Source organism: Cyclopterus lumpus, chromosome 5 (genome assembly GCF_009769545.1).
Source record: "Cyclopterus lumpus isolate fCycLum1 chromosome 5, fCycLum1.pri, whole genome shotgun sequence".
In the NCBI taxonomy this organism is placed as follows: Eukaryota; Metazoa; Chordata; class Actinopteri; order Perciformes; family Cyclopteridae; genus Cyclopterus; species Cyclopterus lumpus.
This window is the reverse complement of record NC_046970.1, coordinates 7,513,441-7,649,973: the sequence shown is the minus strand read 5'-3', so window position 1 is coordinate 7,649,973 and position 136,533 is coordinate 7,513,441. Positions and strand designations below refer to the sequence as shown.

The following is a 136,533-nucleotide window of genomic DNA, read 5'->3' as shown; positions in this document are numbered from 1 at the left end:
TTATATGCATGAAGCCTTTTTTATTTTTACAGTCGATTTGAATTCCAAATGAAGTGGAGGATATGAAAGGGAGGGGTCACCGAGGTCCGTGCTTTTAAAAAGAGGAAAGGCTTTAATGTGTTTCTTATTGATCTCATGGGCTTTCAGTGGGGAAGAAAAAGGTCAAAAAAACAACACATGATCAAACACATCATGTGATCAACAGATGACTTGATAGCCCGCTGCAGTTCATTGCCTGATTGATGAGAAAGTGGAGAATAAGTTTAGAAAAGTGTTGGTTCCTCGTACGGGCTGTTCAAATACTTTTACTTTGGTTTATGTCCTTTTGTTATGATTGATTCTTCTTCCAACATTTACATTAATGCGACTTTTATGGATGTCCACCATTAATCCAGTGTCTATCATGCTTTGGATATTTAAATGCAGCGTATTCCTTACAGCTGAATATGCATATCTAACAGAAATACGTGGTAATGCCACGTGATGGGTTATAAAATAAATGTCAGCACTTTGGACACAACACCAGTGGAAAGTCAATTAGGGCCATATTTTTGTGGTGAACACACAAATGAAACGCATCTGTGTGAATATGCTCAGGGCTAGTGACGGGGTAGCAACAGTGGTGGATGGGAAAATTAAACAAACACAGCATTTTCACCCAGACCAGTGTTTAAGACCTGAGTTACGTGTGAATATGGAAGTTTATTTTGAAAAGACTGTATGCCATACATCATATAAATAAATCTATAATATTTTTGTCACTCCTATTTACTTTCTTTCGTGGATCTTATGAAATAAATGCTGCAACCCGATAGGACAGAGGTCCGACCAAATATGTCAGGGTTGGTAGGCCAGAGGATTATTCATTTTGAATATTGGTGTCTATATTTCTACAGACCAATTTGAGAAACATATTGACGTTTTCTTTTTTTATCCAATCAACTTGAGGTTTATTGGACTTTTCTATTCGAACTTGTGAATCCTAATTAATATTGATATATATATATATATATATTATATATATAAATACTTTAAAGTTAACTATGAATAAATAAAAAAACAATTATCTTTATAAATACAAATTCAGATTTAGTTAACTTAAAATTGAACAGTCCTGTTTAATTTGCAATTTACTTGTCTGTTGAACTGTTTTTTGCTTCATACTTTCATCACTCAGAATGATCTTCAAGATTTAAAGACTGTTTAATAATGCAAACACACCTTGAAGAGGATGAAAATACGTGAGAAAGATTTAAACTATTGGCCCTCGAAAAATATGAGTCAATTAATGTAGAGTGTGAAAGAAAAATTACTTCAATATAATGGCAAAAAAAATTAAATCGAAGCCGCTGCTGGATCACAGTGTTCCTGCAGGATTCAATACTGCAGTTCTCACCATAATAACTATTTGGACGGAGGTCATTTCCTGTTATTCCCCTTAAATCACACAGATCTAAAAACACGTTTATTGATGTACTGTATCGGCTGCGCTCTGTGTGTGTGTGTGTGTGTGTGTGTGTGTGTGCGCGAGATACACCACTCCACTTGGCGTGCCCCCTCTCCCGGCTCTCTTCTCACGCAGCAGCAGGGGGGGGCCGTCACACACTGTGAACACAAACCATCGGCAAGTTCTGCTGGTTAAACTGGGGCACTCCACACCCAACCGCGCAAACATGCACACACACACACACGCACACACACACACACACACACACACACACACACACGCAGAGACATGCTGATACACGTTCAAAACTTCATAGACCCACAAACCTTGACGTGTTAAAATGCTGACATGGGCAAACTCCTCCACCGTCCACCTGTCCTGTGTGTTTGTGAGATTTTTTACACTAGTGGGATTTTATCTTTAGTGCCTTTTTATAGTAACCTTTTATTGGATTCCAGCTCTTCTCTGCCTTCATCTTATCCTGTTTGTGAACATCTGCTTCTGTTGTAGACATGGCACGTTCTTTAAAAAAAAAAGTAAAAAAGAAAGAAGCATACACCTAAACCAATAATCTTCCAAGACTTATTTAAGACTAAAAAGGCCATGACAATAATACAAATATGTAATAATAATTAGTTCATCATTGTTTAATTTAAAAACCATACAAAAAAACTTAATGCTGAGATTTTAATACCACATACTTTATATAATTATATATTTCACTATTCAAAACAATCCATCAACACTGGTTTGGTTTCCCAAATAATAAAAGTAATTATGGTAATTATGTTATTTTGGCTGATCCCATAAGAATCATTCCAAAAGAAATAACCAATTTAATTTAATCAATTTAAGATGTATTGGACTTTTATTGAACCTTTTTTCTAACAAAAAACTAACAAATGAAATTTGAGAAATATTAATTTTTATTTAATTTGTTTCCTTTTGTTTGTTAAATTATTTAGTCTTCTTTGTTTTGTTCTCGGATTAGAGAGAGGGTAGATCCTCAGTCCACACCATATTAATGGGCGACGGTAATGCACCCGAAATTAAAAGCAAAAGAAGAAGTGGTGTTAGATGATTCAAGATGTATGTCAATTTGGTCATTCATCGAAAAAAAAAGAGTAATGATTGTATTCATTACTTAATTTAAATTTATTGTGAAAGTGAAAAAAGCATATAATGATGCTAAATTTAACCAAAATACCACACTTAGGCACCAAGACCTTGAGGAACACCAGAGACAATCCATGCTGGGACTTTGTATAGAAAACGTTTGACATTTGGAGATTTCTGCAATAATTGCAATTTCTGCAATTGGATGGAGAGCACTTATGTTCTGGAAACTGCTCAGAAACCCACTTATTGTCGATATATCTAGTACAGCCTTACATCCTCTGAACGCTCTTGGTCGCTGTGATTACCCTCGAGGTCACAACAGGTCATTTAAACAGTGACATCAAGTTTTAAATAATGGTATCTCTTTGTAAAATGACTAGTATGGAGACTAACATCATCACACAGAAATATAATTGGGCTTATTGGATCCACATGAGTCTCAGTTTTCTAGTCAGACACAATTTATGTTAATGCAACACTGTTTAGGGACCCCAGTGAGCAGAAATATTCATAACACCATTTTTAGAATAGGCGAAAATAACACATTTATACCGCATGCAAAAAAACAGCTTTGTTTTTACAAAAAATTGCATGGGGTTAGCATAAAGTAGCATGTCTGTCAAGGGGAGACATGTGGGTAAACAGAGAACCCATTTATATTCACAAATGTTAAGGTGAGAGGTCATGGGACAATGCTGGTTTGTTCCTCGCCTAAATTAAGCCTAACTTTGGAGTGTTATTTAGCCTCCTACCCAACAAGCTAGTTTAACTAGCATGACACGTTGGTAGCCATGGATGGCGCAGTTTCATTTGGTTCCAATATGTTCACCCTAGTTTGAAACCGAGCACACGACAGCCTCTTAAAGGCAGTAATGACGGCCAGCAGCGGGAACTCAAAGCCGCGTTGAAAAAGAGAAGCAAGACGTTATTTCTCCAGCAGTCTGCCAAAAAAACACATTTAGCTACTGCTGAGATATTTGTGATGGACCACTTGATCAGAGCTGATCACATCCACTCAGGTTTCAGACCTATTGACATCAGGAGCAATATGACAGGACCTGACCCCAGTCCTGAATCATGTCTCAGTGTCTAATTGTACCGACCTGGGGGAATCTCAATCTCAAGACAAACATATTGGGACCATAGACTGTATATAAAAAGTGGATGTAGTCATCATGAAGTCACCCATTGGTTTGTGGACTGATGTTTTGAATGAGTTCAGCAATTTCACCATCTTGGATTACAGCCGTCGCCATGTTGTTTCTTTGCAACCAATGAATGGAAGTTACCATAGTGTTTTCTTTTAATTTAGAATGAGAACAAGTTCACCTTCAAGTCTGTCCAAACGTTTCTGTGATTCTGTCAATTTTGTGAAACTGGTGGCTTTTCTCATTTTCTCACACACACAAAAATAAGGAATTTGGTTGTTCTTCCACAAATCAGCTTGTTTTCTACTCCAGTGCTAAATATGAAAGGCGCCGCCCATTTCAATCCTGACCTAGAAATCCATGTAATCTTATCTTCGTATTCATTAGCTGTGCACCGAGACCTTGTATTTTGCATTTTCATTCATTTCTTCTACTCTGAACTCTTCCTCTATCCTCTCCTCACCCTTCCTGCCTTCCCTCATCCACTGGAAAGAGTTAGTTTAGTCGGGGCTACATGCCTTTGGCACTGCTTGAAAATCAGGTTTCCCATTAAGCCTTGGAAAGTTGAATCTGGGGGCAGGATGGTGTGTGTGGACTTTATTTTGGAGGTTCTTGGCAGAGAGAACCAGTTTAGCGCCAGTAGCCTTTGAGCGGCTGTTTAACATATATTGCTCCCAGTGAAGTGCTCATGCCTAGTATAATAAAATGTGTAACATAAGAAACATATTTGGTGTTTTTAGTGTCTTCACGTGACCGCATTTGGCATAAAAGTGCATCGGGGGGACCGTGAAACAGATGAGTAGACTCCACACACCTACATACATCCTGCATTATCTTTGGCTGTCATAATGTAATAAACATCAATCAAAAAGGCAAATGCAGCTCTTCATGGTCACAAAGAAGGAGCTGGTATTTAGATTTAACGTGTCACCCTCCAGCCGTTCAGACCCATAAAACGCTGTTATCACTTCCTCTACGCCTTTTTAAATCTCTGCCCTGTTAACATGGCAGTCGAGCGCCACCGGTCTCTTCAGTCTATCTCCCAGCTTTTCATTGCAATATAACGTCCCCGGGTTTTTATACCGATCGATTTTCTGTTGCAGCTTAATCTTGTTGCCAAGGTTGTGCCAAGCTCTCCGTGTTCCCGGAGGTGTTTAGCGCTCCTTTCTGCAATCCCCAAAGCAATCTCCGATAACCTTTGGCCTGATATGCAAAAGAAAAGGTGTGACTCTCTGGACATTAATATACCTCCCACATCACTACAGCGTTGACGTTTGCCTGAAATTTCTTTTCTTGCTGTTCATTCATCAAAACAACTTTGAAAGTCACCTCTTGTCTTTTTTTGGGGGGGGATCTTCCTCTCTTATTTTCTTCCCTGGCTTTGGGCATCTGAACTTCTCATCACACTAAGCGGGCTGTCAAGTTGGATTAGACCGTGAAGTTTAACTGGTGGGTATTTCTTTATTTATTTTTTTTACAGGAAGGGCACTCTCGGCTTATGTCTGACAAATAAACCTTGCTGAGTTGCGAGTTCAAAGTTTATCCATTTATTTTTCCGCGGGCTGTTTCGACCTTTCAATTATCTTTCCCGGGTGTGAAGTTGAAGATGTTTTGCCGCGGCGTGAAGACGCACACGTGGCATCATCAATAGCTAAGCAGCGGGGGAGAGGGGGGAGCGGGGTTACTGGGAGGTCGGTTTCCTGCCTCTGCTTCTTGATGAGCGGACTTAACCGTGAAAGAGAGAAGGAGCAGGAAACAGGGACCACAGTAGTTCAACAACATTAAGCGGCTCAGGTGTACTTTCAGAGACCAAAGGGCTGTTTGAATGAAGGCTGGGTGGTTTGAAGGTCTGTACCTCTAAATGTATCAACATTGTGCCGGCAAGCTCGCTGTGCCGCTGTAATTTATCGATCGACAATGGTCACTCATATCCTTTTAGGACAATAATTAGTAAACTGTTCGTCACAACTTTTATTATTTATTTATGAACAAATATCTGATGAAATAATCTAATCTTTTTGATTAACAGTAATGATTTTACAATGTCCATAATTAAATTAACATGAAGGCCGTGATATGTGTAATAAAATACACATTTAACTACAGCAAGTTTCGTTTTTTAAGCTTTTGGGGTATTATCGAGGCGTATAGTAATTATAATGATGGTCCAAACTATAAATATATAAAATTGTATAGTTTTAAGTCCAAATCCTTTCAATGCTTTTTTTAATCCAATGTCTCCTTGTATCTTTAATTTACTGTAGAAGTTCAGAATGCTAATACCGGCAGATACACACTCCAACATGTAAAAACTTTTTAAATTTGTTTTACATGGAATCCCTGATCACTTGTACGGACAGCATGTATGAAGTTACATAACAAGAGTAGGGTAAAATAAGTCAAAGTTGACTTTTGGTTTCTCATGGGACACTAACATTGTGGTGTCCTAGGTAAAAGTCCTGTGTTTGATGGACCCGTCCACTGACCCGGACCTTCTCCCAACAAGTACTTTGTTACTCTTTGTATTACAAAACATAATTTTACAAAATACAATTTTGAGCTGATGATGGTGTGACATAGAAAGTTAGGGATCAACACCGTTTTTTAATAATTTATCATGACTAGAACACATTTCAGGGAAATCTATCCAGTGTTTAATTAACATATTTAACTTAAAACAGCAAAAGGTACCACGAATAACTGTAAAACTATCACGGGAATCCAACGGTTGTCCAGACATCTCGGTGAAGATCAAAGTGGTGGACATACAGCCCAACATTGCCATTCCCAGAAGCCCAGGCAAGAATCCATATCCCAACAGAGTCTTAGTGAAGACCACAGTTGGCCACAACATGTAAGTCATTTGACCAGAAATCAATCTGATTGTCCGCAGCCAGATCGCTACCTCCGTCAAACTGAACAGCCAGTCTGGATGTGAGGTCCTGGGACAGGGATGTCGTATGTGTACAGATTGTAAAGCCCTCTGAGGCAAATTTGTAATTTGTGATATTGGGCTATACAAAATAAACTGAATTGAATTTAATTGGATCCATTCAAAAAAGTATATCGGAATGAGCAATTTGGAAATAAAAGGGCTTATTACCAACATTGTCTGCCCATCTTAAATTGTTGCAAACCTTTTAGGCCAGAAGAGGCTTGTGTTAGTGGAAGTAAAGAGGAGAGCTTGAATCAGCGTAAGATAATGGTGTAGAATTTTGGAGCTATGTAACAGACCCAGAGCTCAAAAAGAAAGAAAACAAACCAGCACGAAGATTTTGCAAGCACTTTCTTGCCACTTTTCGGTGCGTACATCCAACCCGATCTCATGGGGAGGACATTCTGCGAATGTATATAACAAAAATAAATTGTAGGATTTTCACTTGTCAAGTTGTGAGGCTCCCACAGTTATGTTTCGGCGATAAAACCGCTGAGGTTGAAAACATCGCGGTTGGGCTCAAGATAAGTGCGGAAACTAAAACGTGAATGTAAATGTCCGACGAGATGCATTTTCGCGTGATATGCATGGACTGTATATAAGAAGGTAAGTAGACCATAAACTCATGTTACAATGTTTACTGTGGTTATAAATCAAATAAACTTCTATACAATCAGACTTTTTTTTACAAGGAGGAGTCTGCTGGTCAGTATAGAGAATTCACGTTTTAAAACACTTGCCGCCTGGTGATATGTTGTGTGAGCTTGCGACAAAGCGGGGAAACCAGTTGCAGCCCGAGGTTATGTTTCTACCTACCCTGGCACACAGCTCCCCCCTTCCCTTCAGTTCTTGCCCTCCCACTTCCTGTCATTTCCCCTGAACTTTTCCTTTCTCTTGTTTTCTGCGACTCGGCTCCTATCTCCTCACCTCCAACCGCGTTCGTCAGCACAGCCCCTTTGGCTGTGTCGCAAGCGAAAAGACTCTATCATCATCATTATCACCGCCTTCATTTCCAGAGCCTTATCTTCCTAAATAAAGTGTGTGGTTTTTGTCTCTTTGTGCTGACATCCCCAGGCTGCGCTTGAACGCGGCTTACTTCTATCTCGCTCCACTTTGCGTTGAAATGAACTGGATGTTTTTTTTGCGCGGGGGGGGGAGGGGATCAGCGCTAGCGTAGCTTGCATCAGCTCGGTGCAAGCTAATAGGGGTATCAGCAGTTGCCTGCAACGGGGGAAACATCAAAGCGAGCAATTCCCTCTGAACACAGAATCTGAGTGCACACAGCGGGCAAAAAAATAAAAAAACACACACATACTCAGGCATGCACATACATACACACATACACTCGTGCACAGACGGGTGCATACAGCGGGCATGAGGGAAGGAGTAGCGTCTTGTTTTCACACAGTATTTCCATATATGTTAATAGCATTCTTGTTATTCTGCAGAAACAGCCGGTGGTGTAATGAAGTGATGAGCTGTCCTGGCCGCAGGGAAGAGGACAGACAGGGTTAGAAAACACCACAGTGTGTAAAGTTTTTTCTTTTTTTTTTTTTTTTCAGACGATTTTTGCTCCAGAAGTGTAAACACACACACACACACATACACACACGATTGATTTTCCGCCATTGTCCGCTATGGCGTTGATATGAGTGACGTGTTTGATGTGGAGCACGTTGAGGTGGATCATTGATGTTTCTGCTAACACCACATGATTACCCCGATGGAGGGAAGACAAAAAAAGAAGAAGCTTTATGGGAACTGGGTCACGAAATGTTGAGACATTCAAACAATCATTCTCCAAAGCCAGATGAATGGGGTTTTGATTTGGAACACGCGCAGCCTTCAACCGGCTAAACTGATGCGCCATCATGTGCGAAATCGGAGCAATCGCGGCTCCTTTATCTGCAACTCCGTCGCGGCGAACACAACGCATCGAGGCTCGATCAAAGCGCTGTAATCATATTTGGTGAAGGAGCCCTTTTTATTGTTTTTTTTCTTCTGTTGTCGTATAATTTGATTTGCTCGGCGAGTGGCCACGGACTGCTGCTCGTTATCATCTGAATAATTCATAATGAATTGTGTTTCTCATTTCTGCTTGGTTATTATCAACTCCAATGCGGAACGTATGTATTGAACAGATAAAGGCTAATGATCTTTTAAACACTTCTGCTCGTGGTGACCCAGTCTTATCTTTATTTGAACATAAAGAGTTCAACTCAGGGTTGTCCAAACATAGCCAAACCATTTAAGGCCACTTTGATACATTTTCTTTGATACTGTAGCAGAGATTTTATATAACTGCAAATACTTCCTGCACAAGAGACCAAGATTGGATGACCTAAGGAGCGTCGCAGTGGCATTAAAATGTGGTTATGAAACAACGTGTCATCCCATTCCGGCTGCGCTGACTGTCTGATATAGAATTCCTTCCAATAAATCCTGATAAATTACCTGTTCTGGTTGAAATATCACCGTATTAATAATACTGTTTATAAAAATAGCTTGCCATGTAGACAAAGTTGCACTATCCACATGTGCGGGACCATTGCAGCAGCGTTCAGGCGATAGCCTCAGAAAGCCAACAACATACGACTACTGTTTCAAAATCAAGCATTACATTTATTAATCAGAGCACTCACATAAGAACATAGCGCTAAATATGTTTTGACAATATGAAGGATTGTCATAATCAGCAAGGGGAGCAGCAACAGCTAAGCGACATGTATCTTGATTGTTTTTACGATTGTATAGCTCTGTCTACATATAAATGAAGATTAAACCGATGAAGACTTGACCAATCAGATTCGACTGTAATACTGAATACTGAGGAGTTTAATGGTAAATGGACTGTACATGTGTAGCCCTTTTCTAGTATTCGGACCACTTAAAGCGCTTTAACACTACATGTCATCATTCACCCATTCATACCCAGGTGCCACCTGCCCATCATGACTATCTAACTATTCTTGACTAGGGTCCAGTCCCGAAGAGCCATTCAGTCTCTTAAATTATTAATTTGATTTGGCCATCATGATGTATTGGACCAAGTTGGAGCAAGTCTTCTCCAGTCTACGTGATTCGTTGCTGACAGACTAAAACGTGGCGCTGAAGGATTCTAATGTTTCGTCTGGCGAGCCAGTCTCTGCTTATGGTTCTCACCACCTTTTTAAAATGTTTGCTACTTTAGGCTGTAATCGACTGTGTGTGAGTGGAGACATGATTTATAAAATTGCAATGCGCTGCTTTTATTTTCTTATTTGATCATTAACTGCAGCCAATCTCACCTGAAGTCCACCTCATTCTGATGAAAATCTGTCTCTGAACAGCTTCCGGGCCCTTCCTGCACTCATCTCTCCATCCACCGTCTCATCCAAATATAGTCTTGTGCCATTGATTTCCCGTGCTGCATTGTAAATTACTGTAATCATAGCCCACGGTTTTGTTCGCCACCTGCGTTTTCTCTGCATTCACTCAGTTATTCATGTGCTCCTTTCTGGCTGCCAAGACTAAATGATCTGCGAGTGTTGGTGAGAATTGTCTTTATCTGTGTCTTGTTTATGGAGATTTTCCATATTGCTAAAGTGTGTTACCAAATTTAAGGAATACGTCACCCACAAAATGATCCTTTCTATATCAGTGACTCCCCCCCTGGGGACCTTGGGATTCTTAAAGAGAACTTTGAGAGGAGAATTCAAATACAGAGAAAAATGAATTGAAGTGAATGGTGGCGGCGTTTAACAATATTAAAAGTAAATATAATAGTAAAAAAGAATGGAGCACGTCCACATTGGTGACAACAAGATTCTATTTTAGACTTTTTGCAGGTCATACTTCTGCATGCACTGGGGCCAAGTGTGGAAAGCCTGGGATTAGAATTTACATCATGATGTAACGAGGTAGATCAATTAAATACACATGTTGTATAATATCATGAATAACTTCTTGGGCCTCATTACTGAAGAAGAATATCCTAACTGCTTGTGCTATCTCAACTTAAGTTTTAAAGAAAGGAAAAATCCTATCTTCTTTACAGAAGATAGGATTACAGAAGCAACTCCTATCCAATCTCAGACTTCCTATCGTATCTTAATTTAAGAAATCATAACTATAACTGTCAATTTGATTCTTCAATCGGCACTCATCCTGTCATGCATGTACCTATGTTTACAATGTACCGGTAGGCTACTTCGGACGGACAAGCCATAATAAGTTCCCCATAGCAAAAAAAAGCTAAATTGGTTTGTGTTCGACCACTGGCAGAGCCGGACGTAGCGCTTCCATAAATTAGGACGATTCAGTAATATCTAAATTCCTATCCTAAGATAATGTAAGACCTTAATGCTGTTATGAAACAGGTTTCTGTAACAGCCAACAATCCTGAATGACATCCTAAACTGAGATAAGATAGGAGCTCAGACTGAGGAAGTTTGTGTAATGAGGCTCCAGGTGAATACAGTAACTGCTGCTCCGTCTAAGCTGATTTGGACGTCTGTTCAAGATGTCACCCAGAAGTCCAGCTGAATTGAGAGGAGCCCTTCTGAACAAGCTGGCAGAATATTCCATCCGACCTGGGAACGGCTCAGGATTCCCCAGGAAGAGCTGGAGGCTCTGGCTGGGGAGACGTCTTGACTACACTGATGAGGCTGCTGCCACCGCCAGCTGGAGAAAAGACGCACGGCTGAATAAGTGGAAGGGCGGTGGGATAGGTTGTTTACGCAGCTGTTAGCTCTGCTGTGGTCCACCTACTTCTGAGGGAAATGATCTGTGTGTGTTCACCAGCTAGTAGCTAACTTGGTCCATCAGGTACTCAGCAGGTGGCACACAGTGGGTTAATCAGAGCTACTTTGGCTGAAAGCCACGAGACTGAACCTTAACAGTGAAGTTGAGTGCTGTAACAACCAAAGCTATGTGGCTGAACGACCCTAGCAGTTAGGCCTGGAGCGATACTTGGTTATCTCTGCGAAGGCAGCATGATGCTAATAAAATCTATTAAATCTCCCCATCATTTGATACATTCTTTTACATTTAATTTTCAAATTAGTGCAGCTTTAATTTCTGCATCAATGTAGCTTCTAATAAGCAAGCGTTTCCCTAAATCACCGAACTGAGGACTCTTGCTGAAACACATCTTCTCCTTTTTACTGCTTCATGACATGAGTGCAACCTCAAACAACTCAACAGGCTTCCTCGCTCGCTTTTTTAAATGTGTACTTATTTAGAAATGGGGCTAGTATCTCTGGGACTGTCAAGAGTTTACGCCCGTGTTAGTGATTCTGTTTCTTCTGTTTTACTGATTATCTAAATTGACTGGTGTGCATCAAAGCCAAATTTACGGCTGATACGCTTAAAGCAAAGCATATACAGTGCATCAACAAAATGATAAGAGATGGATGGACTTTTATAATCTCTCAGGGAAAGAAACAAGAAATAAACTAGAAGGTATCATGGATGTCAAAGTGAAGGCATTTTCAAATCTGTGATAGTTATCCACTTTAGCAGTAGGAGTCAAACGCATCTGACAATGAGTGATGACATTACTTAATGATTCACTATAGGAGCTGACTCTGCAATAGGACTTGTGTTTGCGACAGAAACTGCCAGACACCCATGTGGTGTTTATCCAGTGAGAGAAATACTGTCCGGCAGCAGAGTCGGATTAAAATCCTTATGCCAACATAATGACTTAATGCGACTCGTTCTGAACAAACACATGAATAATTGGACTTTAAATCTGTTACCATGCGGCGAACATTTACACAGCGATTATTATTCATTCTTCGGCATACATGCGTTGTTTGGTAAACACTTGCGCTGACACTTGGAGCTGTGGAAAGCCGGCCTTCGGTGCGCGGAACAGCCGGTGTGAAGAGCCAGCAGATTCTTTTATCTTCTGTGTTGACCGGAACCGCTGGCACCTCCAACACAGCAACACAGTCGAGTCTCACGTTTACGTAGCTTCGGAAAATACATATATTTATATTTATTTTGTCAGTATGTGTATACCTCATGAATTATGTATGACCTATTTACAGAGCAACACCATTAAGTCATGAATATATTTATAGTATAATAATGTTTGCGTGAAATTGTGCATCAAAAACATATTGTTATATTCACTGTCTGCTGCGACAGTCTCTCAACTTCTCTTATTAGGTGGAATTAAAATAATTATTTAAAACAGATCCAATACTATTATTACTATTATTATTACTTTATTATTATTATCATTGTTATTATTGCTATTATTATCATCATACTATCATTGTTATTATTATACTTACTATTATTATCATACTATCATTGTTATTATTATTCTTACTATTATTGTCATACTATCATTGTTATTATTACTATTACTATAATTATCATACTATCATTGTTGTTAGTATTCTTATAATTTGTACTATGTAGTTATTATTCTAATATGTATGTCTATTTTTGGACATACTGTGTGTACAATGCGGCTGCAATATATACAGTATATATATATATATGAATATAAATAATTGCTGTTGAGTCCACACAACTCGAGGATATTTAGGTTTCAACCGAAGGATTAAAACTCTTTTGTGGGTTCATACACATACACTTTTTAATTTGGAGAGACAGATTTCCTGAGACAGTGACAGAACTTCGCAGGCTAGTATTCACATTCTTCCCCTTCCCCTGACCTTATTTTAAAAGAAAGAAAAGGCATTTTATTGATACACGGTTTGCATATATGTGCGTGTGTGAGAGCTTTTGCACTGACGGCTCCATAATGAGCACACAGCTTTGCCCTCACAGCGTGAATGTGTCTGCGTTCTAAAGACTGTCAAATGTTGAACCGCAAAATCGACTTATTTAGACTCACAGAGACTACTTGATGTCCGTTTAAGATTTGGCTGCACTTAAATAATATATTTTCTTTCAAAAGCAACATGGATGTATCGCTATGTAGAACGATGTTTCCTCTCATTGTACCTACAAAAACCCGATGAGAAACCTGGTAATGCTATAAGAAACACTTTCTCCTCGAGGGTTCTGGTTTTTCTCATCAGACTTCTTGTTTACATGACTGAAGAAATCTGCAGAAAGCAGACAGTCTCCCAAATGCATGGAAACGCACTGACAAATTGACCGAGGCCCCCGGACAGAAGGCCTCTATCTCTCTAAAGTGTACAGCTTCCATGTTACTGCTTTTTGTTGTTGTTGAAAGTGCAAGTTGGCTTTAGGCTTATTTAAAAGTTTGATACTGCACAAAAATGCAAAAATACTCACCTGCAAATATTATACATCAAGGGCTTTTATTTTGAAAGGTGAGGACAGAAAGCGTGGATCTGTTCTGCGTTGGTTTTGTCAAGGTCGTGGTTCGGACTGCGGAGCCTCCTCGTTGGCGCAACACAACCTGTTCTGTTGGCTGGTTGATGCCTTTAATTGCACCGTTTTTTGCCACCTAATATTCGTGTTCTGTGTGAAAGTCAAAAAAATAAATATATTGACGTACCCGAAAAAAAAGGCCTCATTTTAATCACATTACACAGTGATGAATTTTTACTCCTTTTCCTAATTCTATCAGACAAAGTGTTTTTAGTGGAGCTGAGAGATGTTGTGTGTTTTACCCAGGGAAAAGTCCCCAAACTGCATAACATAACTAAAACCACCAACAGTTTGTGTGAGCTGTCAAGGCTCAGCTCTCACCGATTGTTTACCAGATGAAATATGCTCGTGGAATTACAACCCTGTGAGCTCCGCACATGCACTGTTTCCAAGGTTGTTCACAAAGACTTCATTATGGCCGTGCATAGATTTACACAGATCTGAAAGCTTGTTAATGAATTTGTATTGTTGCTACTTTCACGACTGAAGCGAACTCGACAATGAATGGCGGAGCGTTTTAAATCCATTTGCATTGTCTGGCCGCTCCCTCGTGATGCGGACCTGCTGCTGGACGATAAGAAAACGGCGAAGCCGGTCTTGTCGTGATCGGCTTTGTGTCTCTGTCCACGGGACATCCGGGGAAGGGAGGGGTGTGTGTTGGGGGGCGGATGCGCTGACACACCACCGCTCTCAGAGAAGTCAATCGGGGGACAGCGAAGATGGTCGTTAGTGATGGGCGGGTCTCACCGTCGCCGCGGGGACGGGGCCGCCAGCTGATAATTGGGCGTGGGACTCGGTGGCAACAAAGCAACGCGGCCTTCGTAATGAGATTAATGATGTTGTGTTAGGTCTTGTTTCACCAAGGAGAGGATTATCTCCTAACAGCCCTCCTAAGGTGAAGGAAAGGACAATTACTCACACCCACATTCATCAGGCCCATTCCCTATTCAGGCTGAGCTCCAAATAATGTTTCAGAGCTGGGTCAGGGCTCATTCCCCCAGAAAAAAAAGAAGCAATTTACTCAAAACCTCAGCAATGAGCATTAAGGAAGTCAAAGTAAATTGTTTTCAACCTGAGCGTTGCAAAGTTCACATTAACTCCTGATCAAACACCTCAGGGTGAATATAAATATGCTTCTTGTATGTGACCGACCCGGTTAATGACGGTTCAGCGTTTGTCAGAGATGAGCCCCCTGAGCACCCGGAAAATATTCATCACAAGTGCTCTTTGGACCATGCGAGGTGATTGCTTAAATGGCGCGACGATCTATCTGTCAGACACAGGACTGCATGCTTGTGTTTGTCAAGATGGATCCGTGAGAATAATCCCACGCAAAGGGCGATGCAGTTTATTTGAGGCACTCAGCGAAACTTACTATAAAACGGACGTTATTTATTCACAGCCGACTTCAGGGCAAAGTTGCAGTTTTAAGGCCCTGACACACTTTGGGCGGAAAAATTCAAGAATCCAAGATTGCGACACGAAACCCCTAAACAAGAGTGTTCATAACGGCAGTCCACAAACTAATGGGTGGCGTCCCGACGACTATGTTTACTTCTTATATACAGTCTTTGGTCAGAACATACCGTAGACTTTCTGTAACAGCTTGCTGTAATCAGCTGCCTGCAGTAATAATTATAACATGCATTGCAGAACAGAAAAACAATGAGTGAAATGAAACAGTAAATGTCTCCGTGCTGCGGTGGGGAACTTCAGAGCTGGATGATAATTCTCAGTGGGTCTCTCAGGGTGAGCGACATCTTTCACATTACAATAATTTAAACCATTGTTGCTGTCAAAATATGACTTAGTGCAGCTTTTTACCAACATAAAACTAATATAATTTTTGTTTCCCGTCAACAACCACAGCTCTCATGAGGTGCAAATATTAAGAACTAAAAGCAAGCAGAGCTGAAATCAGCTCTCTATTGTTTCAGAAATAGTCGTGAAATCACAGTTGCAGTCACACACAGACAAACGTTCCTTTATTGTGTATTTATGGACAGTTTGCACATTTATGGTTTATCATTAGCAACAAGGATGATTCATCAACTGCAAGAAAACCTCTCAGAGTTGCATTTTTTGGAAAGAAACAAATGAGCATGAATAAATAATGACATGTGAATAAATCCGGTAGTTGATTTCTTCTCCCAGTGACTGAACTTGCTGTATACATTATAAATCAATTCATCTAGCAAAAACATATCCTAACTTTATAAAATATGGGATTTCGGTTCAAGTCCAGTGTCTCCAAAAGCATCCGAAAGAAAAAAGTAAATCTTTTGAAACCAGTCGTGAAATGCCACTATAATACATCATCAAGAAACATCATGATGTTCTTCTCTAATAAAAACTGACATCAATCATCTAGAGGAAAACCTACGGAGGTGCACAAGAAAAAGACATTCTCTTGATGGTAGGGAGAGGGGAGGGGGGGTATAAATCAGGGCTGATTATGTACTCTAGAGAGCGTTTAGATACAAACATTCTACTTGCATGTTCTTCCTAACCTTTTCATCAACACTGAGGCATAACAGTGTGATCACATTTATTCAGAAGTAACACTTTATTTTACAGTCTGTGTAGCTTATGTGTACTATATCCACCGCATTCATACAAAGAAAAATGTGTACTCTGGGGTAAAGAATTATTGCACTCAATAGTATTAGTGCTGATGTTGACACATTTATGTCCCATTTAATTAATTTTAAATGCCAAGAGAACAAGAGGGCTTCCAGGTGTAGCAAACCCTCCCAGCAAAATATTACTCTGGATAAGTTCAAACAACAACAATGCGTGTCTAATTTTGGTTGAAAGCTAAGAAGATGTACAGTATACTAATGTTGGGTTAATATTTAAGGAATTATTTATGATTAATATTTTTTAAGGGACATTTGAAAAATATCTAAAAATGTTGCACACACTTTTGTAAGTTTGGCAACCATGAGCCACTTTAGAATACATTTTGATACAAATTCATGAATTACTGTCGAATTTTACTGACCAAGCCAACAATGGGTTTCTTAGTGGCTGAGTTAGCAGGTTTAGCACTGAAACCAAATTACGCTGACGGATATTTTGCCGAGCCTTCTTTTATTGATAACTCTTTCACAATTACAAATCTTTTATATTCCATCAGCGCCTAAGTAACATAAAAAACGTGCTAAGCTAATTAGCTTTTCTCCCTGTTGTACACCTAGCTTACACACTAGATAATGAAGTAGAAGCTTGAGTTAGCATCTAGTTGCCAGTTAGTATTAATACCACGGATGTATAAAGAGATACAGGAAGAGATACTGTAATTATAACTTCCGTGTCTGTCACTTTTTTCCCATAGAATTACATTGGCAATGGAGGTCTGTAAATGTCAACGTTCCAGTCCAAACACTGTAATAGCCCTTATTTAAATCATTAGGTCCTAAAATTTGTAAACTGCACTGATCAAATCCACTGTTTTTTCCCTTGACATAATGAACTACGCCCGACTGCTCATAGGACATATCCGGTTCATCGGCTTCATGCATGTATGAGGCTGTAACAATGAATATATTGGCTGTAGTTTGTCACTTATTATCTTATAATACATCCATGGGTTGTAAGCCATACAGCCTGTTCTGTGTATGTATTAACATCTCTCTTCCAAACAACCGGCTGTTGGCTAGTAGCTAATGGCACTGGGAGCACAACATGGACATCATTAAACGTAGTATTGCCGAAACACGGGGCAAAGGCACAGGGCACAACCTCATATCATACATCCATGGGCACAAGTTTTGGTTTGGTTTATTGTTCCCATCCTGATTCTGATATGTTGTCATTCATGTGAGCGAGGTAGGGTCGAAAGTAGTGAGCTTGGCATTATGGGCTCCATGGATGCGGAAGATCCAGGTCATTTAATACCCGGATTTCATTTAATAATATAGATTTCATATAAACTTATTTTGTTTAATTGCAACTTTCGTAGGGATGAACGGGGTCCCGACTCCAACGCTGTAGCCTGTCTCTTTATACGTCCACGTTTAATACCAGCTACATGGCAGAAAACAATTCAAAATGGAATTGATGTTAACATTGACTATCATACATTTCAAGTACATTTTCAATATACGGGATCTTCCAAATTCATTTAAAAAAATGCTTTTAAGCTTCAAGAAGATGTATTTCTGATGTGTATCTGAATGTGAGCAAAAAAAGCATGTAGACTGACACGCCTTGAGAAGTATATAATGTAATATATTATAGATTCATTTGAAATAGACTTTATAACATTTGAAATAGATATATATTTTTCAAATATTTGAACTAGATCAACAATAGGATTGAAAGATTTTGACAAACTAATCTTAACTGAGGGTCCACCCACTAGCTGCTTCTGACTTCAGCTACATCTCACGATCTTTACCAGCACACGGAAATATGTTCAGTTTTTGTGAAAACATGGTGGCCAGTAGTCGTATATGCTAAGTGGTAGTAAGTGAACCCTTGGTTAAAGGTTCTAAATTCGGAATTCAGAGCATATCTTTCACCTCCAAGCGGCTCTTATGCTGCGTTGCCACCAAACATATTCGCAACGTTTTACTCGCGTCAGTTTACTCGCAAGACGAGTTGTGTTCATTGGCAACCATTCGCGAAAAGGGGCCGTGGCTTATCTCCGTGGCTTGTCTCCCTAAAAACAGTTAGAATTTCCGCCATCCACCACGGAAGAAATAACCAATAGTTCTGCTTTATACTTGTTTTGGACATCCCATAAACGTTGGAACATCTAACGCCCTCGTGTTTGGGTTCATAACATCACCTGTAGGCTCACACAGCTCGATGACTTTCACCGACTACGTCTCGATAATTTACGCTTCCAGCGCTACTAGAGCAGCAGCAGCCAGGGGGGCGCAGCATCTCAACGCTGATTGGCTTTCGCAACTTTGCGAGTTACGAAAGTTTCACCAAAGTTTAAATATTTCAACTCTGGCGGAAATTTCACAACCATTCGCGTCTGTGCTTTGACTATGCAAGGGATCTACTCGCGCGAAAAATTCGCAACGCGTTTGGTGTGAACGCTCCATTTGCATGGTCACGGCTGAGCGGGCGGCTAGCAGCTAACAAATCCAACAGCGGCTACAGTGCTGACAGAGCTAATGGTGTTTGCGTGATGGGGAAACAAAGGGTGGACGCTACGCTTCCGTGGCGACACCAGTGGAGCGCAGTGCAGCGTGGCGGCCATTGGATAGTCAGTGCGGCACAACAGAAAATCACATGCACTTCAAAGGCACGTGATGTAAACAAAGAAAGGAAAAGTTTGGATTGCAACGCTCGCACACAGAAGGAGAGCGACTTCATCCTCTGCTCTGGTTAACATTTCTCTACTATATGTTGTTTGCTGTTATATTAATGCTCTGAATCCCACATAGAGCACCTGTAAAGATCAATTTCTGAAACTATTATTCCCAAGGTCGAGAAAAAACTTTAAAAATGCACTTTAAAAAAATGACAAATATTTGCTATCAATTAAAATCTGATTTAAAATGTATTTTTTATTTTGATTCAATTTGAAATAAGAGGTATCAAAAACAAATCCCCAAATATACTGAAAATGCATCAGAAGAAGCATTTATCATGAAATTTAAGTTATTTGCATTTAATTTAAATATATTTTCTCTTCTGTCACAGTGAAGAAAGTTGGGAAATAAATCTCAAGAGCGAGCAACTTACTACACTATGTTATATATCTCTTTCTCTTCTTGGGTTTTATATTTTAGTAGTCATTATTATTATATTTACGTACTATTTTCAATTTGTACATCGTGGAGTTTTGTGACACAACTGCAAGGCCTCCACAACACAGAGGGATTGTAGAATAAAGTGCACTGTAACTGAATCACACACATCATCCGAGTACAGCGAGTTGTGCGCCACGCAGCTTCATACCGGCCAGAGGTGCTCTGGGGCTCCTCCTGGGGGTCATTCATCAAGGTTAGACGGCGGAGAAATGTGCCTCTTGTTGGTATTAATAGCCTGGGGTGAAATAGGTCTTCTCCGCTGATGGAGATGATCTGGCAACTTGGGTGAGCGCTATCTCACTTCTTCCTTACTTTTCCGCTCCTTGAGCCTCATTCTGGGCCTCAAGGCCCCTCAAGCTTGAACTGCAGGAGAGGTGGCGAGTGTGTCATTAGGATATTTGAACCCCCCCCCCACCCTCTACATCACTTCATGTACTATCATCTGGTTCAGTAAATCATATTTCTCTGATAAATTAAGGACTGATAAATTATCTTCTCTCCGCTGGCGATACAATTTAAAATAATTTGTGGTAATTAAGGCAGTCTTTCCATTTATAAGCGAGACGTTTAAACTCAGAAAATGGTTTTGGATAGGAAAAAAAAAAAAATGAAATAAAAAAATGAAAGGTTGGACTTGTCCCAAAGAAGTCATGTGTTTTACTCGCTCAACAGTTAAAACCTTTCACATTTTGTTCTTCACTCTCTTCGGGAGAAAAAGTCTTATAAAGTTCCCGCACATCTTCCTCTCCCGTTCATCAGATCATCTTGAATTCCACGGAGTACCTCTAGGCCTTGTAGAAGCCTGGGTTTTTAGATTTTTAGCAGAGAGAAACCTTGCCGTTGGGAGTTATACGTGCACGGACGGCACACTCTTGTTGAGGACCTGCGCCCTCATCAGCTGGACGTTGGTCATGATCTTCTTCTGGTGGCCCATCAGTGTCACGCCGAGCCGCTGGATGTCCCTGCACGACACACACACACACAAACACCCACATAGAGAAACACACAAATCTGAGTTGTAGTGATCCGTGACGGCCAAGTAAATTCAACAGAGAACAAGAAGAAAAAAAAAGAATTATATGATATTATAATAATGTTGCTATATAACTGCTGGAGAAATATCAACTTAAAGGAGCAGTGTGATGGATTTACTGGAAACTAGTGGTGAGTTTGCAGATTGCAACCAACTGCAACCATCACCCCATTTCAAATTGTACCGAGGATTTACAGTAAAATATTTTGAATCCTCTAGGCCACCAGAAAGTGGCTGATGTCTCTGCTCCTTTGATTGCACTCGCCATGCCAGGCGATGTAAATCCTCAGGTGCCTTAGAGCACTGTGTGAGCGTCGTTGGCCCTCGCCTTGTCTGAATACTGTGAAACAGGAACTGTTTAGCTTCACTGACAGTACTTTGACACAGATACAAAAAATGGTAAAGTAGTGAGCACAGAGGGACATTTCACACTCCATCCTTTATTTTTTACCAGTTTTTCACTTGTTTGTGGCCAGCACAAATCATCATCTAGTTTGATAGATTTATTTCACTTGCAAATTAAAGGAGGGATGAGGATAGTTGTGAAGGACAGACCTGAAGGCTGATTGAAATAGAAACAAGCTAAGATTATCTTGCTTGTGACTGGAGCTCAATGGAAGTCGCGGAAGTTGTTCCTAATCAACCTCCGTTACTGTCAGCACTCACCCTTGGTTCATGCTTATGACGTGTCCCAGAGTTTGGTAACCGCCTGCCGCAAAGTGGTCCTTGTAGCGGCTCATCTTTATGGTGTCCAGCCAGTCGTTTACTGAGTTACAGCTGCTGAAGTCGGGGATAGCTCTCTCCATCAGCGGAGGACTGTTTAAACTGCGGAACACAGAGAGGGAGAGAGAGACGGATGGACGTAGATGGACACAGAGAGAGAGAGAGAGAGAGAGAGAGAGAGAGGAAGATTAATGGGAAGACAAAAAGATTAGTTAGAGGGAGTGGGAAAATGAGAAAAAGAAGCAAAAAGTGAACAAGAGGCAGAGCGACCGCAAAGGGAAAAGGAGAAGGGGGGGGGGGGGGCTTTTGAAATGCTCTCGTAGCTGAGGCAGAAAATCAATAGCAGTTAAAATGATAGAGAAGAGGTGGTGGCTGTGGTTGCAGGATGGCTGCTTCGGGTAGATTTATTCAGAGAGGAATCCTGAACATTGCTCCGGCGCTTCCTTTTCCTCAAGCCGACACAGACGCACAGCGCCGCGCACCACTGGCTCCATGTGGATCCGGGGGCCTGAACTGAGCAATTTACGCATGTCCGTCTTTGGCCCTGGGTGTCCTCTCAAACGTGCTCTCAGATTTGCCGCTGGTCGATGTCAATATCCCAGCCAGGCTTTTACTCAGAGCGCACTGAGTAACACTGAGTCTATCAGGAACGAGCTTATTGGGAAAAACCTGCCCGGAGAACTTTGAGGGAAACTTTTGGACTGCAAATTTATCCCAGCGCGCTCATGTTTGAACACAGCGGGATGAGATTGGATTTACCCCGGCTCCCGCACCAGGACGGCTACTTAGCAGCCTAACAGCCCGTCACCAGACATCGTCCGGCGGATCATCTTTTCAGGCCCACGCAGTTGGCGTCCCGCTTTGACTTTTGCGGCTTAATCCGCTAATCACGCAAACCAATATTTGATTAAATGTGGGGAGAAACCGTCTGGCCAAATTGAATCAAAAGACTCCTCGGCATGTGACATGATGGTAAAAACGTGGATCTATTGAGCGGCCCGCCCACCTGCAGAGCATGTCCATGGACTTCAGGTTTTCCGGGTTGCGGATTAGCTTGTCGAGAACGGTGACTATCTGGCAGAAGCGCGGCCTCTCGCTGCGATCCTTCTGCCAGCAGTCCAGCATGAGCGTGTGCATGGGACCGGGGCAGCCCATGGGAGCGGGCAACCTGTAGCCCTCCTCCACGGATTTGATCACCTGCAGAAAAAGAAAAAGAATATGCATGAGACTACAGTGGCTGGTGCGGCAATACGGTGAGCGGGCTAGTTAAACAAACAGCGCTCACGTCTCTGTTGGTGAGGTTCCAGTACGGTCGCTCTCCGTAGGACATCACCTCCCACATGACCACGCCGTAGCTCCACACGTCACTGGATGAGGAGAACTTCCTGTAGGTGATGGCCTCGGGGGCTGTCCAGCGGATTGGAATTTTACCGCCCTGCTGGGAGAATAAAGACGATTGACTGGGGTGTTTCAGGCCTTCTTTAGTTCTAGGATCCACCTCATGATGGCAGAATAAAGGAGTTAGTTTGGCTATGTTTGATATTCTTTCTATATCTTACCAAAGCCATCAAAGAATGTATCCTACTAAAAAGTAGTCTTTGGATCAAAGGACTGATATATATATATTTTTTTTCATTCAAATTGTGTATTCCTCGATGCCGTATAGCTCCATTATTGTCCAAAAGCTATAAACAAAAACACATAAATTAACAACATTGTTGCACTGGTTTCTGCAACAAATGTGTATTCATCCACATATGAAAATAGTACCCGACAATTGTAATTGTTTTGAGGGAAGTTGCTAAAAACTAGAGATCCCAGCTGTCTTTGAAAATGACTGAGCCTTTAAAAAAAAAAAAAAAATGCACTTCTAATGTTTACAAGGGGATTTGGAGCTTGCGTTGTTGATTTTGGTCACTGGGATTTGTTGACAGTATGTACAATATAGATCAATGCTGGCCTTAACCTTTAAATCCAGGTGGGGACGGTGAACAAGAAATACAATTCTTCAGCCTCAACATTTACCAGGGAGGGTACAACCCTCATCTGTTCAAATACAGCTGTGGGGATAGTCAAAAACACATTAAAGAAAATTGGATATGTATGTATACAATATTCTCTGTTGAATCAAGTAAATGCAGTGGATCCTAACTTGAAAGTGGATCAAATGACTATGTGTAATATGAAAGGGGTCACTCGTAGTGACTATACTTCACATTTTAGTGTCTTTTAGCTCATTATTTTGGTTGATCATCGATACCAAATATTTTTAGATTTTTAACCCTTAAAATGTTTTTATTATACCACTGTTGTTGTTTTTTAAACCAACATACATTTGATTATTTTCTGTATACTTAATGTTGGAGGGATTTTTTTTACACAGTCAAGTTATTAGCATGATATTTCTATGATTAGCAACAACATGGATTTTAATGTTTTGCATCAAACACTGCTAGTGTTCCAAAATACAGCAGCGATGCTTCAAATAGTGGAAACTCAAAAAGTATGCATTTGTCACAGGGCAAACATGAGAAAATGGCTAAATATGGTAGAAAATAGTAACATTATGAAGGCAGAGCTCTAGATTGAAAGCCTGAAATAATAGAATGCTCAATGTTGTGCTGTAATGGACGTGGGTTTCAATGGGGACATTTTTGTCCTGAGTGTACACGGTTTATTATAGACCTATTATAGGAGCTCTGGCTTAATTTTCAAAATTAGAAAAGAAAACCCTTTTCAAAATGTATGCCACATGCTAAGATTATTGTTAAAGTGGTACTACCACAGTCTTAACATGACCCTACACAAGTAAAGGTACAGAAGTAGACTGTAGTTAAAAAAATTAAGATTAGGAAGTACTAGCTGAAATCAATACTTACCGATACCACTGAGTAAATGTACATGAATGTAAAAAGTTAAGAGACACCCGTGGTGAAATGACTAAACAGGGCACATTTGTTGCGGGGCCGAGACGAGAATAGAACTTGCAAATGTTAGCGAGTATGTGAACTACTTACACTATACTCTTGATATAAAAGTGACACTTAATTAGGTTAACGGATGGACGCGTTGCTTCTGAAACAAACAAAGCGCTCCCAAGTGGGTTATTTTAAACATCTCAAAACGCAGCCCGTTACACAAAGACACACACCTAACGTCCTGCTAAACCGTTCCTGCAACATGACTGGAGTCCTGGAGCCTTCACTCGGGATCACAGCATCTTCAAAGTGACTTTGCTGCCAGATTCCATACAATAGGCAGCCTTTCATTCACTTCCGGACAGTAACGAGAAACGTATTTATCATCAGCCATAATCAGCTATTAATTTCCAGATGACACTATAGCATCTGTAATATCATCATTAACAACCCTTTCCCCCCACAGCAGCATGTCTCTGAGTGATGCCGCATGTAATCACCTCGCGTCCTGTAATCTGATTGCCGTGCTTCAACAGACTGTAACAGACAAATGTGTCAAATGCTGATTTCCATCTGCTGCGAGCTGATAGCGTCAGACACTGGAAAGAGCTTGGCTTTATTTTATTTTACAGTTAAGACTTAATACACTTGTGCTCACCGGGCTGGAGGGTTGTTATTGGACTGCTCTCTGCTGGAGCACTTACAGAGATGAGTTTACTTTTCTCTCAGTTTCATGGGACTTTGATTGTGTTTGTGTTGCTTTTGTCTCCAACTTTAACTCTCGTCTTGATGCTTCTTTCTTGGTCAGATTTGAGTGGAACAGCCCTCTTGAATAAAAGTTATTTAAGAATGATAAATAAGATACAGTTAAAACTGCTAAAGTGCAGTTTTAAAGTTGGAACTCAATTTTTACATAAAAGGCAGCACTGAGCACTACTCAGTTGATTGATGTCTTCTGTGGCTCTAAAGGAACTTTGGGAAATTAAGAACATGAACATAAACACTTAGAAAATGTATCAAAAGAACTTTGATTTCTTTTTGTCACTTTTTTCTCAGGGCTTCAGCACTGATGACATTATAGTGACGTAATTATCTCGGCTTGTGTTTGAAGTATCAAAGCTGGTGCTGTTACTCGTCACTTCCTGCATGTGATTCACAATTAATGCATGTTAATGTGAAGGCAGCTTTTCTTGTGAAACTGAACTGTGCTGAAAACTTTTTAATACAGTTTATGTACCCTTTGTCATCAAATTTAATCACAGAATTATGTTGTGGCTAACATACGGAGGACTGACATGACATGTTATTCAAAAAGGATGAAATCATCAGGGTTATTGTTTTTTTTTTTTACTTTGGATGACTCCAGGGACAGAGAAGTACCAACTATGATTAGTGAACTGAACTAAATGTATAAAATGGAGTGTCCCTTTCAATTGGGGAACAGACTGCACAATACCAGATGGGAATTTGCAGAAATACCCTAAGTTTAGATATCTTAATCAGGCGGCTAGCCCCGGTTCTAAAAAGCGAGGATAATGTGGAGGTGCCTTAAACTTGCATTCTCTCTTATCGCCAGCAGTGGGTGAATGCTCTGGTTACAAAAATAAGTCTGGTTGTATAGAAGTCTATAAGAAAAGGACTCTACTTCTCACTTGATTTATTCCCTCAGTGAACATTGAAAAACATTAGTTTATGGTCTCACTAGTTTCAAGTCTTCTTAGCATGATGTTCATTTAGTAAATGATGGTTTATTTAGATTCAATAGAACATAAAGCAGGCTATGCTTTCGGGCAGGGCTAACTTGTGATTGGACAGGTCGCTACCTCTACCAGAGCCGGATACAGCATCTCAATGTCACTTCTCTGGTCTACAAATATGGTCTCTTTTACAAAGTGGTTGAAAGAAAAAAGGCCGAAATCCAAGATGGTGACAGCCACCATGGTTAAGGCTTTAAAACTGCATTCCACAAACTAATGGCTGATGTCAGGACGACTACGTCCCCTTCTTATTACGTCTTAATTTGTATCTGGAGAGAAAAAAGTCAGATGGGTGTTCTATTGGTTGCTAGAGGTTGTATTAAGAGAAACGTAGGATCCAGGTTTTTTTGAGATTTCACCCGTCTGGATATATCAGCCTCTGCTGCTTTATATTTTTAAAACTATTTTCAATGTCTCTTGGGAGACCAATGAAAGTGCATTACTAAATCGCCGAAGCACCCGTTAAAAATCTGTAATAGTCTTCCTTGCTGCCTGGAACTCACTTATTATGCACGTTTGCATGAGGCTGTAACTGTTTATATGACCTAAGTAGTTTATGCATGTTTTAAACTGTGGTTGTGTTTTTATACCCAATACACGTGATCGCCGCTTCCTTTAAAGAGCTGTGGGAGTGTGTGTTTGCGCTGCATCAATGCTTGCCTCAATGTGAAAACTCACACTGGTGGTATATGCAGCGTCGGGGTCGTCCTCCAGCACCCGGGACAGGCCGAAGTCAGACACCTTACACACCAGGTTGCTATTGACCAAGATGTTGCGGGCAGCCAGGTCCCTGTGGATGTATCCCAGGTCAGACAGGTAGGTCATACCGGCCGCGATACCGCGCAGCAAACCGACCAGCTGGATGATGGTGAACTGGCCATCGTGCCTCTGCGGGTAGATGGAAGGGAAAAAGAGAACGATTGGGAGGGAGGAGGTAGGGAGAGAGAGACAGTTTTAATGGCAGATTACACACACAAAAAAAATGGTAGAGCAGCAGAACAGATGAGGATCGTGATAATAGCAGAGATTTTAATCAAGATAGAGAGGAGAGTACAGATAAAAGAAGAAAACATGACAGGGATTTGCTTTTTAAGTAATAATCCACGGTATCTTCATATAAGCAAATACTGGAGCTGTTTGACATTGTCGATGTGACACAATGTTAAATCAACTCGTATCTAGTTGATGAGAAAACTTTCACATTTGCTGCTCTAAACCACTGATGCCTGGCAACAATGATTCTCTGATAAATAGCAAGTGATGTGATGTTGCTCTCCTGTGAAAACCATGTATCGGCGAGTACATTTACCCCAGTGTGTTGAGAAAAAAAATTCACCGACACTTATAAAACCTTCTGGAATTCCATTTGAAACGAATCCGCTAAGATTGAATTAGAGCTTTGTAAAGCTAGCTAAGAAGTCGTGATACATTATTTTCACTGGACGATGAGCAGTTATAACTTTCATAGCTGAACAGTGAAGGAAAAGATCGCCACTTACTCAATAACAGAAGAAGCACTACACTAGAGACAAAATGAAAAGCAAAAAGGAACCTTTACTGCTTAAATACCAACCCTGAGGAAGGAATCCAGAGAGCTGTTCTCCATGTACTCTGTGATGATCATCGCCGGTTTGCCTGAGGGAACAAACAGGAACCTTCAAGACTCCTTCCTACGCTGAACCAACCCGGTCTCATTCCCCGGTCCTCAGACTCAATAGGCTCAAACGCATAACTTTCTTCTAGGAGGCCACTGTTTGTGTCCCATATGAGACCAAATATCAATATTGACTTACATAGGCTGGATGCCCCCCCCCCCTCGTACAGTTGTCATGAACAGGGAAATTAGCTATACAGACCAAAACCGTTTTTAACCAGGCTGTAAACATGTTTATTTCTGCTGTAAAGTTGGCCATTTTAACATAGGGTATTGACTCGCTTTAGGGGCCAGCCTCAAGTGGCCCTTTGAAGAACTGCAGTTTTTGGTCACTTCCTCGTCAGCTTCTTTTCTCAGCATTGGGATATGCCGCTTGATTTTAACCCAAACCACGATGTACTTGGCGCGTTGGACTACCCAGTGCGTTAAAAAAGTGATGTGAAGGAGTTGCGACCAGTTGGGAATGAGACTGTCTGCAGGATATTTAATACTTTTAAATACATATTTACATGCATGTTCAACACTGATTATGGCGCATGTGACGTCATGAAGACTGATGTCCTATTTCAACAGATAAAATATATGAATGAATGCTTTTGTGATATCAGAGAAAAAGCTATTACTTTTACACAGTTAGCCATAAAGGCACTCAGGAACCCCTTTCCCTCAAAAGTCTTCAGCCTAAGTCCAGTGCAGAATAACTACGGGTTTACTTCCTGGACAGCCAAGTCAAAAGAAGAGTTCTAACTGAGGGAGCAAAACAAATCTACGTGACATTACACAGAAGTAGCTTACAAATGTATTTTCAATGTTAATTATCATGCTCATTAACAGTCATAACGAAAAAAAAACGACTATACTAACACTAATATATAGTTTTAGCTGTTGCATACTCTGGGTCACCACTCCCTCCAGGCGAATGACGTTGGGGTGGTCGAACTGGGCCATGATGGATGCCTCCGCCAGGAAGTCCCTCTTCTGCTTCTCCGTGTATCCCGCCTTCAGGGTCTTCAGGGCCACTGGGATGTCTCGCTTCCCCGGGAGTCTCATGCGTCCATAGCACACCTCCCCAAACTCCCCTAAACACAAACACAAGAAAGGATTCCAATTCAGCACTAATCCAATCATATATTCTGAAACACATGCACTGTACACCCCCCAACACATATAATATATAAGAAATAATTGTAAATGTGTCTTAAGTAAATTTGCTGCGTTAGATAAGAGAAATCCACATCCATATGTTCAAAAGTAGGAGGAAGCTAATCCTCCATCAGCCTCTTTCTCATTAATTCTTATCTCAGAAGAACTTTTAAAGTGTGATTGCTTATTTGTCTTCCTCAAGTCTACACTTCTCTTCATGTCTGCAGGAGTTACATCCAGCAGCACAGTGTATTGTGGAGCCGACAGAGTTAGTATTCCCTGCCCGTCTGAGGTGCTCTGATTGACAGCCCCACGCAACGCTCTGAATCCGCTCTGCCATCCTCCTCTCTGCTGCACACCGCAGCCTTTACACTGGCCAATGATTTTAAGTTAGCCCTGGCCAATGATTCTCACTCTGTGTGAGTGTGAGTTGTGTGTGTGTGTGCACACACAGGTTTTTACCTGAGCCAATGATTTTCTCTATTTTGATCCTAGAAGCTTCAATTTCTCTGGCAAACTCGTGGACTGCCTGACAGGGGTCCTCGTAGGTGTGCGGGTCGATGTAGAACCTTGCGTCTGGGAATGACACTAAAATAAACAACATTAGCATTCGGTCACATATCGGAGAACGAGAGCGGCGACTGAGCCCCTCATTGCTGGTGCAAGGGAAGACTTGATGAAAGAGAAGAGCTGGCTCACAGAAAGAAGCAGAAGAGAGAGAGAGAGAGAGAGACAGAGAGAGAGAGAGATAAATAGCAGGTGATGCTGTGATGAAAATGTTTTTCTCGAAGGATGAACTTTATTACATGCAGTCTAATCAATACGTGCGCTTAGTTGTTATAATTGAGAAGTGGGGCCACACATACCATGACCGTTCTGGTAGTGCATCTTCTCCTCATCAGAGTCCTGAAAGGCTTTGCTGTAGCCACAGTGTCTATACAAAACACACACACACACACACACACACGCACACACACACACACACACACACACACACACACACACACACACACACACACACACACATACAGTGGGATGAATACAGGACAATAATGAAACATTTGTACGATCAAACTCGGGTCATAATGAATAAATCAATAGTTATTCATAATTAATTATTAACTTCAACAGAGCTATTCATCACTTATTGAAACTTATTAATGCATAAGAAGCAACCGGTCAACCTGTTCTCCCTTAATTAGGGTTTCCACCGGCAACAAGGTGGAACCGAGCCTTCTAATCATTATCATCATGGGGGTTCCCTTTTCACATTAACAGACCTGTTTCTGTGCGTACGCTGCCATGTTTACAAGTTAAAATGATTAACATCAAATATTCATGCTACGAAGGAACAGCGGACAGATCTCAGGAGGGCGTTGAGGAGAATAAACGCCTCGTTCACACATATGGTTGGTGTTGAGGAAGCTGCAAGAAATCCAGTTTTTAACTTTGTGTTGAAAAAGAGTAAGCTACACTACAAGCCACGGAAAAATTGCTACATTTATATAGGTTTATCCTATTTACGTTTTTCTGAAAAAAATGTCAATTTTATCTATGTCGGGGGGGGGGGGGTAGACGAAATAACATCTCTGTGCTTCAAATTCCAAGCACTGTTTATAGAACCAAACACAGGCAGGACTTCTTCGGTCTGTAAAAAGCATAATTAATAATAATTAGCCATGTGCTTCTGCAGGGATAGTGTGTATTCTTGGAGCTCTGGGCCGTAATAAATTGTCCCCCCTGGTTTCTGCCATAGATAGTTTATGTTTTTTTTCCTCATCTCCCTCTTTTTTAGCGTATTCATAAAAACAAATTGCATTTTAAACATTAAACTACACCATCAGTGAAGCTTTCCTATTTGGAGCCTCCATCTTAGTTGCACTGAAAACATTGGACTTTGCAGTCATGATTTTGCCTGGATAACACATTTAAATCCTCTGACATATTCCTTCCCCTCTCAAACAGAATGAAAATTAAAAACGTAATATCCATTGAAGTACGAATTAATTAAGGGCATTGGAATTCATTATTCAATGCAGCGTTCCAGAGATGGAAGTTGAAAACATAAAAAAAAGGGAGGATGGGTGGGGTTGATGGGATAAGTGGGAGCGTTTGGCTTGCAAGCTACTGGACATGAATCAACATAATTAAATACACTACGAGGTGGAAATTAAGATTGAGGAAATTAGCTAAACAAGGTAGTGAGAGGACAGGGAGGGTTGAGAGAAGCTAAAACAAATTAACATTTCAACATGACAAGGGAGACTAAAGGTGTTTTAACGTCTAAAACCCATGCACAGGCTTAATGCAGATTACAACCTCACTTTAATTTTACTTTGCAGCCAGTAACACATGTGGAGAGAGCAGGGAGAAACACAGTGAACAGAGGGGGCTTTTTGATCACAAGCAAACATTTTACACAAAGAGAGATACGGTAGAGTAGTGTAAGAAAGTGTTCCACACACAGCAGCGATGGGTAGTGTGGTAAAGTGTAGCCTTGCCGTTTCCTGCAGATGATGATGGCCAGAAAAGTGACCAGGCCGGACACCAGGGCCATGCAGATCCAGATGATGGTCATGGTGTTGTAGCGCAGAGGAGCTGGAAACACACACGCAGACAGCTTAGTTAGCTTAGTGGGCAGTTTGCACTGACACACACAGCGTCAAACTCAGGTAGAGTGTTCATGGTCAAATAAGATAAACAAGAATCTGCAGCTCCATTGAAGAGCTCAGCCTTTTCTAATTACCTCTTGTTTGCATTTCTTAAACTTTGTACGTGGCACCACAGGGAGGGAATATTCAGCGAATGTTGTTCATCTATTTTGACAGATTTAATGTTGTCCCAGACTTGCAAGTGATTAAGCCTCTACTAATAAAAGTTATAAACACGGGATTCAGAACATCAATATGTCAGCAAAAAAATCTGCCAAGTAAAGATATAGTGGAGTAATTTTCAATGCTTCAGCGTGGCGCCCACCTTCCGGTTCCCCCTGTTGCCTCGTTGTTAGCACTGTTCGCTCAGCACTGTTGCCGTTGTTAGCACTGTTAGCTTCTAGCACGCCGGATCAGCCAATAGACATGCTCTGAACTCCGTATTGAGCACATCAGTCCACTATGAATTCCTACATCGACAGGTGAGATGTACTGTGTGTGACAAAAACAGTACAATGCAGTGCTTATTGTTCAATGTCATACGCCACATCTGGGAACGTGATAACTGCACATAAAGTAGGAGGTAAAAATCTCTCAAATGACATAAAATCTAATTATGCTATATAGTTTTTATCATAAGTGTGTGATTTTGGTATATAATTCACTATTTACTGTAATTTATCCGATAGTTTTCAAGACAAACCAAACATTTGCTGCGTGACTATGAATCCCACTGCTGTTCTTGTAAAAGGCCCGCCCTGTGCTGTATTCAAGCTCAAGGACTGGCCAGGTAAATGGACCTGTACTTGTAGAGCGCTTTTCTAGTCTTCCGACCACTCAAAGCGCTTTAACACTACATGACATCATTCACCCATTCACACCCATTCATACACTAGTGCGAGGAGCTACGGTTCCACCTGCACATCAGCAGTAACTAACATTCACACACATGTCGATGTGTCTTGCCCAAGAACACATCGACATGGTCTAGAGGAGCCGGAGATCAAACCGCAGATTTTCTGATTGAAGGATGACCCTGCTCATCACAGTGTAGTGTGGCACCCTGTTCACCTCACTACTGGTACCCTGATTTGTTTGGGGTCCTATGCCCTGACCGATGGGCTATCCTGACCCTAACTACTCAGGGTTAATGCCTTACCCTAATCAATCGTCTCTGCCTCAACCAGCTATGCAGGTGGGTCTTGCCAACAAGAAAAGTGGGATTTGTAGATTACACAGTGTGTCTAGATGAGAAGGCAGAGGATCGCCAAAACAGCTCGGATACATTCTCGAGGAGTGGTCCGTCAAACTTTTACACTTATCTTACAAGCAGATACATTTTACGGGACAAGTGAAAGATTTAGCCTGCTATTGGCGAGAGAGCAAAGGTAAGAGGATTATGGGAAATCAGTAGGTTTCATCCTCTGGGGACCCTGAACAGCTGTACAAAATTCCACAGCAATATATATTTCATTCTGGATCATAGACTTTGCCATCCCTAGAGCCTTGAGATAAACATGGCTAAAGGATCAACATAGGTAAGACTTAACTACACGTAACGGAGACAAAAAACAACATAAACTTTAGGACTTATTGATGACTCAGCATGTGTGGTAGCGGGGATGCGTGTACAGTCCTCTTGTTTTCAGAGTCAGTATCAAGAGGAGCAGAGTCTGGGTCCAGTGAGCAGCAGAATGAAGGGGGACTATTAGTCAGTGAAACAGCACTGGGACTCCAACCAGGCAGGAGGTTTAGCTTTGCAGACCTAGAGTCTGCTCCGCAGGTTCTCTACCAAATCCCCTATTAGGAAAGAGATATGTTCACATAAAAGTTTTTTCAATGAGTCCTAACTTTCAGTGTTGTACTGGCCTCAGGTGGACAGACTCATGAAGACTTCTCAACCCCCTTCCCCATCAGCACTGTGTACAGCTGCTTGTAGCCGGGACAGGCTGCAGTATTGCTGACAGGGGTGACCCTCTAACAAAGCTCAGATCAATAGAACAGAGAGATGGACTGGGGCGACTATCAGCCTCGCTGACCCTTTAGCCCAGGACAAACTGTTTTCTTACCAGACCGTTTCAACTGTATTAGACGACATACAAGTTTTAAGCAACAATTCTGTAATGCAATGTATTTTCTGCTTCTTATAGACCCTCGTACACACACACACACACACACCTGCTTTTCCAGTCTGGATCTCCACATTCTGGCTGAAGCGTCCGCAGCCTGCCGACGTTCTGGCTCGGACCTGGAAGATGTACTTGGTGCCCGGCTTCAGCCCTGATACCCGGGCGCTGGTATTTATAGACTTTAGAGTGGAGTAACTGTGCGCTTCATTGTCCTGTAACAGAGACGGCCACGTTTAAAGGTCAGGTTTGGGGAAATTAGATTGTAGGTCATGAGCTAAAAACAACAACCCATAAGCTCTAGCTCTTCACATGAACACGTTACAGATCGGTTATAATGAAACATGAAATGTGCTAGATTGAACCCTCCACAGCCCAAAGCATGACCTCAATGCATCTGAGTTCATTGCTGGTTACACTTCAACATGAAATAACATATTATTTGGAGGGAATCCCAAGATAGATTGTGGCAGGGGAAGAATACAAGGTGTTTTCAGTTTTACTACAAATATATTTGTATTATTTCTCATTATTCTGCAATATTTATTGGAGTAGTGGTACTGCTACATTAACAAGGGCATCAATAAACTGAACACAACCTCTCTGATTGTTAAAATAAACAACGCATCAATTTAATTTATTTACAGGGATTTAACCATGAATAAAAAATAGTTTTTGCCTTTGGCTGCATATTTGGGTGTTGTCGATTTGTGTCGAAATGTTTCCTTCCTCCAATCAGTCCACTAGTGTCATATCTAAAGTCGTTCACTTTTGCCTGCTTGATGCTGAATATACTAAAACCAAACTCTTCTTCACGTCCCACATAGTCAACGAGCGATTGCTGGTTCATGAAAAACACTGCAAGCAGCGCTCCCGGGGTCCAAGCTGCCGGCACGCTCGTTTGGAACAAAGACTCGCCCGGAACGAGCACTGCACTAGCTTTAAACCAAACTCCAAAACAGAGTTCTCTTCTGTGAATGAACAACAACGTGATTGTCGATGCTTCACCGTGTGCAAAGGAAGCGTGTCTGAGTCGTGGTTGGGGATTAGCAGAATCGGTGGCCCATTGTACTTTAATGTGGCCTTGATCAACCACCACACAAAACAATGCCATCATTCCAAATGCTTTAATTGAATTTATTAAAACAATGCAGTATCAGGAGTTTTTATTTGAAAACGCACAAGTATATTGCTGGAGATGGTCAGGTCAAGCTGAATCTGCCGCTCATCAACAGCTTCACTAATACTCCGCCCCACTGTTTGAGGTCTTTTAACTAGATTTCCGAAGCTGTTTGCCGTTTGCGTAAATGAATGCAACCTAGTCTGCCACTCACATGTAATTGGCAGGTAATTACCTCAGGTATCTTTTGGAAAAATGACAGGTACTTTGAGGATTATATATATCCTTTCAGATAATTCATTTGTGATGCCTCATATGTTCAAATGTGAATTCTCAAGATTATACCACATATCTGTCGTGCAAAGTTTTATGTACATATTCATGAGAGCGTGTTTCTTGTTTTCGAGGAATACATTTAGTCCTGTGAAGACTGGATCAACAACGAAGTTTATCATTACCATCGTCATCGCCATTGCCGTCTTCGCCTTGCCTGCCGCAGCATCTTTTTGTGAACTTAATTTGCAGATCCTATGAGTGTGGAAGGTGATACGAGTTCAGCAATAATAAGGAGGTGCAAGGTGCATCCAAACAGTAGAATAAGTGAATCATTCATGTGTCCTCGGTAAAAGGATGAGAGCCTAATTAAGAAGAAGTGCCGGGTGCAGATATGAGAGCAATGTTTTTGTCTTTATTATCATCCTCTATAGTGTACTACTGCTGCTGCAGCGGCCAGCACCCTCACTGTGACTCATTGTTGTTTCGGTGCAGCCCTATAGAAACCTTAAGAAAGCACATTGCTGACTTGTCCACTTGAAATCCCCCCCCGTGGGCGTCTTCCCCCCCCCGAGCAAGGCCAGATTAAGACGCCAGCGCAAGAGACGAGCTAATCCTCCATCACTCCTGCTATGAGACTGTCTGTATCCAGGGTACTCCCACTGCAATTAGCTGATTCTTATCATCACACGCTCACCCCCAAATACAGACACACACACACACTGCACGTGCACGTTAGCGCTCGCGGCAATTAGCCTCGTCGCGAGGCTTATGTGCCCGCCCGCCGGCCTCTTGCTGTCACCGTCACTTTTGCTGAGGTGGAATCCACGGCGTCTCATCCTCCTCTCTCAACCCTCATTTCCTTTCAATTAGCTGAGCTGCCAGCGGTACCTTTTTTTGGGGGGGGGGGGGATTAAGTTATCCGGAGTCTATCTAACCACTCCTCCACATTCACAAATATCGTGGCTCAGTTTAGTCGCAGCCCTTTGAAGACAATGAGCTTATGTTCTCCAGGTATCGCAGAGTCGGTGTCACTCCCCCCCCCCCCCCGCCCCGCCCCTCAATAGCTGCCTGACTATATTGAAAAATGAGTAACCCTAAAAAACTGTGCAGTTCTGGTTACGGTACCTTCTCGTAGTATTTGATGTCGTACTCCAGGATGACTCCGTTGGGCTGGTCGGGTTCGTGCCACAGCAGCATCACACTGTTCTGGCTGGTGTTCTCCTGCCGGATCGCCATCACTTCAGAGGGGGCTGCGCAAGAAACAGGAGAGATTACTGCTTTGTCAATTCAAGATGGGGTTTATCAGTGACCATGTGTATAATGAGGCAATGACATTACCCTGCAGTTAAGTCATGTTTATATCATGTCATTGGCATGTGGTTTCAGCCCTAGCAAGTCCTTGGAGCTAAATGATCAGCCCACGTCCGACTAGTCATGAACATGAAATATACTACAGCAGTGTGAAAACACTGGTTGCAAGAGGAACGGAAACGATTTGACTAACATTTTTCAACTTTCAAAAGTTGAACAAACGTCAATGCAGTGTGTCAACCAATCAAGGACAGTTTTTTTTGTAGTGATTACTGCAACATGAATCAAAATGCAGAAAAAGTTTATGTTACTTTTGTGTTGCGCAGAAGTGTCAAGAGTTGGACATTAGTACTGTTTGCTGACAGTGGCAACTACTCCTGCTAGTTCTTACAGAAACAAAGCGTGTGTGCCCAAACCGCTTTTTTCATTATCAGCATAAAAATGTCGTAGAGGCAGCACATTTCTTCCGAAGATTGTTACTTTGGCACAAGAAGAGAAGAGAAATGTGTGATGAAGGGCCACAGCTGGATTCAAACTAAAGAATGATGTGACTGCAACTGAGCAACCAACATGCTCTATTTGAGAAGTTTATCTTTTATTTATTTCAAAGATGGTTTTTGAGCCATTTCTGTTTCTTTTGGGGATAATTTAGTGAGTGGTTGAAGGTCAGATTTGAAACAGGTTCATGGTGAGACCTTGAGCCATTCTGGATTCCCAGCACAGTGAAAACATCTTTCACCACAGAACCAGGGCTGCCAACTGTTTCACATTGATCAAGAGACTCATGTTGAAAATAACAAATTTGACACACGCTCAAATGTGCATCAATGATCATCAGATGACTGATTTCTCATATTACTGTGAGGTCGCTTTGCTCTTAACAAAGAAAGTTAACAGTAATGGAGCCCTACTCATTAATTTATTGTATTTTCATTGCTTATCAACAACTCAATATTAGGTATTATACCAAATGAAAACAGATTAAGACACTGGTTTGAACTTGACCCAGAAAAGTGTGAAGGTTGCATTTTTTTATTTTCCTCAGTGGACCAACTTGACCTCAGGAGCTTAATATCCAGCAGTTTTTTTTACTTCTCGAACAAAACCATTCGGGATGTTTCTCATCTTGTTGCTGTCTGGATCTGTGGACTTTAAAAGTAGCTTCTCCTTCTTCATGTGGCAGCTGGAGAAAAATTTGAAAGCTATATGAACACCGTTCTGCAACATAAAGACATGATGGATGACAGTGCTGTCACAAAATCCGAAAATGAGTCCCTGACAACATGAGACTTAATGTATATTAACAGAACCATGGACTGGGAAACAAACGGCCCTGGGGCCATGGATACGCTGACTTCACAAGTATAAGGATTCAGTGAGAAGAAAAAAAAACTCCCAAACCCTGGGACAGCAACCTTCGACACAACAGAAGCAGCCCTGAAACATCCACTCATCTTGGCCAAGCTTCAGCTCTACATGACCGTGAAGAAGTAGCCAGCAGACTGGCAAGTGATGCCTTTCCTCAGCAAAGACTTGGCTGAGTTGATCACAGTAATGATTTATGTGGGTGGCGTCGCAAAGCTCTCGTCACTACTGATTAGACCTCATTCATGTGTAGACTGTGTTAATGAGGAACATGTGAAGTCTTCAACCTTTACTCGGGCATTACAATAACGATAACACACTTTATGATATATTTTGCATTTAAGAATGTTTTGACAGCATCTGCTTCGACTCTATCAAGAGAGAGGTCTTCCAAGACATCACTACACCACAGCTAACCAAACTGGATGTAGATGACAAGGAGAAGTATCTCCAACCCTAGGACGTCGACATCGAGTCAAAGATAATCTTTTCAAAATGATGTCCAGAATGTAAGCAGCACAGCAAGAGTCTAGAGCAGCAAAAATCAAATATCGTCGAAAAGGTGCGGGAGAAGAGCCCCCTCAAATATCCAACGGTGAGGCAGATGGCGTGTCCGTAACCCTTTTGTCATGTTCAGACACCCAGACAGATGCAAGAGGTCGATTAAATGTCTTGTTCAGATGTTTTTTGTGGGACAAACATCTGGCAGGAGGTGTTTCTGCTGGTAGGAATAACTGGAATAAGGCTTTACAAAAGTAGTCCATTGAGCGTAGTGCTTTAAACACAAGCAGTGTGTTTGTGTCCAGCAGTTAGTAACGAGCCACCACAGACATGAACATTTCACATTATTAATTGTAGTGCTTTTTCTACAAGTCAACCTTTTTCTAATCCAAATCATATTTGTGAGGGTGGATCTCTCTCTCGTTGAATTGGAATAGGTTTTGAAAGTGCACACCATTACATCCTCTATACGTTGTTGATCTGAAGTAATGACTTATCAATATATTTTTCTTCACTTTTTCTTTTTCAAGGTTACACACAAGGTTTTTAATTGTCATTGTGTGACAGTTATTTATAGGTGATGTCATTCTCCAACAATTTGAGGCCTTCACGTCCCGTGGGAGCAGAGTTCCTCTCCTTCCTGTCGATACAAAAACGGCTGGACATCTTCTTGTGTGGTTTCCTCAGAAATCCCTATGTGGAGCTTTGGGCTTTGTGCCGTTTTGTCCCATGGACAGGCCTTTGTGGAGAGAGGCTTTTCTGTGAACAAGAATGTGGAGACTTGCCACATGCAGGAGGACATACAGGCTTGTGTGTGATGTTTGTCATTCTACACCGGGGGGAGGTCACCAAAGTTCCTCCTCACAAAAGAGCTCCTGACTTCTGTGCCATCAGCCTGGTCCAGCCACCATGTCCACCTCAAGAGAGGAAGAAGCTGGAGTCTGATGCACAATGCCAGAAGAGAAAGGCTACAGGGGGATTTCCTGGAGGACCCATGAAAGAAAAGGGAAAGAAACATCCAAGAGGTTTCTGAAGGTCTGGCCAAACATGTTTGCAGAAGAAGCCGAGGGCAAGGCTGGTGGTCGGATGGCCCATGCTCATAACAAAGTCCAGCACTCTGAGGGGCTGCAGCGAGGAAAAGTTAGCCCAGCTCAAGAACATTGAGGAGGAGATTGCGGCCAAGGGAGAAAAACTCATCATGTGCTTGTTGAATGTGAATACATTCATTTACTTTGCAAGTAATTCTGGGTGTCCGACTTTCGTTCATATCCTGCACACTTTTCCGGTATGGGTGTAAAATAAGTTTTACATCGCGTTCATAATGGTCTCGAAAAGGTCTTACTGTAAAACAACTTTTTGAAACCTGCAGAAACCCTGGATCAGATAGAACGGTTGGATGGAAGTTATTAGAGGAGAGATGTTTTAAATGATTCACAATGCATTTGTGTAGCTTTTGGAACTGCCGTCAATGTTTCCAACGTTCTTTCTGAACGTTGACGTGCAGAAAGAACTGTGAAGTATAATAACTCAAAAAGCTACTGAATGTATACACTCGCTGTTTTTTCTTTTTAATGATTGTAACAGTGAATAAATACCTACAAACCTTTCAGGAACAGTGTTGTTCCTTTATGTCATTGTCTTCTGTCTGATGTTTCACTTTTACACTTTTACACTTACACTTTCGGCTTTAGTTTCTATCTCTGTCTATTTTTTGGGAGGGGGAGGTGCTAAACAATCTGGTGGAGAACAAACTGCATGATGCACAGCACTTATTTTAAAGCATTTCTTTTCAAAATATTAATCAAAGTAGCTTGGTTGGTTTGGTGGAAGAAAATGTTCCCCATCTCAGAACATTATATGACTTTAGAAGAAACTATGCCCAGCTGCTCCAACAGCTGTAATCCTATTATCTTGAAAATTCAATTGTTACAATATCAGACCCTGTCTTTGGATTCCTTTTTCATTTAACAATTTGTTTGGTGTGCCTTTGGACTTCACAATACTTTCGAGTTATTGGAAATGTTTGGCTCAAACAAGTACATACAATCAATACAACCCTAAGCACAATGGCTCCTTAATGCACGGGCTGGCAAGGAAAATATCGTTTTTGAAAGGCTAAACGCCAACAAATATGGATTGAAGCAAAATGTTTTGTTAGATAAAAACATTGTGAATATGTATGTGCAACTGTGCAGAAATAGCTGGTTTTAGAGGCCCTTCCTTCCCTTCACAATATGACACGGTTACATTAATTCAGCGCCGTCCGTCAGTGGACCGCAACAAATAGTAAACAGAGTGCCCTCCTGATCAGTAAACACAATATGAAACTCATCAATATAGGACAAAATGTCAGCAATAAGTCAAGACCAAGCTATGTGATCACAATATGCAACAACAACATTAATTCAGCACCCCCTGTCAATGGACAGCGACATATTTACTGATCGGGAGGGCATGCCGTTTACTATTTGTCGCTGTCCACTGACGGAGGGTGCTGAATTAATGTAGCCGTGGCATATTGTGAAGGGAGGGAAGGGCCTCCAAGACGTCCGTAGCCCCAGGGTCTGAAGTAATATTCTGGCTCTATTGTTGCATATTATTTAGCTGGATGTTGTTGTTTTGTCTCTGAAATGCCTGCAATAAACATAGTTTGTCAGTGGTGTAGCATGAACATGAACTACTGCGTGCACGCTTGGCAACTTAGATGTAAGGTACTTGAGCAGGTGGGCGGTTCTTGTGTCTGCTATGGAATAAAATCCTGCCAAGGGCCACTGAATACACTAACGTATGTACGCACTTGACCACTTGGGGGAAACATGCCGTGAACACAACATTTAATCACTTTTGAATTTTTTTTTTTTTACCACCCAGCAGTTATGGAGCACTATGATTAATCATTTGGAGTATTGTTTCTGGCCACCTATGAATGTATAATATCACTCTCTTTTAGCTCTGTGGTCTTTTGGTCTCCACCAGCTACTGAGGAAAATATATGTCTCTTTAGCTACTAAATGCTCCACATGATCACCAGCTGGTCTCTAAATATGTCTGTCTTCTGTTTGGTGCTGAAAACTGCAGCGGCTGTATTTCCTGGAACAGTGGAAACAATAAAATAACCAAGGGCAGTGGCTACACATTTAATTAAGTGTTGTTAAGTTTCATAAAGGCCAGTGTGTGCCATGAGCTCAAGCCTCCAAGATGAGAAACTGTCACTGTTCTGAACCCTACCTGCCTGGTTCGTTGTGATGTTGACCAAGGCGTAAGGCGACGGCTCGTTGCTCAGGTGCGTCACTGCGTTCATGGCCAGGAGACGAAAGGAGTAGTTGGTGTGAGCCACCAGGTTGAGCACCGTCACCCAGGGCTCCGTCAACTCGGTCTGGTGGGGAACAAATCGAACCGCTGCGGTGCCCAAGCGCTCCACCAGCCCTCCGATCCCGGCACTCATCCCTCCGCCTGCCTTCCCGCCACCGGCGGCACCCGAGGAGGACGCACAGTCCTCGCAGGGCTTCCCTTCCCCTAAGCATTTCTGACACAACACACTGTACTTCAGGTCGCTGCGACCTCCAGTATCTAGAGGGCGATCCCACTCTAAATTCACAGACGTCCCATTGACAGAGGAAATGACGTTGACTGGAGCAGATGGAGGGCCTGGAGAAAAGAAAGACGGAGGTTTGAGTTCATTCAAAGGCTTGATCAAAAATAAATAAATTGGATTTTTGAGGCATAGATGCATTTCGGCACATCCTTCAGTAGTTGCTGTGTGTCGGTGTGTGTGTGCGTAGGTCTTTGCCTGTGGGATTAGGTGATCTTGTGCACTGTGTGTTTGTGCTTACGGGAGCATGAAGCCGCTGGTGGGTCATCTGCTGCTCTGTAGTAGTTGGAGTCGCAGGGGCAGGAGAGGGCGGCTCTGGTCTCCGAGTGGCTGTGTTGAGGACATTTACCGCACAGGCCGTTGCCCGCCACCGGCTTATAGAATCCCACCTCACAGGCTGCAGAGAGAGAGAGAGAGAGAACAAATAGAGTAAATAGAGAGCTCTGCAATGTAGGGCTCTGCACTCACATAATCACCCAGAGTGTGACCAGAAAGGCGTCAATCCCAGCACTGTAGGAAGCTGTGCATAGCAACTTTTTCAAAACTGTGTCATCTCTTCCAAAGCAATCATTTTAAGGACATACCCCCCCCGTACCCCCCCATCCCCCCTCAATCTATGTATAATTACAGGCCATGTAACCGTAGAGACCGCGGAGCAGGGGAGATGAAAGTCGTATTTCTTTCTGCTCAGATTTGGGCTGAAAAGGCTTTGCACTGTTGATACTCCCGGTGAGACCCCCTTCAAAATCCAGACCGTGTTTCAACCTTATTCAGCTCCTCTGATACGTATTCACTTTTAACTCTGCACTGATTAATAATGGAGGGCCGCTCTGATAAATATATTCTCTTTCCAGGCGGTTAATAGGCTTCTGCCATGGTAAATGGGGCAGGGGTAAACCTTGCACACGCTCAGAAAGCAGCAGCAGCAGACGCCTCGAGCGCTCACGTTCGCTCTTCCTCGCGGGGTAATTTATGCTTCCCCAGAATGCTGAGTGTTAGTTTGCAGTGTCTTCCTAACCTTTCTCTTGTTAAAGTTCACAGAGGGACATTTTAGGTGCTTAGACTTCAAAAGGTGCTGAAAGAACCATGAAATTGGATAACCAACATGAGTGAAATTATAACAAAGCGACTCGTTAAAAATGTATTCTGGGCTTCTGACAGTGGCATTTTTGGATCCGTTTTAATAGGAACAAAACATTTCTCGATGCTTGTACCCAAAAAGTACACATGCAAAAGTTCACCATGGCTGAGCAGAGAAAACACACACACACACACACACACTGGATGTGCTATACAACCATGTGATTAGATTTCTGATGATATCATGCGTAATGGTGTTTAATTATATAGGCTGAGTTTTTTACAGCCATTTCATTATCAGCTAATTGTTCAGCGTATTTTCTGCTTTATAACCTTGGTTACTAAAGCTACTACTACAACTACTACGGCAATTTGGACATCCGTTAGGCGTATTTCACCGATGTTAAGATCTCTGTCATCTAAAGCTGTATTAGAAAATGATTTAATATCAGACAATCACATTGATTTATTGTGTCTTACTGAAACCTGGCTGAGCAATGAAGAATATGTCAGCCTAAATGAATCAACTCCTCCAAGTCATATTAATACTCACATTCCTCGAGGCACCGGCCGAGGAGGTGGAGTAGCAGCCATCTTTGACTCAAGCCTATTAATGAATCCTAAACCTAAACTAAACTACAACTCATTTGAAAGCCTTGTTCTTAGTCTTTCACATCCAACCTGGAAAACATTACAGCCAATCCTATTTGTTATACTGTACCGGCCACCAGGTCCATATTCAGAATTTATATCTGAATTTTCAGAGTGTTTATCAAGTTTAGTCCTTAAAACTGATAAGGTTATTATTGTAGGAGATTTTAATTTTCATGTGGATATTAATAATGATTGCCTTAGTACTGCATTTATCTCATTGTTGGACTCGATTGGCTTCTGTCAGAGAGTACAGAAACCCACTCACTGCTTTGGCCACACCCTCAACCTTGTTCTTGCATATGGCATTGACATTGAGCATTTGGAGGTCTTCCCACAGAGCCCTCTTCTGTCAGACCATTACCTCATAAGTTTTGACTTTATACTCCCGGAGTGTACACCGTTAGTCAAAAGTTTCTACACCAGATGTCTAACTGACAGTGCTGTAGCTACATTTAAAGAAGCGATTCCTTCTGCATTTGATTCAATACCACGTCTCAATGTGACGGAGGACTCCCGTGCTAACTTTAGTCCGTCCCAGATTGATCATATTGTCGATAGTGCTACAGGCTCACTGAGAATGACACTAGACTCGATAGCCCCACTGAAGAAAAAGACAGTGAGGCAAAGGAGGTTTGCTCCCTGGTATAACCCTCAGACCCGCGACCTAAAGCAAACTTCACGAAAGCTCGAAAGTATATGGCGTTCCACCAATCTGGAAGAATCACGCTTAGTTTGGCGAGACAGCCTTAAAACATATAAAAAGGCTCTCCGTAATGCCAGAGCAGCCTATTACTCATCAGTAATAGAGAAAAATAAGAACAACCCCAGGGTTCTCTTTAGCACTGTAGCCAGGCTGACAGAAAGTCACAGCTCTGTGGAGCCGTGTATTCCTATAGACCTCAGTAGTAATGACTTCATGAACTTCTTCAATGAAAATATTTTAACTATTAGAGGCAAGATTGATGATCGCTTGCCCTCAACTACTGCCGATCTGTCATCAAGAGGAGTGGCCTTGGAAACGGCTGTATGCCCTGGTGTATATTTGGATAGCTTTTCTCCCATTAACCTAGACCAATTGTCCTCAACGGTTTCTACTTCTAAAGCGTCTGCCCGTCTCTTAGACCCCATCCCAACGAGGCTGCTTAAAGACGTGTTGCCTTTAATTGGCACCTCTCTGTTGGATATTGTTAATATGTCTTTGCTAACAGGCCATGTACCACCATTCCTTCAAAGTAGCTGTAATTAAAACCTCTCCTGAAAAAGCCCACTCTTAATCCAGAGGTGTTGGCTAACTACAGACCGATCTCTAACCTTCCCTTCCTCTCTAAGATCCTTGAGAAAGTAGTCACAAATCAGTTGTGCGATTTTCTACATCAGAATAGTTTATTTGAGGAGTTTCAGTCAGGATTTAGAAAACACCACAGCACAGAGACAGCACTGGTGAAAATTACAAATGACCTCCTAATTGCATCAGATAAAGGACTTATCTCCGTACTGGTATTATTAGACCTTAGTGCTGCGTTCGACACCATTGATAATGACATCCTATTACAGAGACTGGATCAGTCGATTGGCATTTCAGGTACCGCACTAAGTTGGTTTAAATCCTATTTATCAGATCGATCTCAATTTGTATTTGTAAACGATGAAGCCTCAATGACCACCAACGTTAATCACGGAGTTCCACAAGGTTCTGTGCTTGGACCAATTTTATTTACCTTATATATGCTTCCTTTGGGCAATATTATCAGGAAACACTGCATAAACTTTCATTGCTATGCAGACGATACTCAATTATATCTATCGATCAAACCAGAGGAGACCAACCAGCTTGCTAAAATTCAAGAATGTCTTAAAGACATAAAAACATGGATGACCTGCAACTTCCTGATGTTAAACTCAGACAAAACTGAAGTTATTGTACTGGGCCCTGAACACCTCAGAGATCAATTATCTGGTGATGTGGTTTCTGTAGATGGCATTGCCCTGGCATCCAACACCACTGTAAAGAATCTCGGCGTTATCTTTGACCGAGACTTGTCCTTTAACTCCCACGTTAAGCAAATCTCAAGGACTGCATTCATCTATGTAACATTTCAAAAATCAGGCACATCTTGTCTCAAAAAGATGCAGAAAAGCTGGTTCCCGCGTTTGTTACTTCCAGACTAGATTACTGCAACTCCTTATTATCAGGCTGCTCTAACAAATCTCTTAAATCCCTCCAGTTGATCCAGAATGCTGCAGCTTGTGTACTAACAAAAACTAAGAAAAGAGATCACATTACTCCTGTATTAGCTGCTCTGCACTGGCTCCCTGTAAAATCAAGAATCACATTTAAAATTCTTCTCCTCACCTACAAAGCCTTGATTGGTGATGCACCATCATATGTTAAGGAGCTTGTAGTACCATATTGCCCCACTAGAGAGCTGCGCTCACTAAATGCGGGGCTACTTGTGGTTCCTAGAGTCCTAAAAAGTAGAATGGGAGCCAGAGCCTTCAGTTATCAAGCTCCTCTTTTATGGAACCAGCTTCCACTTTCAGTCCGGGAGGCAGACACAGTCACCTCATTCAAGAATAGACTTAAGACTTTCCTGTTTGATAGTGCTTATAGTTAGGGCTGAATCAGGTTTGCCCTGGTTGAGCCCCTTGATATGCTGCTATAGGCTTATAGGCTGCTGGGGGATGTTTTAGGATACAATGAGCATCTATCTCCTCTTCTCTCTCTCCTTATGGATGAATTTACATCTCTCCATTGCACCTTATTAACTCTGCTTCCTCCCCGGAGTCTTTGTGACTTCACGTCTCATAGGGTCCATTGGACCTGGAGGTGTCTGATGCCTGGTGAGCCGGCCTCCCGCGTTGGCCCTGCTGATGCGCCCCGCCCCCTCTCCTCTCTACCTCCTTCTGTTTCATGGATTGGAGTTCCATTCATACATTGTCATATTCATGTAATGTGTTTATGTAACTTTGTAATGCTGTTCATTCTGTACACGTGACATCTATTGCATCTGTCCATCCGGGGAGAGGGATCCTCCACTGTTGCTCTCCTGAAGGTTTCTTCCCTTTTTTCCCTGTCAAAGGTTATTTTTGGGGAGTTTTTCCTGATCCGATGTGAGGTCCTGGGGACAGGCGATGTCGTATGTGTACAGATTGTAAAGCCCTCTGAGGCAAATTTGTAATTTGTGATATTGGGCTATACAAAATAAACTGAATTGAATTGAATTGAATTGTTAGGGCCCCCAGGCGTACGCTGTTTTGATTTACTTTTCAACCTTTTCTAAATGGTATCGGCAATGGCAGAAGAACTATTAAAAAATGTGTCTGAAGTAAAACTAGTAATAGTAAAACTATCAATACAGGACTTTCTCTCTAGAAAGAGAGGTATTGTCAGCACAATGTACTTTAATTTACTCAATGTCTGTTCAGCATGGAGCTTTCAATTGAAATATGATGCTGGATAGTTGAATAGATAATGCATTCTATCTTAATTGTTATATTTTGTGAATCTGCAACATAACCAGTGACATTTCTTTGTCAGGTAAACATAGTACTACATTTCTTTTCCTCTGAAATTGAAGTCACAGTACTTAGTAGGTGAGTTGTATATTTGTTAAGTGGTGGTCTTTTGTAAATTACGTTGGGGTACAATGAGTTAGAATTGTAACACAATTTCATAATTTGTATATCCTAATAGTTGGGGGCCCCAAGGCCCAGGTTAAGTTTGCCCCTGGTGTGTTCTCATACAAAAAGTTATCTGCAAGCAGAAACACCGAGACTTCTGCCCTTTCTGAGCATGCCTGTTTTGAACGGGCACGGTACTCTTTATGCATAATTAAGATTTGACAGACATATATATTGAAATGGAAAAGAAAAGGGAGAAGAAAAAAACTATGTGGATGAATAAAACCGACAATTGTTTGCCTCCAAAATTAAAATAAACCAAGCAAACAAGAATTTCAGCTTTCAGTAGGCCTCTATAATATACAAAAAAGAGATTTTTCTAGCCAAAGGCTTGCCAAATTCATAATAGGGACCCTGAAATGTAATATTTTTTGCATAAAGACAAATGAGCGCTGGACCGCCTTCACTATTCTTACATGGACAGGGTCAACATGGAAAAGCTGAATGTCTCAGCACGATTCTAATTATTTTAGACAGAAAACACATCCCAAGCGGCACCTTTTATGTGCTTCATGCCTCTCCCGACTTGCTGTGGTCAAACAGCCCGAAGCAGCTTTTGTTTGTGACATGACACATAGGAGTCAAAACAAGATGACAAATATAAAATTGCATCGATGGGCTGCGACCTTGTGTGAAGATTCTGTTCCTTATTTGATCAGCTACTGCGTTCAACTGCTCTCCAAACGCCATTGTATGCATAACAATATTCAATATATATTGACACGACCCTACCATGTTCAATGTAAATAATTATTTTATCTATTTAGAAATGTGCTTGTTTCTTAAGAAAGCTCTTTATTTCATATGGGTAGATCCTTAAAAGGCTGTTTACACATCCATCTGTGGATGTTGGAAGATAGCACCGAAACAGCATTAGAGTTAAGGATTTGACATCAAAAACATTTAAGTTTGACTTTTCATCTGTGATCATGCCACCACTAATGCAACCCAGAAGGTGCGTTCATTATTTTGAATATTTCAATGAGTGAACAAAGACCATCCGTATCCTTATTATATGGTCAGAACAACTGACGTAGTATAAAGAGCGAGGAAGTCTGTTAGAAAGAGAGGATGGAGAACGCTTTTTCTGTATCCCGTGTGAAACAAGATTGACTTACTTTTCTTTTGTATTTCACGTAAGACACATACTTATTTTAAGCCAAAACACCATTTTTTATTGAGCCTAACCAAGTACTTGTGTAAACTTAACCAAGCAAACCTAAAAGTTAAACCTACATGAATGTTTACTGGGAATACAGAAGTTTCTTTTGAAAAGACACAAAAAGACATTACTTATTTACAAGTTTACCGTTTAATTCTGTGCTGAGATCAAAATAAAAAAGAAACTAGATTTTATTCACAAACATCAGGTTGGCATGCTTACAAATCAAAAGGGACCTGCGGCATTTGCACTTTACACAAAAATCCATTCTAAAAAAAAGTTGATTCAGAGGCCTGACAGTGCTAGTTGTTTATCCTGGGACGTCAACAGCAAGTAGGCCTGCTGAATGTAAGTACCGTAAAATGCGGGTTATAAGCCGATACTTTTTTCTTTTTTTTTCCTCAACTTGACCGGGGCGGCTAATATAAGGGTGCGGTTAATTTTGGGTAGCCATGGTCTTAATAGAAAGCTTCCTCCATGCAATACAATGCATTGTTGACAACGTTAGCTCTCGTGTCGGCACAATGAACAGTGTTCCGACCTACATTTTCATGTGTTGCATTAGAGACGCCAAGTGGCGTAGAATGCAATTGCATTTTTGTTCTAGAATTTATCCCTCCTCTCTTACCGTAGTTCATTCCTTTTGTTTTTGATTCTACTGAGAGGATATGCTGCAGCTACGTTTCCCCTTTACTGCTTGGTAGCCTTTGAAGTTCTAAGTCTGAAAGTATTTATGTATGTAGCATGTAAATATCTACTACGGTATATTATCTGTGTATTTACTGTTATAGTATAATTGTTGTGGTGTAGCAATAGATGCTTATCGCGATTAGCATTTCATCATTGACAGCCATGTTAAAATTAGCTTAGACGCTAGTCAGGGGATTCATGTTAATAGTTACGAGTAATTTCTGACATGATGGCTTTATGCTAAAGTTTTATATCCATGTATATGTATGTGGACAGTTTGTAAGGTGTTATGTTTCCACAGTTTTACGAAATCAAGATTCACACTAAAAACCCTACACTCTACTTCGGATTCCTGGGTCTTTCTTTCATGGATCTGCTGTTAGCTATCTGCTAAGCTAACTTATACAAGCAAGAGCAGAATAAACAGAAAGAAAAGAAATGCATACTTTTTTCTGACTTAACATTAACCCCATTTCTAGCCTTGTATCCACACACATATGTTATCTTTAATGTACAGTATTTATAGAAGCTTGTTTACAGGTGAAGTCAGATACTAACAAACTTTTTAATTAGCTGAATCACATGTATTTGTGTAACCGTGGTTTCTTATTTAGACGTATTGTCAGTATCTCCGACATGGAATTATTATGAAGATAATAAAAAAGTTATAAGAAAGTTAATTTCCCTTCCCCACTTGGCTGTTCATCATTACTGTCTTCACAACTTCATCGGGACGTAGACGCGTTATCCGAAAGGTCGCGGAAGAAATGGAAAACCTTGCAAAACAAATATGACCCCAAATCACAGAGAAGCAGATTGGCACCATAGACTGCATATAAGAAGTGGGCGTACGTCATCATGACGTCAATCTCTGGTTGGTGGACTGCCGTTTTGAAGCCTCGAGCCCAGCAATTGAACCGTCGACATCTTGGATTACGGCCGTCGTCATGGCGTTTTGTTTGCAACCGATAAACGGAGTTTATCATATTTAGAATGTGGAGGAGTAACGTAGAGACACCACATATGTCTCTGGTAGCTGCTAGTCAAACTGCTGTCAATCACAGTAAGCCTGCCCTAAAGTATACTCTGCTTTATAGTCTATTTGAATCTAAATGGACCATCATTTACTCAATGAACATCATGCTGTATCGAAGAAGACTTGAAACTAGAGATTGAGACCATAAACTCATGTTTACGACTGTAGCTCAGTGGTGAGCAGGATCGGCGGTTCGGCTCTGCTAGCCCACGTCGATGTGTCCTTGGGCAAGACACTTAACTCCAAATTTGCTCCCGTAGCTGTGCCTATGGTGTGTGAATGTGTGTGTGTGTGTGAATGTTAGTTACTGCTGATGTGCAGGTGGAACCGTAGCCCCTCCCATCAGTGTGTGAATGGGTGAATGATGTCATGTAGTGTTAAAGCGCTTTGAGTGCTCGGAAGACTAGAAAAGTACAGGTCCATTTACAATGTTTATTGATGGATGAATCAAGAGAGAATAGTCAATAGTTGCCCCCTGATGGTCAGTAGAGAGAATGCAAGCTTTAAGACACTTCCGCATTGACTTCACGTGGCAGAACCGGAGGTTGCTGCGTGATTGGCACAGGACTAATATCATCAAATCTGTGGTTGTGCAGCTGTGGCTCAGTTGACATGGCGGCTCGCCCATTTCCCTGTTTAAACCCACTGCTCCTAAACGCTTAGGATGGGTCAAATTTATGTCTGAGACAATCCAAGTAACTTTGACCTCCTTTTTAAGCATATGTGTTTGACGAAATAATGCAAGTAATTTGCAGTATTTGACAAATCTGTGAAGAGGCAGGCCGGTAGCAGGCAGCAAAACTCCAAACACATGATGAAGATGAGCAAAAAAAGGACCTAGACTGGTATTTGTATAGGGAGAGATTAATTTGGGGGGAGTGAGAACAGGTGATCAGGAGGTTGGGTCGTCTGCAGGGTTAATGAGGGTGAAACTAATCAGTATTTGGGCAAGCAATCAAAAGTGGCGACAAAAACACACAAAGGCAGAAAATGAAGTGATATAAAACAAGAGGAGAGGTGAGTAACAAAATAACACCGGAAACATGAACCAATGACAGGAAAACGAAAGAAGAACAGCAGTTTCTTTTTCTATTCAAAATCATACTAACCAGATGTTTTCAGATTCTAGTAAACCCTGTTTTCTAATCCGGCGACGTCTGAACACAGTTTGAATGAAATCTACTTTTAAATTCGACAGTGTTTGTACAAAATCAAATAGGTTTTTTCTTTTGGCTGCAATAAATGATTACAAATGAGCGTAATGGAAAAACCTCAGTGGTAGAGAGTGGGGGAGTTATCTCCCTATTTTTCATTTCCACTTGTAGATTGTTTAACCCCAAAGTAACTCCCAATGAGAACATTATTAATTAAAAACTGCTATGGTAAAAAAAAGATTTGATGCCGATTATTTTCACATGTCTGGAGGGCATCTTAAAATGGCCCTCTTTTCTTCTTCTTTTCTTTATAATGCCAAATTATTATTTAGTATTTTCTGTGGCTATCTACAGTTCCACATGCTAAAGCTTTTGGTATCTACTACTGCCAACCAAAATGTGAAATACGTGTAAATGTTTGAATCTTTGAGCGACATTAAGTACCAGGATATTGAGTCTTTAATTGATTTGCATGACATTTCCACTGGCGCTCTCCTACCAGAAACAATTTTATGTTCGCAATATTTACCCCGGACTGTTTTCTCTCCCTCCCTCTTTATCCCCTTAATCCCTCCATCCCTTGATGCTCTTTTTCTTTCCTTTTGTGAAGCCCTGGAGTTGAGAAGCCGGTCACGATAAACATCGGAGCGGCTCGTTCATCAAGGGGAGAGGCAGGCGAAGCGCATATGAAGCCTCTGACAGATTCACCGGGAGTTCTACATATACATATACACACACACACACACACACGTACACTCACACATATGCAAAGGATTATGATAATGCATGCGCCGCGTGTCTGAAGCAGTAACCGCATGCACGCAACATGAATTTATCAGCACGCAGGTGAATATTCAAAGGCAAGGGGGGAAGGCGGTCTGTGTCGAGACCAGCTGTGATAACCTTTCACTTCACTTCTGATGCTAGTTCGGTGCTCTGGATGGAGGTAAATATTAAGATGAAGCATCTTCATCATCATCGGTAGAAGATGAGTAAAGAGGCCGACCCCTGCGAGAAACAAAGTGATCAATGGGAACAGGGCGGCTAATGGCTCCTGGGCAATTAAAACAAGTTAACCTAACAAGTTAAACTGTCGACGAAGGTCTCTCGTCATGTTATATATTTTATAATATGTCCTCAAAAGCAATGTCCGCAGCATTGAATGTCAATACACCGCATCATTGTTGGAGACCTTTGGAAAAATGAAAGGACAGATGAGCAGGCTCTACTTTCATATACAAGAGGGAAGCTGTCTTGCTTTACGGCACAAAACAGGAAGTGAGCGCTTTCCTTCCAGCACAAACTAAGCCGAAGCTTTGAAAGTGTCTATCAACAGCTCGGATTACCACATTGGCTCCCTTAGGCCTTACCCACAGGTAAGTCTATGAGAAAATGATTCCCTCAGTAAACATTGCAAACACGAGTTTATGGTCTCAAGCTCTAGTTTCAAGTCTTCTTCAATACAGCATGATGTTCATTTAGTAAATTAAGTTTTAAGTTTTGGCTTCGGCAGGGATATGGCTTTTTAAGTCTGGAAAATATGTGGTGTGTTCTCAGCAATTGGGTCCTATCAATTAATGTTACAGTTAATTAAACCACTTTTTTTGAGAGCTTGAGTTGCTGTGACGGTAAGGTCCTTGGACACTTGGAGAGAGACAAAACTTTTCTCCTAATATTATTTATCATACTTTAGTGTAGACGTTTGATTTTACTGTACAATAATGTTAATGACACTGGTGAGCAGAGGACTTTTCAGACAAGTGATATAGAAAAAGAGAAAGTCGCACCGGGTTGAGGAAAAGTGTTTGCAGAATCAGTAAGTTGGTAAACGAGCGTGTTATTCAGTGTGTGTTCACGTGTGGCCGTTTGCATGTTGCCCCGGCGTGTCAGCACCTGTCAATGTAGTGCGCTCGCTACAGGAGAATTTGAATTACAATGAATCTTAATAGCGGCGTGCTGCGTTGTGTGCTGACCTTGATTTATTCCCTGTATAAGTGGTGGGTAAATAAATCCATTCGAGAAGATAAAAAAAGGGGGGTGGGGGGGGGTCACATCATCGTCCCATGCATGAGGAGACTGAGGGAGCAGCGGGGGGAGGGGGGGCGGGTCTTAGGTGCAACCTGGGTTTGGCTGGTGAAAGCAGTGTTGGCTCTGAGCTCACTCTGCGTCAAGAACATCTAGAAATCCACAATGAAAAGAAAAACAATTAATACTTCATGAAAATAAATAAATGAAATAAAATAAAAATCTTTAATTGTGGTTGTTGAAAAGTTCCCATTCTTCATGGATTCAAGGCAACATGCGGTGAGTAACTAATGTACAATTGACCATTTTTTGGGGGGGGGGGGGGGGGTTCTCTTGCTTTTCACTTTATTTCTTTGTCTAATTTGTGTTTATTTCAACATGTTAACCATACTAAAACACTGAAGGTTATGAAAGGGTTGTGGTCACAGTCAATAAAACAACGTTGGTGCAATGAGGTGCAGATGAGTCCAGGGTGGACGCAAATCCTGAGGATAGTGGCTCTGTAATGATTATGCAGAACAGTTCATGTAATATTTTTCATTTCAATTTTGCCTGTCAGTGTGGAACTGAAAAAAAGAATAGGTGGGACCAGTGGCAAAGTACGAGATAATAGAAATATGTCTTGAGACAGGACTCAAGATTAGACTTGAGAACCACAAACACAACAGAGACACTATCTGGAGTTCTTTGTCTGTCCATGGTGGCTATTTCTGCAGTATGTAACCCATTCTTCCTGGAAAAAAACGACTAAACTGGGATATTAGGACAGCAAGTGACAGAAATGTTTCTTTAAACGTCTCCGTCAACGAGAGCAGATTTAAAAGTTCTCTTTGTGCTTTGGGAACATATCAAGTCCTTATGTCCCAGACCTCGCAAAGAATAGAGCGCGCTCCGAAAGCCGGCAGCAAAGTGAGCCGGCGGCTCCTTTTCTGGTTCCCTGGGGAGCGCCATATAGCCACTAACGAGCCGCCTAAACTGTCTGAGTGATGGATGAACGTGTCGGCAAGATCAACTGTGGAAGTGGGACACTCGCCATCCACATCGTCTCTCCCGTTACATCGCAAAGTCCAGATACTCACAGCTGGTTTGCCTGCTCTGCCTCAGCCCACTCTACACTCTCGCCAAACGTGTGGCCTTTGAATTGTGGTGATCAATGACCTTGGGGGTAGAATGGATGGGACTGGTTAAGGATGCTTTAAGGAGGATAGGCTAGATGATTGCAGTGACTTTCTATGTTATCCTCTGAGCCCAACACAAACAAGCTCAAGCCTGTATGCCATTTTTTTTAATGTTCTTTGTATATAAATAAACGTAAAACATATAAGCAGAGAAAATGACATATTTATTAGACGGTAAAGTGGGAACAAGACCAACCACTGAAATAAAAGCCACAGTAGGCTGCCTAACAGCAAAGACCAAACTGAAATTGAAAGAAAATCTACTGGAGAAAACTGGCAAATTTTAAACTGTTCGAGTGAAACAGCATTTGTTTGTTTCTCACAGGCAACTGGGTTTCCCCTGGCAATATGATCACAGCACATTTTAAAACCATCTATCATATAATTAGCTGACCTTATTGAGAGAATCTGTGTGATCAGAGAGAGATAGTTGCCTTCTCAGTATTTCTATACGTAAAGTCCAACTGCTTATAGTCAAATATAATTGTTAAAGTTAAACCTAATTTTCAATTAAAGGGCACCGAGGTGTAAAGTAAAATGAATGTTGCTTACATTTACAAGTCAATGGCAAACAGCATTTATGATCAAGTGTGTTAAAGAATAAGCACTGCAGCATTTAAAAAAAAAAAAAAAGGTTTGCAGGGACGTTTTTAAATGTTTATTGTGCTAATGTTACAGCTTACTAGCTAATAAGCGAATAGGCACATGTAATGCTTTAAGATGTACAATGAAAGAGAAAAAAACAAAGTCCAACAAATGTTCATCCATCTTGCTTATTTATGCTTTGAGAATTAATTAGTTCACATCTGTATGCTGTTGTAGAAAACACATGCAATTACAGCTGGAATGTAACAGTTGTGGAATATACTTTTCTATATACACAGTACATGTGAATGAGTTTTCATTGATGTGTAACTCATAATGAATTCATGGTACAGATACGTCCAACTGATTCGTCTCTAGCTGTCAGAGTGTTCTGTCTGAAGAACGCTGAAATAATAAATAAAGTACGGCGTCAATATCTCCAGTCCATATGCGTTCCTTGCCTCTCCTTTCTTCCATGTTGGCCTCCCTGCTGGGTTCAAATCAATTCCATCAATGAAGCCGTCACAAAGGAAACATTACTGCAGTGTTTTCCCTGTGAAAAACGCCTGGTAATTACAAATCAAACGAGACAAATACATTCCGGGTAATGAGCGTTAAACGGATGTTAATTATCCGATTGAACGGCTGTCACCATTAAACTGTGTCTGATGGAGGGAGCGGATGGGGTGTGGGTTGTGGGATGGGGGGGGGAGTGCGGGGTCGAGGGGAAGGGTAGCTAAAAAAAACGGCGGGCACTCTGAAAGGCGCATTAACGGCGGATTGAGGAGATCAGACGGTGTGAAGCGCGTGTGTCGGAAATGGAAGCGAGAGGGGAAAGGCATGTGGAGAGGCAGCGGGGGTGGGGGAGGCGAAACTTTTCCTTTTTTTTTCTCCGACATTAGCGATTGCTGCGGTGCAACGGAGGGGAAATTAATCAACTGGTTTTTTTTTCCAGATTTTTTGATTATATATATATATATTTGAAAAGGACAAAGTGTGCGGGGGGAGAGAGAGTTGCTCAAGAGGCAGGAGTCCCGCTGCGCTAATATGGTCACAGCCGGGTCTCCAGTCACAACATATCTGTCTCAGAAGGATGGGAAAAAAACAAGAAAAGAAACGGCACTTAACATTCACAACAAGGTGCAAGTCATCTCGGATTTATCAAGCAGCTCACATAACGAGGTGGGAGTCCACATTCGGATTAGGGAAGTACAGACAGAACAACTTTGAAACTCAGATCCAGACGAGAAGAAAAAAAAGAAGCTCAATCTGAGCTGTTCAACAACAGCCTCAATGGTCTGATTAACCTGTGATATCCGTAATTGTGAAAGGTTTTTTGCTGCTCCGGGTCTTTTGTTTGTTTGCTGCTGTCAAAACGAGGAATGACTTCTCCGACACTGTGAAGAGGATAATATCTATCGTGGTGACTTGACTCAATCTTTTCATTTCTAACCCCCATACCAGTTCAGAGACAAACGTTATGTCCTGGAATAAGACATCATCGCTGCGATGTGAATAATGCAGTAATAAACTGGGCCTTGTTTCTCTTTCAAATTGCCATTGACAGATTGTAGGAAAAAAAGTTCAGAAGAGGATTTCATAGTTTAATAAATAAAAGAACTGTGTTACGATGCTCAAAAGTTGTGCTTCAACCTTCATGAAATCCTATCAAACTATGAATTCCCTCAAAAGCTAAAAATATCTCTATCACAAGCGATAGAATGTCATGAAAGCTGTCAAAGAGTTTGTTCAAGTGTCCTTCTAACGTTGGATAAATGGATTATCAACTTTTCAAAGTGGACATATAATATGTAAGAATGCATGAACTGCAATGATGAGGGAATATTACAGCAGCACCAAACCCTTATTATTTCACTTGATGTTATTCTTTAAGGGCAAGTGCGAAGCATTTAGTGGGGTCTATTAATGACATATTTTATTATTATAAGTGTATAATTACTAGTGTCTGATCGCCTGAAAGTAAGAATCCTTGTGTTTTCATAATAAGAACAAGCTTTTTAGCAAGTATTTTTAATGGAACGTGATATATGTTGTTTGTCATAGAGCTCCATTGTTGTCCAAAAACCTGTTAAAAACAAGTTGTTTCATTCATTACGATGAACACACACAGTCCCACATATATCATTCTGCTGCCATTCTGCTGCCAAACGAATACGGCACTAATTAACTGTTATTAAAGTGATGTTTGTAAAAAAGTGGAAATGAATGGGCCACAGAAAGTGTTGAGAGATGAAGCGGTGGTTTGGACTCTGCTTGATGGTCTATTTGACTCTAAATGGACCATCATTTACTATGTATTGAAGAAGACTTGAAACTAGATATTGAGAACATACACTCTTATGTGTACTGAGGTAATAAATCACATAAGTTCACATAGACTATACAATCAGACTTATTTTTGTAACTAGAGGAGCCGTCCCTGGTGGCCAGTAGAGAGAATTCAAGTTTTAGAACATCGATTTCACTCGGTGATAGCCCAGCAGAGTGTAGCATTTCCAAGATGAAGCGTTTCACTTATTACAACTGACAACTTACCACACTGCATTAGAGCATACTCTGGTCAAATTACATCCAATTAACTTTCAGTATTTCTATAGTCTCAGTTTGATTTATCCAAGGAATTGATTGACGTTGATGGAGGAGGGAAATTCAGTCTCCCTGCTGACGATGTCGCCACTTGTTCCGTTCCCCCCCCTATTTTTAAATGCCAACATCATTGCAATTCATCACACACACACACACACACACACATATATACATTCAAGCATCCACATCCATACAAACTGCTTTCCCTTCAGTGGAGGACTGGAGGAAGGAGAAGTATATGACAGCGCCCGGTGCGCACATCACTTTAACGCGACACGAAGTCGGGGCAGGAAATCATTTGAAGAAGTCCCGCAGTCCCCTCAGACGGAGGCTGCCAGCTTCTCAGTGATCCGCTATCATGTTGCCTGTCTCTTTACTGTCAGTGCTAATAGCTCCTAGACACCGGACTGGGACACGGGTGGCTACTGCTGGGCCAAGGATGGCATACATTCAATCAATAGTTTGCCCAGCAGCTCTCTCGGGCCGACGCCCGTGCGCACGTTTTTTTTTTTACTCCTGAATTAAGCATTCGTATGAAGCTGAACATAAGAGGATTTGTTTTCCGTGCAAGTGTGTCTTTGTGCGGCTGGTAACGTGGGCGTGCAGGCGCGTGCACGTACGTGTGTGTCAGCAAAGTTGCTTTGTGTAACGACGTGTAGCCCTTTGCACCTGCTGTGGAGATAGGGCCTCGGCCAACCACAACAAAGATTGGGGGGAAGTTTGAGTGACACAACAGTGCTGTGTCTGGCTGAGATATGATTCATTCTGTTATCGCTCGCTCTCCCTTGCGCTCACACATATATACACACACACACACACACAGACACACACACACCATCCCTTCCCGGTCTCCTCTCCGACGCACCTCTCTTTGCTTCCCTTCCTCCTTTCCTCCCCTCTCATTTATTCTCACCACCTTTCCGCCTTTCGTCTCCTCTCCCCTCCCCTCCCCTCCCCTCCCCTCTCCTCTCCTCTGCACACTGACCAATCAAAACCCCTCGGCCGTCCACCGATGAGTCCGGACACACAGAACGACTAATTAGTCTTGGCACAGCAACAACAAAATCCCACCGCACTGACGCTTGCACACACTCTTAACAAACAGATGTACACCGCTTACACATTTAGCGACGCTCGCGCATTTGGACACACACACACACACACACACACACATTTGTGCATTGACACACACGTTTCCCGACGCACAGCTTGAGGCCGCGGCAGCTGCAGCGGCTGTCGCGTCGTGCTTTTGGAAAGTTTTTTTGCTCGCCCCACATCCGATGATGAGGTCGACCTCGCTCCGTGGATGATAACTGCTCTGTGTGTGTTTGCGTCCGCACAGTGTTAACTGCAGCAAAGTGAAATATCCTAATTAGGCTTATTGAGACGTTTCCATTACCCACTAGTTGGGCCCTGCAGCTCACTGCGCTATGTCCGTGTGATGTGTTAAAAAAAAAGAAGTGCATTCCAGCTCATTAAATGATGTTTTTGTTGTTCTGGTCTTGGCCATCGTTTGTGTCGCTTATACATTGTTTTGGACAAAAGTGATTGCTGAGATCTGGGAACACGGCAGCATCAGTTGAACGCAGCCAGACACGGCAAACTCCCTTTGGAGAAATGTCTTGATTGGAGACCTGTTACTAAGTCAGCAGTTGACCTTGCTTTTCACCATTCTTCTATTTCTTTTTTTAGCTAGCTATTAGTAGGGAGATTTTTTTTTTTTTATGTTCTGCCAACAAAACTCTGATTGGTCAAAAGTCTCTCCAACCAGCTGGAAGTAGCCGGCCCGGAGCACAAACCCAGACCTGAACAAACACTTGAGACCAGGATCTCATTTCCAGGGCGTCAAACGCCAACGTTTTTGTCGCCTTCTGCGGATACTGACGGGTCAAACAAACACAGGACTTTCACCCAGGAGACTGTTGTGGAGAAAAAAAAGGTCAAAGTTGTCTCAATTTAAGTTACGCGAGTATGTCTCGTATGCTACGCATCTGAAGCTCCTTAACAAACGTAGTTATTTGAACCTAAACCATAAACCATGTAGGTTTGCTGCCTAAACCTAAGTCATGTGGAGGTGTGGTCCCTTTAAAAAGCGATCATTAAAACAAAATGGAACTAATAATTCTTACGTAATACATGCTAATCGTATTGATGGTTGTTGTTGGTTTGTAAGCCATGTACTAAATTTGACTTGTTTGCTTTTATATTATTTTCCAAAGATATTTCGTCTGATCTTTTGAATATATATATATATATATATATATTCAAAATGTCTGCCCATCAGACTGCTTGTGCTTTATTTCCAAGCCAGATTGCTCTCCAGCGAGGTACAGGTATTCCCAGATGTCCAGAGTTATAAACAATAAAGAATGGTGGCCAAAAACAAAACTACAGAAAAAACATTTCCCTTTAGAGAAATAAAATCACCACCTTCCTGAGAGTTCAAATGACGTAGATACAAATACCCAGTGAAATGGTGGAGGATTCAAATTTGAATGCAAGTTTGTGTCCCTCAGTGCAAAGTCACTGTGTGTGTGTGTGTGTGTGTATGTTTGAATGTGTGTGTGTGTGTGTGTAAATGTGTGTGTGTGTGTGTGCGATCACGCAAGGCAGCTTCCCGCCCCGAGGCTGTGAGTGTGGGTGTGTTTCTGGAGCCTCGGTGTCATTTGCCTCCAAACAGTAACAATGTTGTTGATCAGCAGTAGTTTACAAACCGCCAGGAGGACGGAACTAATTTGATCACATTCCCCCGTCTCCCACTCCCGGGAGACCGCCTCAATTTGAGCTCCTTATATACGTTCTCGATAGCAGGCCGCCACAAGTTGATTCTGACAGCAATTATGAATATCGTGTTCCTCTCAAGTGGTTCTGAGCTGGGGAATAATGAAGTTCTCACCATCATCTGTTTCCCCAAATCACTTAACTGCGTCTTCATTAGGAACTTTGCAGCCTTGAGGAAGTCATAGTGGGTGTCGGATAAAAGACAGCATCAGCACATGCCGGAGAATGACATTTATTAGCTTAATTTCCACACTGAACTCCGTAACTGAGATTACTTGTATTATTAATACAGCTGTCTGAACTGAGTGTTTCATGTCGGTTTACATTGTGTTGACTGATAGTGGATGTGCCTTTGACTCTTTAACGGTTTAACTACTTTCAGTGTTTACATGCAAACTGACAATTCTGCTTCCAGGGTTTTACTCTCAGCTTGATGACATCAAACTTCTTTTCACGCTTACATCGACAGTTCACCTGCTTTCAGCTGCTCCTGTGCACCTGTTAGTTGAACTACTTTAAAGTGTTGACATACACACTGACAATTCAACTGCATACTGGGTTTTTAACTTGAAAGTAGGCTACGATTTCAACAGCTTTCAGCTCTTACTCCCCTGTCACCTCAAGTCCTTTGAATGCTAACACTTAAACTGACACTTCAAATGCCTTCAGTGCTCCAAACTCAATCGACACGTCAAACTGCTTCCATTATGTTAGTTATCACTACAATTCCAATGTTTCAAACGGTCACGTTGGCAAAGTAAAACAGGCAGTTTCTAAAAATGGGCGTACAACTAGTTCAGGCAAAAATAAAAACATCTTTTGGTTAGGTTGAGGTGGTTCAAATAAGTATGTTTGTGATGTTACTTAAATTATGTGCGTAAGTTTAGTCTGTTACGTAGGTTACATTTTGTCCACAGCTGTTTTGATATATACAGACCATTTTTAGCTGTTTCCAAGTGTTCAAAAGTTATTTATTTCTATAAAAGCCATTACAAGACCTCAGTTTTCCACAGCTGACTGTCAGCTGTTTTCACCTGTTTAGACCTTAGGGACCCCGGGCCAATGAGGATACTTCTCTGTCTCTGAAAGTTTCAATGACCTGTGTGTGTGTGTGTGTGTGTGTGTGTGTGTGTACATCATCATATGCTTGAAGTAGGAAAATACCAAAAATGAGGAGCAGTAACAGCAGTGAGGAGTTGCTGACAGGCCAGTGAAAGGACAAAGCCCTCAGCTCCTCTGTGTGTGTGTGATGAAATATAAATATATAATAGAAGAATATTAAAACCTCCTTGTCGCCTGCTGCAGTCTTCCTCTGATATTTCTCCAAGGTGCCACGTTGACAGATAACGATCACATTATGTGTCGGGAGTGTCGCATCTTCTTTCATAACCTCTGTCTCTGTTGTTTTTATTCCTTTGGCTTCTCTCCTTTACTCGTGCTGCTTTTCTTTCCCTTCCTTTCCTTCTCCATCCCGTTCCTGCACTGTTTCAGCCTCCCTCTGACTGAGAGGCCTCTGAGTAACTCGGCAAACCCTCAGCGGCTGGAGGAGCCAATCATTTTGTCTGCTTAAGAGGGAGAGGTGACGAATTACAAGACCTACACAAAAGGATGCATGCCCAAACACTTCGCAAAAGCCTGAATTCTTTTTTTTTTTACGAAAGCACAGAAATGTCTCATAAATACCATTTGATTTCAGCCTTGTATCACACTTGCAGAAACAAACAATTACACATTGTTAGGGTTAGGTGACCAGACTACTAATATCATGCTTTATGTTCCAATAATGACGAAACAACATCTGCTTAATACTGCTTCTTAATTTGCTTCTCCAGGAAAACCTTTTCAAATATATTTTTGGATGGGATTGTTTGAGATGTATCTGTGTTTTATATTGTTTTTGAAACGACGTGTCTCAAGTTGCTGCCTTTCTGGCCAGGTGGTTATTGTCAATGAGAACTGATTCTAAATTGATGTATCTGGTTGAATAAAGGTTCAAAAAAACTAGTGTGAATTAAAAACAACCGCTCTTTGGGTACTTTCTTGCGTGACGTTGCATAACAAAGTAAAACAACTCTACGTAACAAGTGTAAAGTCATTGTTTACTTTGGGTTTCACACAGGGTCTCCTGGGTGAAAGTCTTGTTTTTTGTTTGAGCCCTCCCAACCACCACTTAACGCTCGTTATACTCCTTGTTGTACTTCGGAACTTTCGATAACGTTCGCTCGATATACTATTGTGAATATTGATCTGACCGAGTACCAAAACGTCCTCATTCAACTTATCCCATTGTTTACAGAAATGAATAATTAAAAAATATATAATAATTCTGGTGTCTTTTAGCTTACGTGAATGTTTCCAAGGAAACTACAATTTGAAAATAAATTGTAAATTTCTTGTGAAACGTGTACATTAATATTATATTATAGTAGCTCACGGCATTGCACATCAATTAGATAATTTTGTGATTTGTATGTGTCTTTGCCATTTCATGATATACTGTATAAACATAATGGAAAAATATTCTGACTAATGTTGTGACCATTTCAGCTATATTGTCCAGACCTAACTCAATACTTACTATCCAAAAGTGCCAGCACCCTGGATTTAGAAATTAGTATGGTGTGTAAAATAATCCTTTCAGATTCAAATGTTATCAAAGACTGAAATAACCTTTCTATTGTGCTATTGGCTCTTACCAATACCAATTTTCCAAATGTCATTGTTTGCACCAGTCATGATTTTATCTTTACAAAAAGGATCAAACAAATCCGAAGGCCCCAATAATCTATGATGATAAATATGTGGAACTGCCAAACAATAGCACTATGAGATAGGGAAGAAAAAAAAAGAAATCCTGCACGGTAAATTGAATTAAACTAGTTTAATCAAAATCAGCCTTTAAAATGGTCTTTTATAAGCTCCACATTGTAATGCACGGACAATGGTTGAATAAGTTTTACCTGATACCTTTTTGGTTTTCTAGAGTCCGGAAAACTGGACAATTTTCAGAACAAATAAGGACCATTGTGGTTAGCAATTATTTGTGCTGAAACAAGCAAAAACATTGTTTTTCATGCACTGATCAGTTTGTAAATGTTATGGTATTTTGCTTCAATGACATGCAAAATACACATATATGTTTATTTTATGTTTATATATATATATATATATATATATATATTTGTATTTTATTTTGTTTATTTTATTTTACTTCTTTGTCTAGATTTCTCCTAAATTCCCCAAAAGTTACCAATACATAAGGTCACATTTGCATAATTAAACAGAAAACTTATATACTAAAAATAATTGTCACTCACAGCCTGATTTGTCCAACAATATACTCCTAAAGATTTGGGCCAAATGGATTTGATAAAAGTGATAAAAACAAAAATCCCAAATCGTCCCTGTCACTAAATAATGTCACTAAAACTAAACAAGGATTGCAGAAACGTCTTTATTGGATTAGAACATCAAAATCATTTTGGGTTTGAATATTTTACTCTGCATCATAAAAATTCAGTGAAGAGGTGATCTAGAATATATAAGTGATACTATAGGACTTCAGGGTGAACATAAAAGTGTGTGGGGGGGCTGTACTTATTTTAGACGGAAGACTTACAAGTAAGCGCTTTTCTTTCCCAGTAGCTGGATTGTGTTATTTCCTACCAACTCAACCATAAACCATGAAAGTACCAGGAGGCCCGGTGCAGTTCACAGACTATGGAGGACAGGCTGTGGTCCATTGACCGAGCAGAGGAGTGAACTAACCGACATGTGTGAGTAGTACGCAGAGTGTGTGTATGTGTGTGCGTGTCAGGCTCGGGTGGGCCCGGCTGAGCTGAGTAGATGTGACCAGCCTAAGTGTGTGTGTCTCATATCAGTGTGTCCTCGATCGCTCTCACTGTATGGGGCACTTTAGCCCATTCTTTGCTGGCACCGGGAGGCACAGACACACACACACACTAAAACACACAGTAGACTACGCACCTGCACACATGTATGCACAACAACACACACGCACACACAGACTCACGCAATGTTTTGATGTAAACTCAAGTGGACGAGGGGTCCAGTCAACCGCTCTCCCTCCCTTCTCTTTTTTTCTTCTTCTTCTTTTCTTTCATCGCCTCCCTCGCTGTGACATTTTCAACGGCATGTCACGCAACCCCGCACAAGCAAACACACACACACACACACACACACACACACACACACACACACACCATGTCGTGCTCTCAGCCGGAGACCTGCACCTTTGTCAGGGGAGAACCACTTAAGCACGCTCATATACACACACATATTCACGCACATTCATGAAAACTCTCTCTCTCTCTCTCTCTCTCTCTCTCGATGTGCACACATACTTCGCCACTTAAGCCGTCTTCCTTTCACCATCTCGTGCCCCCCTGCCCCGCCCCTTTCCTCTACCCCGTCTCGTCTGGTCTCGTGTGTGCGTGACTGCGGCTGGCTTTGGCGAGAGAGTGGGGGGGGGGTCGAATTAGCACGGCGACCCAGTTTTGGCGCCAGAGAGAGACGAGACGTCAACGGAGGAGATATTGAGGAGCTCCTTTCTCTCTCTCTCTCTCTCTCTCTCTCTCTCTCTCTCTCTCTCTCTGCTCCGGCTGCTGTGATGTTACGGTGAATGGAGTACCGGGATGAGGATTACTCGATAACGCCAGTGAATTCTATTTGCAGATGCTTTTATGCTTTACACACTTATAGTAAAACAAAAACAGCAGATATTATGTTACATTCAAATCCTCCTTGATAAAATCCATTATAAACAAAACGTGACACCAGGTGGTTTTCTTTTTTCACACATACACAAACACACACACGCAACACATCTCGACAAGGAGCTCTCGCTGTGTCAAATAAAGAGGGCGCTGGCCTCACATTGGTAAGACACAACAGCAGTTTGTGTGTGTGAGAGAGAGAGTGTGTGTGTGTGTGTAGGCGTAGGGAGGAGGAAGAGGGGGGGAGGGGACGCAAGCTAACCGGTGTTGCGTGTCTCGTTTGGCTGACAAACTGCTTTTAGCGTTTAATTATCCATCGCTCTGTGATTAATAGGTTTTAATCACTGTAACCCGTGGCAACCTGAAATGCGCACAGGTCTTCTCCATGAGGTCAACCGATCAACCACCCCCCCGCAGAAAAAATACAAAAAATACAAAAAACAAACATGCGAAAAAAAGAATCAAGAATCGTTGCATCTGAAACGTCTCGCCTCTCATTCCTCGTCGGCGTCTGACCGAGAGCAGAAACCTTCAGCTCAGACGGACTCTCGGTTGTTTTTCTCAGGATTTACCTAAAATGCTTTTGACCAGACCTTGAACCTTTCACAGGATCCACAGCCAGAACTTCAAACAGACTTTTCGTTTCACCAGAAGAAAAAAAAGAAAGTTTCAAACGTCACGTGTCTCTACGAAAGGGTTTCTTATTTTTTACATTCTAGAGACGTTTTCTCAATGCTTACGGAATTTCTTCGAGATGGATATTTTTTCGAAATAGAAGGTTTGAAAGGAATTCATCAAACGAGCCAAAAGGATTTTTTTTTATCGCCAAGCATCCTCAGCAATATCTATCCATGAATTTGGTTCCTTTGGTCAAAGAAAAAGCCGGATGCATTGTTACTCTTTGCTTGGTAAGTGTTCACAGGTGTAAATATGAAGCCCGACGGGTACCTCCCTCACCGGACAGCTTTTTAATGCGACTCCGTGTTAAGTAGGTGTAAAGAATACAACTCATTATTAGGAGAAGCACAGCTACGGGGACATAAAAAAACAACTGTAATGGGCCCCATGAGCCGTTATGGCCTGTTTTAGTGTTCTCGTTTTCTATCATAGATACTTAGCCTCCTCACATTATAAATATATCAGATCATGTTATATGGCCCAATGAAACTCCGACTTCTACTCCCTCCCCCCCCCACCCCCCTGACCGCTAACAGTAGCGCAGCTTTTATTTAGATTAAGTATTTCATCCAGTTTTATTTTTTAAAGATGGGGTTAAAATAGAGATCCATATTTCATTTTTTTTTTTACTATTTTGGATACATTGGTAGCTTAGAGAACTATTTAATGGAAAAAATAAATTGGAGCAAACAGCAATTTCTGGCATAATCCCATTCCTTTTGCACATACAGATATTTGTTCATGATATGAACGGATAGTGGAGATAGTAGCCTTGATTTCACCGCGCTCTGTGGGGCCATTTTAGTCTTCTGTAAATGAGATCAAGATACCTTTCCTTTTGCATGAATTTGTTCTTTCTGATAAATAGGTAAATAAGACATTACGAGCATTAATAAGACGAGAACCCGCGCTATATAGCTGGTTATTATCATGATTTGGGTGGGAAAGCTGACTAAATTGGAAAGGGTCTCTCGCAGTCTGGTTCAGTTGTTGCTGACAGGAGGTTTTACTGGATACTGTCACTACGTTACGTTTCATTGAGCTTTCAATGGGGAACTGCCAAAAATACACGGACTAGCACCTCACACCTGCATTTTAAGTCCTTTTCACTTTTGATAGATCATGAAAAAAAATCCCCTCATTATGATTATTATGTTTTCAAAATTACCAAGATAATTTATTAATCACGTCGTTGATAGTTTCCACAAGCAGCACATGGATTGAGTATCGTGGTTTAGCTTTTGAATTTAAGCTTAAATCACATAACACAATCCTGCCATTGGTCTTTTTTGCATTCTTTCCACAAACAAAACACACCAGCGAGGATTTGTTTTGGCGTAGGCTTTATATATATATATATATATATATAAAGCCTACGCCAAAACAAATATATTTATATATATATTTATATATATATATATTCATATATATATATATACACTTTACCCACAATGTCAAATTAGTTATATTAGAAAAAGATCTCTATTTACGTGCCCCTTCACAACACGGGTCAGCCCCCATACAGTTATGCCTATGGATGAGCCTGCATAGTTTCTGTCTAACCCTAACCCGAGCGAGTGGCTTTGGAACTGAGCCTAATTTAAAAGAAACTAAACAAATTTAAATTGCAAAAAAATTATATATATTTGTATGAATATAGATAAAAGTATATAGCAGAATAACTTTATAGATATTTTCTACAGAGACTAAATGTTTAGTTTAATTTGCCATATTTATAACTACAGTTTTTGCTGCTCATATATGTCCCACGACATTTGCTGCGGTGACATTATCGTGCGCATGGAAATGTAAAAAATTACTAAAAGAAGCAGCCTCTATAAACATTTAAATAAATCAATAAAGAAAACACTCATAGATTTATACAATATAGGATTTCGACCGACACATAGACGAGAATGACTGAGGTGTGGCAAATGTCCATGATGAGTGCAAGAATAAAATCGTTCGGGGTAAGACAAAACAAATATTTGTTTTGGATCTCCAACATGTAAATGTCTCTTATTCAATGTTCATCACAGCCCAAAAACTATACTATAACTATAACTTACACATTCATGACATGACATGAAAAAGTCTACATACATTTTTTAAATAAAAACACAGGCAAATTAACTGACCTAATCAAAGCCCTGGAGGAAATTTGAGAAATGACAACCCAGCTCGGCCCAGAACTGGCGGGTTTGGGTTTGGGCCCCAACTGGGTTCTACACAGAAAATCAAGCACCAGGAGTTAACTCACCCACGCAGGAGTCTCTGTGTTCCTCGAATCCGGCAGAGCACACGCATCTCCCGATGGGCACCAGCCACTCTCCCTCCGCGCTGCAGTACATCTTGGGCGTGTCCCTCTCCTCCGCGTGGTCCACACACAGACCCCTGACCTCCACCAGGGAGGACGAGTCGGCACCCGTCACCACATCGGTGAACACCGCCAGGTTGCGGCTCACGCCCGCGCAGCGCTTGTAGTACACCCGCACGGAGGTGAGGGCAATGCAGGCGCCGATGTCCTGGAAGGCCAGGTAGAAGCCCCGTCTGCTGAGGGGGCCCACACCTCGCACCTGGGGAGGGGAGGAGGAGGGTTTGAGACATTGACAGCAAATATAAAATAGGATATATCGTGAACAAAAGTGCTCATGTTTGCCCTAGATTTGGGGGTTACTGTGGCTGGAAACAGCATCAAGATGGATATGGTCAAATAACACAGAACAGTCTTTTTATTGACAAGATTGCCTTTTCTCCTGACAATAGACGTTCCCATACAACAAAACCACATTGTCAATTTTCGTTTTGATGGGAACGTATTTCCTCCTAGATTACAGTGATTTGTCGTATAACAAAAACACTTCTAATCCCAGTCGTAGTCTAAGGTCAGAGTGGATGGACGGGTCCAACAAACGAGGCCGCTGTTCATGTCCTGCGGGAAATTTTTCGCCACATTTTAGCTTAAGTGATGTTTACGAAATAGTTTTGTTGCAGTTTTTGTTTTGCTTCAATTTAAAACGTTGACCAGGGTTTAAAACTGCGACCGTAATCTGAGAGGAAATACCCCTGAAACGTTTCTAGAAAATGTAATTTGAGATCTATAATAACACTTTTTTGGGAGATATTTACATGCCTGCACAAAGTCAGTAGCGCGAAAACTGTCCCAAAATCGACTTTAACGTAATTGAAGGAAAATTGAAGGAAAATGGTTCCCAACCGCAACGGTAGAAAAAACGGCAAACATTTTTGGTTCTAAACTGTTAGTATTTGACATTTGTCAGCTCACAATTCACTACAAGAAGACAGAGCTTCCTTTTCAGGGGTTGTTATGCAAAAAGTGGTGGTGTAACGTACCGCTGTTGATCCGGGATCGGTACGGATCGGTACGGATCGGTACGGATCTCCCCTTGCGGTTCAGCACGCATGGGAACCGCGGATTAATTACAGTTTAACGTTAATCGTCACAGTGTAAAATATAGTTTTATTGATGATCGTTCTCTGCCAATTTTCAGTAAGATTTGAGATCTGAGATTTGACATCATTAATGTTTTTCTAGTCGTCAATCTCTGATAATGTTCCAATGTAAAAAACAATATGTGATTAAACTGACAGGAGAAGAGCGAGGCTTCCGTTCGGTTACATTAGGATGCGTTCCGATTCTGTTCAGTGAAAATGAATAAAAAGGTACATTCTAACATTATTGTGATGTGTTCAAATGTAATCTCGTAAAATGTAGTGTTGGTGATGAACTTGTATGAATCCAGTTGTTTGAAGGAGATATTTTCACAGCAACATAAATAGTTATTAGAGGGGGGAATTATAACCTATTTTCAATAACTCTGAGCTGCATATCATCATTAAAACTACTAATGATAGGATTTGTTTTAACCATTAAAAATACAATCTTTTATTTCCTTATCATTTAAGTAATGTGTCTTTATGAAGGAAAAAACACTATAAATTACTATGACAAAGTAAAAGGACAACATTCTTAATGTTTGATGGATTACAGACTTCTGATTATTTTCGGGATGGTGGAACAAAAAAGTCTGAAGCCATGTAGACCAGCTACCATAATCAAACAACAATCAATGATCAAAAAACCTGCGATCAAGGATCTCTCAAAGATATATTTCCTCCCTTTTTTTCCTTTTGGGTTGAACCGTGATCCGACCTGTGACTCCGATCCGAACCGTGAGTTTTGATCCATTAGCAAAGAGGGTTCCACTACCCTAAAGCACAAGACAATATCTCTTAAGAATTTATGCCATATAACTAAATCTACTCTCAGTTCTGTACACAGGATACATATGAAACCTCTGTGTAATTTTGCCTCACTTACTCGACAAACTTAGTTTGGGAAGTTCTCATCTTAAGAGCTCAAACAGTGGTTTCCCCGACAGAAAACGGTGGAAGCAGTGTGAGCGCAGCCTTAATTCAATCTCTGGCCTGGTGTTTGGTGTTGTGCTTTGGCAGCAGTCATTAATCATCTGCTTCGCCTGCAACAAGAACCTGGAAATCATGGATGTTTTTACATTTTTATTCGCTTGTTTTTACATCTCATATCACAGTTGATTATCTTGTATCTTAACTCCCGGGAATTGATTCAAAATATTGTTTCAAAAGTTTGTTGTGGAAGCATATGAAAATGTAAGGGCGTTTTTTTTTTTTAAAGCAATAGAACTAGTCTAGTTGTTTCTAATGGACTTTTTTGCCAACTCTATTTCTCTCTTTATTTCCCCTCCACTGTTCTGTTTGCCCCCCCCCCCCCCCCAGACTTTTTTTTCACCATTGTACACCATGTTGTTGATGGAAAATTAAGCTAACGGTCCTCTCACCATTCCTTATTTGTGAAGCAGTTTTTACTCCAACAGAGGACGGGATGGTGTGACAAAGCCATTAAGCCATTCAGCGTCCTCCATTTTCCGCTTCATCGTTTCCTCGCAGGTCAGAACTGTCTGAATTGTATGCTGTTCATCAAGAACACAAATTTTCTTGTTCACTAAAATTGGACTCCACACCCTTTTTCTTGATACAACAATACTGTTTGTCTTATTCCTCCAAAATGTCAATATCAGGAGCAGTCCCTACATGCTGATCAATGAGCAGCTTTGTTTGAGGGATCGAAATGATTTTTTCACCGTCAAACTCGATTCCCAAGGTCCTGAAACATCAACACTGTGCTAATTAAAATGGTAATTATGAGTTTTGCAGATCTTTCTGTGCTACTATGGGTTCATTTTTCTTGCTTTTCATATTGCGAATGCCAGGAATTCAATATATGTTGTATCACCACAATCAATCGTTGTTATTTAAGTTGCATCAGGCATTGTCATTTATAAAATGTCATTTTTCACTCAGAAAAAGTTTGAATTATTTCTTAAATGACATGAACGTATAAATGTCTTAACCGTTAACTATGATCTATTTGGAGGGAAAGAAAAAGAAAAACATATTTTTAAATAATGAATGTCAGACAAGATAATTGTCAGCCTAAACTACATGAGAGGTTATATAGAATGTAAAATAACTGTTCAAAAAGGAACCAATTAGCTTGGGCTTGAGAACTACAGACGGTGTCGGGAATTTAGAGAGTATCGGGTGACGGACTGCTGTGTTGTTTTTGGTTTTTTCTTGAAGTCTGTTGACTTTTATATTTGTTCTACAGTTGAGCTCAGGAATCATAAAAGATTAAAAAGTCAATGGCAAAGCCCCTGTACCAACAAACCCCCAACCTAATTGTAGTTTTTGTGTTTCCACTAGGTAATTCAAGATTAATGTGTCGCAAATGTAAAGTCACTGTTCGATGAATTATCGCACGTCTTTCAGATCCTCATTTTTGTAACAAAATAAGGTACTAATAAAAGAGTAAAGCTCCACGGTTTGGTATCTAATTTGTAGATTTTATCAATATCAAAGTATTTCCCACGATACCAAGCTGAGCCCTGCTGTTTGTTTTCTTTTTCCGATCCTAAGAACGGAGCACAACACAGCCTGAGTGATGAAACTGGAAGAGGTTCATCCGGGTCTGTGGATGTTTCCAGCTTGTCTTGTATCCTACCGAGGTGTGTGTTAGAATTTGGAATAAACTTATGATCCAGAAAGTGAGATGTATGCTTCACAGAGCCTTGACCGACATGTACAATCGGTATCCGTGCTGTTGCTCATACCTCGGTGTTGAGTTTGAGTCTGCGGACTCCCAGGTCCACCCCTGTGAAGCTCTCGTCAGCAGCGATGGTGTCGATCTTAATGAACTGGTTCTCCCGTACGGCCGAGCCCACGGCTCTGTCGGACTCATAGTAGTACAGGTTGAAGGTTTCCTGTGGAATAAACAAGGTAGTAACAAAATGAGTAATGGATTAATACTCATTACAATTCAAAGACAAGTCTAGATGCAACCATGAAGCTTTAGATGGACTGAAAACACCTCTTGTAGAGGTGTAAACTATGTTTTTTTTCTTTCTTTTCTACTTTCGCAAAAAGGTCTGTCAGGTCTATATTTGGGAATTAAAATGAGTTCAAAACTAGAGTTGGTCCCATACCAATACTAGTATGAGGAATGGCCTCTGAACTAGTACTACACAACTGTGGTTAAACACTCTCATGCACATTTTTTCCCCCTAATAATGTTACATTGTAAACAACTAATCTGTGTTGAAATCTGCAAGAGGAGAGCTAACGTTAGCTAATAGCGGCTAGCAGCAGGTGGGCAGCACAGTCCTGCTTGGCTAATTAACGAGGCCAACAACTAACGTCAAAGGAGGTCGCAATATAGTTACATTATGAAGCGTTCAGGCTCCATTCAGCAAAAATTACAAATGGTGGAAGGTAAATTATGTTATCATGATGTGTCCAATAGATCTTTTATAATGTAGTTTTTGTCGGGAAGCTTGAATAAAGGCAGTTGTTGGATGTTGATGTTGTTTTTACAGCAATATAGAATCAATATTATGTCCCGTTTAACTTTCTATCACTGGCTCTAGCAGCTTATAATGCATCATTTAAACTACGGATACTAAGATTTGTTTAATTCAAAGCAAATATTTAGATAGAAATATAATAACTTATTATTTTTAATTTTCAGTTTTTATGCAAAAAAGATAACATTTACAATTGTTGGCTATTTACACTGAATTGAAGAAGAAGAAGAAGAAGAAGAAGAAATAATATATTAGTCAGTTTTATTCAGGTATCGGAATTAATATGGGGAGCTATACTATCTACCAGACACAGACATTGGTTATTTGGAACCATTGCTATTTTCACATTTTAAAAAAGTGAGCAAAATGTCAATAGTCCTAATAGTCCCCCGTCTGAGTGTTACCTTGCAAGTGCCCAGTACTCCAGGCATGCTGTTGCAGTCTCTGAGGGTGAACTTGACCTCGATGTAGATCCTTCTTGCTCCGTCTCGGGGGAGCCAGCCCGTCCTCAGCCAGTTGTTCTGGCTGGGGCTCATCACGTTACAGACCTGATTCGGAAGAAAGTGTTGTAATCAATCTCCAGCAGCAATATACATAGTTAATAAAAACGATAATTATAGTCTTTAAAAGGGTTTTTGTGTGTCTTCTTCATTTTTGTGATTTGGAAAGATGTCATTTGTCCACACTCCTGTGTGGTGCTGTATTTGTTTGGAAGAGCAGAGCACAGCCTGGCTCTTCACAAAGCCCAGTTGCCAGTGAAAAATGTTGGCATTGTATATTTTTGCCAACCACATATAGTGAATGTGGACGTTTATGTAGGACGGGTGATGGATGGGTCAAACAAACATTGGACACAGGCTGCCCCCTTCAGTCTGTTAGTCAACTAATCACTTGATTAGGTCTTGATACATTTTTGTACGTTCTTTTTTCATGCTGAAGGACTTATTTCCGAGAAATTCATGAGCACACCTCTGGAAAACACAATATTTAAAGTGGCGCTTTCGTGATTAAATCAACTAATCGATTGGTCGACAAAGGATTTCTTGGGCCCTTTCACCCAGAAGGCCGCTGTTACTGTGAAACCAATAGTAAACGTTGAACTTACGCTTGTTAACTAACGTTGTTATGCTCTTTACATAACGCCAAGTTACCTTTTTATGGTTGTTAGGGTTCTTATGTTAAATTGTTGTGTCATTATACCTCTGACCAACTCTGACTAAATATATAATTAAAATAAATACTTGTTTTAAAGTACTGTTATCTGTTTGTTATTTTGCATATGTATCTATTATTGCACTCAGTTTATTGTTTAGATTATATTTTTATGTTAATTGTTATGCATTTTCACCAAGTCAAATTCCTGACCTGGCAATAAAAACTTCTGATTCTGATTCTGAATAGTTTTGTTACCTTAACCTAAGCAATCGTTTCACAAGTCATCCACGTGGCATTGTGCGTTTTTGCCAGACTGACACAAGGCTGATATGAAAAATATTTTTTGTTTGCAGAAATGTACAATGCCAACATTTCTTCTGCCTACTGGGTTGCTTCACAACAGCTAATATATATTCAGGTGAGGGCACCTGAGCTGACATGAAGATTTACCTCCACTCCGAGTGGTAGACTGGTAGAAAAGTGTTACTCTCAAATCGTAAAGTGCTTCCTGCTTTGTGTCTACAGACAAATATTGTGACATTTGTTAACCGAACTCGACCCAGTGTCACACAATGTAAAATGCAGTGTAGTTGTAAAAACTGACATTTGACCTACTTATGATGAAGTGGATGTTACTTTCTTTGCCATGCTCCACATGCATGTGTAAAATGGGCTTTGCTGGTTGTAGCGACCTACAATTAAAGAACACGATTTGGTGGATATTTTATTGGCTGTTTCTAGGATTTTTTTTGTCTTTGTCTGTGACTCAACCCACTTTAAAATACATTTCCTAGTCATTACATAATCGTACGTCTCCCCCAGAGTTTTATTGGAGAACACTTTGAAATTATATTTAGAGCCTCATGTCGGGAAATAAAAATTGTAGACTCATGCTGCGACAAAATATTATTTTCATTATCAATTTATTTGCTGATTAATAAACCAGTTAATCATTTGGTCTATACACCGCGGTTGCAATGTACAGGCTTATGGGGGCTGAGGCCCGAGGATATAAAAGGGCCCTTGAGGCTCAGGGGAAAAGTATAACATTCACAGGGAGAGACTTTGTGCTCTACTCACAACCGTACCAAACTAATTCAAGACTTTACCAGACCTCAATAACTTATTTTTGTTACTGATTGACTCGTGACTGATATTCATATTTTTGCAACACTTGTGGGTGGACAGAAGGATGCATGCAGGCTGTTTTTTTAAAGTTTTGTGTGCTCCCTTTTATTGAAGCCATTAAGAATTATTTGCAACTGTGGCCCGTAGGCTACCTTTGCTTATAATGGTGATATGAGTTATATTCGATGCATTAGTGTGTGCTGTTGTTCTTTCAGGTCGGACCGGCAACAGTGGAGTTGTGCTTGGGGGAACGAGGGAGGGCCTTGAAAAACTCGTAACTCTGGGGGCAATGGTACTTTAATGCAGCCTTGGTTTATATGTCAGAAAAGATTTAAAAGTCTAATAAATGCATTACATTTTCTAAGAGCCCAAGGTAAAGTCTTTAAATTACTTATATTGTTCAACCAACAGTCCAACTGTCAAAGGCATTTACATTTACTACACTGCGAAAAACAGCAAACCTTAAGAAGCTAAAACTACAGAATTTTATTAAACGAGTGTTGCTACCATCTATAAATCAATAAGACAATATAATTTAACACAATGCTCTGAATAAACAATTGTCAGAGACTATTATTTGTCTAGTTGGACTCATGCCCTGACCACCATATGTGATATCATGTTAATGGGTTGAGGATTATTCTGTGTGCTCAAACAAACCCACCTTTTCAAAGCAAAAACCGTCATACATACCGATGTACGACCTTCAAAAATGACTAATTTATCTTAACTTTTGTTCACCAGCAAGAATTGTTGCATAATCTTTATTTTGTATAATTTTATGAAAATGATTACCATATAATCCAACAAATATAAAAGAATAACTGAAGATTAATTATCCAGTTTGTGTTTTTAAATAATTCATGTTGAGAAAAAAAAAAAACATTTTCCCAGACATCAAAGTGATATATTCCACTTCCTGTAATTATGAACAGTACACACCTGGTACGTATGGATGGGGCTGAAGTACTCGTCCATCTCGTTAATGGCATCCCACTGTGCAGAGAGGAAACAAAAGAAAACATTCTTGGGGTCAGTCACATGTTCAGCTCCACGTTCCTATTTTTTACAGACTCATATGCAAGAAATCACTCGGCTCCCGGCTATATTTCCCACGTGACTCCCTCCCCAACCGCCTTAGAATATTATTAGCTTTGACATCAAATGAAACATGTGACGACTCCCTGTCTCACAGGCGGCAGCCGTTGTAGTGTGGCAGGTGTACGGTACGCTATATTTTCCTCTCTCAGCAGACGGTACGGTTCAAGGTTCCTTGTACTCAGTAGCGATGCACACTTTGACGATTAAAAGTTAACTCGTGCAATCACGTCTTCTACATTCCAGGATATTGGAATTTACCACATGTAATTCCATTGGGACACATTTTCCTTTAATGAGATGCCCCTTATGTACTGTATGTGATTAGATTTACATTGTTTGCTGAGTGCCGCCAGTGGGCCAATAATAGCGTTACGAGGAGGAACGGTAAGTGAAATGTGTTGGTTCTTCGAAATGTGTTAATGTACGTTACACTTCCCTGCACCTCCTAGCGCACAGCCAGCACCCAGAGGAAACTCAATCACAGGAAGTGAAGTGTGTTCCGCCCCCCTTCCCCCTCTGAGTGTATTGTAGTGAGGCATAAGCTGCACTCCCAAAGACTTCCATCTACAGATGGGGAGCTCAGGAAATGCCCAGATGTCATGTAGTAGAACGGGACAGGAAGATTCAGATTGATTTAAATGCATCGGTTTGTATGTACACAGGTACGCATTTTGCAATGACTGAACACATAAAAAAAACAAAAAAACATCCACTACAATATAACGAATGGCTCTACCTAAAGGGAGTTCCCACAGACATTCTCAGTGTTTGAGATGATTTCAGTTTTTAGCCATGCTGTTTGGATGTGGGGATGGCAATTTATCAGAATAAAAAACTGGTAAATACAGTGTAGCCTAATTTCCCTTTAAGCACATGCAATCAAACCTGTTAAAGTTACCTGCTTTACTCCCTGACAACTTACTGCCGCAAGCACATTACACAACACTTTTACACCTTCTACTTCTACGTGCAAATCCAGTTGCACGTTACATGGTGCATTTGGAACTCAGGGGGGAAAATAACATACTCTCCCGCTCCTGTATTGGAAGTAACCCACCACAGCTCAGTCAAAGAGGAAATAAGAAAGTTCTGTCAACTGGCTTTATTCACGGTACATAGGGACTCAATTGCAGGGTGTCAAAAGTTCATGCAAACAGCTCCAAGCTCCAAGAGAGCAGCTTTATTTCCCTACGACTCCCTCTACTCCTGTAAAGAACAGGATATTTGCATGTGTCAAACAGTGTAGAGGTCATCCAAAAGATTTATTTAATATACCCCAATAAAAGACTGGCTGAATTGGGGGAATGTGACTATGTTAAAAGTGGTGGACTACGGGCGTAGACTGAGGAGGAAATCCTTTTTCTGGGGGCCCCTACTGGTGATACCATTATTCCGAAGGCATATTGCTCGATGGATTAAAACTATAGAAGCAATAAACAGAAGCGCATGCCTAATTATTATGCAGAATGATGTCCCCGAAACTTCTAGGTCTCCATATTATTTTTTACCTACTATGGCAAAGGCATGACCTGCCCTACTCTGCCTTTGATTGGCTTACCCTGATATTCTTACCATAAACCCAAACTAATCTCACTCCCCATGCACTAAACCTAACCAACCCAACCAAAGAAGTCAAGGAGGGAAACAAATGGGGTCCAATGATGTCATTTTGCATAATAGTTACACATTAGCCTGTGTGTATTTTTGGAGCAATAGGGGCTGTCAGACACATAGGCATCCGGACCAATAGGCCTCTGGTTTAGGATAACGGGCTGTCGGATTTACTTGGCTTGCTCAAAAGTGGGCGTGGAGCCGCGACTACACCACCCTCACCAATGATGAGGAAAATCAAGGGAGGTGGAGAATGATAGAGAAATAAGTAAATTAGAGCATAACCATTCTCTTTTGGGAATGTAAACAACATTCATGGCAACTGATTCTGAAAACAAACAAACCGGTATGGCTCTGCTCAATCGATTAATGGTCAAGGGTGTTTAAGACTCTTTTTTATTTTTTATTTTATCTTACATCTTTGTCCAAGTTCTACAAATTATGGAAATCAATCAGGCACCCATTTCTGAAAGTTAAGATGCCATTTAATTGTGTCTTCAAAATATGGAGGGGGGGACCAAAACCACTAAGACCAGCCCTGTGTGTTAATGTAAAGCAGGCCGGTGCAGGATAAGAAGATTGGTCCTCGTTTCCGGGATTACAAAAGAACAACAACACAAAACAATAAAGAAAAATAAATATCTCAGTGGGTGTAAACAGAACCAGTGACTCACTATGTGTCAAACTATATGACGTCTTCCTCCTCTAAGAAGAGCAGCTCTACCAATCTCCCAATAAATGTCGTTCTTCGACAATATGCCGCATTGATTATTTTGTCTCAGTGTAAACACAGCCAATTTGTGTGCATGTATAAATAGCAGGACACCCATGTGTGTTTAACCCCGGTGTTAACCATGAGCATCCAGGGTCTGTGCGATCCTCGCGCGAGCGGCGGAGTAATTGAAAGGGAAAGCGTCGACCCCAGGAAGCTTTTGGGGCCGCGCCCGGCTGAACTCGGCCTCGGATAAGACGACTGAGCTTTGTATGGAAGCCCTCCAAGTCCTCTCCTCAGCCTCAACTCCTGCCCCCCCCCCCCCCCCCCCCCCCCCTCCCCCCGATCCCCTGACACACACACTCACACACTCCCCGAGGCACCGCCAGCCAAAAACCACTGGGATAATTAAGATGTAGGAAGTCTCACCCTTCCCTCCCTTCCTCATCCTCTCATCTTTATCTGCTAAATTGAAACCGTCCTTGAACTTGTGAGGACCTCGGCTAATTAGTGGGGTGTATAACCTCTCTATCGCCCTCATTATTCCCGTCTTGCCATCGCTGCACTATCCACCTTTTTTTCCTTTTTTTGGCGGTGTGTGGGGGGTGGGTCTTACGATTTCTTCTTATATGTCATTTTTTTTTTCATGGAGTGAAAAATCACAGCAGTTTAAGAGCAGATTGTCAGGCGGTCGGGAGCTGTACGACAAAGCATGGCGGGATGAGATTGTTGTTTACTCTTGTAAATAATGGGGGGAAAGTACTGCTCATTCTCAGCAGACATCCAGGGAAGAAGAAGTTGGAGAGATTCAGCGGGGCGTTTTTATCTTGTGAGAGCACGATAAGAGAGTTCTCTGTCGCAGCGACGAGAGGAACGCAGTGCTTCACGGAGCCGCCCACTGTCAGTGTGGGTGTGTGCAGATATATATGTCAGCTAGAGACAGGGGGAGAGAGAGAGAGAGAGAGTGTTAAGTACGACCGAGAGAGAGAGAATGAGACATTAATTGGCTGTAAAATGAACATCTGTTTCCTTGCCTGTCAAGTCATCGGATCTCTCATCAGGAAAGAATCAAAGGCGACGGCAAAAAACACACTCAGTAACTTAACACCTGATGCAAATGTATCGCAAATGCAAATGTAAGGCAAGGCAACTTTATTTATAGAGCACAATTCATACACAAGGCAATTCAAAGTGCTTTACAGCTACATAAAATTACAAAAAGGCAAATAAAATCATTCCATAAAAACATTAAAATAATAATATATTAATTATATTAAAAGCGAAGAGTGCATATAAAATACTTTCAGTTGTCAAATAGAACTGTTTTCACCCTGGATTTAAACATTGTCAGAGTTGAGGCCTGTCTCACATCTTCTGGAAGACTGTTCCAGATTTTAGCATAAAAGTGAAACGCAGCCTCACCGTGTTTAGTCCTGACTCTGGACCAGCAGGAGACCACTCCCTGAGCTTCTCAGAGCCCGAGATGGTTCATATGGCTCTAACATGTCACACATGTACTTTGGTGCTAGACCATGAAGAGATTTGTACACAAGAAGAGCTGTTTTAAAGTGTATTATCTGAGCAACAGGAAGCCAGTGCAAAGACCTGAGCACTGCACTAATATGGTGGTATTTCCTGGTTCTAGTCAGGACTCGAGCAGCAGCGTTCTGGATGTACTGCAGCTCTCTTACAGCTCGTTTAGAGAGCCCAGTGAGCGGGCCGTTACAGTAGTCTAACCTGCTGGAGACAAACGCATGGATTAGTCTCTCCAAGTCTGGTTTGGACACTATTCCTTTGAATTTGGCAATGTTTTTTAGATGGTAAAAAGCTGTTGATGTTATTGATTTAATGTGGCTGTTAAAGTTCATTTCTGAGTCTAATATTACCCCTAGATTTCTAACCTGATTTTTAGGTTTTAGAGAGAGAGTCTCAAGGTGACTGATAACACGTTCTCTTTGTTTCTGTGGGCCACAGACAATGATTTCAGTTGTGTCTGAGTTTAGCTGGAGAAAATTGTTTTGCATCCACACACTGATCTGTTCGATGCAGTGACAAAGTAAATCTACAGGTCCATATTCACCTGCCGTCAGTGACACGTAGACCTGAGTGTCATCTGCATAGTTGTGGTAGGACACGTTATAGCTGCGTATTAGCTGGCCTAATGGAAGCATGTACAGATTGAATGCATGTACACACAAGTATGGATGTTTCGATCATCTCCAAACTGTCCAGACAAAAATATTTTTTTTAAGCTGTACAAATTGGTTTCAGGTTGGATTTTATTTTTCACTAGACAGCATACATGGCATCTATTAGCACTGAATGTTGGCTGAAGACCCAAAAAGGTAATTGTCTCTACTCAAGGATTATTATTTTGTTGTAATAAAACTAAGAATTTGTATCATTAAGAGTTTAGTTAAAACAGTGTGTTGATGGTACTGACATATTTTTTTATTTAAATCGACAACATCCCTGAGTCTGGCCCCCTTGTGCGTCAGTATAATGCTGCGTTCCCTTTACCTCGCAACTCAGGAGCCTGAGCTGCATTCAATGTTATTGTCCACAAGTCACATTTTAGTTATTTAAGCCAAGTCACATACAACATCACATAGGGAATGTCATGTTAACATGCTTTAACCTAAACCATGATCTTTATCTTGATCTGAAACAAGTAGTTCTGTTTCACAACGTTATATTATAGAACAGTCTTATAAGTCGTTTTTGGAATCAATGGCAAACTACCCTTTCTGTCACTTCGGTATGAGAATGTGTTGTTCCCCAACTGATATTATGACTGATATCGTCCACATCTTCATTACATAAAATACAAACACAGACGGATGATGATGGCTCATAGTTTTATCGCTAATTGCATTTTTGATCGTAATGTTCTGGGGTCAAGAAATCAAGCTGCTGCTCAGCCTCCTCTGACTCTTTGGCAATTAACGCACCACGTCTGATCCGCGTTCCTCGATTTCTCCACGCAGCCTGTCTCTCTTTAATCTCAATCCCTTTTGTTTTATTCAGCCCATTTAGTGTTTCCACTTACGACAACAGAAGTTGCCATCTGAGTTGCCTGAAGATCAGAGAAAGCTGTTGTTGAGCAGAATGAAAGTGTTTAGTTTTTTGGTCTAAATCTCGGGGTCTACTCGTACGAGACCTGAGGCTGCGGTAGCATGAAATCAATTTCCGTCTATTCATAACATATGATATGAAAGCGAGTGGGGTGCCAAATCAGATGAAAGGGAGACTGAAAGACTGATTAACAAATACAGAGAGGAACCTGGTTGAAAAAGATGATTATGTGCTGCTGGTGTAATTGGACAACATAAAGTGTTTAAGGCTTTATTCATCCCTGTTGTTTCTGAGGAAGATGAAGGTGGCTGCACATTTAGACGGTACAGATTCTGGTCTGGTGTGCTGATGGGAAATATTTCCTGCTCAACTTTCAAACTTGCAAGATTTGCCCCAAGGCCTTCCAGACCACATAAACAAACACGTTATTGCATTTACAAACTTTTTCAATTAAAAAATAAAACAAGTTACACTCAGCTAGTTGGTATGAATGACCTTGACTGTCATTACTTGTCCTATATTTCTCATCCTAGAGAAGGCTCAATAATATATACAATAGACATATCTGATGTTGCAAACACTGAAATGAAACCATTTAATTATGTGTGGGTGACAGGGAAGTGATCATTTAACACTAAGTGACAACTGTTGTTAATTTATGTGCAGAAAATATTCTCGTCGGAGTCTTTTGGATCATTACCATCAAATGGTGGGCGCTGCGTGAGCATATGGAACTGGCTAATTGGTTCTTGGCTTTTATATTAAAAACGACTAATAAATAGTACCAAAAAAAAACAATAGGTCTCTTAGGCTGCAAGATACTTTTAGAAAAGCTTCTTCATGAAATGAAAACAGCTTTTGTCAGATAAACTTAAAATAAATTAGTAAGCGGGCTGAGAAATGAAACCAAGGCCACTTTATAGCCACAGTTATACACAGCGCTGTCGCCGGCCGTTCCTTTCTGTTTTGTGTGTAGAATGAAATCATGGTGCAGTTAGCATGCTAATGTTAGGTAGCTAACTAACGAGCTGCTAAATGAGTAAAATGTGGCCCCATAATCAGTCATTAACACGGATTCCCCAGTTTTTGTGATTCGCTGATAGCTTCATTTCCAGTCCACAGAGAAGAGTAGAGGCTCGTGCCGTGCTGTGATTGTGACACTGGTTACAGAAAACCTCGGCATTGGCCTTGCAAGATTAGGGCTGATTTAACAATAGATGGCTTGTTGAAATATGTTCAATCATGAAATGTAGAATCTTATACAATGTGTTAAGAAATGTCAATATAAACACCAGCATTGATGTTTTTCAGCACATCAGTTAGTTTGGAAAAAGTTTCTAGGAAGGCCTTGAATCCGTTTTTATAAGATCAGGTATAAACTGTGATGCTTAACTTTAACCAATGTGGACGCAGAGTCCTTAAAGCGCTGTGAATTGATCCATTACAGCTATGAGCTCACGCGTCAATAGTGCCACCTCCGTGACAAAAAGAGCAAACGGTTGAGATTGTTTTGTCAAACTGCTAAAGAGATAACTCGGTTTATATGGGAATGTATGATTACCTTACCTCAGAGAAAATGATCTATATTCACTAATAATAACGGGAAGGTCAGAAGTCCTCCTAACCAATTTATGCGTAATCCAATAAGCGATCAATCCAATAAATAATGTAATACCTGTCAGGCTTCAGATTATGGGATAATGCAATCTCTGGTAATCCATTACTACCACGCTGTTTTCCTGTCTTTGTCTCACATTCAAGCGTCCATACAACACATACAACACATGTTTTAGGAGGAGAGGCGACCAAAGAAAAAGACAAAGCCAAAGACTGGTGTCCTCTTTGAGAGTTCTCATTTCAGATTAGTTTGACGGAGGTTTTCTTTAGAACTCATAGACTGAGAGAGAGAGGATGATGAAGATAGAGTTGGTGGGGTTTGATGGCTATGAAACATGCGGTGTGTGTGTGCGTGTGTGTGCGTGTGTGTTCACTGGTGGCATTTCCAGGCTTCGCGCTGTGCTCCGTGTGAAGTAACAGGTCTGCATATTAACTGAGTCGGAAATATCAGGCTTTGCCAAACACCTTCCTGCCTCTCATGCTATCAGCCACACAACCAGAACAGCGTTAATAACTTTGCATCTCCGTGTGTGTGTGTGTGTGTGTGCGCGTGTGTGTACGTGTTTCTGTGTGCACATGTGTCTTGTCTGTTGGCTATTTGACAGCGATAACCTTTTTGGAATAGGGGTGTTAATTGCACAGGTCTGTGATCAGTGCGGGAGGGGGGGGAGAGGGGGGGCAAAGTGCATGTAGGACCTGATTATGGAAAAGAAATATGTTGGGTGAACAGCGAGGGACAAATCATTTTATGATCTCGTTTGTACCGTTCCATGAGGTACGCATACGTAGCAACATTTGGTTTTGTGAAACTGCTCAGTGGACTACATCTCCCAACACGCACAACATATGTCACATGATACGAGCGCACCGAACAGTATCTGGAAGCGGGGAAGCATCCTCTAGCCATGCAGGCCACACAGTACGCGGGCGCCGTTAGCGGATGCGGATGAAGGGAACCTAGTTAGCTCTGGAGCGAGTGCAACAGGCCACAGGACTCTACGAGCCTCAAAGAAGCTACACATTTCAAATCATCTCATTCCAAGCCGAACATCCCGGCTGCGCAGGCCTGTTAAAGCCGACAGCAGAATGGAGCTGTCTGTCAAACCCCGTCAAAAGCCGAGGCGGTCTGTCCGCCACGGAGCTCTCATTCAAACGCCTGGCCAGCTTCTCCTTGGGCGACCGGGATCATGTTGGCTTCGGCTGGGCTTTTTAAGACGACCCAACTCCTTTTACCAACCCACCTGCGAACACACACAGACACACACAGACACAAACACACACTCCTGTGCCGGTCTTACAGACGCCACATCCAGCCTCTACGGTGATCCAGCGGCCGCAGCACATCTTTGCCTTCACCTGGGGGGTGGGGGGGGTTATTAAGTGAGATGGTTCCACTGTAGAGGTGTATCAGCAGCAGCCGCCGTCCTGTGGGAGCGTGCACGGCCAATTACGCCACAGCGGACAGTCATCGGGAGAGCAGCAGAGGTTCAAGGACTAGCAGAAGGTGTGTTACGGAGGTCTTTATTCAGATCTGCTGAGAACAGCAGAAAGAAACGTAAAACAACACAAACGTTTTTCAGAGCTGATTTGAACTAAAGTCAGTTAAAAGTTAAAAGTTTTAAGAATTCACAAACTATTATTATTATTCTGATTATGAAGTTAAATGAGCTGCTCAATGACTTATCAATTAACAGTTTAAGGAATGTTTTTTGTTTTGTTCTTTCACCCTACTTTCCAGGCAAAATGAAGTCAACTAAAACCTAAGGTTACGTCAAAGACACTGTTCTGTATGCACGGCAGTATATTTTCATTGCTTTGTTGCTGACTGTCGTGTCACTTTTCTCTCTCGCCCCCAAACACTTTAAATTGTGTCCTCTCCGCTGTAGGAAATCCAAATCAAGAGGGTTCTTTTCAACCTTGCTGGATGAAGTCGAAGTAATGCGAACGGTCCAACTTGGAGAAACACATCTGGACCGACTCGTTTGTCATATAAACTGACAAGATAATTACAACGATAAAAATATAATTAAAAAATGGGGTATGCTAGTGTGATCAGAGACAGATTAAGGTGGTTTGGGGCCTCTGGGCTTGTACTACCCATTAATAAAGTCATTCAGGGAGATGTTTTTGAGGGACTAAGCCCCAAAACATTTCCCTTGTAGGGTGCACGGACCTAAACACACAGGCGGACAGTGGCCCTGTTCACTCCTGGGATCAGAATGCGTCTCTGTATGCAAATTAAATAAAGAAGTCACAGTGCTGCTCAAAGGCTCCCGGCAGCTACCAAAGCTACTTTTAAGTTGGAATGTTTTCTCGCACATTGGCTTTGGGAATCCAACAACACACCTTAAATTGTCAGGATGACAACTTTTTTTTTTTTTTTTTTTGCTCTCTTGCGTGACGTACACCTTAGTGATGATTGCATTTCGAGAGATGTTCAAATTTAACTGTTCTTTTTTCCTCATTTGGAGGATAAGAGATGATGGTGCGTCGTTCATCTATGCACAGACACAAACGTGTCAGTTGAGTTCAGGATTTAATTCTGAAAATACTTTGATCGCCCCCTCTCACTGATCTAAGTGACTGCATTCAAAGAGGAAGTGGCACAATCAAATGTAAAGCTCCATGGAGCCCTTATACAATTCAGTCCTCCAATGCAAACAATAATGCAGTCGTAAGTGTGTGTACGCGTGCGGGAAATGTGTCTTTCAATGATTATTATGTGCGTTTGACTCCAAACCCATTATTACAACCTCACCCCCTTATTTTAATTTATTCATTTAGCATTTTCCCTTATTTTATTTGATATTTGCTGTTATTTGTTTTATTAATTTACTTACAGGTATGCCCATCTTCTATGTATTATAGCAAGCTCCGGCCTGTAGCAAAATAATCATGTTATTTTTAATGCGAAAAAAATAACTAAATGGCAGTATCAAAGAAAATGCGCCACAGTTGTCAAGTCTAAAGATACTCTAACTTCCGTTTCACTGTGAAGTTAAGAACCAGCAGTGGAGGACACCGTCAGTGGTTACAGCAAAAAATATGCATAGAAAAAGATAGGTGTGTGTGTGTGTGTGTGTGTGTGTGTGTGTGTGTGTGTGTGTGTGTGTGTGTGTTGTGCGTGTGTGTGTGTGTGTGCGTGTGCGTGTGAGTGTGTGTGAGTGTGGGTGTCAGAGAGTCAGAGGAAGTAACGGGAGCTGGAGAAATAGTTAGTAGTGGCAACAGACTGTGGGCTTTTGACACTTCAGCTCATCCACATCATGGCTTCCACTGCCCACGTTAATCATCACACGCACGCACACGCACACACACACACACTACCTATACTGTCAGCCGTATCGATTGCTGGGTGGCCGGTGGATGAACCTGTCATGGGCAACATAGATCGGACTGGAGGATAATGAAGTCTTCCTGCCCTATCTGACAAGCTCCGAGAGAAAGTGAGAGGGAAAGTGTGTGTGTGTGTGCATGTGAGAGAGTGAAAAAACTGGAAAGATGCTCCCAGGACAGCCCACGGGCGTTCTAACCATTGCCTGAATAAATTGGATGGAAAGAAGGCCCCTTGTGAGTGGAAGACGTGATCTGTCATGGTGTCATCCAAACGAAACTCGTATGAAGGGAGAGGTCAGGGCTCTAATAAAGACCTAACCCCCCCCCCCCACACACACACACACAACACCACTGATTGAACAGTAAGTGCATGCTGACAGTCTTCAGCTACATTTTAATCTCGCCGTAACATTGAAAAAAATATATAAAATCAGTCTCTCTTTCTCTCTCTTTCATGTGCACCAGCTCACAGCCTGGTGATGTCTCTGTCTCTTTCTCCCCCAGTTCGGTGTCGTAAAGCGAGTTACTGCCTTGAAAAAAAGTCTGCCGTTATTCTATATTCATCATATTGCCAGGGAAAAATAACTATCATATAAAAATGCCCAAACCAGCATCGTGTTAGCGCGTTTCCATGCCGTCTCTGCCTCGCCTGTGGCTCTCAGCCCCGAGCCCATTCATAAATCTTTAAAAAACATCTCAACGTACGTAGTTTAAAGAGGCTTTACGATTTCCAAAGACACATCTGGCCACGGTAGCTTTGTAGCTCTAATCAAACAGGAGGATATTGCTCATGCCCTTTTCAGGACTACTTTCAGCCATGGATTGATACAACCAGGTGTTCCATTGGGTATCTAGGGCAGCGGGACACATCCAGCAACATCAGTTAACCCTTACTGAAGAAGAGAAGAGGGAAAACATCTGTTCCATCGAAAAAAATCCTTCAGTACCGTTCTTTGCTCTTCTTTCAATAAAGAAATGCTCTCAAGCACTGGTAGAACTGATGCTGCTGAGTGCACCGTGACCTCCATTTCGGTGTGAGCTGAGATATCTTGATTGTAAAGTAGGCTCTGTGGCAAATAAACGTTTTGTTCAGCAAAATATTCCTCACAGACGAATTCCACTTCCATGATTTTTACGGCGTAAATGCAAAGAAATCAAACGCTACAACAAGGCAAATAAACAAACCCCGGTCACATGACTTCACGTCACTCCCATCCAAATTATCATTATAAAGTTAAACAACAAACACGGGTTAAACTTTGATTTGATTTCTTAATTGCTGTTGGCGTGGTGCCCACATTGGTGTTGGACACTATAATAGGAACTGGACATGGACATCCGCCATGTTCATTTATTAATACTGTGAGAGTAACGGAATCAGGAATGCAAACATGAGCGCATATCGGAGTTTTGCGAGTTGAATGTAACAAACGTGTCGGGGATCATAGTGCATCACCTAACTAGCACCCCGCTAACGAGAAACCCAGTATGGTAACCACCTGTAGCCTGTGACAATGAGGGATGTGTGACTGTGCAGAATAAAGTTGTTTGAGTACCACTAGAAGCAGACATGTTCTATGTACATGTGTTTCAGAGAGAGTGTTTATTATTCAGTAGACCAAAACAGCCTCCAGCATTCGGTTGTATGTGTTTCTGTGCTGTAAAGACGTTCTTTGAAACTCATGCACGCCTGGAAGTCCTTTGTGTACTAGTGTGCAACATTGGGACGCAAAGAGAATAAAAAAAAAAAAAAAAAGTCTCTAAAATACATTGCCCACTCCAGCATTAATATCAAAATATTGAGCTTTGAAGACACTATAGAGTATGCCTTAATGCAAAGGGGATTCATACCGGCGAGGAGTACAAGGAAGAAATAAAAATGTCTGTCCCCGACCCCTGTCCCCCACCGTCTGAAAATGACTTCACATTCAGGAAACTTCACGCTGACAATTTTAATCCATCTTCCTCCAGCGGGTACTTGACACTTATTCCTCTTGTATTCCCCGTGGACAACGTCTCCATTTATTTCCTCCTCTCGCGCGCTCACCTTTGCCCTGCTTGCAGGGTAACACTGCAGGATAACAGCAGGGCTAGAATTTATGTATTTATAGCAACAATAAATTTTGCGTGATGTTGCAGAATCCAAACTTCTCGCCCACTTTTTGGGATCAAATGTAGAACACACGCAAGCACCAAACCACAACAGCTTTCAGCGACATAATCGCCGGGTGACGGAAATCTTTTCCTTCCACTGCAGCTGCATTTTCACGACCTAAGACCATCAAAGAAGCTGCCGCCGCCCACAGAAGATGGCTAAGAACTGATGCTGCTAGCATGGCACATTCATAACGCCTTAAACTGTTGGGATTGCAACAAAAATACCTTATAAGTGAACTGTATGTGTGAGTGTGTGTGTGTGTGTGTGTTGTTTGTAAGACTGAGAGTGTGAGAGAGTTAGAAGCTGTCACAATATCCATTTATGTGTTTCTCTCTGGTTCTCGCACATACACACACACACACACACCCACACACATACACACACACACACACACACCCACACACATACACACACACACACACACCCACACACATACACACACACACACACACACCCACACACACACACACACACCCACACACATACACACACACACACACACGCACACACACACACACACACGCACACACACACACACACATACACACACACACACATACACACACACACACACACACACACACACACACACACACACACACACACACAGGCGTATCGCTCACATCCACTACATTTACATGCACAAAAGAAAGACATTAGTCCCACTAAGCGGTTGACACGGCTAATAAAGTATCGGCATTTCTGGGTTTTCTATGTCTCAATCGGAATATTGTCATATTCGGCATAATAGTGGGATATGAGTATGATTTTGAACTTGGTCATTGCAAATTGTGTTTATTTTTTTTTTTTATTCACTGAAGTCCATCTCAACTCAATACGCACATGCCATCCATCCATCCATTTTCAATACCGCTTATCCTCATTAGGGTCGCGGGGGCGCTGTAGCCTATCCCAGCTGACATAGGGCGAAGGCAGGGGACACCCTGGACAGGCCGCCAGTCCATCGAGGGCACACACATGCCATATGGATTTAAAAAAATATATATATATTTGTTGAAGTTTATCCGAACAATGGATTAGTGATCACCCAGCTCTGCAGTTGCCCTCAGCTCGATGGCTCGGACTATTGTATTGAAATCAAAATCCAAACCTATTCCATTGTCATAGCGAACACAACTTGAGTTGTCTATGCTATGCTTTGCTATGCTTTGAGCTGAACGATACAATAAAGTGTTGTCTTTAGCAGTGCAAATAGGTACTTCTCCGGTTTAGGTACTTCTCCGGAGGCCACAAAAGGCTGCTGCCCGTTCTGATCCTTTTGAATGCCTCGTTATTGAGCTGAAAACATAGCCGGGCTACGGTGGACCCTCCCACATGGAGGAGAGCAGTTCCTCCAGCATAGCGACTTTCTCACACTTACATACACTGTGTAGCCAGATGAACGGCTGTCAAAAAAATACACAGCGATGCTGTCAGTGGTCTACATTCTGTCTTTGAGCAGTAATGTGTTGCCAGGAGGTGCACAGTCATCTGTGTGCATGTGGCTGTTTAATGGCTACGTTGATGGTATATAAAAAGAGGGGGGCTGCCAGGGACAGTAAAAGGAGTGCCATGTTTTTCTTTTAAGTTTGGAAACAACTTAAAGGTGTAATATTTATCGATCTGGTAAGAATTTAGGTTCAAAACTTTAAAGCAAACTAAAAAAAACTAACCTTATCAATGTGACGAGGTAAACTGTTGTCTTCTTGTCACAGATGTTAATGTGTTGTGTTGCTGAGCTGTCGACTGAAAATGAGTCCCGTCTTGTCGTTTACTTTTATAAATAACTGTAAGTTGAGATTGTGTGGACCGAGCAGAGGTAAAATGCTGCGCCCAATTTCTTTTAAACCGTGTGGCTAGACATTGCATATCACACCTTGAATGCACAGAGGAGTGATTTTGGACACATCCTCAGCAACTAAGTAGCAACTCGGTAGTTACATGAATCTTCACCTTCAAAGATAAGTTGTAGCCATCATTTCCCCCCTGTAGACAAAAGCTGTCTGGTGAGAACAAAAACATCGCGCAGCTCGTTTCACCTCCTTCAGAATCTCGCCATTCAGCACGAGCCGCACGCCTTATGGAACCTCGACCACATCGCCATCATTGCTCATCTCCGGGTCAGAGCCCATTCAGTCGAACGTTTGAAGGAGTGAACAATGTGTGTTTTTCTTCATATTGCGTGTTGAACCAATAAAACCAGACTTTATGGAATCCTCGGTGTCATGGCGTGGCCCCCTCGCGGAGGACGGAGGTGGCTCTCTGCTCAGAGGAGTCCTTTCTCTGAAAAAAAAAGGAAGGGGATTCTTCCAGCACTTTTCCCCAGGACTTGAAACAACCCATCTGCTCACTCCTGGCCGCCGCTCAATCGCAACCGGCCTTCTGTTGTACGGGGGCCGTGAGGTGAGTTAAAACGTTTCCACCGACAGCCGTGAGAGACGGGGGAGGGTCAGTCTGGGATGCGTGGCATCTCGCTGGCTGTGAAGACGGTGACTGGAGTCCTAATTCATCACCCCGGGGAATCATCGCGTGGCATTACAATATGCTAATGTGGCGACGTCACGCCCTCGCCTTCACCTCGCTCTCTCTTTTTCATCTTTCTCCCTCTCCTCTCCTACTGCACCCCCCCCCCCCCCCCCCCACCACACTGCTCTTCTGTGATTTGCACCTTGCCACCAATATGGTGGGGAGAAGGGGGGGGGGATGAAAGCGGTGTCAGAGCTGATGTTGGAATTGCACGCCGTTGTCCTGCTGCGACGGACGAATGCGTAAATTAGCCCGACGTTGCAGTCGGATCCCATTTAACAAGCACCGGTGGAAAATCACCGCCTCACATGCCTTCAGATGGGATAAAAATAGCTTTGCAACAGGTGTCGCTTTGTGGTGGAAAGGTATGCAGTTGGGGATTTCACAGAGATGAAGTTCAATAAGGATTACCCAGCTAATGTGCTGCTGACTCAGCGTTTATTCGACATCTGTAGTCCTTTTGGCATCAATTTGTGAAAGAGCTTTTAAAGTTGTTTGAATGTGTATTTTCTTTGTGCTGTTGTTACGTGAAAATGTTGAGGACGTTTTGCTCTTACCCCGTGTGACGGGTACGTTAGCCAGCCCCAGTCTCCCGTGATCGTCGTCGTGTCCAGTAGGTTCACTGCAGAGAGAAGAAGAACAAAACAACGGATGAACTTTAAATGATTGTTTTCGCCCTCCTCTCCCCCATCCATCCTGTCCTTCATTGCCATTCCTCATTGCGCACTGGCACCGGGCGGAGTGGCACACATGCACCTGTCTGACAGGTGTGACTGATGAGTCGGGACGGTCGTCGCGGCAACTCCGGGCCGTGGTGTCGTCACCTTGACGCGGCTCACCAGCTCGGGGCTGGGACCTCAATGGTCCCAGCTCAGAATAGAACAGGAGACAACATGTTTACTCTGCACATGTTTGTCAAATGTGCAGAGGTAAAACGGTGCAGTGTGTAAGTGCTGAAAGTCACTGGAAAATATCCAATAAACTGCTGATTAGATATAAGAATCCGACTACAGCTCAGTACACTGCTGTTGAGCTCAATAGACTAAAACATGTTAGTACATTTCAAGTAGGGGTTAAGATATATATAGATATATATATATATATCTATATATATCTATATATATATTCGCCTCTATTTGCACCGTCTGTAGCGAATTTACAAGTTCGCAGCCCACATCCCGTCTTTCCATTGACTTTGTAGACAGTCTTGCTGTATCTTAAATTCACTTCACATTCTGTCTGAGCACACCTTTGGATCCGGGTGGCAGGACATTACAAGTAAAAAGGGATGGACAGATGGGGGGGAAAAATGAATGGAGAACCTAATAAATCACTAATGCTACCCACTGACAGCGTCCATTTCTTCTGCTCTAACAGTGTGTGTGTTGTGTGCGTGTGTGGCTCCCCTTCAACACATCCAGCTAATATGATCTCTGCCCCAGGGCTGCTTGTCAAGCAGCCGAGCGATGTTTCTCACATTAGAATGAGTTTAAGAAAAACTGCTTCACACTTCTTAGCGCTCTGTCTCCCTCATCTTCCCGTCTTGACACTGGCTCACTTCCCGTCTGCCCTGCATGTTAAAGCTGCAACATGCAACGTGTTCTGCCTCCACGCGGGTGTAAGTTCACGTCCAAAAATACTTTGTTTTCGTAGTCCAGAAAGGATATTATGACTTGTATCCTTCTTTTTAAGTTAATGAAACTGTCAAAGAAAAGAAAAGAGGGACATAGCACCTGCACAGAAAAGCAAACCACCCACGCACTTTGACTGACAAGTGCCTACTTAAAGCGTCTGTACAGCCGTGGTGCACTTACACAGGTGTTTTTACCTCTGCCTGATTAGAAGTCTTCTCTGACTGTGATTGACTGACGTATATGACTTTCAAGGGCCCTTTTCACAGCAGCTGTGTGACTTAAGGGTAAACACAGGTGTGATAATATAATTAGTTATGGTCCCATTCTATTTGCCAGCAGGCACAATACCAGGGCCCTGTATTTTGCTTATCATATCAGTAGGAGGAAATACACAACGGGCATTTGCAGCTTTAACTTTTATTAAAACAACTTTTCCCACATTTGCTCAAACGATCACTATATCCTAACAGTAGTGCATAAGACAAATACTTATGAAAATATCTGGTTCCTCGGCCTTCTCTAAGTGCTCCGAATGACATCCGAAGATTCCACGGTGCCCGAAGAAAAAACAACCAATCGGAAGCCGAGGAGTCTCCAACGGAGCTGTCAATCACTGCTGGTGAACTCCAATCAAAACTGTCAAACTAGGCAGCGCTAATCAAATATTAATCAAGATTGTGTTACTGCATTGCGCATGTCTGGTTTAAAATGTTTTAGTTGGCTGGTGGGCGGGGCTTGGTTGTGGCCACACCTGTTAACAACATGGCGGCCGGCTCACAAACATTCTCATTTTGCAGCTGAACGTGGGGACAAACATTTTCAATACAATAACAGATATTGATTCATACTTGATCAACGCGGCCTGGTTTGTAAGTTGATCTGAATTCACACGCTCCACAAGCAGTCATTGACAGCTGCATCAGAGACTCCTCGGCTCTGATTGGTGGTTTTCCTTTGTGCCAATGGAACCTTTCGAATACCATTAAGAGCACTAAAAGGAGACAGAGGAGCCGATTCCACTGATTATCTGTCTCATGTTCTTCTGACAGAATGTACTGACAGTTTGGGCAAATGTGCTAAAAACGTTATTTTCTGTGAGATTTACCCACTGCAGCTTTAACACAAGAATATCCAAAAAGATTCACAGGTTTTGCAGATCACTTCATTAAAATTATACCAGTCAATCCGTGTCTTTGGTGGCGCCGGATAGCAGGAGTACAGCACTCAGCACAATAATGAATTTCAAGAGCAAGAAGTCTTGCTACGTGACAGTAAACTGCAGATAGTTTTGTCTTTTGCTCTGAAGTGTCAATTTGTCACTTCCTGTGGGTCAAGAAGCGTCCACACCCACAATTCATTGAGGCAAATTGGAGGGGGTAATGGGAATGGAGCACCCTCGTCCGCTACAGCTCCACTTCTTCGTGCTTTCGGCTAATAAGACGGGAGCATTTCTCCACAAAAATCACGCCAAGTGGAGCCCCTGTAATTTCTCTGTGCAAAGACTGTCGCTTCACACACAAACGTACACACACACACACACACACACACACACACTCGTGTGTCGCAATTAGCCAGTGTGTCGCTCCTCCTAATCTGGGCACTGGGCTGCTGAGAAGGGCAGTGGGTCAGAACACATAGACAGATGGCAGTGCCACCGTCCTCCCATCCCTCCATCCATTCCCCCCCTTCCGCAAAGCCTTCTCTCTACCTCCCCCCACCCCTTAGGGTGCAGACATCCCACCGTCTCGTATTGATGATGCAATGCCACCCCACCCCCCTGCGGTCTAGCCAAGGTCACAAATGGATGCCGCCAATTACACTCCCGCGAGTGCTCTTCATCGGCCCACCAAAGTGACATAATGAAAGCAGCGTGGTGGCACAAGTGGATTTAATCATTCTTCCGCGCACCGAGGGAATTTTGCTCTGCTATACTGTTATTATTGTTATTACAAAAAAAAGAAAAAGTGACACACATATTCGTAAAAAGAACACGCAAGGCGCTGTGTTATCGGCCACAGCAGGCTGTGTGAAGATTCACGAGCCGGTCCCCGTGGTATTAATTTAATTTCCACTCAAATGAGAAATCCCACCGTCTCTGAAAGTTGCGGAAGTCATTTATCTCATTTGCTCGAGCTGTCTGAGTTATGACTTGTACACGAGCGATAGGAGTTCAGTGGCGTGTTTGCGGCTTCGCTTTAATGTGACGGGAAACCTTAAAAAAAAAAGGACGGGCAACAATTTGCTCATTATTTAGTTTTCTCCCTTTACATCCTTTATGAAGGAAAACAAGAGTGCAGCCCGAAACTCTGGCTCTCTCACACTCTGCATCCCACCTCCGCCAGGTTTCATCACAGCGGGGCCTCAAGTGAAGCGACGAGGCCGATGGGGTTGAAACAGGACTTTCTTTGTCGCACTGGCTGGCGAAGAATGAACGATTCCGCAAGCAGTGAAGAGGTTAAAGCCTTTCCTTTGGCGGTGGAGGTGGAACAGAGTGCTTCACCTCGAGGACACTGGGCTTGAAATTGAGTTTCTTCCCGTTCTCACAACATTCCGTTCAGCAACACAAACCGGCAACGCCATCCCGGCCCCTGCGCCAATTTCTCCCTCGCCCTCTCCACTCCCTGTACTGTTTTTTTCTTCGCTCGCTCTGAGACACAACACATATTTCCCAAGGCGGTGGTCAACTTTCCCACCCGATCCATTACCCCCTCCAAACCACTCCCACCAACTAGTGGGCGCCCCGCGGCCTGGCACTCATGTCGCGGGCATGTATCAAATCAGCCAGACCCTGCTTACGGAAATGACGCCTGCTTGCTCTCTTTCATACACACACACGCACACACACACACACACACACACACACACACACACATGCACACACATACACACACACTCCATCCGTCCCTGGCAGTGGTCACGGGCGGGCTGAAAGAGTATGTGTCTGAAGTCAACATGGAAGAATTATGGGCTGTCTTGGAGGAAGTGGAGTTTGCCCGCAGCGCCATACAGCCGACAACAACAATGACGCCTTTTAAAACACACACACACACACACAGAGAAAGAGAGAGGGGAGGGGGAGGTATGGAGGGAATAAATAGCAGAACAGAGCAGATGCTCAAAAACTCATTTCCACCCCAAAAGACACGGCCATACATTTTAAAGGAGGCAAAGTGAAGCCATTATTCTATGCCTACACACACACACACACACACACACACACACTCACACACACATGTATGTATACATACATGCACAAAGGAAATATGTGCATTGTACCGTTTTGGGGGGAAAAGTGAAACACACGTGGACAGCTGACACACACACAGAGAGAGAGAGAGAGAGAGAGAGAGACATTGATGGCGCAGCTCTGGTGCCAAACAGGGACTATGACAGCTGTGTAATTATCTCTTTAACACCTCGCGTTCTCTAACAAGCTTCTCCTTCTCTTCTCTCTCTCCTCGGCGTCCGTGAAGCTCCTCGTCAGCGCCTCGACCAGAGGAGACGATAAAAGCCTTCGCCGCAGAGATGAGAGGAGCTCTGCCGAAAAACACCAAACCCCCCCCCCCCACTCTCTCTCGCTCTAATTTCCAAACACACACAGCCATCTTCAATCCTTTCTAGTTTTGTTTTGCATTTGCTCCGCAGTCTCAATGGCAATTCCCCACTCTCCCATTAGGAGAACAAGTCCATATAAATTACTAACTCTCAAAAAAAGAAGAACAAAAAGCACTCTCAGCCTTTGTTCAATCAAGGCAAAGCAAACCAATACAAAAGTATTATGAATTCAGAATTAGGTTTCATCACCAGTTGTGCCTTCTTTTAGTATTTCTTTTAGCGTAACAGTTGCTGTGATGACGCATAGTGATATTTTCAGAGACGTGTGCCAAACTAAATTAGACACGTGAAATGAGAGGTGGAATAGAATAAAGGGTGCTCAATGGCTCCTTTGATTTGCAAATTGTTCATTTGGTGCCCCTGTGAGCAAAAAGAAGGAGAAAGGCCCACGGAGGGATAGTAGATCCTCTTGTTGCTGCACACAAGGACACTCAAGTTCACGGGCACCAAAAGCAAGTCTCTTCAAGCGTTTTTCAGAGCTAAACCGTAAAGTAAGAGAGGCCACACCACGATTCCTCAGGCATGACTGTGCTGCACGACGTACATTGGAAAAGTGTCATTTTCTATTTTTGGGGGGGAGGAAGGATGTCACTCACTCAAAGATGCCAGACATGTGTACAAAAATACGCATTTCTGAGGTTTGGGAGTATTTAAGAAGCAGTTGTGTGAAAGAAAAGCACTGTATGTTTCGGCAAACCACGAGATACGTTGACTGACGTTTCTGAAAGAAAGATTATATATATATTATTATATTATATATAATTATACTTATCAGCCACGAATCATGCTTGCAGAAACTTGCAAAACTACTTGGTGAAGGTTGTAAAAAAAAACAATTATTAATATAATATAATAAACATAATAACGTCACAAGCGTAAATAAACAACAAATGCCCAAAGAGCCGTCTCCTACCTGACATGATCTACACCGTGTTTACTTTTGCTACTAGGGCGGTTATGTTTTTAACTAAATGCTAACGTCGGCATGCCAATCTACAACATGCGTGAATGCATGTTTTGCAGGTGTAATATTTCCCATGCTCACCATCTGAGTGTAGCTGCTTGGCATGCTAACATTTGTTAATTAGCACTAAACAACGTACAGCTGAGGCGAATGGGAACGTCTTCAGGTATTTGGTCATAAACAAAAGCATGGGGCAAATTCAGAATTTTGATCTGATGATGGCGCCAGAGAAAAAAAGTCAGAGGATCACCAAAGTTACAAGGCCCCATCCTCTGGGGATCACGAATGTCCACATCAAATTACATGCCAATCCAATCAACAGGTTGTTGAGATATTTCAGTCCAGCACAAAGTAGTTGACCAACTAACCAACAGACCAACGTCAATTTTTTTAATATTTTGTTGACAAAAATCAAGTTTTCGAAAACACAACATGCATAACATGTATGTACTTGAAGGAGGAAATCTCCTCCTTGTGCCATTTAAAACCTTAGATACAACCTTATTGGCAACGAGTGGTAGCTTAGGCCCCGAACATAGTTGGGATATTTAGAGACATATATATATATTTTTTTTTTCATGAAATAATTATATATTACCCCGGTTGTTAATTCACAATTGATTTCATTTAGTATTTTATTTATTCTACAATATTATTTAAAATAGAACACATATTGTCGGACAAAAGATGAACATAAACATCATCACACTGGACTTGTTAGGAGTACATTGAGATACACTTGTAGTTTGCACTGTATTTGGTTTGTTTGACTAAAAAGGACTGTAAACATTGCAGCAGTAAAACACCTACTTTTGAAAAGTTTACTCAGCCAGTGATAGCTTTTATTTTTACTGAGTGGGGGACAACATTGTGTGGCCCTCTGGATGACAAGTGTGCTATAAATAAAGCACAACACATGGGACCGAAACTCCAAGCTGCGATCACACCCAATACATAACATATTTGTGTTGCTGTAACTGCTTTCTCCCAACCCGACATATGTCGACACACGTTATGCCAGCTTCTCTTCTGGTGACTTGTCCTCCTTTCCTCCCTTCTTCTTTCCCTCCACATTATGTTATGTATGTAATATAACAATGTTATATACATTGTCATATTCATGTAATGTGTTTATGTAACTCTGTAATGCTGTTCATTCTGTACACATGACATCTATTGCTCCTGTCCATCCGGGGAGAGGGATCCTTCTCTGTTGCTCTCCTGAAGGTTTCTTCACTTTTTTCCCTGTCAAAGGTTATTTTTGGGGAGTTTTTCCTGATCCGATGTGAGGTCCTGGGACAGGGATGTCGTATGTGTACAGATTGTAAAGCCCTCTGAGGCAAATTTGTAATTTGTGATATTGGGCTATACAAAATGAAGTGAATTGTATTGAATGTTAGTATGTGTTTTTTGTTCATATAAACCCTGTGAACTAATAGAAATGTTCTCATGAGGGACAACTGGTAACACTTTATTTCAAACATCCTATCTAGCATGTTTAAACAGATAATACACATTTAATAATGATTTATAACACATAATATAGTTGTAAGCAGGTGTAAGGTAACTGGTAATTAATGAATTGATCAGCGTTTATAGCTTGTAATTAGTGTATGAAGAGATAAGGTACAGTTGACAATATAATAAAACACATTTGAACATTTTGTATGGATATGGCATATAAAGAACTCAATATAAAGTATGAACAATCTTTCTCCAGAATCGCTGACTCCACCTTTAAGTCTAAAAGTTAACTTCAACTGCTGCTCTCCTCCGTCACAGATCACTACCTTCTCATCAGTGAGGAGCATTCACAGGGAGATGCCCAGAGACATTTTTTCACAACGACCCACCTCAAACTCATCACTAATCTCAGTGGGACAAAACACCATCAAGTCCAACTTTCTGCATTCTAATAACATTCATCTCAGGAAGAGACGATCGAAGAGCAGGGATGCTCATTGGAGACTGATGATTTTTCTTTGAGCCGTCTGAAAATGATTGTGAAGCAAAATGGCCGATCAGCGACAACACGACCGTCATAAGAAGACATGACTGCTCTATTAAGTTAAACAGTAAGACGAAGACCACGAAGGTTCAACCGACATTAGTTTCTGTGGAGAAAAAGAACTGGACATGCTCGCTGCAGTCAGGAATTACAAACATGTTGTAGATCTACATGTTACACTACTAGTGTTGATCCTCCCCTAATGATCCACCCCAATTCATTGGTTCTCACCAAAGATGCACATCTTTATCAACAAGCAAATACATAGTTTCACTTTTTAAAGGCTCAGTATTTTCCTTAAACATCTGGTCATTGTAGTTTTTTTTTTAACAAATTGTTACTCAAACAGGAGGAATTACTGCATCTGTTGGGGACTACTTTCCTCGTAATAACATACATTTGGTGCTTCAGTGAGTATTTGGGAAAGCAGGATGGTGAATGGGTGGATTGAGGAATAATGATAATAATAATAATGATGAGGAATAAACAACCCATTTTCTATCCCAACCCGTCAAATACCGACTCTGTTGGTCAGTGCCCTTCAGGCTTCTGATATTGACTCACCGAGGAACACTTTAGCATCTGTATAAGACGTACCAGGCTTTCAACCAACTCCTACCTCAACCCAACCACGTCATTACTCGACGATTAGAGCAACACACACACGTAGGGTGGGTCAAACCAACACAGGACTTTCACCCAGGAAAACCACTGTTATTGTCCAATGTGAAACCAAGTCAGCATTGACTTATTTAACCTTAGTTTTCTTACGAAACGTCTGTTAAATTAAGCCAGTTACGTAACAAGGGTACTTAATTTAACTTGTATGTAACAAGCATAAACCTAGAGCGTCCATAGTTTGAAGCGCAGGGACGGTGAATAAGTATTTGATGAGCTGAGAATGAGAATGTGTTGGAATATACTTGAGTAGGGAGTAGGACTGCGCTGACCCTGCCAGCCTTATTAAACACATGGGGTATAGGCCAGATATCAATGATCCAAATTCAATACATCTTCCCAGGATGCACTGGGCAAAGATCAAGGTACGCCCTGGAATGACACATACATATACACTTGTCATGTCAAGTGTATATGTATGTATTATATGTATGTATGTATGTGTGTTTGTAGGTATCCGTATCAAATCCAGATTAGACACACCAATTAAAACACTTCCATCTGCATTCCACTAAATAAATGCCCCGCCGTTTGCCAGGTCAGCGTACATGCCATCATGGTCATCCCTCCTCCAGTCCAGAAGGAGATTGTATATGATGCACCTGGAGCTGATTTGATAACGGCCATAAATGCCACATGAACTTTATTTACAATGGTTCGACCAACGCTAGCTAACGACGTGATTGAATCGATAAAGACACTCCTCTTTGCGTCTAAATGAAAAGGTCGAGCGAACACATCGGTCAGGGGTGTCGCATTTTAATGGTAACATCTTTTCCTCTGAGCCGTGCTGTTGACACTCTTTCTTTCTGTCTTGCTTTATTCTCTTAGTATTTGTTGCAGCAGTGGCCCATTTTCCCCACAGGGATCATTAAAACGTCATCTCGTTACCTCTACACCTACACTCACCTTCTTCTCTCCTCCTCCTCCTCCTCCGTCTCATCTTTCTCCAAACTCTCCCTGAAGTTTTTCTCCCCAGAGGCCCTTCTTTTCTCCCCGTGTCTCCATTGTGGTGTAAGCATTTTGTTCTCGGTGCAGAGGAAGCAGTACAGACATGGAGGGAGAAGACTGCTGAGAGTCTTATTATGACACTGATGCAGACGCCCCCACCCAATATAAAAAAGGCACTTTTTTTTGTAACTTTTTATCTTCTCCTTCTGAATTCTCCTCTGTTTGTATGGTGAGTGCATTAAATGAGATTTCAGAGGTTTAAAGTGGTAAACAGAGCCCCCCCCCCCCCCCCCCCCCCCCCACACACACACACTTTAGCATATTCAAGGTAAAACCATATATCTCGTTTAAGTAATTTTTCATTCAGGTTTTTGAATCACAGTGAATAAATTAAAAGGCATCAACATTGTGCATCTTACAGAAGATACATAAAATGTGCAGAAACGTGTAATTTTCTAAAAAGACAACAGAACAAACATATTTTTTTTACAATTGTTTTTGAAGCCAATGCAGACAATTGTCACCATGGCTTCATTTAAACAACTTTTTTGAGGCATAACTAAGTAATATATTATATTTTATGGTAAAATGTTACACAACTTTGTGCATCACAACTTTGTTTTATCTCCTTTACTCCTATGTTACTTATCTGGGGACTACTGGACTAAACTGAAAACAGCTTCACCTCAACCAGTAAAATGCTATTCACGTATCAATGCCGCAGCATTACCAATCTAATAGTGCATTACCTAAATACATATCAGCCACAGGGGGCATTATACTGCAGAACCATTGCTGCCATTTTGCTGTTAATACTTACTCATGTAGGAGCAGCAGGGTCCTGACTTGGTTTGTTAGGTGCCTTGAGATTTTTCTAGCATCCTCCCAGAGTAATAGGACTCTGTTAGCCGACTGATACATTTCTGATTTTTAAGTCAGATACATTTGAGTTTCCTGACATCAATAGTCATTTTAAGATGTTATTATCCTTGTTTGTGTTTAACTAAGAATTAAACTCGGAAACATGAGTCCCAGAGATTTGGGATTTTAGTGTACCTGTAGATGTGCCTGCAGTTCTAAGGAAGGGACTCGCACCTATTTCACTACATCGCCAAAGCTGTAAATGGCTTGACACTGCAACACGCATCACGCATCACTGCTGGAGCTTCCAGAATTGTTCTGGAAATGAGGCACAGAAGGGCACACAGGCGCAACTTTACCCCCCTCCCCAATTAAGGTCAGCACAAAATGCACTAGAGACTGCGCTTTTTCTAAAAAACTAAATGTGTGCAATTACAGAGAGTGGGCGGCTGTTCAAATGATTCGGTTCACGCTGGCCGGCGCTACCCGGGTATCATAATTTAGCAGGGGACGGGAGCACGGGAGCACGGGACCACGGGACCCCCGCATTGCATTTCCCTGCAAGGCACATCGTGTTTGCTGCATGATGGAGGGTGGAGGATGCTCAGGGCCAGGAGAGGCTCATCCTTTCCCAGGGGGGGTGAAAGAGGAGCGAATAGCAGGATGCTGATGCTCAGACCTGCCTTGCTTCCCCTCCCCGGGGAAAACCTCCAGAGGGGCGTAGACGTAGTGGGGGAAAAGCATGCAGAGCTATTTATAGAGGCAGGTAAAGGAAAAGAGGTGAGGTGAGAAAGAAGAGGGGAAACAGAAGAGTCTGGGCTGCCGCGGAGATCCGGCTCGTTGATGTGCGCAACACCCGCCGAACTGGACAGAGCCCTTGACTTTCAGCATTGGTCTGCCAGTGCGAGAGCCAAAGACAAAGTACGCCTCAACTTATTGATTTATGGCAGAGGGAGTTCACGCGGAGGTCAGCAGCACTTGCACGGAGAGGCAGCGAGAGCAGAGCAGAGAGAATAGTTGAGTCGAGACGATAGTGATACTTCATCGATACAGACTCGCCTTCGCAGTCCAGAGATCTCTGTGATGTTTCTATACGAGCGCGGCTCTCGCTCTACCTTCCTCCTCAATAAGTAAAAACGGCTTTTATTAATTATTTATTACCCCCCCACACATACACACTCTCTGCACTGCTCTCCCCTTCACAGTCGGCTCGCCTCAGCCCACGTGTATGTCTCTATTTCACGCCGACGCCCCTTTAATCATTTCCATCGTTTCGGCGAGCTGACATGTTACATACAGAGCTCTCATCATCTCCGGCGTGCGCTTCATGACGAATGATGATCATTAAATAGTCAGTCAGTGGCGTCACATCAGTATTTCTGCTCTGAAGTGTGCATGCTTAAAGAGCAACGAGCGTGCAATGTCATTAGCGAGGTGACATCATAAAGTGGGCCACATATCGGAGCCATGAGAAACGCATTCCATGAGTAGGACACTAGTTGTGTCAATTAAAGCGGCGGGCCCCGACCTCCAGGCCATACTTAATACAGTTATATCAAATTAGAAATTAGTCATTTGAAACAGGAAGTTTTTCATCCACAGTAATATTACAAATAATTCAAACAATGCACAGGCAATTTTTTGGACATGACCGGTCTTGAAATAAAACAAATCCAGAGACCTAGACCTCCAGAAAGGGGTTTTGAAACCCACCTCTATGCCCGGAGGCGCCAAGCCAGTAATCCCTAAAAGATAATAGATAATAATTGTGATTAATGAGTGTTCTCTCATTACCGAAGGTCGTGAAGTGTTCGCATGCATTTGACTTTTTTCTTCTGTCTTTTGTCTGTGGTCCTGATGCTGTGCGCTTGAACGAACGCTGTCACGCAGCCAACAATAATTTGGGTGCATGGTGCAGTTTTCAAGCATAACTCCTTCCATTCCACACATTGATGGATTACCAAACGGTCCAGGCCCAGAGTGTCAGGGGGCTCTGGGCCTCCACCTACTAACTGTCCCAGAGACACGGGCCAACCAGGAAGTGATGAGACACAAAGCAACTACGAATAGGGGAAAAAGAGACCCACAACGAATACAAAGACACATAAAACAACCTCACTTTTCGATAAAAATATATGTATATATACAATTGTGTGGAAGCACCTTGACCGCCCCATTCACTTTATTGGAACTGGCACCAAAGTCTCCAAATTGGAGGGCTGTCATGGTGACGTAATGAACCTCCCTGCTTTTATATATTCTTTGCACTGCAGCAGGAAATAAACAGAGACACATTTGGACAACTGTAACATGTTCCATGGGGAGCGGTAGTGAGACCTCTAAGCGTGTCAGTGCCCAGGGGTCCATTGCCTTATAATCCGCCTCTACCACTGCATTAAAGTGTTTGTTTCCCCCACAGGAGGACGTGTCGGAGTGTGGGAAGTTGCACTGCGGAGCAAACCCAAACTTTTCCTACCTATGTCATCACAGTCTCCGGCCCTGCAGGGATACACAGGCTTTGTTGTTAATCTAGTTTGAGTGTGAGTAGATGAATAAATAGCAGTGTTTAGTATGAACATAGGACAGAGGAGGACAGAGGAGAATAACGTATTTGGACTCCCTGCTTTTGGCTCTGTTTGTGTGTTAGCCACTGCTAAATCATTCCCAATAAACACTGTAAAGATTGCCTGGAAGAAGTCTTTTTTCAATTGTAATCAATTCAGGCAATATCAGGCAACTTTCCAGATACTGCCATGATGCCATTTATCTTCAAATTTGCTCCATTTCCACGGGATCTCACAACTGCCCCGAATAGCGTTAAAAGGTATGAAATTAAAATAAAGTAATAAATGAAATAAGTCACTTGCATGTGGCAGAATACTACAGCGGGAAGTAACTCACAGACGAGGCTCTGATGCAAGACATTGAAATAGACTTTTACAAACCTTTTTTTGCCAAAATCCCCTTCATTTGATTTATTCGCTTTGTCCTCCCCTTTCCACTTTGGACAGTTTAAACGCAACCGTTCCTTTAAGGCTCACATGCACCTTTAAGACACACATGCGTGTGAGCGAGCTCGTGGATTCGTCCCGTGCCTCTGTTCGGATTGTGTGCACACGCGTCAGGATTTTCATTAGATGAGAAATGAGCTATCTGCCCCCACCTCCTCCACGCCCGCTCCCACGACACATATTAATTACATCAGACCTGTGATATATGGACAGATTACAGGGTGTAAAATGCATTATTTCCATATGGAAACAGGCCCCAGGTGCCATCCATCAGTCTGCATCACGGTGGGTTCAGCGCTCGCTACATTACATGATCGTGCTGCTCACCTGCGACCGCCAGAGGAATCTATCCTCCTGCACACTTTCTGTTCATTCTAGAAGGTCCTCAACAGAACAATGACAGCATTGGTTTTCCAAATGCCCAGATGAATTACAGTCAGGTGACCTGACAAGTTGATTGTTGAAAAGCAGAAGGAGAACTTACTAAAACTCTGAGTAAGGTGTTTGTTTAACCCGTTCTCACTCACAACAACGTCGAATACCGATGCTGGCCGGTGCCCCTCGTCGTCTGATACGACACACTGACGCACTGGGTTTCAACAACAACACGTTTTTATTGCCTCAACTTGACCCTGGCGAACAACGGCATCCTGCCGAAAAGGATGAGGTCGGCTCAGGCGACGCAACGACAAGCAACCCGTTTAGTTTGGAGGACTTGTTGATGAACTCACGCGCTGCACGCTCTCAGCCCGTTGCTGTTCGAGCCGCTGTGACTCAGAGGCAGAGGGGGGGGAGGGGGCTATTCACAAAGTGAGCCGAGCACAAACTCTTGAGTTTGACCTTATTAGTCGGATGGTTCTTTGTAGCTTCAGCTATTGGAACAGGTTGGCAGGTTTTGCCGGCGTTTATCAAGAGCGTTTCAGACCTGCGCTGGGCTTCTATTAAACTTAATGAACATTTAAATCCTTTAATGGATTGAAGGGAATTGAGAGCGGGCGAATTGAGAGTGGGCGAATTATCAGCTCGCCGCTCTCCGCTCACCCGCCGATGGAACTCGAAGAGACTCGTTTGAGACGACCCCCCCCCCCCTCACTTTGTTCCCGTCTCACACTCTCCTTGTTGCTCCCCTTCGATCCTTCTCTCTCTCTCCCTCCATCACGCAGCCTCTCTTTTTTTTCCCAACCCACGCTGTGTTCCCCTGACCGTCTATACCAAAGGAGAGGAAGGCTGCTGCTGCAGAGCCAGACCTCCGTCATTCATCAGTCCCCGTGATGGGGAACATCACAGAGATCTCTCTCCAGGAGGGATGCGCTAACACAACCGCAACACCAGCCCGTTACACAGCTGTCAGCCGTTGCCCACCTCTGTCTCTCACTCTTGCTTCATCCTCACATCAGTGGAGTATCCTCTACCCCTCTATGCTAGCAAAGCAAGTGGAACATGAATTACCCAACGATGCAGACACAATCACAGGGCATAGCGGAGGCGGGCCCAGAGGCTGCTGAACTCTGGCTAGCCCAGCGTCAGGTCCTGTTAATGGGTGGGAAAGGGGCTCAAGAGAGGCCCCCTGCTTTTCTGAGGCCTGACGACTTGCTGGAGGACTGGCAGTCGCGTCCTTATTGATCTGCTAGCTCCTATATTCCTGTCGACAGCTGGCTAACAAGGCTGATGTCTCAATGAAGGCCGGTGCCTTGGGGAGGGAAGGGGGGAGCTGGTGGCCAGCCAACAGAAACCTGTGTTGAGGCGAACCGGCAGACAGAGGGAGGGAGCGGCTCACGCCCCCTCTGGGTCTTCTAATGCGCACCCACGGCGCTGCACATACAGGCCCTCCCCAGACGGCAACCTCTGTTTCTGCCGAGTGAAGCCGCTGCTGAAGTGTCCTAAAACCTGCATTCTCTCTTCTGACCAACAGGGGGCAACTCCTACGGTTGCAAAAAGAGTCAGATTGTATAGAAGTCTATGAGAAAATGAGTACCCACTTGATTTGTTCCCTCAGTATACATTGTGAACATGATTCATTTATGGTCCCATTTAGAGTCAAATAGACCATAAAGACGAGTATGCTTTAGGGCGGGCTTAGTGTGATAGACAGGTTGCTGTCGCTACCAGAGCCGAACACAGCGTCTCTACTTCACTCCTCCGCATTCCAAATATGGTAACTTTCGTTCATCGGTTGCAAAAAACAACAACATGGCGACGTCCGTAATCTAAAATGGTGATGACTCGATGCATCATAACAATAGGTGATGTCAGGATGACGACGTCCACTTCTCATATGCAATCTATAGCCCTACCGCCTCAGCCACGACTTTGCTTTTATTGTTTTTAAAGTGATACATTATGTAAATTCGCGGTGCTTCCGCTCCCGTCTGAACCACGGCTGCGGTCCTCTCCAGCCCGCGCTGCAGCACACATGATCTGAAGGGGCGCATGCGCTGACTAATAACATAATACACAGCAGACTACGGGACAGGTCGATTTGTTTTCCTCTTAATTTTCATTAGATTAGGACTTTATTTCGTTACTTTTTTCCTCAAAGTATTACCACTTAGGACTAATAAATCTATTGACTTGGCCGGGTGCCATATGCACATTTAAAGAGGCGAGAGTGAATCACGCCTTTCATTAAATATCTAAGTCGAACATATGTTTGAAAGAGATACAGATACAAAGCCTCACTGCATTAAATTACATTGTTGTTATATTTCTACATCTCTTAATGCTCTTCTATCTATTATGGGCCAAGAACTGACAGCTACAAAAACAAAAACAGGTGTGTGGGTGTCTGTGTGTGTGTATGTGTGAAAGAAACACTGACAGACTGACTAATGAGGCTGTTGGTCTATTTTTGATGAGACTTCAGGATATAGTTTAGTTTATTTGATTTGATATGGGCATCCCAGTAGTATTACAATAGTATCATTATGCACCAGGATCAGATACACTGTGTCTAGTGTTTACAGTCAAACGCTAATTTAATTCAAACATCTGGCTTAAAAAGAAAAGAAAAAGAAAACACATCCAGATAAAGATCCACAAATACATCTAAAAATACATCAAGATATACGTCCACATATACATCTACAAATACATCTACATATCCATCTACAAATACATCCAGATTTACATTGAAAAATAAATCCAGATATACATCCACATATGTCCAAATATCCATCTGCATATACAGTACATCTGCATATCCGTCTACAAATACATATACAAATACGTCCACGTATCCATCTACAAATACATCCACAAATACGTCAACAAATACATCCAGATTTACATCCAAAAATAAATCCATATATATATCCACATATACTGTATGTCCAAATATACGTCTGCATATACATCCCCATATACGTCCACAAATACGTCCACATATACATCCTCAAATACGTCCACAAATACGCCCACATATACGTCCACAAATACGTCCACAAATACGTCCACATATACGTCCACAAATACGTCCACAAATACGTCCACATATACATCCACAAATGAATCCACATATACGTCCACAAATACGTCCACAAATACGTCCACATATACATCCACAAATGAATCCACAAATACGTCCACAAATACGTCCACAAATGAATCCACAAATACGTCCACAAATGAATCCACAAATACGTCCACAAATACGTCCACATATACGTCCACAAATGAATCCACAAATACGTCCACATATACGTCCACAAATACGGCCACATATACGCCGACATATACGTCCACAAATCTTCCGATGTGAGGTCCTGGGACAGGGATGTCGTATGAGTAGATTGTAAAGCCCTCTGAGGCAAATTTGTAATTTGTGATATTGGGCTATACAAAATAAACTGAATTGAAAACTTACAAATACATCAACAATTACATCTACATATACGTCCACAAATACGTCCACTTATACAGTCACAAACAAATCAACAAATACAAAATCACACACACAGACACGTACTCCGTGAGGTGGAGGCAGCTCCACAAGTCACTAAAAGGTGTTCGGAGCTCAAATATGAGACCTGTGAAAGGAAATATTTTCCCTCGTCAGCGAGCCTGCTGAAGTGTCCTTGAGCAAGACAATGAGGACCACACTCTTCCGCAAATTCGTCACTTATCACAAGAGCTTAAATGCTTTTTTCCCTCAGTAATCTGTTGCAGAAAGGTTTCCTCTCCAAGCTATTAATCACTACAAGTTCTTGCGCATTTTTCCTCTCATGTGATGTTTCTAAACATACAGCAGACTAACTGAGGAGAGATCAATACAAACAGCAGCATCTGCCGTAGCAGTGATCAAAATCAAAACCCTTTTATTTATTTATTTTCACAGGCACATATTCTGTCTTTGCCTTTTTTATTGCACAAAAAGTAAAAATCTGCAGCTCCTTTTTAACTTTCCCCCCACTAAATTCCCTGTTTTCCCTGTGATGTTCTAAATTACAAATCTTAAAATCGTGAAAAAAAAAATGATTTGTTGTTCCGTGCCTGTGTTCCCCCTCGGTCCTCCCGCTGCAGAGGTATGTGGGAATAATCATCCACCTACGGTTTTTGCTCATTAGCAGTGAGTCGTGCTCTCTGCATGTGTCTTTTCATGTTCCTCGTGCTAACAACAACCTGAAGGAATGCTCTCTATCCTCGCTGGGGAAAGCCACGGTGTTCAGGAGTTTAACCGGAGACAGTGCCCCGGCAGATTGGAGGGGATGCTCGGGGAAGGACACCTTCTGTTTCATGGATTGGAATTCCATTCATACATTGTCATATTCATGTAATGTGTTTATGTAACTTTGTAAATGCTGTTCATTCTGTACACATGACATCTATTGCTTCTGTCCATCCGGGGAGAGGGATCCTCCTCTGTTGTTCTCCTGAAGGTTTCTTCCCTTTTTTCCCTGTCAAAGGTTATTTTTTGGGGAGTTTTTCCTGATCCGATGTGAGGTCCTGGGACAGGGATGTCGTATGTGTACAGATTGTAAAGCCCTCTGTGGCAAATTTGTTAAAGTGGGGCCGGAACGATATAGTACAACAAAACTTTAAAAGATTGCCAGTTTCACACACGACGATGTCAAGCGAGTTAATTTTTTCATCGATGCCAACACCGGATCTTACTGGGTGTTGCTGGACGCGAGACGTAAACAAGACGTGATCGATCCACGCCGACTCTGTGTGCTGGAAACTAACTCAAGAAATACAACAGTAACTTCTCCGCGTCCAGCCTATAACGCACAAAGAAAGAGTTGCAGATTGCGCTTCACTAAACTGGGGTTGGTTTATTATGATGGAACGGTATGAATTGTCATTGCGAATCTTTTTTTAAATTTTACTCTAGCTTTTAATTTAAAGTGACTGTTTTTCCCCAATAACCATTTTATTTTGTCACAAAGTCTGACGACCTGACCTGACCTGACCTGACCCTGCCCCCCCCCCGTGCCCCGCCAACTGTGACGATAAATTTAATACAAATGGAAGCGTAGCTGTTCTTTGAAATGTGCGGATAACAGATGTAATTTAAATTTTGTGGAATGGCCGTTCGGGTTCCCCACATGCCAAACCCCACTTCCATCCCCCGATTACAACAAATATGGGAAACTCTGGATGCATTACAGTTCGGCTTCATGTCATGCTCCATGTGGGTAGTTTGGCCTTCATGGATTTAATAGAATTTTCAATACTGATTCAGGATACATACTGATACAGAATTGTGTGCTGACATCCTAAATGTGGCCATTTTGGTCACTCAAAATACAACGGATTCGATGTTTCCCCTCTGAATTGCTTCCTTGAAAAATATTATTTCTGCACTTTTAAGGAATGTTACTGCAGTGGTGCTGTTTAGCGTTCAAAGCTTCCTCGGACTTCCCAGTTCTAGTTTGAGGGCGTACTGTATGTGTCGCGTTTCTTGTCAGGGAATTAAGTTTGGAAAGTAAAATCCTAAAATGTGCCCTTGTATTGAAGGAAAATACTGCAACCTCTGTTTAAAAAAATTCAAAAATAAAAGCCATTATGAAATAAATATGGTGAAACATGCCAAATACATACAATTAGTACATGTACCCATGAAATTGTGCCCGCTCATTTCTACACGAACATATTTGCGCTCATTTGATTGGCTGTTGCTTTGTTCTGAATAAGAGCCAATCATATAACCGGACCTGTGCTCTTTGTGTCAGATTTTGTGATGAAATGGAATACAATAGTCATTGTGGGGTGGCTTAGTAATGTACAGAAAGTCACAAAAAAGCTGGAATAAAAAAAAAAAGGAAAGACCTGCAATAACATTTCATCATAATAAACCAACACGACTTGGAATGTATCAAATTATTTAACAATTGTATGGTTATATTTTTCACTGGATGTTCTCTATATAATTTATTTGTTTAACCAATTAATTGTTAAAAAATTGCTTAGTAAATAAATACATGTAACAAAATGTATTTTGACTTGACGGACTCCATAATTCGCAGATACTTTGTCTCACTCACTTTTTACAATAGAGAGAAAAATGGAAAAATAGGGAAAGAGACAGACGGATGTTGTGGGTTGAACGCGACAAGATTGCAGTTTAATTGACAGTATTTTCCCAATATTGTCCCCGTCCAATGAAAGTCACGAATCTCCCATTTTATTTCATTATTAGAGATAAACTAAAGGATTAAGTCTTCCCTTAAGGACTGAGAATTAAATCAAACATTTAAAAAACACTTTGGATTACAGGTGAAAACTGTTTTTACTAGCTCATGCTCATTTTGGAGACACGTGGATTTCACAGTGACAGAATGCATCGGAAAGCGCTTTAAAAAAATGAATGACATTTTTTTTATTTTAAACGTTATAAAAGAATACGGTTTTTGCAATGAACTCGTCTTAACCTTTTACCTCTAATACTACAGTGCGCACTCAGATCTGCTTAAAGAATGCTAAACTCCGTCCCTGCAAATGAAACACGCTGGTAAACTGAGCTTTAACAATCCCCCACTGGATTGATCCCAGCCGCGTATCCTTTTATTTCTGTTTCTGGATTAGAACAACTTTAATATTTACTGTGTCTATCGTAAGGAAAACACATTACTATGTCAAAATATTATAGGTTGTCCATCGGGCTATCCCTCCACCTTACCATACATATATACGTGCACACACACACACACACACACACACACACACACTGCACTCCGTTAACAAATCGGTGACGGACGCTTGAGTGATGTTGACAATCAAATACGTATATATACATGTATATGTGTGTGTATATATATATATATATATATATATATATATATATAGAGAGAGAGAGAGAGAGAGAGAGAGAGAGAGAGAGAGAGAGAGATGTATACACTCAAATTCAAAATCTCCTTGCGCCAGTGAGGAGAGGTGTGCAGCCTTTTAAAACCTGCCTGGTTCATGTGTGTTTGTGTCCACACAAGATGAGCACCTGACAGCAAACATGAACAAAATCAAAATGGCCAGCCATGCCTTCTGCTCCTACGTCCAACGTATACAAACACAGCGTCTGTCTTTTTCGTGAGTGCCACTGAAGAGTTACATATGCATGTATATATATATATATATGCATATATATATATATATATATATATATATATATATATATATATATATATGCGTGTGTGTGTGTGTGTGTTGTCAAGTGGAGCTCTTCATGGTTGTGCGAGCAGTTGCCTGTTCTTCCACCTATTTAATTTCAAGCTCGTTCCAAAGGTCGCCCCCTCTACGAACATGTAATATTCTAAAATGCCCTGGAGTCACGACGCAGCCGAACCCAAAGCGAAGAGGCGAAATTAAATTTTCGCCTCTATCATCTTTAAAAAAATGCATTAGTTCTCATTTAGACATTAACTATTTGTTTGGCCTTATAACAATTGATGTAATCAGCAGTTTTTGCAGGATCTTGAGAACATTGGATTTGTTTTTCTTTCGATAAATTAGTGCGCATGATGGGAGCAAAACATCAGTTATATTCACAATTCTATGGTGACTTTTCGCTGTAGAGTGAGAGTGAGTTTCCTAGTGTAAATAGCTAATGTTAATGTTGTTAACAGAAGGAAAACAATAAACATTTAAATGGGTTTTGGTTTCAGCGACACGACAGTCTAATTGCTGTTTAAAGGGGGATCTCAAACCCCCAATCATTTTTGGCCCAAAATGGAACTGCAGGAGCATCGTGGTATGACGTACCGCATCGTCCCCCCCGGTTTGATTCCAGCCGAGCAACCTTGCTGCACGTTACATCCCTCTCCGGTCTGTCTCTCGCTACACTTTCTTAAAGGTAAAAATGGCACACAAAACAAACGAAAAATCTGTGTGAAAAGAAAATATAGCCAGCTTCAGTGGATTTGCTTTCAAAATGTGCCTCACAATCTGGATTAAACGCAGATGTAAGACTTGTATACCTATACGGGACATGCTGACAAAAATCCTTCTAGCAAATAATAAGATTTAGTTGTGGTGATTTAGTTTTTAGTAGCAGTTTGTGTTTTCAGTGACATGGCGATCTCTCCTGCAGTTCAACGCGGCGGAAACACGCTCAGACCTACAGAAGCATGACGGGACGGTAAAACGCATTAACATCTTTTTTTTTTTGTTCTTTTTTTTTTTACACATCTGGAAACAGACGCTCAGATGCGCTTTATATTCAATCCTGATCAAAAAAAGCTAATTTTTAAACTCGGTAAGCGGAGAGGAGGCGACGGTGCACATTGCGTGTTATCTCCCCCCAATCACATGGAAATCGTTAATCTGCACAATAGGCGACGATCCATCACGGGGGAGGTCGGACGAATCGGAACGAGGGAGGGGAAGATTAGGACGCTTGGCCTGGGAAGTCAGTGAGCGTATTGGAAAACAGGAGCAGCGGCCGAGAAGAAAGGAAACAAAGCCCGACGTGCGAGTAACACAGGGCGGTGATGTTGTGCGTGGCCGTCGCTGAGGCGACAGGCTGCCCGTCTCGCCGCCTGCTCCGTCTGACCCGAGGCGGCCCGACTCTCCCGTCCCGACTTTGCTCAGTTTAAACACAGGATAGGCGCTGACCCTCACCTCTCCACTGCTGAGGTGATCCCACCCGATCTCTCTCGCTATTCTTTCTTTTCTATTCTTCTTCCGCTGCTTCCCCCCCCCCCCTCCTTCCTGCAGTGGCAAGCTGAATGTTGCCGTTGGGGGACGAAGAAGGCCCTAACAGGTCAAATCGCTGCCGTTGTCACACACACACACATAAAGAAAGAGAGGCACCGGGGGACTTTGTGGTGTGTGTGTGTATGTGTGTGTGTGTGTGTGTGGCATTAGTTGAACAAGTGACAACAACAGTATCCCGTCTCGTGGTGGAAAGATAAAGGACAGGAGGATGGAAGTAAACAAACCCAGGCTGGGGTTAAGGGAGCAAAGTGTGCCGTGTGCGACAAGAACACCGACACACTTACACGCAAAAAAAAACACACACACACACGTCATAAAAGGAGCTCAAAAGAAGATGTTCACCTCGGATCGGGGACGGGAAAAGGCGTTCACGTTTGGCGTCACCGCCTAACAGACACATGCGCCGTTCGCTGCGGCCCGACACGCAACCCCCGGGCAAATATGAGCGATGTCAAAACGAGTTCACACACACACACACGTCACCCAGATTTCCTTGAGTTGCTGTGCGAAGCCAACTTTGATGTCGTGCCCCCCCCTCTGGATCGTCACACGCGAGCGCACCATCTAAGTCCGTCTGTTTGTGCAACGCATTGGGGTTTTCTAGGAGCTCCACATGTATGAAGTTAATCCCCTTGGCTGTCAAAGTCAGAGATGATCTATTTTTTAAAACACACATACACACACTTACCTTCGTTGCTGTTAGTTCCTGCATTGCCCAGAGCCTGTAGTGATATAGTCCATAGCAGCATCGCGGCCAGCCCTGGATCTGAAGCCATGGTGTTCTCCCTTGCACCCCGCCAGTCTCCCTCTGCCTCTCTCTCCTCTCTTACTCCCTTCTCCCTCTCTGCCACTCGCTGCCTCTCTCTCTCCTCTCCCTCTCCTTCGTCTCCTACCGAGTCCCAGGGTTTGGAGCGAGAGCCGGCAGTGAGGCAAGCGTGTGTGTGTGAGTGTGAGGGCTGCAAGCTCATTGGGTTGGAGTTAGAGCCTGCCTCTGTGGCTCGCTTCAGTCTGCCGGGCTCCCTCGTGCACACACACACACACACACACACACATACAGACACACACACACTTTCGGCAGTTAGCCGGTGGAAGGGGGAGGGAACAAGTGTGTCTGTCAAAGTCTCACCAGCCAATTAGAGCGCTGGATCGGCCGGCGCTGCAAGCTAAGTGCTCTCTCCGTTGCCACACCCTCCCGCCCTACCTGCCTGGCCAACTCACTCTGTTTGTCTCCGTGGGTCATGAGCCTCACCCTCCCTCTCTCTCTCTCTCTTTACTCCCATTTGTTATCATCGCCTTGCTCCCCCTCCACACACACACACACACACACACACACACACACTCACTCTCTCACCTACCCAGTGGCAAATATCTGACTGATGGGATGAACCGCAGCATGTCGGCGAGGCTCAAGGACAATGATCGCTTATTGATCCTGTGTATTGTATTCATAAAGCTATTATCTACAGTATGTCCAGGTGCAGGAGTGTGTACTCACATGGTGTTGTGTGTGTTATTCAAGGACTATGATCATTTATAGATTTGTGTGATAGTGGGGAACTCTGCAAATGTGCCAGATCACAGCACCTGTCCAGATCAATTGTTTTCTTTCTCTCTGGTTATGCTGCAACACACACAGCTGTGTTTCCATCACTTTAGAGGACATTGCATTGACTTACATTCATTTTCTGGAGACGTACCATAACCTAAAACCTAACCTAACGTTACCTTAAAGCAAGCATTCAGTCTAAAATGTAATATTTTACATTGTGGGGATGTGCATTTTGTTCCCAAAGGGAAGACGAGTCCCCACAATGTTACTGTGTACACAGAGGTCCCCACAACATGAGTAATACCCACGAACATACACACACACCTTCCTTCACACTGCTGCAAAGTGAACTGCGTTGATGTAAAATCATGAACAGTAGTACAAAAAGCTGATAGATTCTTACTTTTTAAAACTGATACTGTAAACAGTCTCACCTCAAGGTCGACGTGGTGGCTGGGTCTGTTCTCTTCATGGAAATCATGTGATATGATCGAAAGCTCCAGGACAACTACTAAATGGAAGAGATGGAGGTGAGGTGTTTTTGTCAGTTTCCGTTTCTAATGCCAACAATGAACTTTTGCACTTACTGTTTATAGTAATAATACAACTTCTGCGGGCAGTTTGTATTACTGCTACCACTACTGCTACTAATAGTATAATTGTTATCAATGGTATTTTTAGGTGGAAAAACATGGTGGAGCAACAAATAATTTGGATAGATAAGAAAGATTTTACAATATGCTATTTCACATTCTCCACACAGGTGATAATCCGCCTGAGCGGATTTTCTCCTCGACCTATTATACAGCTCAATATCCTGTTTCTAGGTGCTGCATAACTGTATGTTTGCTCTGCCAATTTTACCCCGTTGACCTGCTGCTTTCATGTTTGGTAATCCTTCCAAAAAGACGCTTGAGTTGCCGAAAGCCCGATCTTGATCAGGTCCCCTACCTAAAACAAACACTAGCAGGTAGACTTTTTTCACTCCGCTCCACCACTAAACCTTGAATATGAATATTTTTACCAATGCTTTGGTTTCCACATTTTCTGTATTCGTTAAAAGAAATACCGACTTCTGCCAATTAGGAGCAAATGACAAATTGCAGCGAGGCGGGGCAACAGACAATCTGCCCACTTGGCATCACATTTGTGCCATTCACATCTATTGCCAAAGGCTTTGCATGTGTATTGTTGCTTTTCCAACACTTGGTAAGAGCGTGGGGCTATCCCCACATAGCGCCATCTCGAGCCAAGCACAATTATAACAGTTTTTCAATGATTCCATCCAGCCACTGACCGTGAATTGTAGAATAATACAACTTGAAGGAGCATGAATTAATCCAAATAATAAATACCATTATATTTCTTTCTAAATTACTCAGTAATCACTAAAAACACTTTATCTGCTGCAAGCAGATGGCAGGCTTTGCCCCAGTTGCCCCAAATTATCCATAATAATAATACTCATACTATTAGGATATAATATGTGTATAATAATGAGTCATATTACATCTCACAACCACTGCTACTAGCATCATGTTACCAATGATTCATGACAATAATAATTTCTTAGTTTATACTACTCATACTACTATGACATAAGTGTTATTTGTATATGTTTGGCACTGCTACTATAACTTCTACGGCTATCAATACCTGTTACTGCTAATATTGTTACACAGTATAATAAGACATTACAATTGTAATTGATGCTAATGATTCCATTATAATTTAATACTAATAAAATGTAAATATGAAATGTGTATGTTATTTTAACTTTGAGTAACTGCTCCCACAAATACTAATACTACTGAGGCAACTTTCAATTCAATTCAGTTTATTTTTTATAGCCCAGAATCACCTCAGAGGTCTTTGTAGCAACTACTACAATGACAAACAATATATAGATGCTACGACTAGTACTGCTACTAATAATACTATTATGGTAATACTACTACTACTCACAATCTAGACATCAGGGTTAATTGCAAATATGTGTGATGTCACTAACACAAATACTGCTATGAATGACAAGTAATAATAACAATATACTGATATAAATTATGAAGATGTTTTATCAACTAAAATATTACTAATAATATTACTGTGCTTCGTGCACTACAATACTAGTAAATCAAAATTAATAATAGTAATTATGAAGATATGTTTTATCAATACTAATTCACATATAATACTAGTGTAGTTTAAAAAAAAATGCAAACAAAATTCTGATTATGTTTCATCAATTCTAATACAAATACTAATTATAATATTGTACTTAGTTATTTTTACTAACAAATAATAATTATATAATGAATAATGAAAATATGAATATAATAAAATTAACGCTATTTGTAGTCATACAATAAAATAATATTTAGAATTGTTTAGGACATTTAATAATTTCAAAGGTATGGTGAATACAAAAGTATTATTGTTGCTGAGAGTTCTTCTCCTGGGTATCGTGGCCAGCCGCTCTCACTAGTTGTAGCTGTGAGTCTAATGTTTGCAGGAAGTGTGTGTGTGTCACGGCGCTGCTCAGAGGTCTGCCAGCACTGCTGCCGTGCCGAGTTTCCAAACCCCTGGACATGGCAGCACAACACTGTCGCCGCTCGGCTGCCATCACGACAAACGGCCTCCGACACCACCGCTGAAGCGTAATTGAGGTGAGCACTTGATTTTCCTCGCACGCAAACACGCACGCACACACACACTCCGACAAAAAGATATCTAAGACTATAAATGAGGAATGTCCCTGAATATCGAGTGTGAGCATACATGCAGCTGTCCCCCGCTTAGTGAGGGAGACGGAGGGTTAGTTGAGATGAGTGTCCAGGCCAAATGGAAGCAGCGCTGATTCTGCCAAAACCCCCGTCCTCCCCTTCCCTTCCCCCTCTCTCAGGCCCGGAGACACAGGGGTTTCTGTGTGAGTTCAGAATGCTTCCTCCACAGCATGTATAGGGGGAGCCTTGTGCCTACGTGCAGTGTCCCCGTAAAGGCTGAAGACAAACACACACAAACACACTAAAGTGCAGAGGGTCACGCATCATATTCGGCCAGACGTAGCTGCTCCCTGCAGCTGTTTCATCCCAGATCCGCAGCGCGTGAGGCTCCGCCGCTTTGCCACTAGGCTGCACTGTCAGTCTGCCTGTCTAATAGGCTGCGCCTGTCATCTTCCCCTCCCTCCTCTTGGTCTTCCACGATAGAACGCTCCCTGAACCCTTAAACGCAACACAGATGCAAATCAGTGATTTATGTCAATGTCTCTCTGATGTAAACACACGACCAGAGGGGATTTTTTGCAGAAGAAAAAAGAGAGCGGGCTGACAAAAGAGGGTTTAAAAGCAGAGGAATTAAATCTATATTCTTTCCATTAATAGCATAGCATGAAGGATATTGGAAAAAAAACAGAAAGATTTTGCTGTTGGAATGACTTTCCATTAGGCCTGGAGCGGCTACAGAATGTTCTGTTTTTGCTCCCAAACGTAACGCTTTTATTGTATTGTATGGAACCAGAATCAAAAGTCCTTCAAAATGTCCAGCATCTGCCATCTCAGTCACTTTTTCGCACCTCTAGTAATTGATTTCCTACACAGAAGCGCATCCGCGTCACATCTCAGCTTTAGGCAGCGCTGTAAAGTCTTTCTCTACCGTTCTCAGATCAGGAGGTGGCAAAGAATGCCCTCATCCAACATAAAAAAACGTGGATGATATTACTCAGAGAACGGAAGCGTGAATATAAATGTGAACACAAAAAGGAGTGATGCTAATATTGTCGGGTCATTTTATCCTTTTACCGTAATCGAAGCAGCGTGGGGGAAAGTAATGTGTGATAGATGTGTTATTATAAACACTGGCTGAACCTCCGCATACAAACACACACACTCACGGACACACACACGAAGGCAAGCTCATTAAAATGGCTCCCCATAGCTCCTTGCTCTCACAGCGAGTCTTTGAGAAGCCTTGTTTTGTGTGTATGCATCCACCATAATGAGGAAATTTATTAACGAATTGATCGCCGTGGCGACGATGTGGGGAGTACCCTGCATATGTGTGCGTTTACCTGGGGGGTTCATGGGCAGCAGTTGGCATTAAATCCTAAAGGTGTGTGTGTGTGTCTCTGTGAGCAAGCAGATGGTGGGGGTCAGTGTGTGCCTGGTGTTGAGGGCCTCATCAGTGCGTGTTGGCTAAATATAGCGCGCTAGTGACGGAGCTGCTCGGAGCATGGTTGCCGAATTTAATTCTTTGATCAGTTCAGCTCCATTCATTTCACTGTCAGTGTGACGGAGCACGTGAATTCATTTCAGCTGTTAACACAGAGGTATCATTTTACCTACTAACTATGATCATCGCCAATTCTAATCATGTATAAGAGAAAAGCATTTCTCCCTTTCCTTTCTTCCTTTATTGTATTTGGTAATGGTTTAACAACATTTACCAGTGTGGTACATGCTCAAGTAGTGTCAGGGCCCCTTTATTTACCTCTAATTGCACCACCGGCGATCAGGAGCACCAGGAGATATAGATCACCAGAATAAATATATATCTTTTACAGATGCCCCAATTACCTTTTTTATTGCTGATTGCCAATGAGTCATATTGGCTTATGTTGTTCTGCTTGTGTTATAGCAGCTGGTATCAAAGGCTCCAGACCGTTTTATTTTTAGAAAAATAAACTTAATCGCCACCGAAGTGTAAACCATCAAAAATATTCTGTTATCTATTGTGGTTATTGGCCTAAAACCACACAATTAAAACTACTCGCAGAAACCAAAACAAGATGTAGTATCTACTTTATATTACTGTGAAAACATATCCTTCAAATAACTGTATTTCTGTTTTCTCACCAAAAACTACATTTTACAAGAATACATTTGAACACATCATGATACTGTTGTAAATTTGTAAATCAATTTCGCCTAATACTTGTTTTTACCAAATAAAGAATGAAAGTGTCATAATGTAAGTCAATGGAACCTCCGTACATTAGCAGTTACTTCCGATGCTGCCGACGTTATTGGCTCTCCTCTTGCAGATTTCCACACAATGCTGTTATTCGCAATGTAGCGTAATCAGGGATTGGTGACTACTAAAGTATTAATGACGAGCTCCTGATTGCATGTTTTTACAGTAAAACTTTACTTCACACTATGACGGTTAAACTCTATAATTAATCCGCTTCACGATGGCTCTCCAGAGACTCATAGGTGACGTCACAGAGATTACATCCATAATAACAATAGTAACAATACCAGTTCAACTGTTCATCAAGGTTCTGCAGCTTTTAGCTAAGTTGTATGCCTTTTTTTATACATTAAGTCAACGCGCTCGTCAATGTCACCTTCCATGAACCAACGAATCACAGCCTGGATGGGGCGGGACATTAAAAAAAGGGTTAATGTTCCAATTTGTGTCTCCAGCGACATTTTTAAATATGGAACTCATTGTTAAGCAAGAATGATAAACCTCAAACAATTATAAATGTTGGTTGTGTATTTCCTAAATGACTGTTGTTTTCAATTGGATATAATAGTGGTACAATGACCAATACTATAGTAGTATATAATATTCTAAATGGATATACTAACATTATATAACTACAGTAATATATATTTTTAATTATTTAATGCATAGAAAACCAATTGTCAATAAAAAAGCAACTATTTTGCACCGATGTCCGTCGACAGAATCAGTAGTTCCAGAGCTTTTCATTATTCCCTGATCTTCACCATGTGGTTATTAACCATGACTACAAAGGTCTCCTAAACTTAAGGGGATACTTCCCCCAAAAAGTTGAAAAACAAAACTGTATCAAAACAGGCGGTTCTAATCAAAATAATATTGTGGACAAAGTCAACATTTGCAGATCCTTTAGACTATCGGCACCTTTCACCTGCCTACGCAACTGTTTGAATGCAGCTAAAACAAGCTGTGATATACCATTTAGTAAGACTATTCTTTTAAGAGCCGTCTTGCAATCCAACGCTGCACGTGATCAACAGACTCCCCTCGATGAAAGGACCCGCTAGTCACACATGTGCCTATCCAGAGGAGTCCGGTCCATAGTGGGGCCCCATAGAAGTCAGGCCCCTTCCGGGGGACCATCTGAGGACCAGATTTTGGAATGAAATATGCACGGTAGTTAATGGCTACCTTTTTGATCCCTTTTTAATTGTACCATGAATTATACATAATGTTTTCAAGTAAATTGCATTTGGACCTAAAACTGTTGAAGTATACGACTGTGAAACTATGCGATTAGAAAGACTAAACACCCAAGTGTTGCTTAAGTGACGTTTCTACCCGGTTGTTACAATGTGTGTTGAATACCTGTATGTACTCACTCCAACAACGGGTCTTGCTCGTTCTATTCGCTTGCCGGCTGAAATTAAGAGGATAAATACATCTGTTAAGACACATTACATTGGCGCATGGAACATAGCTAAGTTAGCTTGCTAGCAATTTGCGACTTTCTGGACGTGCAAGATTATTTTTTTAATTGACGAGCATCGTAATTCATGGCAAAATGTAAACTGATTTGCCTTTTGCCGCTATCTGTTGTGCATATTTGTTTCCAAAATAAGGGTCCAGTGGCATCAACCGGGAGCAAGCAGGACTTTGGCTCTCTCTGTAGGGGAAGAGAAAGTGAAAATACATTAAAGAGTAAGTTGTTGATATAAACCATTACTCAGTAAGTTTGACTTTTTTTAGATTCTGATTGAAAAGTGATACCTGCAGAGCAGGCAAGAAAGTTGTGGTTGGTCGATCTTCAATAATTATACACAATATTGACCCTTGTGTTGGTCCAATGATGATTTAAAAACGTTATCTTCAATTTACCACTGTATGTACTATGTTTGACGAACTGGCACTAAAGAGATGGAAAGAATCATACTACTTAGCTTTATCGCAAACAAATATTGCATGAAAATTGCAAACTGAACAGTACTAAACTTTTTCTCCCAGATTTACGTTTCTGTTTTGAATCGAGCCGTAGCTTGCTTCTTGTGTTTGCCAACATAACAGTTAGCTTGTTGTAGCAGCCCTAAAGGACTGTTAAGCTAGCGGCGAGAAAAGCTTTGGACTGGGGGCGCGGAAGCGACGGGACGCCACTGGGCAGCAGATGGAGAGCTCCTCTCTGCTGGCAAAGCCTTGGGCCTTGCTGCCTCAGCTGTTATAAGAAAATGTACTGCATAATGTTATGTTGAACATAAGACCATGGGGATCAGTAGACAACTAGTGTAAAATAACATCAATCCGTGGGTTGGTTTTCCTCCTGTTCGACCCAATTTGTCACCAGGCACTAATGATGTTATTCCAACAGCCCGGGCTTCCCCAGGGAGCAGTCCGCTGGTGGAGTGCAAATCAATCAAAGTGTATAAATGACACACGCTGGTTTGGTTTACTTGTTTTGTGGGTTCACATGATATTTTGTTCTCTCTGGATCTTGGGGTGGATCAGTAGCTCAATCAAGGAATGGGCAAACAGGTTTGCCTCATCATGGTCTCTCTTTAGAGAGGAGCTGGGCTCTGTTAAGATGTATGAGGAGGTATGATAGTTCTGCAGTAAATGACATTCTGTTTTATTTGGTTGACTCATAGATTGATTAGCTGTGATGCTGCAGATTTAGTTGTATTGAAATATTCAGGTTTTGTCTTCGCCTTTCATGAATTTGTGTTGTTATTAAATTCTGCTTTGGTTGGCACTACTCCTGCTTATTGAAGATCCGTCTCTTTTTAAGTTGTCTAGTGTAAATCACCTCACCTTCATATGGGGGAGGGCTACAGGGTTTTATTGTTTTGTTTTCAGTAGCTTGGTCTCATTACAAGGTTCCGCTCAGTCCAACCATCCTGGCCTTTAGATTTAATACAAAAACATTTTTTTATTTGATAAGTCAGTCAATATATATACTATTTTATACAGTCAGGGCCATACGTATTTGGACTGTGACACAATTCTTATTTTCTTCTTTACATGACTTTAGACAGATTTAAAATGATGCCGTCAATCATGCCGTTGAAGTGTAGACTTTCAGTTTTAATTCAATGGGGATAAAACAAAACTATCGCATTAACCATTTAGGAATTACAACCATTTTTAAACAGAACCCCATACCCCCCATTTTCAGAGGCTCAAAAATAATTGGACACTTGTCTTACAGATGGTTTGATGGCCAGGTGGGGCTAGTTCCCTTTTTATTTCATGACAAATTAAGCAGCTAAAAGGGAGACTTCTTGGAAGAACGTCCTCCTATCAAACTTCCCAGAAAACGGCCCCCCGCTCATCCTTCTGGGTGACTTTAACATCCAGACAGAGAAGTCATCGGACCTGCTACTCTTACTGTCTTCCTTTGCTCTCTCGCTCAGTCCATCCCCTCCTACTCACAAAGCTGGCAACCAAAGCTGGCAACCATATTTTCACCAGAAACTGCTCTACATCTAACCTCACTGTAACTCCACTTCATGTCTCTGACCACTTCTTCATCGCTTACTCTCTCCCACTCTTTGGAACTGACAACCCTCCCACAATGGACTCTGCATCTGTCCGTCGCAACATCCGCACCCTCTCACCCTCCTCTCTGGCCTCGTCTATTCTGTCAGCCCTCCCTTCAACTGACTCATTCTCACTCATGCAGCCTAACTTTGAACTTTGCCACTGACACTACTATCTACTCTGTCTTCCTCTCTTGATTCTCTCTGTCCTCTTACAACTCGAAAGGTCCGCAAGTCCTCTCCGGCTCCGTGGCTGTCCGAACCAGTGCGCGCCAAGAGAGCCACTATGCAAGCATCGGAAAGGAAATGGCGAAAATCCAAACACGCCGACTACCTGCTCGCCTAACCTCCTTGACCCCCTGGTCCCCCCCCCCTCCATCCACCCTTCTACCAAGCCACTTTGTTGACTACTTCACAAACAAGATAGACGACATACGCTCCTCATTTACTAATCCATCTTCTATAACTACACTTCTAGTAACTTCATCTTCTTCCCCCTTGTTTTCCTCTTTTATCCCCCTGTCTCCCAATCAAGTTCTTACCTTGGTAACCTCTGCCCGCCCAACCACCTGCCCCCTTGACCCCAGGCACCGCGCTCTCACTCTTCTCATCCTACCTCACCGACCGCACTTACCGGGTAACCTGGAGAGGTTCTGTGTCTGAGCCTTGTCCTCTGACTACTGGTGTCCCTCAGGGCTCAGTCCTTGGTCCTCTTCTCTCTGTACACCAACTCTCTCGGCTCTGTCATTCGCTCGCATGGCTTCACCTACCACAGCTATGCTGACGACACCCAATTGATCCTCTCGTTTCCCCAATCTGAAACACAGGTAGCAGCACGAATCTCTGCCTGTCTGACATCTCTCAGTGGATGTCCGCACACCACCTGAAAATTAACCGGGACAAGACTGAACTTCTCCTCCTTCCAGGAAAAGGCTCTCCCACCCACGACCTGACTATTAACATCAACAACTCGGTGTTGGCTCCGACTCCGACTGCCAGGAACCTTGGTGTGACACTCGACAGTCAACTCTCCCTGACTGACGACATTACCGCAATAACACGCACGAGCTGTACAACATCAGGAGAATACGACCTCTTCTCACTCAGAAGGCGGCACAGGTTCTGGTCCAGGCTCTGGTCATCTCACGGCTAGACTATATTGCAACTCCCTCCTGGCAGGTCTACCTGCTAATGCCATTTGACTGGTACAGCTCATCCAGAATGCAGCTGCTCGACTGGTCTTCAACCTCCCGAAATTTACCCACACAACTCCGCTCCTCCGTGACCTTCACTGGTTACGGTGGCCGCCCGCATCCGCTTCAAAACATTGGTACTTGCGTACCGTGCTGCGAACAGATAGGGTCCGGTCTACATCCAGGACATGGTCAAACCGTACACCCCACCTTGTTCACTTCGCTTGGCTTCTGCCAATCGGCTTGTAGCTCCGTCACTAAGAGCTAAACACTCAACAAAGTCACGACTGTTTGCTGTGCTGGCTCCTCATTGGTGGAATGAGCTCCCCATTGACATCAGGACAGCAGAAAGTCTCTACATTTTCCGTCACAAACTAAAAACACATCTTTTTCAACTATACCTTGAATAGGGAAGGTAGCGCCGTAGTAGCACTTTGGCAGCACTTAAATGGCTCTTACTGATAGCACTTTGTAGTTTAACTTTATTGAAGAAATTGTACTTGCTTGATTCTTGTTGTTCTGAGTTTGGACTCATGGTTTTAATGCACTTATTGTAAGTCACTTCGGATAAAAGCGTCAGCTAAATGACATGTAATGTAAATGTAATGTCTGGAGATGATTTAAAAGGTTGAGTTTGCATTTAGCAGCTGGTCCAGAGAACTCTCAGCATGAGAACCAAAAAGGTGTCAATGCAAGTGAAGGAGTCCATTAAAAGGCTGACAAACTACACCAACTTATCAGGCAGATAGTAGAAATATTAGAATTGACCAAATCAACGGTTTGGTACATTCCTAAAAATAAGGGTACTGGCAAGCTCACCAAAACCAACACCAAAAGGCCCGGAAGACCATGAAAATTACATGTAAAGTAGATGTCGCAGAATTCTTTCCATGGTGAATAAAACCCCTTCATAACATGAATACTCTGGAGGTAGGCGTGTCTATGCCTTCATGAATCTGAATACAGAAGGTTTACAACAAGGTGCAAACCACTAGTAACACTAAAGAACAGGAAGGCCAGATTAGACTTTGCCATAAAACATCTGAATAAGCCTTATCTATTTTAGATGAAGGTTCTTTGGACAAATACAACCAAGATTAACTTGTACCAGAATTATGGGAAGAGAAAAGTGTAGAGATGGAAAGGAACAACTCCTGACCCAAAGCAAACCTCTAACATGGTGCAGGCTTCTATGGCTGCCCATCATGAACTTGATCACTGTTCATTGAGAATAGAAGTAGCAGGATGAGTTTTGAGGTGTTTAGGTCGATACCGTCCAGTCAGATTCAGCCAAATGCTGCAAAACTAGACATTGGATCCATATGGATAATGACCCAAAACATAGTGTGAAAACAGCCAAAGAGCCTCTCAAGGCAAAGAAATGGAATATTATTCAATGGCCAAGTCAGTCACCTGATCTCAACCCAAGTGAGCATGCTTTTCATTTACTTAAGATAAAACTAAAGTCAGAAAGACCCACAAACAAGCAGCAACTGAAGGAGGCTTCAGTAAATACCTGGCAAAGCATCTCTAGGGAGGAAACTCAGCATTTGGTGATGACTTTGTGTGTAAGACTTCAGGCCTTCGTTAACTGCAAACAAAGTATTAAAATTGATCATTACGTTCAATATTCTGTTTGTCCAATTACTTCTGAACCTCTGAAAATGTAGGGGAATGTGTAAAAATGGCTGTAATTACAAAACAGTAATGTCATATTTTTGACCGCTTTATTTTAAATCCATTGCAGTCGTGTACAAAGGCAAAATTAGAACAATTGTGTCACAGTCCAAATACTTTTCTATGATGATATATCATGGGACTGTGCCAGGAGCCCCGTGAGTCTACATTAATGTGGTGGTTTGTATGTTGTTAGCGTATTAAAATTGAATTTCTCAATGACAGGCACACAGAAACCTAAACTGATCTCCCAGCAGACTTCAGAGACCGTATAGAGACACTGATCTGTCTGGTCTAACCAAGTGCCTTCTTTCACCAGCTCTCGAGAACATTAATGCTGATCGCGATGTCCACTGAAAAAGTTAAAACATTTCTTCAAAGTCCGCTTCCTTCAAGTGTATCTTCTTTACGGGCAACCACTTCAACCTGACCATGTAACCCCCAGGGACATCTCGAAGAGCATTCGAGTCCGCTGGATTTAATGAGCCTCCGTTTCAGCTGAAACCTTTGCAGCTAATCAGTGACGCTTCCTTTGAACTCTGCCAGGACCAAACAGAATCCCAACTGTAAACTGTCAGAGCCACACGCAGAGCCAACCTTGATGCACAGCTAAAATACATTTACTCAAAGCGGTGTAATCTGCGGCGAAATCAGAACTCTCAGGCGAGACTACAGATGACTCAGTCTGATTAGTATCCTTTGCATAATGAGTGTTGATTATTCCGTCTAATTTACCTGCATATGCTACTGATTGCTACCTCACTGATGCTTTTTTTCTACTGTGCGTTCTTGTCTGTAACAGAGTCCAAGAGTTAAGAGTCTCGGCTGCTCTTGCTGTACATTTAAAAAGACCAAAGTGTCCTGCTCTTTCGTGGCAGTTTTGGTCATGAAAGGTACCTAGTAGCACTATGGGTCAATGCTTCTACAAGTGGTTACCCAGTTTGTTTGTAATGTGCATGCTCACATATGCCTCATTCTGGGACTAAAATTCAGCTTTGGGCTTTGAGATGTAGAGGCCCGAGGCACTAATTAAAATCTTATAATGATGAGCACCTTGAAGACACTTGAAGATGTCTTGTTGACACCTGCCTCCTCAGTTTGTAATTGCACACCACCAATAAGACCGGCCTGACTAGTCAAGGTCAGCTGGAACACTAGTCAAAGATTGGCATGTTCACGATGAAGATTGACTGAGCCAATCTCAACAGAAACGAGGATCAGTCCAAATTTCGAGGTGCCGCTTGTATCCCTCCCTGTCTGACAGCTCTGCCACGGTCAAGGACCATACAGTAACTACTGACACCGGAAAATGAAAAATAAAACCTCTATGACCTCTATGGCCTTAGCAACACCGTACAAAGCTGATATCATCGCATGACTTAGTAAAACGTGTGAATGCCAGTTTTGTGAGCTATCACTTTTTGAAAGCTAGAAAAAATAGTTTGCACCTATTATTATTATCGGCTCATTTTGACATCCACCAAAACAAAGTACCAGGTACTTTCCAGAACCTTTGTTAATGGTAAACCAAAGTCGAGTTGAGTAGAGCTGTGACGCACCATGCAGTGTAATTGCAGCAATAGACTTGCAGGCGTCGGCAACTTGATATTTGTTCCTGCTGCAAAGAAACCAAGCAATGTGCCAACACAGGAAATGAAGAAGACGGCTAGCAACCAAACGTGGATGCAAAAGAATACAGAATTCAAAATTATTTGACCACCAGTTTTAGCATCCTGGTATTGGCTAGTGGTGATTCTGATATCCATATTTAAATCATCATTAACACAATATACCATAACATCAATACATAGTTTCAACAATAATCTGCTGAAGATGGTGTATAATTACTCAGGTTCTCGAGCTAAAAATAGAAGAAGAAAATTGTTTTTGTTCTATAGACAAGCCTCAAGCAGCAGGGACCGTGAGAGGGTCTTAACCAAGAACAACATCAATAACGAGGTCACGCATGCGTGCATGCATTGTCACGTTTGTACTTGAGAAACTGTGTATGTGTCTGAGAAAAGCCAGAAAGCATGTATGCAAGAGAGAGAGAGGGGTCTTTGAGGGGTCAGTGTTGTTGTTGTGCTAATACGCTTTAGTTCTAATTAGCAGGCTGCCTCTAAGCCTCAAGTGTCCTCTCATAATACACACGATTTCCACACAATCAATTTCCATGAAAACAAGAAGCCCTGAAACTACTACACGATGACCCAAAGTCGTTTGTTGTGCGTTGTTTTTTTTTTGTGAAAGAGGGGGGCTGTATTTCTTCCTGTTTTATGTTGAAGAACATGACATTTCAGCACAACATTAACATCCCAAAAGACGGTTAGCCAAAAGTGATGAGTTGTCTTGTATCTTGTGTCTCCAGGAGAGCTCGTCTTGACTGGTTTGGAAACCCCGAGAGTTGACGGACTGACAGAGACTAGTGAGGGGCCTATGTGACACACAGCTTGTTGTATTTTAAATCAGAAAAAAATGAAGTAAAATGACAGGAAACAGAAATAGATTGAAGACTGTTGAGCCAACACATTTTTTAAGATTTGTCTTGGTGAAAAGCTGTGTGATGACAAGGCATGTTGGGTGGAAGTTGTCGTTCCAATCAGAATTTCAATTTACACAGGAGATATAAATGCACTTTTTGCATCATAGTTTGGAAATTTGAAAGTGGGGTTGGATGAAGTTTTATACTTTGTTGTCAGACATCCCTTTCTAACCGGAAGAGAAGCCGTTATCAGTACTTTAAGTGGGTGCCAGTATTCTCATTATTCACGGTCATCAGCAATAAACATTACATTTTTAATTTTTAGAGTGAATAAAAGACACTAGGAGATATTAGGTTTAGGGGCCCTCCACTCAAAATAATAAATGTTTTTGCCTTAAAATGCAATGCAAATGCAGATCATTTTGGATATATAATGCAACAAAAGAAAACTTGCACTAGTTCAATACTTATTGTGTGTACACAAATCGTAGCCTTCGTCTGAATATTTAATTATTGTGGAAAAGTTTGCTCTGTAAATTCACATTCTGTAAATCAGAAGAATAGATTCAGAACACTTTTTTTTAAATATTGTTTCATTAATAATATTTCTCTAAAATTTAAAACTTTACAAGACGCATAATTATAAAGGCTTCGGCTCTCTTTTATTTGAATAGAACAGGTGTCAGACTGTGGTTAGCATAAAGACTAGAAGCAAGGAGAAACAGCAAGCATATATATGTCACAGTTCAGCTGCCGCTTCGCCTCTGCCCCGGTAAATCGCCATAGCCTTCTGTCACCGACCACAAGAATAGGCTCTGCTTCCTCTGATTTCTTTCTGCCTTCTCCCCTGACGTCTTGGCGTTCCACCGAGCGAGTTTTGTCACGTGAGAATAGCCGAGACTGTTTGCCTGTTGTGTGTCTGCTGCCTGGAATAAAGCTTTGTGTTACTATTCCGTGTGTCCATCGTAGGGTTTCTAGGTCCTAACCACCTCCGTTACAGGATCAAAATGTGACGCCATCGTTCCCTACAATGTCCCACTTTTGCTTCATGTTTTGGCAACATCCGCACCGTAGCCTTCTCCCTCATCGCCGTGTGTCTGTGCAGTTTGTTTTTTCGGACACAGTCGTGACTCACCTGTCCAGCACAGCTGTCCTCCATCACTGGTGAGCCGCTGCCTGCCTTTTTTTTAAAATTTACTTCGAACATGTAACCTAAGTAAAAATTGCATTTAAAAAATGAACGGTGAATGTAGCAAATTGTCAAGGAACAAATTTCATTCTTATAAAAAACGACCTATAATTATTAAACTGTTAAAAAGATAAATATAACTGAACGTTTAAATCTACGTAATACCACATGAGTAAATCGTGAGTTTCTACTGAGGTTAATGGTGTGACAGCAGCAGGAAGGAAGGAAGGAGCTTTGGTTTCTCGCCAACAGAATATAACCTGAATGCTGTAGTACAATAGATTTCATGGGGTCGTGTTTTGGATGCGCTTTTTGTAGTCCATTGTTGTAATTTCGCCATGGCAGATTTTTGGATTATCTGAGCTCCACGGTTGTCTTTTCCTAACTCCATGTGAATTCTCCTTCACATCTTTCCTAGACCTCATGACGTTTTCATTCGAAGTCAAGGAAAATTGTTTAGGAAAAGACGTTAGGAGGTAACTTTTTGGCGACAGCCCGAGTCCGTCAGCCTCACTGTGCTTTTATCTATAAACCATCTTTCTCGCTGAGCTCCCTCCCCCCAGGAAATTGTACCACCTGTGTTTGGCTCACCTCAGAAAGTAAATGTGACACATGACTAACAGTGACCCCTTGCTCTCTGTAAATACATCCAGTTGTAAAGTCTGGGCAGAGAGCAGCAAAATGTTGAGATATTTTAACTTTAGACAATGACGTCTACCGCTGCCGCCCTCACTTAATTTTACGATTCTGCTCTCGTCCACTAACGATCCTATGTGAATGCAGCATTATTATTATTATACGACATACTATTTATTCCACGTTCAAGTCAAGTCTCCAAGGTATATAAAGAACGGTGCTCAGAATACTGGATATCTAAAGATTACAAAGCATGAATGGTATTATCATCACTCCTACATCTATCAGCACACAGTTTCAACATTGATTAGTTGTGAAGAATACAATGTAACACTGATTGAGTACCTGATACACAAATTATCCTTTTGTGGGTTGGATACTCTTTTAACTTTCATTTGTCACTCTGCTGTACTCTTGTGGGATCCTGCCCATCCAATAACTTCTGCTAACTCTTCTATCAAAAACGGATAACTCTTCCTGCCTTTGGAGATGTGAATCACATCACTTCCTGTGTGCCACCTGACTGTTTCGTGGAAAGACATGTCTTAGGAGCAAAACAACAATTGTTTGTATGAACATGTCGCTCTATACATTGAAAGTTACGGATGTAACTACGGTTCTATGAATCCTGGATGACCGGTGATTAGCCCTGGCTATCTTCCATCTTGAGCACACGCAGGTCGAGTCTTAATAACAACAAAGTCACTTGTGCCCTTGTATGATCCCAGCCGGGTATAAGTTCCGGTGTCATCCTGAGATCAGTCCTACGGAACCTTCTCGCGAGATTCTGAGTGACCAAGAATTGTGGTGTTCATCCAGGATTCATAGAACCGTAGTAAGGCGTAGTAAGGCAGGAGCTAACTACAACCTTTACATTATGTTTTTTTCCCTCATGTTTAATTTCCACTGACACCATAGGATACTCGTGAACGTCCCCATGCACACACCTTATTTTCACCCACAATGCCTCCACCAATGCCCCGGGCCGAACCAGGCTCTGGTGGATCATAGACTGTGTACACCCGGAATCCACCATTGCCTGGTGTGTACCCCCCTGGATTCTTACCGGAACGTGGTATGTTGCTCCCGGACCGCCAACCTTCCAACAATAGACACTCCCTCCGGAAGTGCCCGGGCTGCCCGCACCTCTAACACTCCTGCCGTGGTGTTTGAGAACCCCCCCTTTAGGTCAGGAAGAGTGCCGGTGCTGGTCAGTGGATCGGGGACCCGAGGGAGAGGTGCCGGCCACGGAGTCGGCCGTGCCGGGAGCTGCAGAGGTAGCCTCCTCCGTGGGCCGTGTGTCGGACGGTGTGGTCCGTGTGACCGGCAGGGATGAACTGCCAGGTGGTCCTCCGCCAAGGTGATGGCGGTCTCCAATGCCGTCGGGTGGTGACAGGGACCCAGGCAGATGTTCGGACCGGCAGCCCACCCCCAAACTGCTCCAGGACCACCTTCTCCGCTACTTCCTGCGCCCCCACCGAGCCTCCAGCCATCTGGTGGCGGCGTCTTTCAGCTGAGCAAAAGCAAATGGCCGGTCCTCGGGGCCCAGCCTGACATCTGCATAAATCTGCCTGACACAGAGCCGCCGTCTGTGCCTCCCTGGCCAGAAGAGGCAGGAGCTGGACCACCCACTTGGACGCAGGCCAGCCACACGCCTCTGCTGTAGCCTCGAAGGAGTCCAGGAATGACTGTGCGTCATCCGCTGTGGTCATCCTGTGTCATCCCCGCCAGCGCAGAGGGGGCCACGGCCGGCGGAGCTGCAGCTGACCGGGCGGTGATCTGCTCCAGGGCGAAGGTCATGCCTGCTCGCGCTGCATGGCCACGATCCCCGCCAGCAATCTGCCCCAAGATGTGTGACACCCGAGGCTTGACACAAGTTCGTCAGACTTCTCCGCTGATCTCCGAGAAACAAACGGGAAGACCTCTTCACCCAGGTGAGACTGGAGGCTCGACACTGGATCACAGTAAAGTAGAAAGCGGAAACTCACAAGGTGAAGAACGGACAACTCACGGGTTGGAATACCAGGAAGGTACACGGACGGATTGACAGCTGGGACGAGGATGACCGTAGTATTTATGTCAGCTGGAGATGATCAGGGGGAATGAGACACACCTGTGCCTACGGAGAGAGGCGCGGCAGTGGGCGGGACTCGTAGGAGGACACAGGGTTAGACATAATCCTCATATACCCGGGTTCAACTGGGACAGTACGGAGGGTCTTCCTACAGGTCTCCAACAAGGGTGCCAGCCAAACCTGCCGGCGGGTCTGAACCAGGGTGGACATCAGGTGCCCAAGTTCCCTCGACATGAGTGCAATGCCTGCAGTGAAGCATCACTGAGGCTGGTAGATTTAACACGTTAGCCGTAGTCACTTGCTTACAATTGATGAGCAAGCTATCCATGGTGGTAGATGTAAAGAGGGCAATCTTGTTATTTATAATAATTTATATCAAATAAGCACCATCATATCTTAAGGAGCTTGTAGCACCATATTGCCCGACTAGAGATCTGCGCTCACTAAATGCCGGGCTACTCATGGTTCCTAGAGTCTTCAAAATTAGGATGGGAGCCAGAGCCTTCAGTTATCAAGCTCCTCTTTTATGGAACCAGCTTCCACTTTCAGTCCGGGAGGCAGACACAGTCACCTCATTTAATAGACTTTCCTCTTTAATAGTGCTTACAGTTAGGGCTGAATCAGGTTTGCCCTGGTCCAGCCCCTAGATATGCTGCTATAGGCTTATAGGCTGCTGGGGGATGTTTTTAAGGATACACTGAGCACCTATCTCCTCTTCTCTCTTTACTTATGGATGAATTTACATCTCTCCATTGCACCTTACACTCTGCTTCCTCCACGGAGTCTTTGTGACTGTCATAGGGTCCATTAGACCTGGCTGTTTCTGATGCCTCCTGCCTGGTGAGCCGGCCTCCTGCCTTGGCCCGGCTGATGCGGCATGGCCATGGACCCTGCTGATGCGCCCCGCCCCCCCTCCTCTACCTCCTTCTGTTTCATGGATTGTGGAGGTCCATTCATACATTGTCATTTCATTTAAATGTGTTTATGTAACTCTGTAATGCTGTTCATTCTGTACACAACATCTATTGCGTCTGTCCATCCGGGGAGAGGGATCCTTCTCTGTTGCTTTCTTGAAGGTTTCTTCCCTTTTCTCCCTGTGAAAGGTTATTTTTGGGGAGTTTTTCCTGATCCGATGTGAGGTCCTGGAACAGGGATGTCGTATGTGTACAGATTGTAAAGCCCTCTGAGGAAAATTTGTAATTTGTGATATTGGGCTGTACAAAATAAACTGAATTGAAATAACGCTTAAGTTAACCAGCTAGCTTGTTATGCTAAAATCACCATGTTACACACAACACTAACATTAAACAATGTTAATATGTTATCTCGATTGATGATTCTGCTGCCATTGGGCCAAGATAAGACCCAAGGCCACATAGTAATTAGTACAGAAAAATAAACTTGCATGTACTAAGTACAACTTTAGTGTGCCATTTTAGTACAAAAAAGTACATTTAGTATATTAAAGTACAACTTACGGTAAGTACTGTAAGTTGCACTTTAATATACACAAAAATTGTGTATTTCAATGTAGCACATGCATTTAAAGTATACTTGTCTAATACACTTTGAGTGTACTAACCAATAGTGGAAAGTTAAGTACAAAAAAGTATACTTAGTACACTTAAATTTAACAGATTTCGTCACGGGTTCGTGTGCATCATCCTAACTTCTAATTGGTGCTGAACTATCAAGGAGGATTTTTCCATCTCACAGGACTGAGCCTTGCAAGGCCATGCCACTTTTTGATGAGACTAGTCAATAACATATGGGTTTGTTGTGATCCAAGGTGCGCATCTATTACCGAGAACCAGACAGCCGCACATTCCCAGACACAAATTTCAGTACCCTGACAAAAGCATAACATTATAACAATATATAAGCATTTATATTATCAATGCAGAGAAGAATTTCCCCACGGGGATCAATAAAGGATATATTATTTTTAGTGCCTTGCATGCTGGGAAATGGCAGAGGTTTGTCTGAGAGAGCTGGGCTTTCCATAACACAAGTTGTGTGGAGAATGCTCTGACGTTGTTATAGGCAGCACTGACAAGCTGCCCCTGGCCTTGTAACTTCTTGTTCAGTACATTCAGCTCCTGTGTAACGTCAACAAAAAAAGCTAAGTCCATGAGCCATTTGGGATCCCAGCACAGGACCGGCCGTTCTACGGAGGGGGTTTCGCAGACTTCAATCCGATGAAAGTGTCCGAAAATCAAAAGCTGCACTTACACCATGCACGCCGAATTATGGGGGGCTGGATGTCACGCACTTCGGCTGGAGAAAGTACTCAAACGCGTACCAGTAAACCACTTCAGCCGAAGAAAGTGTTCGACATTTGGATGTGGTACTTCCGCGTTGAGCGGCCGTTCTCCGGTGACATTTCAATCCAATGAAAGTGTTTGAATATCGAACGCTGCACTTACATCATGCACGCCGAATTATGGGGGGCTGGATGTCACGCACTTCGTCTGGAGAAAGTTTAACCGTAAACTACTTTAGCCGAAGAAAGTGTTCGACATTCGGATGCTGTATTTCCACGTTGACCGGCCGTTCTCCGGAGGACTTCAATGTCCGAAAATTATGCATGTGACCAGCGGGCCCATGTCCTTCAACTGTGCTGCTACATTTAAAATACTTTTGACAACAGATATGATATACTTACCTCCATGTCGTCACTGTAACCTTTTTTTTGTTTGCGTAATAAAGACACAAATCTACCTTCATATGCAACTCCCTCAGATATTCTTTGAGGGAGGGGACAGAAAAGGTGGCACTAGCAGATGGGGATTCCGGCTGCTGTATATCCAACTGCGTCCCACCAGTTAGCCTGAGCCTCTGCTCACTGAAAGCTGGTCGCGACAGTGTAGCAATTTAGCCACACCGAGCGAGCAGGAGCGAGAGTGCTCTGCTAACTGTGGAATATGCTGTGGAATCACAGCACCCATTAATGGTTCACGTTGTAAAGGTGGCCAACCTGGTGAAGACCGAAGATAGTGATGCGTTCTCCGGTCGATGGTCTGAACCTAGA

The 136,533-nt window shown here is 42.2% G+C and overlaps 1 protein-coding gene across 2 annotated transcripts; it reads right to left on the bottom strand.

The window, feature by feature from the left end:
* Positions 1-18,867: 18,867 nt before the first annotated feature.
* On the bottom strand, positions 18,868-115,222 carry epha8 (eph receptor A8). Of its 2 annotated transcripts, none has more exons than XM_034532445.1 (20): positions 114,896-115,222; positions 91,896-91,960; positions 76,148-76,201; positions 73,327-73,470; positions 72,173-72,322; positions 68,263-68,578; positions 42,197-42,352; positions 41,592-42,011; positions 36,312-36,436; positions 33,843-34,005; positions 31,479-31,611; positions 29,880-29,947; positions 29,476-29,601; positions 28,764-28,949; positions 27,790-27,851; positions 26,895-27,104; positions 22,827-22,976; positions 22,548-22,738; positions 21,485-21,643; positions 18,868-20,747 (listed from the first exon to the last, which is right to left on the bottom strand). In XM_034532445.1, exons 1-20 carry the CDS (start codon positions 115,173-115,175, stop codon positions 20,633-20,635), a joined length of 3,273 nt encoding a protein of 1,090 aa, XP_034388336.1. In that variant the 5' UTR covers positions 115,176-115,222; the 3' UTR covers positions 18,868-20,632. The 2 variants fall into 2 exon arrangements, with proteins under 2 accessions (XP_034388336.1, XP_034388337.1); XM_034532446.1 differs by having other exon boundaries at positions 31,515-31,611.
* Between the last annotated feature and the right edge of the window lie 21,311 nt (positions 115,223-136,533).

Bases quoted from the DNA above. Each gene is read 5' to 3' on its own strand.
- epha8 (XM_034532445.1), bottom strand. From the start codon at position 115,175: ATGAGCTTGCAGCCCTCACACTCACACACACACGCTTGCCTCACTGCC. The intron at 42,353-68,262 runs GTGAGTTAACTC...CTCTCTCTGCAG, and splicing joins ACACAGAGACTCCTGCGTGG to CCTGTGAGGTGGGATTCTAT. The intron at 21,644-22,547 runs GTGGGCGGGCCG...TGTGTTCCGCAG, and splicing joins TCCATGGACATGCTCTGCAG to TTTAAACAGTCCTCCGCTGA.